This window comes from Diabrotica undecimpunctata, chromosome 5, assembly GCF_040954645.1.
Source record: "Diabrotica undecimpunctata isolate CICGRU chromosome 5, icDiaUnde3, whole genome shotgun sequence".
In the NCBI taxonomy this organism is placed as follows: Eukaryota; Metazoa; Arthropoda; class Insecta; order Coleoptera; family Chrysomelidae; genus Diabrotica; species Diabrotica undecimpunctata.
Genome location: NC_092807.1, coordinates 141334632 through 141478810, shown reverse-complemented (window position 1 = coordinate 141478810; position 144179 = coordinate 141334632). Strand labels below are relative to the sequence as shown.

General features: G+C 32.9%; 5 protein-coding genes across 7 annotated transcripts in view; 3 read left to right on the top strand and 2 right to left on the bottom strand.

Moving 5' to 3' along the window:
- The window catches only part of ninaB (neither inactivation nor afterpotential B), a 67852-nt gene extending 20916 nt beyond the window's left edge, over positions 1 to 46936 (top strand). Inside the window, exons 6-13 of one of the 2 annotated variants that reach the window (XM_072532872.1) lie at positions 3706 to 3786; positions 3848 to 3937; positions 8522 to 8646; positions 28606 to 28782; positions 33773 to 34001; positions 43075 to 43136; positions 43189 to 43287; positions 46651 to 46936. In XM_072532872.1, the coding sequence (XP_072388973.1) occupies positions 3706 to 3786; positions 3848 to 3937; positions 8522 to 8646; positions 28606 to 28782; positions 33773 to 34001; positions 43075 to 43136; positions 43189 to 43287; positions 46651 to 46827 (1040 nt within the window). In that variant the 3' untranslated portion in view covers positions 46828 to 46936. Of the gene's footprint in view, positions 1 to 3705; positions 3787 to 3847; positions 3938 to 8521; positions 8647 to 9496; positions 9750 to 28605; positions 28783 to 33772; positions 34002 to 43074; positions 43137 to 43188; positions 43288 to 46650 lie in introns of both variants that reach the window. The other variant, XM_072532873.1, reaches the window with a different exon arrangement.
- A 12610-nt stretch (positions 46937 to 59546) lies between these two features.
- On the bottom strand, positions 59547 to 105934 carry LOC140441894 (probable phospholipid-transporting ATPase IIB). Of its 2 annotated transcripts, XM_072532870.1 has the most exons (17): positions 105794 to 105934; positions 105462 to 105699; positions 100780 to 101038; positions 99044 to 99193; positions 97753 to 98007; positions 94841 to 94943; positions 94437 to 94644; positions 93303 to 93525; positions 82902 to 83064; positions 82189 to 82442; positions 81958 to 82134; positions 79380 to 79629; positions 76418 to 76626; positions 72217 to 72576; positions 71879 to 72017; positions 65701 to 65904; positions 59547 to 60052 (listed from the first exon to the last, which is right to left on the bottom strand). In XM_072532870.1, the coding sequence occupies exons 2-17, from the start codon at positions 105605 to 105607 to the stop codon at positions 59919 to 59921; spliced, it is 3234 nt and encodes a 1077-aa protein (XP_072388971.1). In that variant the 5' UTR covers positions 105608 to 105699; positions 105794 to 105934; the 3' UTR covers positions 59547 to 59918. The 2 variants fall into 2 exon arrangements, with proteins under 2 accessions (XP_072388971.1, XP_072388972.1); XM_072532871.1 differs by lacking the exons at positions 105462 to 105699; positions 105794 to 105934 and adding an exon at positions 104750 to 105001.
- Positions 105935 to 107596: 1662 nt separating this feature from the next.
- LOC140442496 (uncharacterized) lies at positions 107597 to 109353 on the top strand. Its single transcript, XM_072533564.1, has 2 exons — positions 107597 to 107890; positions 109282 to 109353. Exons 1-2 carry the CDS (start codon positions 107597 to 107599, stop codon positions 109351 to 109353), a joined length of 366 nt encoding a protein of 121 aa, XP_072389665.1.
- Positions 109354 to 113001: 3648 nt separating this feature from the next.
- Positions 113002 to 120824, bottom strand: LOC140441893 (MYG1 protein). The gene is made up of 6 exons (XM_072532869.1): positions 120668 to 120824; positions 120456 to 120615; positions 120271 to 120410; positions 117836 to 118166; positions 115968 to 116209; positions 113002 to 113367 (listed from the first exon to the last, which is right to left on the bottom strand). The coding sequence occupies exons 1-6, from the start codon at positions 120736 to 120738 to the stop codon at positions 113190 to 113192; spliced, it is 1122 nt and encodes a 373-aa protein (XP_072388970.1). The 5' UTR covers positions 120739 to 120824; the 3' UTR covers positions 113002 to 113189.
- An 851-nt stretch (positions 120825 to 121675) lies between these two features.
- Positions 121676 to 138259, top strand: caly (ubiquitin carboxyl-terminal hydrolase calypso). Its single transcript, XM_072532868.1, has 4 exons — positions 121676 to 122662; positions 126535 to 126847; positions 127401 to 127630; positions 137962 to 138259. The coding sequence occupies exons 1-4, from the start codon at positions 121778 to 121780 to the stop codon at positions 138178 to 138180; spliced, it is 1647 nt and encodes a 548-aa protein (XP_072388969.1). The 5' UTR covers positions 121676 to 121777; the 3' UTR covers positions 138181 to 138259.
- Positions 138260 to 144179: the final 5920 nt, after the last annotated feature.

Here is a 144179-nt window from a genome sequence, read left to right as displayed (position 1 = left end):
TGCAAAGTTGGTAATACTTCGATTCAAATTTTTATTGCATTATTCATCAGAATTTATGTGCAAAGTCCCTTAAAATGGATCATGTCATGAAGGTAGTCATCAAAACAGTGAACTTTATTAAGTCGAAACGGTTAAATTACCGTTAGTTCCAAGAGTTTCTCAAGTCTTTGGATTTACAGTATAATGAAGTTACATTTTATGCAGAAGTAAGATGCCTGAGTCATGCCAAAATGTAGAAGAGTTTTTGAAGGGAGAAATACAATCATTCTTTGCAAGCAAGTCAAAAAGTATGCCAGAATTTGAAGACAAGGAGTGGGTTAGCGACTGCATTTCTGGTCGATATAGTTAGCCTTCTAGATGTGGTTAATACTCGTCTAAGGAAAAATCTATTAATTAATAACATCTATGATTTTATTTCCTCATTTAAAATGAATCTTAACCAACAGTTAAGGACAAAAATCTTCACTCACTTTTCTACATTATTGCTCAGGCGGATATCACAAATGGCGGCAGATAAATACGTTTCGTTAATATCCGACTTGAACTTGGAATGGAACATTGTGAAATGTACTGTAATACCCAGCTCAAGGAGAAATTTAATCCGGTTGGTTTAGAAGAGTTTTATAAAACATATTTGGCCAAGAAGAAATATCCAGCATTTTACAAACATGGTTAGTCGATGATGTCGCTATTTGGAAATACCTACAGGTAGAAATACGTATAAGCGGATGGCAGAAGCGATGGATTGAAATTAAATCTGAAACATATTTCTGCTGTGTTAATTTATCAATATGTCTGCTGTGTATATTATAGAAAACGCAGTAGACAAATATATGAATTTAGTTTCGCCAAGTAAAAATCTTCAGATTTCTACTGTTTGTTATTAAATGGCGTTGTAAAGTCCTATATATAATATATATATATATATATATATATATATATATATATATATAATTATTTTTATAATTATTCCTTTAAGACGGGAAAGATTTATTTCTAATCCAGAGCTTCTGCATAAATTGCTCGGAGGAGACCTAATAAGGTCGAAAAACATACAGTGCTGTCTTTTCTTTATCTACTGGGTCCATTTCTACCTGCCAGTATCCAGACTTCAGATCTAAAGTAAAAAACTATTTACTTCCAGTCAATGTGTCCAACGTGTCGTCGATCCGAGGCAGAGGATAACTATCTTTCTTGGTGACGTTGTTCAGCAAACGGTAATCCACACAGAATCTCGTCGTTCCGTCTTTCCTCTTAACCAGGACCACAGGAGAGACCCATGGGCTCGTAGAAGGTTCTATCACTCCGTCTTTCTTCATTTCCTGAACAATTGTTTCAGCTTCCTCTCTTTTCGTCTGTGGTAATCGTCGAGCTGTTTAACGAATTGGCTTAGCATTACCAGTATCAATTTTATGCTTTACAACGGTAGTTCTTCCCGTCTTTCGGTATGAAAATATCACGATACTGCCGAAAAAATTCCCTTAAGTTCCTTTTCTCCATCTGATTTAGAGACTGTCCTGCAACTGCAACCATTTGGTCGAATTTGTCGTTGGAATTATCAGATGTTGTCGCCTGACGGATTATGGATGTCACAGATACACAAGTTCCTACTTTTGTCTCTTTCTTGATGGTCACTGGGTAGTCATTGACGTTGATAAGTCTCACAGGAATTTCTTTAGCCGAAGTCACCAATTCCTTTCCAATTATGATTCCACGGCCAACCTCGTCGTCATGGTTCCAAGGCTTCAGCATCACAGGTGTCCCTTCGTCCACAATTCCCTGTAGCCGCGCTACTATGATGGTTTCGCTTCTCGCAGGCACGAATGTATCTTCTTTAATGGCTGCTTGCACAGTGTTGTCATCATGTGGATGAAGAAATACCTCCTCGTTGCCAACTTTGATTACCTTATTCTTAAAATCCTATTGGAATCCATGCATATTCATTACGTCCATTCCTAATATAACATCCTCTTCGATGTCAGCAACTATAACAGTATGGACAAACTTTTCTGCTCCAATTCCCAATTGTACCTGGATTTCTCCATGAATGTTGGCATTTTCACCTGTAGCGGTCGCAACGTCCTTGGTAACAGTTTCTTACGGCTATTTATAACTGTCGAGCGTATAATGGTCCTGGTCGCTCCGGTATCCACCAACAACGTATGCCTTTTACCATTTATTTCTCCATCTACATATACACTATCTTCACGACATTTCAAAGAAGCTATTAGTATGAGAGAGTCTTTGGAAAAGTTCCGGGTCGAAGCTGCCCCCCTAAGGCCGACCCGTTCTAGTTTTCCTGATGGTGAGTTTCTTGATTTGCGTCGTACCTAGGTTGCTTACATGAACTTCGTACGTGTCCTATTTCGCCACAATTCCAGCATTTTATAGTCTTTTTTTTCTTGTATGTCATACTCTTAATCATATTAACGAGCTGGTCAAGTTTATCTTCATCTCCTTCCTGTTTTAGAGTCCTAACTTCACTGTACCCGCCAGAGGCCTGCGTAGCTGACTCGTATTCGAGAGCGGCGGATAAGACATCAACCAGCGTCTTGTGACGAGCTAATCGCAGTGTTCTCTGCATTTCATGATCACGAAGACCATCAATAAATGTTTGAACGGCCAATTTTTCCATCATGTCTTCGGGAGCTATTGGATAAGCATATCGTACTAATCTGGCAATATCTACCTCATATTCTTGAAGAGCCTCATCTTTCTTCTGTTTTCGATTTTTAAGCTGCGACTGATATACATGCTCCAAATATTCGTGGCCATATCGCATATTTAACCTTTTCTTCAGTTGTTAGAAATCATCCGTCTCCTCTACGGCTATGGTCTGAAGCACATCTAAGGCATCTCCTCGAAAAGCGATAGTCAGGTTTACAGCCTTTTCTTTTTCAGACCATCCATTCGCTCTTGCAGCTGATTTGAACTGTTTCATCTTCGAGATGTCTTCTTAAATTAGTAACTGTGAGCTCATAAATCGTAGGCATTTTCACTATTTATGTTACATTTCACTTTTGACACCAATTGTTGTATTTTTATTATTAATCTAATTTATTGTCTTTATTTATTATCAAAGGTTCGATTTATAACACTTACAAATTTATTAAAATCTTTATTACTAATTTATTTCACAATATTTATTTCCGCGTACAATTATATTTTCGGACTCAAACTAACTCGATATTAAAAAACTAACTAACTGTTTACAACAAAATTCCTCTTTAAATATAAAATGCCGTTATTCGAGAATTGCGACTATTCCCCATCGAAGAGCCGAGAAGGTCACTGATACTGGTTTTATTCAGCCTGCTTCTGGAAATTTCGAATCGTGTGTGACTCATCAGAATTCAGGTTGACAAACAGAATAGAAAGTAATTAAAAATAATATATTTACAGTTTTATGCGCCATAATATTTATCGTAACATTATTTTTATTATTATTTTTTTTGTATGTGACTCTAATCTAGTTTATTATCATTTTTATTATATATTTCAAGCTAGCAGATCTCACCTATAAAATTTGGCACGCATGCTGAAAATGTTGGCCACCCATGTCCTAGATTTTCAACACCTTAATTTTATGGAATGTTTATTTACAGAAAAGATAATAATTTTTATAAAACTAAATCAATATCAATATTTTCTTATTTTCTGTTATACCTACTTTTTGTTTCTTACAGCTACGTTTTTTATGTCCAGGTACTATTTACAATTTGGGTTTGTCGGTGCGACCTACTGGACTTTACCACAGTATTATTGAATTTGGAAAGAATGAAAATGGTAAATATGTACTTACTTACTTTAAATTATTATGTCTATTGCACTGATCAAAATATTATAGGATCCAGTAAACAAATGTTTGAAGAAGCTCAAATAGTAGCATCAATTCCTGCAAGATGGCAACTGAATCCATCTTACATGCATACTTTTGGTAAGATAAATTTTTATATTTAGTTTACTTGTAAGATCATAGTTAAACCTATTAGTATTTTAGTTAATAGATTAAAAGAATTATTATTTTTATTGGCAATAAGCCACAATTTGAGTTTAAAATAAGTTTATTTTTGATGTTTCGATTACCACTTCGGAAATCGTTCTCCATATTTAAATCAAATCAAATGGACATCTCCATAAATATATAATGAAAATAGACTGAGAGTTGCAATAGATCGGCGTTCCCCTAGTGTGACAGAAAACTGACGCCTGACCACCTAACCTAAGCCTCTTATCTATGCGCCTGACGCAAAGCAATATACCTGAATCACAGTTTAACCAGAAACTCAGTTAGGTAGGACACTCGGAGTGGGCGCCTTTGAAGTATAAAAGTATCCAGACGCCATATTGAAAACAGTCTAGATCAGTTACGGACTGGCACAAGTGGTTATAACAGAGACGTGTTTATATTATTTCAAAGTTAGTAAACAAGTTAATTTGAATTAATTACAATCGACAATATATTGTTTTAATTTTAATCTTCAGCTGATATTGTTATTTTATAAACACTCAACTGGTATCGTGGGGTGCGTAAATACCCCAAAATTAAAGTGACCAGCATTTATCTCTGCATTGAAAAAAAGAACACACGTCTCATACAATATTTATTAATAACTAAAAAATACAAAAGTTAAATATTATTATTAAAAATGTTTTATTTATTTTATACAAAAATAAAACTTTTCTTCTTCTTTATGTGCCCTCTTCTACCGAAGGTTGGCGACCATCAAACGATAGTTTCTCTGTTTTTTGCCGCATGTATTATGTTCGCAGCTTCTGGTATTTGAAACCATTCTCTCAAGTTTCTCAACCAGGATTTCTTCTTTCTGCCCAAACCTCTTCTACCTTTAATCTTGCCTTCCACGATAAGTTGTAGCATACTGTACTTATGATTACGGAACATATGGGCCAGGTATGACGCTTCCCTCCTTTTAACAGTTGTTAACAATTCCACCTCTTTACCCATTCTTCTTAATACCTCTGTGTTGGTCACTCTGTCTGTCCAAGGTATTCTCAGTATGCGTCGATACAGCCACATTTCTAGAGCCGCTAACTTCTTTATAGTTGCTGCTGGTAACGTCCACCCTTCAACTCCGTAAAGTAGCGTAGAGAGTACGTAGCATTTCATGGCGCGCAATCGGAGGTTAACGCTTAGGTGGCGGTTGCGAGCTTTCTCATTTTGATGAATTTGGATCTTGCTATTTCAATTCGGATCTTAATCTCTACGTCTGGGTCTCACTTATGATTTACTGTATATCCCAGATATTTAAATCGGTGTACTCTTTCAATAAATTCGGCTTCAATATTCAGGTCGATATGTTGAATGTTCTTTTTACTGATCACAATAAATTTAGTTTTCTTTCTATTGATCTTCAGTCCAAATTGGTTGCCAGTTGTATTTACTCTATTTAGCATCATCTGTAAATCTTCGATGTTATCGGCTAGTATAACAGTATCATCTGCATATCGAAAATTACTTATTGGTACGCCATTAATCTTGATGCCCTCGTTGTACTCTTCCAGTGCCATCAAACATTAGTAGTCTTTGCAGATTAATGTACAAGTACCTCAGTACCTACCTATTGAGTTTTATGACCTTTCATAACAAAATAGAAATATTCATAACATCAGACTGGTACAATAAAATATATATATATATATATATATATATATATATATATATATATATATATATATATATATATATATATATATATTGATGATATGATTAGTGTTTAAAGAAAATAATTTATAAATTATATACTACATAATATTAGATATGAAAAGTATTTGGTTATTTTAAGTTATATACTAGAGAATTTTATAAAAATATATTTATGTGAGGGCAATTTTAAGAAATTAGCATATAATAATTGTAAAAAGTTGTATTTTAATGTTGTAAATATATTTAAGTGAGCCATGTGATTAGGCAACCAGATATACATACTCTCGAAGTGACAGATAGAAATTAAGAATTATTACGAATAAAAAGTGGGGTTATAATAATAATGTTAGTTTAAAATGTTTAATTTATATATTATAAATATATTATAAATTATTAATAGAAAAGTATGGAATTCTCTAGATCACCGGAGATGGCCTTGTTTGCGAAATGGTTTGTTCCAGAAAATTCAGACATGTATTTAATAGAACAAATGGAACATGATTTCTTACCAGATGGTTCTGGAACATCCAAAAAGATATAAATACCCGGTGATTTGGATTCAGAAAGTCAGTCAGAAAGTTTAGTAAGAAAGTCCATTCAGTTAGTCAATCAGTTATGAGTTTTTTAGTATGAAAATTAGTTAGAGGCAGTCAATCAGTTACAATTGTTCAATATAGTGAGTTAAATCAATATTAAGAAACAGTATAAGAAAATAATATTGAAGATTAAAAATTATGTTATGTATAAATGATGATAATGGAAGAAGTATTAATTGAATATTAAAATTAAATGATATTTTGGTGATTGGATATTGATATATTGAAAAGAAGAATAAAAATAAATGCTGTTTGCTGGTTTACTTGGTGGTTTATAAATGCTGGTGAAGAAAAATATCTTAAATTGGTGGAAGCTGATAATTGGAAAAAGTAATTTCACAAAAACAAGGATAACCGAAGCTGAGAAGAAGACAATTGAGTGGTGATTATAATCTATACAGTGGAAAACAGTTCATTTAGGCATTCAGTGACAGAAAGGTACAAAAATTTGTTAATATAATTTAGTTAGTGTCATAACAATTTCAATTTTGAAGATAGTTTGTTTAAATTTTACATTGTCTATAGAATTTAATTAGTTTCATAAGAATTTCAATTTAAAGATAGTTTATTTTAAATTTACATTGGCTAGGTTAGATATATATGTGTGTTTCATAATAGATATAATAAAGATAATTTAAAAAAGTACTTACTAACTAATTCTTTGAGAACCGCGATAAAAACCCTATATATTATATTATTAAAAATACTCATTGCTCATCATACAAACAAACAACACATCATAACAATATATATATATATATATATATATATATATATATATATATATATATATATATATATATATATATATATATATATATATATATATAAACATAGGTAAGTACACAAATATTATTTTAATAGTTGTAGAGGGAGAGCAAAAAACAGGGGTCTAGAAAAATGAACCAGTCTTAAATCATTTAAACTTATAATTTACGTTTATTAGTTACGGACATTGACAAACAGAATTTTTGCAAGTGTTCACAGCACAACGGTCTCCAGACATAATGAATTTACAAATATACAAATATCTCTTGGAAACCACGAAACTAATATAACTAATATAATACGTATATAATAATATACTAAGTTGAAATTTGATAATACAAGTTCTAAAAAGAACTATTTTTAGACTTAATTAAACGAAAAATAAAACTCGACAACAAAGAAATAAACAAACAACTCGGACTGTTTTCAACATGACGATATAGCCTGCGCTAAATGATGCGCGTACTTTTTCCCGCCTGTCGAGTGACCATACATTCTTTTTTATACTACCTATGTCTGAATCTATTTCTAATGGGCCGGATTTTTTGACCATGTGACCTAAATGAACAATGGGAAGATTGAAGTTATATGTCGTCCTGTAATAAAAGCCCTTTTATTTTGACATATACGCATGCGCAGTTTTGCATCATTTAATAAAATACAGGACTCCTGTATTTAAATCATCGAGCAAAAAGAGAAAAGAGGGAATGTAAAGGTAGTGGGGGCAAAAATATTGTTAGACAGGAAGTGCCATCTTGAGAGGCCACATTAAACAAGGAAAGAGAGACTCTTTCCTTGTTTAAGAAATCAAATTTAGTTGGGTTATGTTATTGCTGATGTTATTGTTTGTCCCAACTGTCACATGAAAGATTATTTGTATTTGTATTAAAGTTTTTTAACAATTGTTTCACATTTTAGACTATTATTGTTATTATTTAATTAAAACTTTATTGTGTTCTAGTGTTAAAAAAAGTATTTTAAGTGTATTATGTATTAATATTATGTAATATTAATATTATGTAATATAACAAATAAATAGATAAATTAGAACCCCTACACCACTGTATGATTATTGTGAAGTGTCATGAAATTTAAATTTGGCGCATTCGCATTTCCGGATATGTCCGCCATCAGAGGCCACTTTTTTGGTCTCCTTTTAATAACGATTAGATTCCCTCTTTTGTCTTTTAGCTCGATGATTTAAATTTAATACAAACCAGAGAACTTTAATGAAACATCCCTTATTTTGACGTAACCTGTCAACTTCAAATTACATGTAGAATGGCATGATACTATAACAAACATGTAGGCCTCTCATTATATGACCGAAGTAGTAAATCTTTCTCATTTTGACGATGTTGATCAATTCTCGCTCTTTGTGCATAGTTTCTAGCACACGTGCGGTGGATATCTGTGCTTTTCACGGGATTCTGAGCATACCACGATAACACCACAACTAAATACTTAATTATAAATAAATATTTAATTTCAGGCATAACAGAAAATTATTATATATTAGTGGAGCAACCTTTAAGCATTTCAATTCCAGGAATGATTTCATCGAAATTCAATGCTGAACCCCTTGCCAGTTGTTTTAGATGGTTTCATGAGGAATATGTAAGTTTTAGAGCAGCATCTTTACTTATTTAATTCATTAAATATAATAATACCTGTGATATAAGGTTTATCTTAAAAAAGTAAAAAAGAATTTTCAAAAAATACAGTCTTTCAGAAACTTGATATAACAATAATTCTTATAAAGTGCACATCCCAACCTTTTCACTTATCCCGAGTGCGTCACAAATGCGTTGATTTATACATAATAATGACTTTAAAGTTCCACCTTTGTCTCTTTCCATGGTAAAGTATTTATACATATTTGCAATTAATTCATCAATATCCAACTTACGTCTAAACATGATGGTCACTTGAAACTACACGTTTGAATTACAATATACTGAGTTTAGATCAATATGACAGAAACTTTCTAACTGTTGTGCTTGAGAGGTAAAATATAATATAACCGCTTACAAAGATCCTAAAGACATTAACCCTACGTTAGGCGCGTGGTCTACGACTGTAGACCACATCTGTTTGAACGACGATTGTCTTGAGTTGGGATATACTATGAGGCTGTGCCGTTCAGTAGCTATTAATAACACCGTAATCTATAAGTTCAGTATGTCCGTTGCAGCGAGCTAGTGAAGTGCTAATTTTTAAACACGTGTAAACACGATTGGTCTACGATTGTAGACCACGCGCATAACAGTGTGAAATTATTTTTCGAATACCTACGTAGTGTTTTTATATAATAAACTTGTCATAAATTAGGTAAGTGTTGTTTTTTCTTGAATTGTACTTCTCAGAAATGTATTCATATTTGTCAAATATTCAATTTTGTGTTTTTGCACAAATGTATGCATTATTTTGATACATAATTTTATAGTATTTTTCTTCTTTGTTTCAGAGAAACATGTCTGACTCTAAGAAAAGGCGTACACAGAGTAGTACAGACCCAGCTGTATGGTTAAGATGGTTTGAAGAGGAATCAAGTGGAGACGAGAGCCCAGTAGATGAAAATGAGGAAGATGAAGAAGAAGAAAATGAAAATATAGTGGAAAGAAGTGATCATGAGACTGACTCAGAACTAGAACTCACATCAGATGAAGATGAATCACAAAGCGACGATAAACAAATTGGTGATGGCAAATTTTACAAAGGTAAGGATATGACGGCAAAGTGGAGAAAGGATTGTGGTAATGTACAAGTGCGAACGCGTTCTCATAATCTTCTAACATACTTACCCGGACCAAAACGTGATGCCCTCAATGCAATGCTTGCAATTGACTGTCTTAAACTTTTTTTGTCTGACGCAATCATTCGAATAATAGTTTGTTCAACGAATATATATATTTAGAACATAAAAGAGCGATTTTGTAGGGAACGGGATGCTAGATTAACTGATGAAACGGAGATAAGAGCTTTGATAGGAATTTTGTTTTTAATAGGAACACTGAGAAGTTCAAGAAAAAACGCTCGCAAAGTATGGGATAATTCCAAAGGCAATGGAGTCGAATCATGTTTAGATTTCTACTCCGTTGTTTAAGATTTGATGATATCAATACACGAACAGAAAGAAGGGAATTAGACAAATTAGCACCCATTAGAAATGTTTTCGAAATTTTCTTGGTTAATTTTCAAAATAATTTCATCCCTAGTGCATATCTGACTGTTGACGAGCAATTATTGGCTTTTAGAGGACGCTGCTCATTCAAGCAATATAAACCCAATAAACCAGCGAAGTATGGGATAAAGATGTTTGCGCTGGTTGAAAACCTTTTACACTTTCAATCTCGAAACATATGTCGGAACTCAACCTGATGGCCCGTATAATGTTAGCAATAGTGCTGAAGATATTGTACTATGATTGGTGCAGCCAATAGAGGGAACTCATCGTAATATTACAGGCGATAATTGGTTCACCAGTATTCTATTGACCAGAAAATTGCTACATCAAAAAAAATTACCTTATCTCGGTACAATGCACAAGAATAAGCGTGAGATCCCCGCTGAGTTCTTGCCTAATAAAAAAAGAGAAGAGAAAACGTCTATCTTTGGTTTTCAGGAGGATATGACGTTGGTGTCTTATTGTCCCAAAAGAAACAAGTCTGTTATTTTATTATCTTCAATGCACCACGATAATGCCATTGATCCAAAAACAAGGGATTCCAAAAAACCTGATATCGTCACCCGATATAACAAAACTAAAATTGGTGTAGATTGTGTCGATCAGTTATGTTTAACTACAATGTCGCAAGAAACACGTGTCGTTGGCCAATGGTAATATTTTTCGACCTTTTAAATATATCGGGTATAAACGCTCTTTGCGTATATAAATGAAATCATCCCTTTGAAACCAAAGTCAAGAGAAGCGAGTTTATTGAGCAATTTGGTTGGGAACTAAGAAGACGCGAGCGTGCTCTTCTTGGAATTGAAGCCCCGCCTGCTCCACCGGCAAAACCAGAAAATAACGTAGGACGTTGTCATATTTGTCCTCGAACCTGCAACAAATCTACAAGAAAAGCTTGTGTAAAATGCAACCATTACGCATGCAAACAACACATGGCAGATATGTGCACTAGCTGTTTGACCGACTAAATATATACTTATTTTGTGCTCACTTTCATGACTTTCAAATGTTTTTTTTTTGTCAATTTTGTAATATTAGGTAAGCTTAGTATGTATTAGTATCAGAAAATTACATTTGGTTTAATTTTAGCGCACTAAGAATTTTATGTTGTTCAAAACTTATCCCAGTATAATAAAGGTAGGAAAACATGCTTTCCGTTTTTTTAAATAACTACACACAGATATATGTATATTAATTCAAATGAATTTTATGTTAAAATATATGTATAAAAAATCTATTTTTAATATCCTTTTAAAAATTTATCACATCAGATGTCAATTAATAATAAAAGAAAATGGTCTACATACGTAGACCACGCGCCCAAGGCCGCTACAAAATACCACGCGCCTAACGTAGGGTTAAGCCAATTAGCCTAATGATCATTAGGAATGCCGATTGTAATTTAATTATGTTTGATAAAAAGTTTAGAAATGGTTGGAAACCGTAAATAAACAAATTAAAATGTTTCCCACAAATATTTTATTTTTAGTACAAGTATTTTCATTTGAAAATAAAAAGTTAAATATATTAACCAAAACCCTAACTTTAACCAGTAATCGCAGACGTCTCAAAAATGATACTCTCTAACAACATAATATGGTCAATCTAACCACCACTATTTAAATTGATAAAATGTTCTAGTTTACTCCGAAGTATTTTTTAACAAAAATTTAAATTGATATTTTAGTACTTTGTATATCTACTTTGAATATAAATTAGCCTTAGCACGGTAATATGTATTTGTTTCAGAAAAAAATTATTGAACAAGTAGTTCAGAAATTAAGAAATTTACGTTAAATACCATTATGCAAGAATACTACTTATTAAAAAAAAAATGTAACAAAATATGTAAAACTATGAACAGCGGGTTAATGATACATATATTTTTTATTTTATATCTAAAATTTAGCAAAGTTTTAAACATTATGGAAAACACCAGTGCAGTTTATCGTGCCTTTTACTAAAACGAAAGGTTTTCTGCAAATTCCGTTAATCGTTTAGAGGTGTAAGTTGGTTGAATGTACTGTAAGTTATCGACACGTGTTCTGTGAGAAAAAGATGGTGTTTTTGTGTTTAGCACAAAAAACTTTAGTTATATTCTTGTTTTTATTTTAAAAAGGTAAGCTAACAGCAATGCTAGACTCAGAGTTAATTTCTGAGAGATCAGAGCTCTACAATCCAGCACATAATGATTATAGCGATATAAATAAGAGAAGCAACGTGTGGGAAATAATGTCAGCCAGCTTTGAAGACAACAAAACAGCTGTTTATAAAATTAGGTAAAGTTTATAAACTTTTATTGAGCCACACAAAAAATAAAAACACTGAGTAATAAAATATTGTCGAAAATAAACGAACTATTGTAGATCTTCAACAACCCTCACATAAATTTCATGGATTTTATATCTCTATCTCTGTATAAATGTGTTCCATTATTACAAAAGTTCTGGCTGTTCAGTTTAATATCAGCTGTTCTATCGCATGCGTCTAAATGCATCATAAAGGTATGAACATATTGCTGCGATTAATCGGTGCGTTGACGACAACATCGCAATGCGAAATTTTCGCGAGACGAATGGCCACGGCGATTAACGAGAACCAACTCATTACTCATTGGTGCGATGATATCTCGCAGCTAGTGATGTGCTTAAGGTTATTTTTAAATAACCGTTATAACCGTGGAAGTTTTAGTTATTTAAGTTATTCAAGTCAAAATCTGACCAAGTTCTTCTTGGAAGTCCCAATATTGATATAACCGGTAGTGATGTAACGAATGTCATTTTTTATACATTCGCGAATGCGAATATTCAGTTTTTTTTTAATTTGGCAATTTTAATTGTCTCCGGCACTGCCGGCAGTCTCATTTGTGCGAGGTGTGTAGCATCTGCAATTGGAAGAAGTCTGTCATTTTTAACTGCTTTAAATTGTCCAGTATCATTCTATCATATTTGCTAAAGATGTGAAAAACGTAAAAAGCACGTTTTTCGATCTTATTTTCTCTTGTTATAATCAAATTTGACTTGTTATAGCGAGAGAGTTATAGTTCCAATAGAAATTTCACTGGACACAAGTCACTCTACTTGCCCTGCTCTGCTCGTGCACAAATACAAGCGAATTTTGTAGTTAACGTGCGATTAGCGATTTGTTACTATGAGTAAATCAAATTATAGTGAAATATGGACTTATTTTTCACCACGTTGCGATACTGAACGAGCTAAATGCAAGCTGTGTAACAAAGTATTTTCTAGAAAAGGAAGAACTACAACGGCTATGAGAAATCATTTAAAAGCACTGCATAAAACTGCGAGTTTTCCAAATTAGAAGAGTGTGAAAACCGAAAACAAGTTGCTTCTAAGTCACTTGAACAGGCATCATCTTCCCATCAAGGTACTAAATCTGCCATGAAACAAATATCGCTTCAAGAATTTGTCGATAAAACGAAACAGTGGGATAATAATTTTTTGAAATCATTGGCAGTGGATAATTTTATAAGTGAAATGGTTGCGTTGGAGGACTTGCCATTTAGTTTCGTGGAAAGTGTTGGATTCACAAGACTTATGAAGCATTTGTGTCCGCCTTACAATTTAAAGTCGCCTTAGTATTTCACTTCATTTATATGCGATAAATTATTTGGCAAAGTAAGTCAGAAAATTCTTGAATTACTAAAATCCTTCGAAAAATTATCATTTACTACCGACATTTGGTCTGATAATTGTTCTGGACTTTCATTGCTGAGTTTAACTTGTCATAGGATAACCAAAGAATTTGAAAGGAAAATGATAGTGTTAAAAGCAGAAGTGTTTAATGAAGACCGCCACACCGGAGAAAATATTGCTCACAAACTTAAAGATATCTTGTCGTCTTGGGAAATACCTAAAGAAAAAGTGAAATGTGTAGTTCGCGATGCAGGTGCTAATATGAAAAAAGGTGTTAACTTATTAAATGTTAAACATATTGACTGTACTTCTCACAAGATTCAAAACGTGTTAAAAGTAGGGATGAAGGCTCAAGAATCTGTCGTGGCTGCCATAACAAAATGCAAAAAGATGGCAACTCATTTTCATCATTCGACTGCTGCCCAAGATGAGCTGACCAATATACAAAAAAGACTTAATCAAAAACCTCTTAAGATTATCCAAGAATGTGCTACTAGGTGGAACAGCACTTTTTATATGTTCGAGCGTATTTTTCAAGTCAAAGAGTCATTATGTCTGTACGCTTCGGCAAATAATAAAATTCCTCAGCTGGCTTCTGAAGAGTGGATGATTGTTGAAAAACTTATCCATTTGAAGACAAAAGACCATTTGAAGAAGTGACCAGAGAGTTTAGTGCTGTCGATTTTTCTATTTTTTCTGTAATTCCCTTAATTGCTACTCTAGAAAACTCTACACATTGGTGATACGATTACCGTCATAAAAGATGAGCTTATTCGCAAGTTTTCGGGTTTAGAGAATGAAATATTGTTTGCCACGGCGACCTTTATTGACCCAAGATATAAAGCAAAATTTTTTAAAAATACGTCGACTAAAGAGCTTGTCATAGAGCATATTTTGTATTTGCTTAGAGACAATGAAACCGACATATCTTCCAATTCACTTTACCCGAATGCAAAGCGTGTTAGATTAAATAATGAATGCGAAGATTACGAAGCAAACAACAGTCTCTCCTTAAAAGAAACGATGAGTTTACTCATGGATACGAGTGATAGTGGAGAAGATGACATGGCTCTTCCTAGTTTTCAAAACCCTGTCCATCTTTTAATCCGTAAAACTGTCACAGAATACTCATCGGAAAAACGCGTGGCAGGTGACGTCGACCCTCTAACATGGTGGAAAGTGAATAAGGGAAGGAACGATCTTCTTTTTCCTGTAGTTCGGCAATATTTAGTTAACACCACCAACGAGTGTCCCGAGCGAGCGCTTGTTTAGTGGCGCTGGATTTCTTTATACGCCACATCGAAACAGACTTGAAGGAGAAAAGGGTCAAAGCTTTTATTTCTAAAGTTTAATATTCCTCTATTAAATTTTAATTATTAAAAAATAACAGTTCTCTGTTTTTTACTTATTGTTAAAAACAAACTTGAAAAATAAGTAAAAACAGACAATTGTTATTTTTTAATAAGAGAGGGCAGTATTTTTGTTTAATACAAACACAAAATTAATATAGCTTGTAAAATAAAGTGAGTTTTCTTAATAAAAAAACTGAGAAGTGAATGGATTTTTATTTTATTAACCTAATCTTCAAATTATTTTTTTTTTTTCTTATATTCATATTCGCAAAACATTCGCTCAAATTTTGCGAATGCGAATATGCAAAAATATGCGAATATTCGCGAATGCAAATGCGAATGCGAATATTCGTTATATCACTAATAACCGGCTTAGAATTTGCCCTGGAATAAGGGTCATAATACAAAATTTGTCTATTACCTCTAGGTAAAAATATTTATAAAATTTTAGAAATAACTAAAATTGAACCCTTGAACACATGTTTACATGTTATTTTATTTTAAATATTTACAGAGTGGTACTTAACAAACAAAAATTACTAATCCATTCATCCATTGCCTGTTATACTCCTTATTTCTATTATTGACACCATATAACAATATAAATGAATGTGCATTTTTTGTTGACATTAATTTTGATTTCGAAATAAGAAAATGATAATAAAATCCTTCCTTGAATTATATTCCGAATCCGGAAATTGTTTAGAACTCTATCTTTTGCAATGTATCTTTTGTAAATCAATTACTTAACCAAATTTGTAAATAAAATTGTTACTATGTCAGATATTAAAGCAATTGATAACGAAAAAATTTTTTAATGTTTTTTATTTATGTCTAAACATTAAAATTTCAATAATGTTAAAAAGTGCAGAATAATTTATAATAACAGTATTTAGGTTAGGTACATACATTACTCCCAAAAAGATAAATAAGTGGTCACTAAATAATTACTACGTAATATGTCGTAGGTCGTAGGTATCTACATCTACGGATATTTCTTACTCTCGCTTCTAAAACGTAATACTTGATTTCCGCATTTTAACTGTCTAAATAACTGTGTACCAGAATAACCGTCTATCAGAATAACTGGCTATTTTTTTAATGCTAACGCCAATCTTTCCAGTAACTTACTTAGTAGTTACTCCAGTAACGTACATTAGCGTTAAAATATAGACTGTTATTCTCTGGTAGACGGTTATTCAGACAGTTAAAATGCGGAAATTAGACATAAGAAGCGAGTAATACCGGACTAAGCTCGATATGTTGCAATACTATTAACAGAACATTATAGTATCATGTTAACAGAATAATCGTTTACTCAAGTAACTGACTTGATATAAAAAAATAACTGAATAACTGGTAACTTTATTGGAATTTATTGGATAACTATTAGTCACTGTTATTTGTCAGTAACCAGTTATTATTAACAGTTCCTGTTATATCGTCACTTCTCTATAGGCAGTTAAAATGCGGACATTAAACATAAGAAGCGAGTAATATCGGACTGAGCTCAGTATGTTGCAATACTATTAACAGAAACAGAATAATCGTTTACTCAAGTAACTGACTTGATATAAAAAATAACTGAATACCTGGTAACTTATTTATTGGATAACTATTAGTCACTGTTATTTGTCAGTAACGAGTTATTAATAACAGTTCCTGTTATATCGTCACTTCTCTATAGGCAGTTAAAATGCGGAAATTAGACATAAGAAGCGAGTAATTCCGGACTGAGCTCGGTATGTTGCAATACTGTTATTAACAGAATAATCGTTTACTCAAGTAACTGACTTGATATAAAAAATAACTGGTAACTTATTTATTGGATAACTATTAGTCACTGTTATTTGTCAGTAACCAGTTATTAATAACAGTTCCTGTTATATCGTCACTTCTCTACTCGCAGCACAACGTTAGTACTGCGACTGCGTTATATTTTGTTAACGCAGCCGGCTGCGTTTTTTCTCGGTCGATAGTCGATATCGTTGCGATGCGAATTTAGAATGGTTCTAACAGAGAAAATAATAGAATTGGTAAAAAAATATCCAATAGTTTATGATATGTCACACAAGGATTATAAAAACATCAGAAAGAAGGATAAAGTATGGGATGAAATTGGCCAAGAGATGAAAGAATCTCGTAAGTATTTTAATTTAAGAGTTTTTATTCACTTTAATTATTCTATTAAATAATTATTTTTATATATTTACTTTAATTATTAATATTTAGAGTTTTTATTTACATTTCAAGTATTAAAATAGTTAACAAATTGTTCTCTACTTGAAAATGCTAAGTGTACAAAATATAAAACCTACAACTTCAGTTGACTCTGTTATTACTTATTTTGAAAGCAGAAAAAAAACAGTAAAAGACTCAACACATTTATTGTTTCTATCATATGCAGGCTTGGTAAAACAATTTTGTGGAAAACGTCAGGCTGAAACCAAACTACAAATTGTCCAAATAATTGCACAGCAAGAGGTAATGCACTATGAAGAGCAGATACTTCAACTACACCAGAGTTCTCAACCATCAACTTTCATTAGTTGCAGCTCTGATTCGAACTTCTATCAAAGTCCACTTATTTCGCCAGACCAAGGAACCATTCCACTTGAACCTAATCCAAGTACCACTAGTGCAGATTGCGAACAATCATTTCCGACTTTGGCAGCCACCTTTTTACAAGTGTATACTCCTTTATATCTTTATAATGTTGAACGACAGAAAGGTACCAAATTTTGTGTTTTATAAGTTAATTAGTGTCATAAGAATTTCAATTTAAAGATAGTTAGTTTTAAATTTACATTGTCTATATTAGATATAATATGTGTATTTCATAATAGTTATAATAAAGATAATTTCAAAAAGTGCTTACAAACTAATTCTTTGAGAACCACGATAAAAACCCTATATATATATATATATATATATATATATATATATATATATATATATATATATATATATATATATATATATATATATATATATATATATATATATATATATATATATATATATATATATATATATATATATAAGTTCGAATTATCGGGTAAAGTGGTCTGTAATGAAAATCTTTCGTTTTTCTTAATTACTCAATATTTCGCCATTTATTTAAAAGCTGTTAAATAAATGGCGAAATATTGAGTAATTAAGGAAAACGAAAAATTTTCATTACAGACCACTTTACCCGATAATTCGAACTTATTTATAAATTATTTTTTGGTCGAAATAATCATTTCTAATATATATATATATATATATATATATATATATATATATATATATATATATATATATATATATATATATATATACAGTAGACTCCCTCTATAACGAGAACTGAAATGGCAGACTAATTACCTCGTTATAAGCGGATCTCGTTATATCCAACAACAATAATACTATGCATACATATGAATATGTAGTTTTCTAAAACATTAACTTTCTATAGTGAAGCCATTCGGAGCAATATAAGATGCTAATAAATATTGTTTGCTAAGATGTATATATATAAGATGCTAATAAATATATATATATATATATATATATATATATATATATATATATATACAGTAGACTCCCTCTATAACGAGAACTGAAATGGCAGACTAATTACCTCGTTATAAGCGGATCTCGTTATATCCAACAACAATAATACTATGCATACATATGAATATGTAGTTTTCTAAAACATTAACTTTCTATAGTGAAGCCATTCGGAGCAATATAAGATGCTAATAAATATTGTTTGAATGGCGTTTTTAAAACAAAGTTGTTTACTTTTACTGTCAATGAAATGTATTAAAACAAAAAAGAGTTGTTTACTTTTATTGTCAATGATATACGTTAAAACAAAAAATCTGTATTCTGTAAATATGTATAAAGCGTATTTTCAAGCTTTAAATTGTCCAGTATTCTATCTATCATATTTTCTAAAGATGTGAAACAGTTTTATGCTTCTTCATTTGCGTTTTGTCCTTGGATAAAGTTTCTGACAACCTTTAAAACACTTTCACATCTTGTCTATTAGGATCCATATTATTAGATGTGAATTGTCAATCCCCTACAATGACACTTATGAATCATAAATTTTACATTTCCGACTAAGAATCATAAATTGTAAGAAGTTTATTGCGGGCGGCCCGCAGTTAAAAAGGGTATTTATTTATAGCTACGGCCGGGCCAAAACGTAAAAAACACGTTTTTCAATCTTATTTTCTCTCGTTATAAGCAAATTTACCTCGCTATAGAGGGTTATAGTTCAATAGAAATTTCACGGGACATCTAATGTACGTCGTTATAAGCGAAACCTCGTAATAACCGTGTTTGTTATAGAGGGAGTATACTGTATATATATATATATATATATATATATATGTATATATATATATATATATATATATATATATATATATATATATATATATATATATATGAAGAGTTCCCAATGAATTAATAAACACGGAGGCTGGTACAAAAAGAAAAAGAGGCCGCCTCCGAAGAAAATGGCTGGAGTCGGCAAAAGAAGATCTGAAGTCGCTGCGGGTACAAGATTGGAAAAACTTAGCACAAGATAGAGAGAACTGGAAGAAAACCGTTGAAGCCTTGGGCCTTTGAGGCCTGTTGAGCTGAACTATATATATATATATATATATATATATATATATATATATATATATATATATATATATATATATATATATATATATGTATATATATATATATATATATATATATTATTTAAAAACACTCATTGCTCATAAAACTATACACGATCAAAACATCATCACAATATGTATATATATATATATATATATATATATATATATATATATATATATATATATATATATATATATATATATATATATATATATATATATATAATATATATATATATATATATATATATATATATATATATATATATATATATATATATATATATATATATATATATTATATATATATATATATATATATATATTATATATATATATATATATATATATATATATATATATATATATATATATATAGATAATATTAAATATAGGAGAAACGAAGGTAATCTAGAATGAACTTAAATAGTGATTAAAGAAATAATTTATAAGTTATATACTAGAGAATATTATAAAAAGTATTTATATGAGGGCATTCTTAAGAAATTAGCATAATAATAAGTTTAAAGTTTTTTATTTTGCAATGTATTTGGTTATTTTCATAATTATGATATTATAAATATATTTGAGTAAGCCATCTTTATAGGCAACCAAATATACACTGAAGTAAATTTGGTTGTGGGTTTAAAATAGTGTTATTTATTAAGTTAAAGTCCGTGTCAGACGGTCAAATATTGGATCAAATTAGTTTGAGCAAACTGACGTAATGACGTCATAATTACAGTTTGTTCAAATTTTAAAAATCTATCTGTCACACGATCATTCAAATTTGATCAAATTGACGTACTATGTCAAGGAAATTAATTGTCTTTTTTGCTTATTTTATTAGTTACTTGGGTTTAATTTACGATTCTAATTTTTCTTATACACAAAGAAAATAAATAGGGTAAAAGGATTTTTATAATAATATGGATGTTTGACATTATATAAACAGCTTCTTTCTCGGTATAAATCAATTATGTAGAAACTTGTTCCTGGCTTCAAGATATTTTAAATTTTTATTTATATTTCATAACAAAATAGGAAGACAAATAAACCACACACTGTCAACCAAAAAAAAATTAATTTAAATACGTTATGTCTAACTGCTGATTGTCATTTGACTTTAGATATTTTTCGACCAATCAAAATTAAAGTTTGGTCAAACTGACCTTGAAAATAGAAGATCCTCTATTTTTAGAGGATTTGATCAAACTCAGGATGTGACGTCATATGCTGTCAATTTTTTGGTTTGGTCAAACTAGTTTGATCAAATATTTGACCGTCTGACACGGACTTAAGATGTTTAATTTATATATAAGTTTACATTCTGAAAAGTGTAAATTTCCATAAAATTCTCGATAGAAGAGTAAAGAATTATCTAGAACTCTAAAATAAGATGTCAATAGAAATAATTTAACCTTTGTTCGGAGTAGAATGTTCGCGAACATTGTAGTGTCTATGTATTAGAAGGATTCGAAGATTTTTTCTTTCAAGAATATTCGTGAACATTGAAATGATATAAATACGATGTGATTTGGATTCAAAACAGTCAGTCGGTCAGTCAGTATAGTCAGTATTAGGGTATTAGTATTGAAAAGACAGTATGCAGTCGGTCAGTATTAGGGTATTAGTACAGTATTCAATAGTCATTAATGCAGTATTCAAGATAGTCAGTAATCAGTGATTCAGTAGTTGGAAAGTATATTAGATGAAGATTAAAAAATAGTATTAAGAGAGTATTAGTTGGAGATTAAAAATTATATTATGTATATGGTGATTGGAGATTGGAAGAGAAAAAAAGATTATTATAAAGAAGAATAAACAAAAAAGCAGTAAAAAAGAAGAATATTTTACCGATTTATAAATGCTATTAAGAAGAAAAATATTTTAAAATGGTGGAAGCTGATAATTAAAACATTGTGGTGTATTTGGCAATGCAAGTTCACAAAAAGAAGGATAACCGAGGCTGACAACGAAGACATTGAGTGGTGATTAAAATCTTTATTTTGGAAAACAGTTTCATTTAGGCATTCAGTGACAAAAAGGTACCAAATTTTGTTAATATAATTTAATTAGTGTCATAAGAATTTCAATTTAAAGATAGTTTGTTTTAAATTTACATTGTCTATATTAGATATATATGTGTGTTTCATAATAATTATAATAAAGATAATTTCAAAAAGTACTTACAAACTAATTTTTTGAGAACCGCGATAAAAACCCTATTATGTTATTTAAAAACACTCATTGCTCATAAAACTATACACAAACAAAACATCATAACAATATATATATATATATATATATATATATATATAGAAAATAAATTTAATCTTTGCAGATAAGTTAAATAGTAAACTCTAAACTAAGTACTGCTACTTAGTAACATTGTCTACAACATTCCATGTCTCTCTTGCAACAATTCCTACATCGGTCAAACATCTCAATTATTGAAATCACGTATTACACTACACAAAAGTGATTCTCGACTTCACCCTGACCGTTGTGCATTAGCCAAACATGTCCATTCCACTGGTCATCTCATGGACTATACGAACACTACAATTCTCCACCGTGAGAACAATAAATCTAAAAGAGAGTTCATTGAAATGTCTTATATTTTCCTTACCGATTTCTCCATTAATGTTAAGAGTGACATTAAGAATCTAAGCGATATATACCACTTCTTACTTAAATCAGATACCAAGAACAATACAACATCACAGATAACTAACTTGACTGATATATCCATTAACAACTAACCTACCTTTATAATTAATTTTCATTAACTAAAAAAGATAACATTCCCTTGCTTTTCTTAGATACATCTCAATAAGATATAATAATACATGAACAATAGAATATAATTAAATAGAGGAAATCAAAATAATATTTCCCTATACTGGGATTTAATTTCATTCGTTTTTACCAATGAACCTTAACGACATAAAGATTCATAAGAACTACTTGAATTTGTCAACGCATGCGTTCTGGCTAAAACAGAACCTCACTTTTAAACTTTCTAAAAATCAAAAATTTAGTTATTGCCGACAATTCAAAGAATTACCTCCTTTTAAATGTAGTTACATTGGGTTTTTCGATTAACCTTGGGTAAACCTTTGCGTGTTAAGTTCAAAGCTACCATACATTTCAAACCTTTTTTTTGCACATAGTAACAAAAAAAACACCACTATGTTACTAGCAAAGTTTTTTAATATTCTAACTCTACAATTCTAAGTTACGGTATGATCAATAATGTTTTAATAGATAATATATGGTAGCTAATTATAATTTATTCTCTTTCAGCCCAAAAGAAGCCAAATTAATTCTCTTTGGCGAAAACGTTCGGCGAAACAATTGATACTCATTAGAGTCTTTCTTGCAGATTTCCCCAATATTTAAGAGTTTACTATATATATATATATATATATATATATATATATATATATATATATATATATATATATATATATATATATATAAAGTAGTTAGGTATTATTGACTGACACGTTATGTAAAATAAAGTTTTATTTTGAGGTTGCAGTCATTAATAGGGCAGGAAAGTAAAACTCTTTGTTTTTAAATCAAGCTTTCGCAAAATTTATTTGCTTCTTCAGGATATGTTAAAATATGGTATCAGTAAATACAACGAAATTAGAACTAAATAGCATTGTATAAAACTAGTAAAAAAACTTACAACATGAGGTTAATCCATTAAATTTTCAAATTTGCAAAACATTAAAACTTAACTTATTTTAAAAATTATACAGTTATGTAAGTAAGACTCTATATATACCTATACCATATTTTAACATATCCTGAAGAAGCAAATAAATTTTGCGAAAGCTTGATTTAAAAACAAAGAGTTTTACTTTCCTGCCCTATTAATGACTGCAACCTCAAAATAAAACTTTATTTTATATATATATATATATATATATATATATATATATATATATATATATATATATATTTAGGGATTCTACAGTATTCACTGCCTTCCCTCGCTCAACCGTTTCCATCTCTCTCAGTTGTTCCATTCTCTATCGTTTAGGCCTCTCTTACTCATGGCGTCGTCTACTAAAAATACAATGAGTGATGATTGATTTACCTCAAAATAATGGCTAGTCTTTCTTCCGCTGAAATAGGTTCACGAAAATTGCTATGACGCTTAGAAATATCTTCCCTTATTAAGTTTAAAATTTCATCAAAACAAGTAATTTTCATTCTGAAGTATTTATAAAACTGATTTTGGTCAGATCGAAGTTGTGGCATTAACGTATGAAATTTCCCTTTTCGTTGTCTTTCCAATTTTATCTTATGAGTACCAATTTTTCTTTTCTTTAAAAAATATTAATAGATATTAAGACTTACCCCTTATATGAAAACAGATATTTGATATGTTTCCAGATACCTAGTGAATATATAATAAGACAATCTTTAATTGTAATATATATTTAGCAACCAGCAAGATCAAATCTTCCTCTGATTCTGAAGAATCCATTGCAGACTATGCTGTAGTCGTCGGTTCAATTCAAGCGACTAATCGCAGCAATGTGTTCATGACATGAAAAAACGCTGTCGCTTATATTGCGAGATAAATCGTGTCGTCGACACACCGATTAAATCCTGCAATATGTGCATTCCTTAAGAAAGACTGCCCAACCATGGTACAATGAATACACAAGGTATGATATTGCGTATGACATTTGACAGCTGGCCCAGGAGTGTGACGTAGTTAAGATCGCCTGAACCACCTCGAACCCATTATTACAGCTTAACGTACACATTAATTTTGAAATTATGGTTAAAAAGTGATCTAATTTTTTTTTAAATGTTTTGTTTTGGTTATAATTGAATAAAAAATATATTTTCAGTAGCGTAAAACCTTTACTTCTCTTAGAGATTCAGGCAAAATATTTATTTTTGTTTTCATACATATAGTAATAATATAAGTACTCTTTTTGTATGCAAATCCCTTGAAATTTAAAAATTTTCTGCAGAGGAAATACTGTGAATAGGTAAATAGTAGTAGATTTGCTTATTCTGATTCACTGTCACTCACTTAAAAGCAGTTTTACTGAAATAAAAACAAAATAGAGTACAATAGAGAAAAATCTGTTTTACAATTCAATATGGTTTTTTAGATGAGTTATAATGAAATTTAGTAAAATAAAAAATATACACATTACTATAACCTACCGATTATTATATGCAAAATTTACTTATCAAACAATATAATAATATGAAAATAAGACACAAATTAGTTCAAACGCAAAACACAATAAATATCGACTTCAGACGACTTTACACCGGCAAGACAGAAAGCTTGTATAAAAACAAAAGTTCAACAATAATATCGGTTATCAATGGTGACTATTGCAAATTGCAAGTTATGAGATAATAAATATATTTTAAAGTATCTTAATACTGACTGAGTCATCTATTTTATAATAGAAAAATAATTTTGATATATGCTTATATATGTGTCTTTATACAAATGGTGTTTAGTTACTATTTATTTAAACTTTGATCAGATAAAAGGCATATATCGAGCACAGTTTAATTAAATCTTGCCAGGGCAAGATTTAATTAAACTGTGCTCGATATATGCCTTTTATCTGATCAAAGTTCATTTATTCGAGCATTCAACCTTATATTTACTATTTATTTATACTGTATAGTATATAGTAGTTATTTGCCATTGTATATCTGGTTTTGTACCTTTTTCAAAGTACGCTGTGCAGTTGCTTGTTGCAATAGTGACAATGAAGATAAAATCTTTAGGTTTCATACATTTCCTAAAGATAGCGTGACCAGAAAACTGTGGATTATATCTTGTTGTAGATAGGATAATTTTCATTGTAATACTGCAAGAATTTGTTATACACATGTTAAAACTGAAGATTACCAAAGAAATCTACAACAAGAACTTTTAAATTACGTTTCTAAAAAGGGTCTAAAACTCAAACCTGAGGCAGTACCTAGTCTTTATTTGCCTAAATCAACATCGGCTACCCTTTTAACCAACCAAAAGAAACGCGTACAAGGAGGCGAACACAGAGAGTCCAAAAAGTATGTTGAGCAGCTTCTTACTACTTCTAGGTCAACGACGTAAGTCTAAATCTTTATTTTTATTAATTATTAGTCATGAAACCTTAATGGTTTTTTCATATCGATTTGTCAAGTAAGAAATTAATCTCAGCCTGCTATGCAATTTGCAATAAGAACTGTTTCGGAGGAAATCAATTTAGCATCTTCCAAAATAACATATTTTTCTTTGTTAAATCATGTTATCATTATTAAAATATACAATGTTATCATTATTATAAACAATACCAAGATAATTTTATGTGTGAATATTACAAAAATGTCATTTTAAATGTTGTGCAATATTGTGTGCCCTCACTACACTCATATTCGATGGCCAGCTAGCTCATTCGATATAAATAAAGTTGACTTTGTCATTATTTATTTTGATTTTGTGTTTAGTTCAGTAGGTATATATACGTACAAATTTTGTGTACCTCCATTACCACTTTTCTGTATCTTTTTAAACATCTGAAATATCGAACTCTGGAGTATAAGTTAATTAACCTGTACCTACGTGTAATAAAAGATAGATAAAACTTGTCTTATAAAGGATATCTATGTTTTATAAAGGATAAATATTATAATAACATAATTTTATCATCTCTTTATAATTACTGTAATTAAATTAGCCAAATTATATAAAAAAACTTAAAATTAAAAGTCTTTCCTATACAACTACATTCAAATGTTGCGGGAATAAGCGATCTTGACTACGTCATGCGCGAAAGCGAACCGATTTTGGAACATTATGTATCATACCTTGTGTATTCATTGTACCATGCTGCCCAACCAGTGCTTTAATCGCTTGCCTCTACTGCTTGAGTCGAACGCATGCGACAATCGCATAAGATAGACTGCACCTTTACAAGGGGGTTTTTAGGGGAAAGCCCGAGATTAGGAGTGGCAAACTTTTTTGCATCTTTTTGGGGTCCAAAAATTGACATAATCAGCAAAATTCAGCTTGTTCGTGTGATTTTTACAGGTTCAGTGACATTTTCGTCTCTGACAACTGAAATAGGTATATAAGACTAATACTATAGTTTTGTATTTTTTATTTCCTTTTTTATATACTGAAGTGACCATTCATTAAGTGGCCGCTTTGGACTACTCATCTAATATTTATTTTTGATTTCTTGCAGTTTTTAACAAATGAAATACGATTTGGCGTTAAAATAGTTTTTCTGTTCCATACTTGATTATCATATTTACTATTACTTTTATAATAGTAAATATTATAATATTGTTAATATTAGTTATTAATAAGAAGTATCACGCTGATTTGGCTTAAAGTTTTTTTTGACTTTCTTTGCTTCGCTTAATGTTAGTTCAATCCAGTGGCGCATCTAGAATTTTCCTGGAGGGGGGGGTTTGGTTGGGCACCGAAATTTTTTTATGCTACCTCCATTTTGAGTGCTTAAAATTTGGGCTTTAGTTTAATTTAAAATACTAAAGTTGACTGTCGCACGTACCGTACACCAAAAGTGGGATGGCCGCTGTAAGGCTCTTTGGAACACTCACTTCTCTTATCTAGATCTTAGCTCTGTCGTTGTTCCGGTTGGTTTTTTCTTCTTCTTTCTTTTTAATTACTGTTCGGATGTAATTGTGAACACTATTCCATCTTACTTCCCGTCATCTTCACGATCATCTCTCTCACAGTCACAGGGTTCATACCTATTTCTCTATACATTCTGTTTCTCTCCACTTTACATCTATTACACCCCAGCATTTTGTGAGTAACAGTGTCGGAATATTCTCAGAATAGACATCTGTATCTGTCTTTCTGAACCTACGAAGATACGTCCTAAAACGGACAATCTTCCCAGTCCCTTAGGCTCGGGATCAGCATCTTGGTTCACTGTTCAACAACTTCCGTGTTGTTCCACTCTTCTTGCAATCTTTCCATTGATCTTTCCCTTTCGTTTTTACGGCTGTTGTCAAATGCTCTCTTCTCTCTTAGAGATGTCTTCTTTTTACTGCTAATACATGCAGAGGAACACAAGCCGTGATAGTCCACAAGGTCGTCCCAGATACAGTCCTGTAGGCGCATGCTATTCTCAACAGACCCATTCTGTCTACTCTTATCATGAGCCTAATATTATCTTTTTTTATAGTCTAATATAATTTTTTGCTATTATAATGTAATAGCAAAAATTGTGTATTTATACAATAATTATTGTATTCTACATATTTAAAATAATAATTGAATTATTAAAGCCTTTTGGATTTTTTGTATTGTGCGTGTAAGACAAATTACATTTTCCTAATATTTTTTGCTTTATATGCCCTGGGGGGTTAACCCCACCCCCCCCCCCCCCGGATGCGCCGCAGGTTCAATCTCTCTTTATCTCTCTTATCTTGATCGTCCGAGAGTTCAAAGCTGAAGTTGCGAAAATGAGAATGGTTTCAAGCTGAGAAATTTATATTTTTTATAGTTAGGTACTATAAAAGTAAATTAATCTTGGGTTGTGATCTTTTCCATTACCTGATATTTTTATCCCACGAAAGAAGGCAGTTTCTTAATGACAGCGCATATTAGTTATGTTAGATGTTAATGTTAGATATTAATTATAATCGACAAAAGCATCTATATTATAATTGATTAAATGTTTTAGACAAGAATATCCATTATATCCAGATCCACCAACAAAGTATATAAGACCTATTTGGCTAAATCGTTTTTTTATCTGCATATAATTAACCAATATGAGTTTGAAAATTATTTAGTTTTGGACATTTGTATGTATAATGACCCTGCTATGCTGGATTGCATGTACATTGAAACAATGAAGGTTTGTAATATTGCTTTTATTAACATACACATATTATCTCTTTAATTTTATATGACCGTTTTACGTTATGTAGGTTCTTCTCCTTCAGATGTCCTGTCCGCTGCGAATTAACATGGCAATTGTGATCTTGCTTACGACACTTCTAAATAGTTCGACCGATACGAGCCCAAACCACTTCCGCAGATTTTGGAGCCACGAGTGTATTCTCCTGCCCGGCCCGCGTCTGATGTTTATTTTTTCCTGGGTAACCAATTGAAGTAGTCGGTGCTTATCGTGTCTCAATATGTGGAATAGACATTCAAGTTTTGTTTTTTTAATCGTACTCACGATTTTTTTCTCTTTTTCAATTCTGTGGATTTTCTCTTAGACCAGAGAAGTAACGATTTTCCCAAGACACTCTTTGTTACAGATATTCTGTTTAGTTCTAATATTTTTTGGATTAGTTGTTTGGTCGGATCAGGTCCTCCGTACTTTAGGATTTCGTTCGGTATTCTGTCCTCTCCCAGTGATTTTTTAATTTTCTTAATGCTTCCTTTACCTCATCCTCCACAATATTTATTTCTTCGTTTGTCGTCAATATTGGTTTGAATCTTATGGGACTGACTGTACTTCTTACCTACAAAAAGCTGGTTGATTTATAAAGACATTGGCGACACTATGTTAGACCCTTAGATAAAATCATGCGTGAATTATGCTAAACCAAAAAAAGAATCGTAGTTGGTCTCAAGTCGCGAACTTAAGTATTTGTGACGCTCTCTCTCTCTCTCTCTCTCTCTCTCTCTCTCTCTCTCTCTCTCCAAAAATGCAGTGAACCATGTTATATTTCTCGCGAAATTCACAACCCTGTATAAATGAAAAATTTTGTAAAACAAACTCTTTTATTTCATAACAGTTGTGTAAAATATTCTCAAATGTGCTATATCAATCGATTACTACTTATTCTCTTCTTAAGTAAAACTTGATAAAACCAAACGCCTACCTGAATCAACGCCTTGAGGTCTGCTAAGTTATATTGAAGGAATATCTTTTAACAATTTCATGGTCTTAAAATATTTGGTAGGTAGGGTAGACCGGGGACAATTGAAACATTTCTGCATTTTGATTTTTTTTCTCCGCATCTATCGCAAATTTCTAAATTACGAAATTAGTTATAAAAAGCGTATCCTATTGTGTTTCCATATATATCATTATATTTTGTCTATATAATGTCATTAATAAGATATTAAATAAAAACTTGAACTTGTCAAGTTGTTTCAATTGTCCCCGTGGCAGGGACGAATGAAACAGATACCTGGGACAATTGAAACAGCACTAAGACATAGAAAAATAGTGTTTATTCTAGTGAAGAACATACAATATAAAATATTTTTTATTCTGAAAGGCAATTGTGGCATACGTATAGTTCTTGGCGAGTACACTCTTCATGGGACCAATGACGACACTCAGTGCACTGCACCCATTTCTCTCCAGGGCGACTACTACGATATGCTTCCAAGCAAACCAGACAATAGCAATCATCCTCTTCGTCGCTATCACTCTGTTGCTGATTGTTCTGGCATTGTTTGGTTTTCTTGTATTTTCTAAAAGTTGTATTTGATTCGTCGTTTAACTCAGTCACTTTTTTCTTAACCTGTTTTTTCTTTTTTGCGTCATATTCCTCTTGGATAGCATTTTTCTCCGGCGTATCTGTATAAACTGCAGACTTTCTCACTTTTCGTTTGCCAATTGTTTTTCTAGGGAGCGCTTTCGGCAACGGTCTAACTGCTTCTGGTGAAAATACAACCTGCGATGCTTGAGCAATGCAAGTGCTTGGACACGCTGGCGGTGTGTGATTTTGTGGTGATGTTGGCAAGATATCAGCTCTTCAGGTATCAGATACATCAACAAGTATGTAGAGGATCTTCACTAGGTGCTTCTTGAAGAACGTCAGTGGCATATGGTGTCGTGTTTTTAAGAGCTGGTCTATCCGTGACATATGAAGGTGCAAAATCTAGTTCCGTAAATATGTCTCTGTTAAAGGGATATATGCCTGTGCAAGCAAATCCAACTATAATATTTGATTGCGTGAGGGCCAACGGTAGAGATAATTTAGCTATGCTGGGTATGTCGTAAATTGTCATCGTTTTTCCTGGATTATTTCTCATCCAAGAATCGCAACTTGAATTGAAAGCCTTTTTGAAGGGACGGTAGATAGAACGATCCAGAGGTTGCAACTTATGCGAACAGTGCGGGGGAAATGACAAGACGACAATGCCATTTGTTTTACAGAAATCCAAGCAGCGTATACTTATGTGCGACTGGTGGTTATATAGTAAAAGCAATACTTTATTTTCGGTTGAAGCGTTAGTATGCTTTTGAAAATGATTAAGGTATACCAAGAACTCTTCCTCTTGCATCCACCCGCTCGCGTTTCCAACTCCAATACACCCCACTGGACCGTCACGGACTAAGTGATCCTTGTATCTTTTTCGTGGAAAAATAAAAATGGGCGGTATACTGTTACCGATGGTCCCCTCTCTCTGGATGTAAGTGCTTCCACCTGTCTTGTCCCCTTTTCGGCAACAACTTTACTAGGTTTTTGAACCGTCGTTACCCCCGTTTCATCAATATTATATATATATATATATATATATATATATATATATATATATATATATATATATATATATATATATATATATATATATATATATATATATCTCTTTTGGTTCAAATTTGTACTTATCCATTAGCCAGGTTATCATAAAAAAGTTTTACGTTCGTTACATTGAAACTGGTTGCTCTGGAAAGACTTATGGCTTGAGCGCAGCGGATTGAAAGTTCTGGATTGCGTTTCATAAATCCAGAGAACCAATCTTCTCCTGCCATAGCATTTTGTCTCCAGGTATCAGGCATATTCAACGAATATTTCACGGCCAATTGAAAGGCCAATTTCCGAATTTCTTTAGGCGGTAACCCGTAAAATATATGTGCCGCTTTGAATATGTATCCAGCAATGCTTTTTTCCTGGTCTATGTCAAATACTCGTCTCACGCAATGATAACCCATTGTGACTGGAGTAACGAATCCTTGCTCAATTGCTTTTTTCTTTTTTTTTGATAAATCTACTTAATGACACGTAGTGTAGATCAAATTTAGCTGCAGCTGATCTTATGGACAAGTTATTTCAGTAACCTCTTTATAGGCTTCTTCATAAACCAAAACGGGTTTTAAACCCCTTTCCGTTTTTCTGCCTCGTACTCGTGGCATCCTAAAACAAACCCAACAGTTAATAGGGCTCGTGCACAAACTACGTTGACAATTTTTTCTACAATTTAATCTACGTTATCTCACATGAATTTGAGGGGGGTATTAATAACGCCCCTAAAGTGTTAACCACTGGATACTCTACTACAACGTACAATAATAAATAAGATAAAAGACTACTCTGGGGACAATTGAAACATGTTTCAATCGTCCCCTATACTATTTGTTTCAATCGTCCCCACGAGACATTTTTTCGTAAACACTTAAATATCTTTTCACTCTAGGACAATAGTAATAATTTAAACTGGCCTCCCTAAAGAAGAAATGCCAATTTAACTACAAAAATAGTCGAAGCTGCATACTTACGTTCCGATATGTTGCGTCACCTTTTGTTGTTCAGTGCAAAAGTTTAATTCGGTAACGGTAAATCACGCTAACGAGAATGTACGCATATAATGCAAACGACAATCAATGGCTGACTGATAGAGACACCGGGCTCGGGCTCCTAGAGGCGCTGCGTTTGCTACAAGCGCGCGCGTTTTTAATCACAGAATACTACCAATATGGCGGCTGTTTCAATTGTACACTGTTTCAATTGTACCCGGTCTACCCTACTGTACACTCTGAGGAGAGGAATTCAATAAGCTTTATGCGCCATATAGCGTCCCCGTGATCAGTACTCTCATCGACTATAAGATGAATTAAGTTATCGGCAAGAATTTTTCGAATTTTTCATATAGTCTCATCGTAGTAAATCTCGATATATTTTTCTCTTAAGGAAATTTTATCAGAAATGTTAAATTTACGATATTTCTGCAAAAATGAGGTAGAAGTGACATTGTTCACTTTTGAAATTGGAATTCCTTAAGATAACGAGGCATCGCAAAGGTCCTGGTTAAAAAGTTGCTCCTCAGTTTTTGAAGCGAAACTTACAACCGTCACGGTACTAGCGCCACAAGAAGGCGTCACGAAATAGCGGTTCTTCAATCGATTCACTACTCTCGATCAATTCGGTTCTAGTCATGACTGCATGAAAAATAACTAACAAAATACAGACATTTGATTAAGAGTAAAAAATAAAAAGAATATCTGTCAATAAATTGACAATTGACAAAAATTTATCAAAGACCGAGTATATATTTCTTGATGGTATTGCCGATGTATAAAGTAGGGCTTGTATATGTTGAAGTGCTCTTGCCATTTTTTATAAAGGTGTATCTTGTCACTTATTGTATCTATAAATTGATTTTTAAATGAATGATTCAATTATTGCTCATGCTCTTCAATTTGACCATGGACGAAATCATCAAAAAATTTAACAAAGGAAGAGGATACATAAACAAACAAAAAATAGGTATTATTCTGCCATTGAACAAGCAGAATTGCTTATAAAGAGGAACAAGACTTTTTAGTCCACGGTTTTATTATTAGTATGAATCCTGAAAAAGCTACAAATATGAAAGAGTTGTCTTGATACTTATGTTTTGTTCGTTGCAAGAATTGTAACACATTATGTCTTTTTTATTACCTTCAAATTCATTTCACTATTCATGTACCTCATGTTATTATTAAAACAATGTATTTCCAGATTGTATATTGTAAAGATTTTTTTGCGGCACGTTACTGGAGTAGTTAATTTTGAGTAAAAACATTTTTTTTTAATATGGAGCTTTACAGTAAGAAATACATAACTATTACCATTATATTTTACTACAATTCTTCTAATTAACGTTCATATTTGCAGTCAATGCAAACAAACTCAGATTACGCAAAAATGTTCAGGGGCAGACCGGGAAGATTTGTTTTGCCTCTGAACCCCAACTTAAATACAGGTAAAACCACTAATTTAATTGGGATAAAAAATACAAAAGCCGAAGCGTATTATATGTCCGATGGAAATATATTTGTTAAGCCAGAAAAACTTTGTGATTTGGGCTGCGAGACTCCCAGAATACATTACGAAAAATATCTTGGTAAGTTCTTTAGTCTGACATTTAAACAATTTTAATACTTATATAAGTATTATTTTTATTCTATACGTATTTGAAAGTTTCTTGAAAAATTTAGATTTTATCAGGAAAACTGTTTGGATATAAACTGATGCTTATAAAACACAGAGATTTGTTTTTTATTATTACCGTAAACTTAATATTAACAATGTTATATATGTTCGAAAGTAGACTCTTTATTTATCAAATACAAACATATGCTGTTGAATAAGCGGAAAACGGTAAGTTTTTCATAGAAAACTTATAGAAACCTCTTTAAAGACCTTACAAAAACCTTAAAATGACCACTGGTAGAAGTGATTTGCATGAAAGTTAAGGTAACGGCCCATTCACACATGTCTCCGTTTTATCGTGTACGTGTTTTTTCGTCGATGGCGTATGTAGGTATATGAGCGACTTCACACATGGCACAGTATTCCGTATACAGTAAAAAATGTCGTTCCGCTAAAAAATGACATTCCGTTTTGTCGTCGAATACTGGACGACGGAACATTTAAAAATATACGGATACGTAGAATTTTAACGGATAGATACTCTGTCCGTGGCGGGCGGTGTGTGCGGGGTGTAGGAAAGGGAGTGATGCACAAACCATACAGTATGGTTTGTGGAGTGATGCGACAGGTTTTGACTCGTATTTTCTATTGTAAATTCATAGTGGACGCGCGCGTGCATTGTGTGTAATAATTATTATAATCCAGATCAACCATGTCAACCAAGCAGTGGGAAAAGTTAATAGACAAGGAAATATTAATTAGTTTGGTGAAAGATAGGCCAGTCGTTTGGGACAAGACGCTGGATAAATACAAAGACAATAATACTGCAAGTATTGCAGGTTAGCGCGAAATATGCGTTATTTTAATGGAAGATTTTGAGGCTATGGAACAAATACAAGAGTTCGGTAAATGTCTGTTTTATTATTTAATTACATTCTAAATAGCTTCATCCTGCCATGGAATTGATCCAGCTTCGGACATGAAATAGTTCACGAATTCTGTTCGAACTAAATTGGCAGTATTACCACTTCGTGTTCTTACTTCATGGGTTAGGTTTTCGTAACTAAATTCTTCAGATACGTTATTATCACTGTTTGAGTCCTCCTTGTCTCTTAAAAGTTATGTAGAATAAGTACATGCCTTAACAGTCTATACAGCTTTTGTTTTGTCGATGTCTAGAGGCCGATGGAATATTCTCCACTTATTAGCTAAGATACCGAAGGCACATACAACGTATCTCCTAGCTCTAGTCAAACGATAGTTGAATATTCGCTTATTTTTACTTAGTAAATTTTCGTGTAATCCGAAACCTTCGTCTCCAATGACCACATAAGGAACTCTCGTTTCTGAGTCTCTTGTTAATGGGCATGATGCTGGTATTTGTAGACTGCCGTCTAGCATCATTTTCTAAAATGTTGTCTCCTTGAATATTGATGGATCGCATTCTTTTCCATAAGATCCGACACTGAAGTATACAAAGCGTTAGTCGGAGTCTACGATCGTTAATAATATGACGGAAACAAAATCCTTGTAATTTATATGCAGTGAACCGCTATTTAGTAGTTTTTTAAGTCCGATATGTTTCCGTCGACAGCTCCGAGACAGTGGGGAAAATTTGCTTTTTTGTTAAATCCACTTGCTATCTGTTCCCATTCGTCGACTGATGTAGGAAGTCGCATACATTTTTTACATAAATTGTTCCATATGCATCTTGAAACTTCTTTAATAATATTGCTAACAGTCGAAACACCAACGCGATAGGTGTAATGAAGATCTTTAAATGAATACCCAGATGCTGCATACCTGAAAATAAATTTGTTTTATGGTTATTGTAGGAAAACTTGTTATGAAAAAGTGGAGACAGATGAGAGATGCCTGGGTGAAAACACTAAAAGATAAAAAGAATTGCAAGACGTCTGGTTCCGCTGTCTCAAACACGAAGCCCTACAAATACCATAATCAGATGCTGTTTTTGAAAAAAGTAGTTGCTGCGGATGAAACGCACGGAAGCGCTTCTGCTAAACAAACTGAAGAACACGCCGAAGATGACACCACGACATCGAATGAACCTACAAACGAATATGAAAGTGTGACTACAATGACAGTCAAAAGGACAAACAAAATCTAGCTCCCCTGCCAAAACGCAGAGCACCAGCCAAAAGAAATTTTAATGAAATTGATGCCAAAATGATGTCCTACATTGACAATCAGATAAAACCGAAGAAAATTGAGCAGGATGATCGCAATTTATCGTTCTTCTAAGGTATTTTGCCGTCCTTGGCTTTGCTTGATGATGACCAAACTTTGGAATTCCAATCAGGGGTGATAAACCTACTACAAAATATTTAACGTAGGAGAGTTGGCCAGTCAACTTACGAGTGGTCAGCCTATACACAAACATCTGGTGCTAGTCACTATCAATCCCAGGGCTATTTTAGCAGGCCCCAGCCTACTGATAATGCACTATCGCCAGTACAATCTGTATACAGTGATGCTAGCAGACCTACTGATTGTGCACTATCGCCAAGCTAAAAGTACGTACCTTAAAAATATCGCTAGTTTTTCTTCTGGACAAATACTTTTCCTCCATCGAGTATCTTGCTTTTTCAAAATCCTTTTCCAATAGTTTAAGAAGTTCATCAAAAGTAGACATTGACATACGAAAATAATTGTAAAATTTCGATTCATCACCTCGTAACTGACTCAGTAAACTGTAAGCACCCTCTCTAGATCTTTGGGCCATAAGTGGATGCTGCCAATAACGTCGAATCTTTCTTCTCCGACGATAGTACCAATACAACACGACAGCGTCCATCCTTGTAGAATAGCGGTGGCGGCGTATACCCTGCGAGTTTTCTGTTCACATCATCGCATCCAGTAATGACGGATCCGTTGGACGTTATACGGTGCCTATGTGTACAGAGCATAAATTTATGACGTATCCGTTAAAAAGGAACCAGTAAAACTGACTCCCATGTGTGAACGGGCCGTAAGTTATATAACTAAAATAAAGCCTGCTTATATTTTTTGTGACACAGAAAGCAACAAACTCACCCTCGCCAAAACCGCCCTGGTTGAATTTCAAAGCTTTAAACGTATTTTATCGAATAATTACCTCTAAATGCGTTCAAAATGCTTTACTTTTTACCAGTAAACGAAAGTTTTTAAAATGGTGCATTTTTCGACTTAAATTGTTAATAATTTAACCCTTTGTGTACTGGTGGGCTAAGCCTTAAGACACATTTTAAACAATTTTTATGCTGTAGCTTGGTGTTCCTTGCGCTTAGACACAGTCAATACATGGATTGTCGAGATTCCCTCCAACGACTCGCGCATCAAATTTTGTTTCGCTGACCGTTGATAATATTTTTATAGTGGTATGTTTACAATGGCTTAGCACGTGGTTGATTATGCTGTAATATTTATAAGTTTTTCAAGATTTTTAATAAAATGGCTGGTAAGTTTTTCTAAAAATATATTGTATAGGTAACCTATATTTGTTTGTATTTGTGTGTAATGTTTATTGATGGATTTAGTACATTTTACAACTTGTAATTATAGTGGTGGCAGTGCTAGGATACAAGGCAAATGCATGCTTTTTTGTTCCTGGCAAAAATAAACATTCCTATGCCGATTTGGAACGTATGTCTCAAGAGGAAATCTTTACTCTTATTGAAGACCTTCATGACGATGAGGAAACAGATTTAACAACAAATATGAATCAAAGTATTTTTGAGTCTTTGCCGATTATGTTTGAAGACGCCGTGTCAGTGGAAAACCAACTTGAGAACGTCTTAGAGACAAATCAGATTGAAGCAGATGATAGTGACGATGATGATACTCCGTTGGATATACGTAGAAGGAAATATTTTCTTTCAAATACAATTTGGGCTAGAGACTCTCAAAATTGCATTCCCTACAAAAAAAAAATTAATGAACCAGTCGGCCCCAATATACCAGACAATATTGATTCTCCTACGGATGTATTTCTTCAACTCTTTACAAAGGACCTTATTGATAATTTCAGACCAATCTATATGCGGTCCAAAATAGCAACGGTGACGAGAATAGATTTACACAATCCAATGCAGAACAAATGCGGGTATTCTTAGCAATGAATTTACTAATGGGAATAAAGGGACTTCCTAGTCTGAGAGACTACTGGTCTTCAGCGGATCTTCGAGATGTGTATATTAGTTCTTGTATGCCAAGAGATCCATTTGTGTGGTTGCTCAAAAACTTGCATTTAAACGACAATTCTCTTCAACCTAAAAGACATGAGGCCAACTATGACAAACTATAAATTTATGCCTTTACTGAATCATCTATCAATTCTCTTCAGCTTAAAAGACATGAGGCCAACTATGACAAACTATAAATTTAGGCCTTTACTGAATCATCTATCAGAATCGTTTTTTGCTTTTTATAATCCCTCAGAAAATCAAGCAATAGACGAGTCAATGATAAAATTTAAAGGACTTAGTTCCTTACGTCAATATTTACCAATGAAGCTTGTAAAAAGAGGCTACAAGGTCTGGATTAGGGCCGACGAATCCGGATTTGTATGCCAGTTCGATGTTTATACAGGAAAAGTTGCTGATCCGACAGAAAAAAAAATTAGGAGCTAGAGCCGTAAAAGATCTTACTCGTAAATTGGTAGGAAGGGCCATAAAGTTTATTTCGACAATTTCTTCAATTCTGTGGAACTAATGAAAAACTTACGCGAAGACATAATTTACGCGTGTGGAACAGCAAGAAAGGGAAGACAGAACACACCAACGGATATAATGGTGGACTATAAATTAGCGAGAGGGGAGTCAGATTGGCGAGTTAACAAAGATGGTACAGTTTTTATGAAATGGAAAGACCGAAAGGATTTTTTGTCTATAAGTAATTATCATAATCCCGAACATATTGGAACAGTGCCTAGGAAGAGAAAAGATGGTACTATGAAGGACATTGTTTGTCCAATACTAGTCAAGGACTATAATGCTAACATGGGTTTTGTTGACAAAATGGATATGCTAAAGTTAATTTATGAAGTTGACAGAAAATCGAAGAAATGGTGGCACCGTATCTTTTGGTATTTTTTGGACGTGTCGCTAGTAAACGTCTTTATTATTTTCAAAAGTGGATCCGATGGACAATCGCTTACGTTGAAGATGTTTAGGTTAGCAATCATAAACGGGTTGACGCCCAACCTGACGTACCAAGAAGAGGACGCAAAAGAGCTAATGACACTGAAGTAAACCACTTCAAGCGCACCCTTAGAAATCCGATTTGATAAATGTGCACATATGCCAATTCACATGAAACCAAGGAGATGTGCCCTTTTCAGCACTCGAAAAGAACCACACAAGTCTTCTTGGAGCTGTTCAACATGTAATGTAGGACTGTGACTTAACGACAAAAAAATTGTTTCTCTTTATACCATTCAAAATAAAGTTCTACTTTTGAAAATATTTTATTATCCGACGCCTAGTGTCCTAATCCTTATGACACGGTCTATAGCCTCTGTTAGCTGATAAAAAAATTAAAAATTCAATACATTGTTATTAAAAATAATGATTTTATATAAAAAAACCAAAAAACTTGTTAAAAGGTTAAAAAAAAAAATTCCGGATTCAAAGGGTTATTTTAGCCTTACTTTTTACTAGTAAACGAAAGTTTTTTAAATTATGCATTTTTCAACTTAAATTGTTAATAATTTAACAATTTAATCCCAAATTAATGAATAAAAAGTCCACCTAACGCAGTGCAGGAGACAAAGGTTTTGGTCTAACGCAGTGCAGGAGACAAAGGTTTTGGTTATTGAGGTCCAAGAAACTCGTCAGATACCTGGCCGGGTAAAAGTAACGTTTCTTCTATCTTTTGCTTCGAAAAGTTTGCTTTTGCTTTTAATTTATAAATTTATAAAAAACGGGATAAACTGAAATGCGAAAATTATCGCGGCATAACCCTCTTGTGCACAGCATGCAAAGTTTTTACTTGCATACAAAACAAACGACTCCAACAGCGAACTGAAAATATTGTCGGGGAATATCAAAGCGGTTTGCGACAAGTAAGATGTATAACTGATAAGCTATTCACAGTGAAACAAGTTCTAAACGAAAGTACAGAACAGAAGTCGAAGTTTAACCCATTAATGCCCAACGGGTCGTTAACGACCACCGTTTATTTCGCTCGTAGTTTTCATACAGTGTACATCAAAATAGACCTTGAATAACGTTCGCAGAATGGCTTCATTCACAAATGTGTAAGTAGATTTAAATACATCATTTTATTAATTAAATTCATTTTATATAGTTAAACACAAGTTTTGTTAATACATTATAATATCACTAGTATGAAAATAATTTTATATGTCATAAATATAATATTATATTTTGATGGGTCGTTAACGACAGGTTGGGTACATGACATCATAATGAGAAAATTTTGTTTTAGTAAGAAACCATTATCTACTGCAGAAATTCTGGAGGAAATAGAAAACATTGAAAATGGTGAGGATTTATCGGATGATATATATATTTTGCCTCCAGATAATAATGGCTGGTTAACCGATTCGGATTCTCGAGACGAGGAATGTAATGGTCCGGATAGACTAAATAGAGGTCAATTAAATGCCCATGCTGAAGTACAATTTCAGAATGATGAGAAAACATAGAAAATGAAGTTCTTCATCTGATTTTAATGTAAAACATCGAACAAAAAAAAATAAAGAAAATGAAACGCAAATGGTCGAACATGATAAATTTGCCAACATTACATGATGATTCCAATCTACCGAGATTACCAGTTTTAACACTTACTTCTGAAAGTAACCCAGTTGAATTTTTTGAATTGTTCATGAGCAGAGAAATAATAGAATATTTAATTAAAGAAACAACAAATTATGCTGCCTCGAAAAATCAAAATATTTCAATTGAAATTGGCGAATTTTATGTATTCTTTGGAATTTTAATTTTAAGTGGTTACTTTCCATTACCAAGGCGAAGAATGTATTGGGAAAACTCCGATGATACACATAATATTTTAGTAACGAAGTCTATGAGACGCAATAGATTTGAAGATATATTAAGCTTTTTTCATGCTGCAGACAACAACCACCTTGCCGAAAATAATAAATTGGCCAAGATTAGACCTTTCATCGACAAATTAAATATAAAGTTTTTAAGGTTTGCACCCATTGGAAATCAAATTTCTATCGACGAATCTATGATTCCTTACTTTGGTCATAATGGGTGCAAACAATTTATTCGTGGCAAACCAATAAGATTTGGCTATAAAGCATAAGTAATGGCTTTATCAAATGGATATTTCCTAAATTTTGACATATATCAAGGCCGAAAATTAACAACTGGTGCTGATAAAAAGTATGGATTAGGAGAAAGTGTGGTGTTGACCTTTGCAGAGATTTTGTGAAACACGTACAAAAATATAAAATTTTCCTTCTGTTTGGATACTTTACGAACATATCTTTGATATCATTAATTGCAGAAATGGGGTTTAGTGTTACTGGAACTGTACGCGAAAACAGAACAGAAAAGTGTCCTTTAGAAGATAAAAGAAGTATGACAAAACAGCCAAGAGGATATTATTGTAGCTCTTTTGACGACAGCACTAAAATTGCGGCTGTAAAATGGAAAGATAATAATGTTGTCACCATATTATCTAATGAGCATTAAGCCAATCCAAAAAGCAAGCCGATATTCAGCAAAAGAAAAACAAAAAATTCAAATAGATCAACCATTTGTAATTTCGCAATACAACAAATTTATGGGAGGAGTCGACTTGATGGACAACAACATTTCGAACTATAGAATAAAAATACGTGGAAAAAAATGGTACTTTCCAATATGGATATGGATGCTGGATGTTTGTGTAACTAATGCTTGGACAGTAGCACGACAATTTGGATATAAAAATGACAACTTAGAATTTAGAAGACATATAGCTCGTACATTATTGTCTAATTATGGAAAACCAGCCCGTTCTACTGGACCTCAAAAAATTGCAATAATTCCTGCTCCATCCACATCAACACAGCATCTAATTATTACTGGTGCTCAAAGAAGAAGATGCCGTGTATATTCAAATATAATTACAAAAGCATGCGATAGATGTGAAATTCCACCCCACGATAAATGCTTCAAAGATTATCATACAAACTATTTTAGACCTTAATAATATATTTTATAAATAATATAATTAAACTATGCCTGCTTCATTGTTTTTATTTTAGGGAGTAAATGTTTAATTTGTTAGAAGAAAATAAAATAAAATGTAATTGCATAAAAGGTATTATTTTTATTTTGTACCCCTATGTGCCCAACTGGTCGTTAACGACCCAGCCTGTTTTTCAAGAATTAGTTTTTGAAAAATTTTTTTAGTAATTTTTCCATGCATTTCAGTGTATTTTATTACATCATTAATATATTTGACAAAAATAGTTGTGGGCATAAATGGGTTAAAGGATATATTGCAACACCAGAGGATAACAGATGGAATACATATATATTAGTAAATGGAAAGCGTATCTATGAGAAAGGAGACGGCGAAGGTCACAAATAAGGTGGTATGGCGACATAAAAATACGCCGCAAAAAGACAGCGCGACTAAATAGGATAATAAAAGCATAAGATAGAAACAAGTGGAGAATTGTGAAGGAGGCATAATAACTAAACAACATAATATTGGTATTTATATTAAGAGTATGTACTAATAAACTCTTCATGTCGCCTCACTTCATTGAAATATACCATATATTTATTTTGATTCATATCTACACATTGCGACAGAACAGTGACTTCAAGTACTGTTTATATTTCAAATTTAGTCAAAACTACATAATTATACTTAAAAATTTATCGACACGACGGAAAATACTTAAAATAAATAATTAAACATATTTTATACTGCCACTGTTGACTATTACCATGGTTATCCTATTGTTTGATCTATACCATTTCTTAGAATTTTTGGCCACTCAATATGAATTTGAGTGTAGTATGTTAAAATAACTGCTATATTATAATTTTCAGGTAAACCATATAAATATTTCTATGCAATAAGCTCGGATGTTGACACCGAAATCCCAGGAACGGTAAGAATATATTTTTCAATGTCCACAACAATTTTATTCTTCTAATTTTTAGTTAATCAAAGTCGATGTTGAATCAAAAACTACTAAAACATGGGGAGAACCGAACTGTTATCCTAGCGAGCCGATATTTGTACCTAGTCCAGAACCAAAGGTAAATTTTGTTCTAAATTTGTGAATTTCCCATTGTTTTGTAAAATATCTAATCTTATAATTTTTATTAAACCTAGAGCTAAGATTACAAGAATTAATATTAAATTCAATAGTATTCCGGGTTGAACTTCGTCGATTATCATTGCGCGAGCTTTCGACATCCTCTTCGATGTCTTCTTCAGGGCTTCCGAGGTCTCAGTCTCCGGTTTTATTATAAAATAAAAATAAAAGTTTAAAATATCTTGGAGCCGGGAACAAATTTTATCATAATTGATTTATATGGATAAGGAAGCTGTTTATATCTGTACCATCTGTGAATAAGTCGATAAATCAAAAATATAAACTTTACAGTATGGCCATTTTAAACATTTTAATAGTTTTGAAGATTAAAAATTAAGTTTAATTTCGTTTTCATAGAAATTGGTGGGTAATCATGCAACGAATGACGTACATAATTATGAGCTGTGAGTATATCACTTACGCTTAAAAAAATCTAACTTACCCACTTATTCATTCCAAATTTCTGTGTTCTTATTGAGTTACCGACTTATTGTATTCACTGTACATACATTCCAGGATAAAAAATTAAACAGTTTTTTATACTTTATTTCTTTATAACACGCAACTTTAATTGGAAAAGGAAACTAAAAAACTACTGATTATCTGCATCAAACTCATTCAAATCGAGGTCCAAGTCTTGCATAATATCTGTAGTGGGCAAATTTTGGTACAAATTATGAAAAAATTCATCGATAAGCGGCAAAAGATCAAGTAGGTCTTTCTTTTTCGCCTTATTAATTGGCAGAAGCTTGTCTGTGATATGGGGCAATGTGCTTGGTACAATGTGTTTTCCTTTCTTCGGAAATTTACAGATTTAAAAGGATTGAAGACGTCTAAACCATGTTTATATTTCACTATTCCAATATTATTATTATATTGGAACCACTGCACTGGCTGCCACAGAAACTTTTCTCCATCGGTGTTAGCGATTAATGCACCTTTTCCTAGACTGCTGAAATCCAAGAATTCTTGTTTCATAACCACTACTTTGAATGGTTTCTTCCTTTTGCAGGATCTTACCAGTTGATACCAGTCATTAGGGTGATTGATCTTCATGTGTGTTCTCTTCGTTTCTTTCTCTATAAGAGCATGATCCGTATCACACTCCATGTGAGTATATACTCACTGACCAAAAACTTGCGATTTATAACTTTGAGATTTGGTAGTTTTGTAAAAGCGAAAGTGAACATGAGAGCGACTTTCTGGTTCTTATTTGGTCTCTGAAAGTATCTGAGTAGAAAGTTACCTCCTCCATATCATGATGTTCCGATAAAAGGCGGTAAATACAAGAAGCTATCTGATTGTCACCTCTTCCAGCAGTTGATTTATCCCACATGAAACATGTAACTTCATTTGTTGCTAAATCGTGAACGGTAAGGTTAAACGTCCACATTTGTCGCTTATATAAGACAGTGTTCGCTGTTAAAAAGGGGGTTGGAAGGCACTGGTAAAGATCAAAAGTGTATGCTCTTTTTTTAGTGTCTGAAGACGCAACCCCTCCTTATCCACCTGTTTTGCCTTGTAAGCATCGTCTGCGAGCTGATGGTGTTTATCCCTCTCTTGTCTCAAATTCTCTTTCTCCTCTCCTTCCTCAAGAACTTTTAATTTTGTTTCGAAAATATCACATTTAGAATAAGTATCCTGTTAAGTTTTTCAATGCCAGTACCTAATAGTCGCTAAAATACCGGCTCGCATGTTAACTGCATTAACTTAAACTGACGGACTAGTCTTGCATATCTAGTTACTCCCTATTCAAATGTACCCCCTACTATTTTGTTATGTTGATAAACAAGTCATTGAAGATGCCAAGAAAAATAAAGCAAAATGCAACGTGCCCAAGTGGGTATTTCTACATACCTAATTATTCACTGACTGAATATTATGTACACGGATGGTCAAGTCAAGATACATTATTTGAAACAAATATTTAAAACTCTTTTATATTATTAATATATATATATATATATATATATATATATATATATATATATATATATATTAGACAAGTCGATATACCGGTTCTGATACCAAATAAATAGTTACTCTTGCAAATTTAAATTACCCATTTATTCACATGACGAAATTAAAAGAGAACTATTTAAAGATTGAGATATCTTGTTTTTAAGAAAATTTGACTTATCCACTCATTCACGGATGGTAAACATATAATGTCAAGCAAGCATCCACATCATTAAAATAATTCCTGTCAGCCTTTTTATTTTCATTGTGGATAAGAAAAATTTGAATCGTAAATAAAACACAAGAAACTAATAAATAAACAAAAGACAATTAATTTCGTTGACATAAGTCAATTTTATCAAATATTAATGATCGTGTGACAGGTAGATATTTAAAATGTTGACAAACTGTAATTATGACGTCAGTTTGCTCAAATATTTGACCGCCTGACTCGGACTTTAAGCCACTCAAAAGCCCCAAAACAAATTCAACTTAGGCAACAAACGTTACCATTGTGTAATGTCTTGCTCTGAAATACTGAACTGTTCGTCACTATTTTTTATATTCTAATAATTTATTTTATTTTTAAAATTTATTAAAAAATATAGCTAGAGCTTTAATATACATATAAAAATTCATTTTATTTATCTTTTGTCGTTGCAATTTTTCAGTATAATATATTTCCGAATATATAAATTTATGACAGTAAATACTTTATCACATAATGACGGTATGACCTAAGGAGGTCGAAATACGTATAAGCGGCTTGCGCTGTCCTGTATCGAAACAAAAATCTAATACCGTCATTATGTTTTATTTCTTTACTCTGTTTGGAGTACCAGAAACTGAATTCACTACAAATTTTGACCATGATGAATGGCAGGTGGAATGCATATTTTAGATTCCCTTGCCGAGTAATTTATCAAGCTGTTTGCTTTGCAAGTTGAAGAAGGAACAGTGGTAAAAATTTGAATTCAGTTTCGCCAGGTAGGAAATCGTATAATTTCTCTTGTTTTTAAATACTTTATATTTTCATGATTTCATAATTTCCTACGCTCATTACTCTGTAATAGGTGTGCAGATAGGCAGACCATACATTATTGCTTTTATCTTATTGTTTTCGTTTTGATTATGCTGATTTGTATGTTTCACTGTGTTGAAGATATTTGTAAGGGGTTTCTTCAATTTTGTGTCCAAGAATAAATTGATGCTTCAGATCTAAAGCCTTGCTGTGTTTGGTCTAAATTTACAAGTACATTTAATTTATTCGTTATTATTGTTGTTGATATTTTCTTTAATGTTTTATATTAAAGCAGAATAATTAAACATGTTTTAATGATAACAGAGTGAAGATGATGGAGTAGTTCTATCTGCTATGGTTTGGGGAGAAGAAGACACCAACCACGTAGGCCTTTTAGTGCTAGATGGCGAATCTTTCACCGAACTAGGAAGAGCTGAATTTAACACTCCAAGTCCTGCACCGAAGTGTCTGCATGGTTGGTTCTTACCATCCAAGGAATAATAGTCACTAGTAAATTAAAATAAGCATATTTTATTTATAATCTCAATAAATTAATAAACTGTATAATAAACAATAACACAGTTAATAAAATATTATAACTACATCTACATACAAATGTTTCTTTAATAAATAAAATTTTGAAAAAAAAAACTTTAAATTCCAACGAAACAAATTAAAAAATATACGAGGTATGCCGGAACTAAGAGCGAAAAAGTAGGATGCGTATATGATGAGCCAACTTAATTTTAGTACTTCATATAAACATTATAATACAAGTAATTGTTTCCTCGTTCTAGGCCTCAGAACAATTTTACATTTATTTATTATTTTTAATTATAGTACTGTTCATTTCTTCTGTACGAAAATTTTTGTAAGGTCCATTCGCTCAACCCGGGCATATTTTGACAGATTCATAGCTTGAAACCTACAACAGAAAAGTTCCTAGCTCGCAGTATTAACAGCTTAAATAAACTTTTATTACAGACTTCTTTCATTGAAAAAAGAAGAATTATTATAAATAGTGGAAGTGTATACTAAATCCATAAAACTTTGATTAGTATATATTTAAAAAATATATTTCAGTTGTTATAATTTAACATACCTATTTATTATATGGTGCAAATAAATAAACATTGATTGTCGGTAATTCGTAGTTTCATTTTATTTACTATTTAGTTTGTTTACTATTAATATCGGCTATGAGTACGTGTGTTTGGTTGTATAGTAATTACCAGCCACTTCTAGTCTGTCAAAAAGTAACTAACATCGTAAAAAAATAATTACTAAATTCCCTAGACAGTTCGGACTCGGAATAGCGAACCGACTATATGTCTAGAACTATCTGTAGTTTTATTTAAGAGGTGTAAACAGATTTATAGTGTTTCCTTGAAGCCAGTAAGGTACCATAATGGTTAAAGATCCAACCTTTTTACATGTACGACAGTCACTTTGTGAACATATCAAAAATTACTGTCACATACCTTAAGCTAACGAAAATATTAGTGAAATAATAATGTAGCAAAGGTAAATTTTTCGCATTCGACATTTGCTATAAGGATAACATATCTTAATTATTATTAACCGGTAGAGAGTAGAGTAGAGTTTATTTATTTAACTACTTAATAAAAATATTGTTTGTAGCAAGTCAAGAATACAGAGTATATAGAAAAAAGAATATAAAACGAAAATATATCACAAACAAGAACACATATTAAACAGAAAAGGATTTATGGCAAAGTCACGGTAAGCAGTTCAGTGGATATTCTGCAATGAGTAATCTATTCTTCCGAGCAGTAAAAGCAATGTTTCAGAAGATATGTTTTTATAACTTTTTCGAAACTATTAGATAGGTTAGAAAGAGGTCCTAAGACCGAGGTCAGAACCTTGTGGGACTCCATGTTTTACGGATAGAAAATCGGAGAGATGACCTTTAGACACTACCGCCTGGTGTCTGCAACATAGATAAGAAATTATAAGCTTAAGAGTGATACCTCTGATTCCATAGTAATTTAATTTGTGGTGCAAAATGTCGTGAGAAATGCAGTCAAAATCCTTCGACAAGTCGCAAAGAGAAATTACTATGCGATTGTCGCGTTCAAGCCCTTCAATCATCTCGCTCACAGTATTATTATACTGCATTCGTAGTAGAACGAGCACTTCTAAATTCATATTGTGAGAAGTAATTATTGGACTCAAAATATTAATAAAATTGATGTTTGATAACATTTTTTCAATCACTTTCCCAAAAGTAGAAACAATACTTATGGGTCTTATTTTTTGTAGATAGGTAGTACTTTTAAGTATTTTAGTACTTCCGGAAATACTCCAGTTGATAGAATTAAATTAATAAGATGAGTGAAAGGTGTTAAAACTATTTGGTGAGTTTCTTTTAAAATTTTGAATTTCGTGAACGTCCCTGCAATTAGAATTACTAAGAGATTTTATTATTTGAGAGACCTCTTCTTCCACAACGGGACGAAAAAAAGGACTTCCCGCAGAAGGATAATTTCTATAATTGAGGAGAACATCGATATTAATAGTGGGAAGAGATGTAATTATATTCTCTGCAATTGTAGTAAAAAATTGATTTATTTCGTCTGGAGGTAGATCAGGTTAAGCCGAACTGGATCGTGTATTGGTTCTTTCGAAATTTACTATTTTCCAGCAGTCACTAGGTTTATTATTGGAATTAGTAATAAAATCAGAGTAAGCTGACTTTTTAGCATTTTGTAATTGTCGATTATATTCAAATTTTTTGGTTATATACTTGGAACAAATCGGGATCCTTAGTGGCATCTGCAATATGTTTAATAAGAGAAATATTAGATCGGTAAGACCTTAATTCATTATTAAACCAATGCACGGGTGCTTTTCAGCAGTTTGTCGTACTTTTTTCAGTGGGAAATGCTTTAATACTAAGTTGTTATAAGTTTCGGTAAGAAAGACTGTCAAAAAATCAGGATCATTATCTTTATTATAGAAAAAGTCCATCTTTGTACTAGATAGCTCACGCTTAAGCTTCTGTAAACCAGAAGAATTAATAAACTGCTGAAATGTTTGATTAGTGTCAACAACTTTATGCACAGAGGCAATAAATAAAAATTGAGCTCGGTGGTCAGAAAAACAAGGTTCAAATACGCCCACTCTGTAGATATTTTCAAAAAAATTTGTCATAATGTTGTCGGTAGTAAGTAGAAGTAATTTAGTAATATAAAGTAATATAATGACAATGAGCTATCTACATTACTAGAAAAATAATAGCGATAATAGAAATTAGCAACGCTAAAAACGAATTAAATACACATTAGAAAATTGTTACAGTAGGTAAAACTCTTTAAAATTGTTTGGAAATTGTATCAAGTGACCTTAGAAATATTTGTAAATTGTTCTCACGGAATAACTATTGGTATTTGTCAATAATTACTTAGTAAACAGCTTACTAAATATTGTTTCCGTGTATCATATACAGATGAAATAAACAGTATTAAAATTCTAACTTACAATTAAGTCTAGAACTCAGAAACGACAGCCTAAATTAAAAAAGTTTGCATGAAGTACCATAATTATTTTGGCTTAACCAATACGCTTTTGACTTTCTTTCTATTCGTTACGAGACACCCTGTATACCTACCCATTATAAAAGAGATTTCTATTTAACAATAATGTATAGGCCTTAATTAAAATTAAAAATAACTGTATAACCTAAAAGAGAAAAAGTTAATTCGAATCCAAAATGGAAAATAAAGTCATCAATTTTCTAATAAACTTAAAACTTCTACAGAAAATTCTAGGTTACATTCTCAGATGTCTCAAAATTCAAAAACTTTCTTTAAAAAAAATTGTTCTGATATATTTCTTTCCTCTTGTATAAGGTTAAAACATTACATTATAGTATCCAAACAATTATCAAACAAACATTTCTGTCGTGTCTATCATATTCTGAGTCTTTTAAAATATATTTAATTTTAGTGAGGGATTTATATCGCAGAAATCGGTTCCCTTCCTGCGGTACGGTACGCAGTGGACATCTAGGAATGGATTGTAAATATTTTTGCCCCGTAAATTGCAGAAAAATTTGTTTTAATACATGACGATGCCCTCCCCACACTGCAGCGACTGTTTTGAAATACATACGATTATACCCGATATGCCAAAAGAAGCGGTACGGTCGAATATTTCGCCAAATTTACATCAAATCGACAAACATAAAAAAAATGTTCAATATTGTTCAAAATTCTATAAAATGACCTCCCAGCCTCACCCCTTGAAGGGTGGCAACTTTAAAATCTTAAACAGGGACCCCCATTTTTATTGATAGATGGCGTTATAATCGGAAAAAGATTTATTCTGATACCCTAGGAAAATCATATGGAAACGGTCTAATATCTCGAAAAATAAACTTCTAAATGAAAAACCAAAAAAACGGGTTTATTATTTTTCAAAAATCTATCGGATGACATCAAACACGACCCACGACTCCTTGGGGGTAGGGTGGGGGACAAATTTGAAATCTTAAATGGAAATTCCTTTTTTTTATTACAGATTCGGATGCTCCGTGAAAAAGTAAACAGGTTTTATCCACTTTTTTTTCAATTCGCGAGAGCTGTCTTGTGCTTCTTTGTTCAATTTTGATTAATTGTTTATTCAGTATAAAATCTTTAATGTTGGCTTTTGAAAGCATATTAATATCGGACAAATAAGGTTCCATATAATAATAACTACTGCTAGTAATCCGGTCAATTTAGACACAAAAATAGTGGTCAAATAACAAACATTCCCGGAAAGCCAAATATTGGTGGAGAGCTAGAGTTTACCATTACAAATAAAGTTTTAAAAATCCTCTTTGATCGTATGTGTGCTATAAAAGTTATTCGAGTTCAAAGGTCAAAATTTGTGGTTTTTTGAATTTTTCTCGAAAACGGGGAAAAAATCTCAAATTAAAGTTGAAGATCTTAAAATTCTCTACAATAATAGTCTTTGTGATTTTTTTCCTAATAGTTACCATTCCTGAGATATTGAGATCCTAAGAGTCACATTATACATGATATGCACATATAATCCACGTATATACATCTCAGACACCTAAGACAAGTATAAATACCTATTTGTGTCTCTTTTATATATATATATATATATATATATATATATATATATATATATATATATATATATATATTATACTATTCTGAAAACATTTATTCAAAAGATAGTCAGTCCTTAACTGAATTCCCTCTACCCACGTGGCCTAGAACACATCTAGCTATTCTATTGTCCGTAGGTCTCGTTCATATGCCTGTTTCTTTTACTGCTAAAGGTTTAGTTCAAGTGAATATATGTTCTTATTACAAGCGTCTACCATGTTTATACCTCTAAAAAATGTCTCGGTTTTGCTTTATTTGCAGTAAACTTTTAAGCGAAGATAAAACAATTGTGGTTGATCGTGGAATGCCAAATTTAATTGAGGCTAGTGTCGCGAGAGGTGATGAATTTACTGAGTATTTAAGAAGTCAAAAATCCGTTACAATACACGTGGATTGCAGAAAATCATACACCCGGAAAACTTCAGTCGCTGCAGTGAAAAGACAACGTGAGAAGGAGTAGTGCTTTAAAAATAAGTCCACCTCGTACTAGAACACGAGTAAGTGAATCAATTTTTTGTTTTAAAAAATACTGTTTATTTTGTGGCAATGAAGCCAATGAAGAAACTGAGAAAGAGAAAGCACAGCATCTTCGAAAAAAAAATTGTAACCTGACTACAGTAAAATTCGATGAATCCCTGTTGAAATTAGCTAAAGATCGTTATGATCATGTTTCAAAGGCTGTTCTTGAACGTATTAATTTTAAGTATGGTTTAGTCGCTACTGATGCAAACTACCATGACAGTTACAAATCTCTCTTAAAACTTAATACTGGTGGTAAAATTGGCCGTCCACAAGATGAAACTGTAAACTCTGCGATGGAGAAAATTTTTCAATTCATAGAAATGGATGAATTAAGGAATGTTTGTCAATATGTAGCTTTAGATGACAGAACTATAAAAATACTTCAATAGAAATTGAAGTATGGCAGTAGAATTATTACAGAGAAGCCTGGAAAAATTAACATTTATTTGTTTTATTGACAATTACCAATAAATTTTAAGTCAAGTGTGGTCTGATAACAAATTACTTGCATTGATATAATATAACGATATTTAACTTTTGTAAAAAATGCGCCAAACAAGTACCCCCATCATGTCTTCCTCCAACATCGGCATCTGCTATTCAACACTTCGTAGTATCGAGTATACTATCAAGTTTAAACATGGCTAGGCAATCAAGTGAATCCAGAAGACAGGTTGGAAATTGATAGATAATGCTCTAGAACCGATTAAAACTTTACTCCCACCTACTCCAGAAAAACTCCTTAACACTATTTTTTGCAATTGCGAAAGATTGTAGTGCCAAATATGGCTGTAAACAAGTCGGGTTGCTGTGTTCTCCAGCGTGTATAAATTGCCAAGGTCATTCTTGCTGAAATGCCCAGTTGAGTACAATAGAGGAAGATTCCTTCGATTTTAATGAAGACGCCAATGGTTCAGCAACGTTTCAACAACTTATGAATATCCAGCAGGAGGAAGGTGAAGAAGAAGAAATCGAAGAAGACTTGACTGTTGAAGTAGATTTGCAAGTCTACTGTGAAACCACGGTGAAAAAAACGCGCTGAGTACACTACCTCACTGGTGGCGTGGAAATGTGTGCATATCATGTATAATGTGACTCTTAGAATCGCGATATCTCAGGAATGATCACTCTTAGGAAAAAAATTATAAAGACCATTTTTGTAGAGAATTTTAAGATTTACAACTTTGGTTTTTTGAGAAATGTTTTTTTTAAGATCTACAACTTTTTGAGAAAATTCCAGAAAACCTCAAATTTTCACCTTTAAGCTCGAATAACTTCTGTAGCACAAATACGATCGATGGAAATTTTGAAAACTTTATTTGTAATGGTAAACCCTAGCTCTCTACCAATATTTGGCTTTCCGGGAATTTTTGTTATTTTAAATGTCTATATTGACCGGAGTATAGTGTTAATTTCTGCATAACTGGAGATACAAATATGAATCTAACAAAAAATATTGAGAAGAATCGATGATATGGGCGAGATGGAATGAAAGGTTATTGTCTTGTAATTATAATACACTTACTAGATGTTACAGTATAAATTATATAACACAATACGTTCCTGGATCATTTTTACTTAAAATCAACAACGCTTTTAATCTACAGTTACAATATTTTTCGATGTGCACCTACCACTAGACACTTGTAAATATATTCAGAACATTAATGAAAAAAGTTATAAAGGTTTATAACATCTATACATGTTCTTTGAGTCTTGATTGGCTTTCTATATAAGTCCCTAATATTATAATAGGAGGGTAATACTTTTTATACATACACCAATAAAACAATTATTACAGAAATGTCTACCTACTATAAAAATATAACATCGAGATTTAGAGCTTGAACTCTCCAAAATATTTGACACAGACACACTTTATTCCAGCTATAATACAATAATTTATTGAAATATATGAGATGTAACTAATCAATTGAAACAATAAAACAAAGTAATTGAATGGTACTGCTATTTGAAACGTGTTTAACTTAACAATTTAAAAATGTTTTTCATTGTCACTATCGTCATATCATCAACATCAGCCCTCTGTATTGTAGGACTAAGAGCCTCTAAGAGAAAATTAAACTGATCCTCAATCATTCTCAAATCTCAAATGTCTTCGGTATCTTGGATCTTCTCCATTCATTACAAGTACTGCTGCAGAAGTGTTACGACCAACAAAAGGATGTCTTTCTATGTTTTGTAGACTTTGAAAAGGCATTTGATCGCGTAAACCATAATAAAATGTTAAATTCCTTGCAGAGCATCAACTTGGATAGCAAAGATCTCCGATTAATTAAGAACTTATATTGGAGGCAGAGTGCCAAGATTAGGATCGACGATCATACATCTAGAAATATTAGTATAAATAAAGGAGTAAGGCAAGGATGCATACTATCCCCTATGCTGTTCAATCTTTACTCGGAACTACTATTCAAGCAAGCCTTGGAAAACCTTTCCACGGGAATAAAAATTAATGGAGAACCAATATCTAGCATAAGATATGCAGATGACACTGTCCTACTGGCTGATACAGACACAAACTTACAGAGGGTTATAGACCACCTTAAGGATGCTTGTCGAGAGTTTGGAATGAAGATCAACGAAAAAAAAACAAAAATAATGGTGATCCAAAGAAAACAGAATATCCCTTTACCTATAAAAATAAATGGGAATATTTTAGAACAGGTAAACCAATACAAATACCTTGGCTGTTGGATTAATTGCAAGCTGGACCCAGAACAAGAAATTAAAGCGAGAATTGCTCAAGCTAGGGATAGTTTCTTTAAGATGCGCGTTCTATTCTGCGATACACATATAAATATTAAATTGAGATTAAAACTTGTAAAATGTTTTATCTGGTCTGTTCTTCTCTACGGAGTCGAAACATGGACTTTAAAAATAAAGAGCCTGAATAGAATCGAGGCATTTGAAATGTGGGTGTACCGTAGAATTTTAAAAATTCCTTGGACAGCACGAAAAACAAATGAAGAAGTACTAGCTAGACTCAATTTAGAAAAAGAACTATTGAGAACAGTCAAAAGAAGAAAAACCAGTTATTTAGGGCATTTGTTGCGCAACGAGAAATACTACATCCCTCAGTTGATAATAAAAGGCAAAATAGAAGGAAAGCGAGGAATTGGAAGAAAAAAATTGTCCTGGTTACGTAATATCAGAAACTGGACAGGACTTGGATTTGAGGAACTCTTAAGAACAGCTGAAGATAGACAAACGTTTGCCACCATAACCGCTAACCTCCATTGATGGAGACGGCACTTGAAGAAGAAGAAGATCTTCTCCAGTTAATTCGGTTAGTAATTGCGTTGATGCTCCTAAATGTTCGTGGCGCTGAATCCATGGCCGTAGCCAACAACAGCGATGACGTCGTGCTTTTTTGGTTTTCAAAATTTTCCTATATTCTTCTAATGGGGCTGAACTGATTATTTCTATTCTGACACTTACAACTTGCTGATGGTTTAACGACATTTTAAAAACTGATGAAATGAATGAAAAATTGGATAAATGTAAATAGCTTTAGCTTTCAGTTTTACTAAAGATGAATCATCCGCGGTGTACACCCAAAGCTGCTTGATGCCTCACTATGTGCGAAACTTATGACTGATTTAATGAAGCTCAGCTAGACTCGCCGCTCCATTATTTTTTACCTTAAGTGTATACATAAACATAAATGGCTGAAACCGCCAGGGTCATTTGTACGATAAATCCAATAGAGGGGATTAGTTCGATGCTGATCTTCAAACCGTTTGCATCCATTTATCGTTTCGTCGGAACTTATTCAGAATGTATCCGAGAGGTAATAATTAGTGCTGAGTGTTAGTGTTATTTGTTATTTAGAAATACTTATGCCCACCACTATTTCAGTGTCACGACGGTTTGTAACATATGCTTGACTGCATATTATGAAAAAAATTATAATTATAAATTGAAATATGAAATATACAGACATACCTTTCCACTATGTTGGTCGATAGTTAGTGCATGTTATGGTGTAATATCTATTCTTGTTTTCTACTATGTAGTTTTCCAAGGATGAGATTTTTCAGTATATGTTTTATCCTCTTCTGTCTCTTGTTTACTGCGTCTCGTAACTAAGTTTTGTTTGTTATTTCGAATTACGGGATTTCCTCTTTACCGTTTGATTTATTAACACTCTCCGATTCACCACCAGACAGCGCACCAACTCATCCCATAAAGCATGCACCCATTGCCAGTCAAGTTCTGTAACGATCCAAATAACCTATATTTTTGATTCTATTTAATTCAAAACGCAATATTTTTTATGCGCTCCCGGTATAACTTATTATTTCTTCTTAAAATAATGTAAACATTAAAATTGTTTTGACCGTCGATCCTTGAGGGATGACGCAAGCGTGTTCTGGAACTCTTTTTCTATTAGTCGGATTTGATCATATGATCATCCGGAGTTTTTTCTGTTGTTATTCTCGTAAATGTCCGTCAGGTACGTGCAATAATTTTTGTATACGCTATGTTCTCCAGTTTAGTGTGAATAGGGTATTAACAGCTTCTTCTCTCACTTCTTCACAGAAGGAAAAAATAGTAATCTTGCTTTGCACAAATTTGGATTTTGATCGTCTTCAGTGTGCTAGTGGTCTTACAATTTTATGTTTTTGTCTCTTGTAATAAAGATATCAGGTTACTCCTAGTTGTTGTTCCTTTTGGTGGCCTAGAGACCTATGGCAACTTATAGTGGACGTATGGATATTTACTACAGACTTATCGATCGCTAAGCTGGATCGGAGTCCCCGAACTATGGATTGTCTTTCACCGGGAATGCGCAACTATATATTATTTCATATATATATGCTTCTTTGATCCAGTGCCTATATTCTTCACGCAGAGAAAATTCAAAATGAAATAATATTCCTTAAATTTGTATTAACTTTCATAAATGGTTTAATTTTTTTATTTTAAAAGATAGTAATATATTTTTTTATCAAGGCCGTATTTTTTATTATTTAATAATTATTATTTAAATCTTACACATGTAAACATGAGACACTATACACTATAAAGAAATCTTGCCGGCAATCGAATCATTTACAAATTCAAAATTTATCGTGGAATTTTACTAATATAAGTCAAATATTTGCTTTTAAATAAATTTGTCAACACATTCAATAAGTAGTGTTACTTTGTTTACGGTTCTCTAGTTCTCTATAATCTCCTAATTTTTCTTCTCTCCATTTTTTTCTTGTTTATTTAGTAATAAGACTGCCGTAAGGACCACGCCACATCTCCTCCGACTCTGAGCAACGCGGCGTTCATTTGTATACCTCAAACACAGACCAATGTTTGTTGTTTTACAGTTCATAACACATTCTACGAAGGTACAATAGCTATTTTAGTTTACAAAAGTTGTAAAATGTAATAAAATTCAGATATTACCTTACAAATCAATTTCACAAAATCCTAGCACATTTAGTATACTGGGGTATCAACCCAACCTACTTTGTTAGGAACGTTATCATATCCCACTGAATTTGAAGGCACTGAACACGTGCGGACAATCAGCGACAGCGTCAAAACTGCTAACGAAGGATATATGACTGAAGTATGAGATATCACGGAACACTCAAGAAGCGTTAACAAAAAACATTCCAATTTTAAAAAATCGAGTTCTGCTAAATATCCAGTACTCTTCATGAATGATATTAGATTTTCTATTAAGGCATTGTTAAAGATGTTTTGAGATTTTTTTCTAAATAATTGTCTACCAGTTCTTGTTCTATAAATTGTCTTAGATATTATAGAGTAATCAAAATTTGCTCCATTGAAAGATGTATATGCTCAAAGTTGATTGCTTTAACTTCCACATTTATTAACAACTGCATAGCTTCTGCAAACAGTTGAAGGTTCATAAAAAGGTTTCCATGATACCTTTTCACGAACCTTCAACCTGACGTATGCCCGGGACAACAACAGACATGATTTCAAACTCTCCTCAGCTCAACTGCAGCAGTTTTTTGGTATTTTAATCCTTACCGGTTATCATACCCTTCCGGCGTGTGATATGTATTGGTCAAAAGACCCAGATAGAGGCGTGGAGCTGGTGAGAAAGTGCATGAGTCGAAACACCTTCCGAAACATAAAAAGAAATCTTCATGTCTCCGATAATAATTACTTAGACAAAAATGATATATTTACTACGATACGTCCATTATTTTTGCTGATGAACGAACGATATTTGCAGTTTGGACTATTTTCTCATAATATGTCTATAGATGAGCAAATGGTTCCTTATTTCGGCCGACATTCTGCAAAAATGTTTATGAAGGGTAAACAAGTGCGCTTTGGCTTCAAGGTCTGGTACTTGTGTAGTTCAGAGGGATATCTATACCAATTCATTTCTTATGGTGGCGCAGGGAGTTTTGGATCTGCTACTTGTAATGAAAAACCCTTCATAACATGAGTTTTGTTCAACAACTTCTTTTCGACAACTTCACTATTCCACATTCTAGGTGAAATAGGAATTGTCTTTACTAGCACCGTGAGAGAGAATAGGTTACCAGGATGTCCTCTACAAAGTAGCAAAGTGCTTGGAAAGAAGAACACGGGCGAGTTTGATCATGCTTTCAACAAAAAGGCAGAAGTATCAGTTGCAAGGTGGAACAATAATTCCATTGTGACTGTGGTCAGCAACAATGGAACGGTTCATCCAATTGTTACAGGTAAAAGATATAATAGGAAGCTACGAAAGGAAGATTTAATACCTCAGCCCAATCTGATTAACGATTATAATCGACATATGGGAGGTGTTGATCTCCTAGATAATTCGGCATCAAATTACAGGATCCGAGTAAGAAGTAAAAAGTGGTGGTGACCCTTGTTTATGAAACCTTGTGGGTTGCACAGTTGTAAATTCATGGAGAATTTACAACATTGCGAATGACTCTCGAGTCTTCCAATTGTAATTTCGTTCTTCGTTGGTTTTTTCACTGATACAGAACGAAATAAACTTGAATGAGACGGATATAATCTTATGGAGATCTATTTATGTTCCCAAAAATATCGGCAATATATTTTGTTATTAATTAATTACTTGAAATACAAACGTTCTACTAAGACAAACCTTATGCTTTTCATTTAATTACTTAGTTTTTTTATTATCTTTTCATAAAATCCACATTTTAATTAATACTTTTTATTCTTCTGTTTAACTATACTTTTATTAATTTCCAAATAATAAAATCTTAGAGCTGAATCTAATAATACTTTTCAAAATTTACAATTTTATTAAATTGTGTAAAAATTTTTAATAAACTTTTATCGATTTGAAAAAAGTTAAACCCACACATTTAATCATAGAATGTTAAAAAACTAAAACCCCACAAAAAATCATTAACGAACATTTGAATTTTGTTAAAAAAAAAGTATATTTAATAAATAAGATATATTTAAGACTTAGATGCAGAACATAGTACATACATGAAACATTAGACTGTCCCATTATCACCTTGGATAAAAGTTTTGAAAACCCTATTATTGCGTGTGTATATATTTTAAATAAAAAAAATATATAATGTATCATCTATTAAAATTCTTTAAACATAATATATGGGATTAGTAAATAAGGAAAACGAATAAATAAAGTACTTAAAGATAAAACCCAATCTGTACATTTTTGTAAATTCAGTATTAATCAGTTACATAACACATGTTTCAAAACATTCTTTATAGAAGACTTCGTTTCACCAACCTTACAAGTTTTGAGACATCTTGAATTGATACAGGATATCGGGGTACTTTTAAACGTGCAAGTTTTGTCACGACTTTATCACATATTCTTGTTTTTCTTCTTTGCGACAAACCTAATCACATTTTCATATTTATTATGGAAAACTAGTAATAGTGCTTCTATATATCACATATTCGTTTTTTGAAGTGTTCTTATGATAATTTGCTGTAACTGGGAGGTGAGAATTTCTTCCTTAAGAACTTGAGGATGTATAAGGGGAGGCATGATATCAGGGTTATTAGAACTACTTTCCAGAAGAAATCTGTCGTCCTTATAAATTCGGAATCTGAAAAGAAGATACTGCTGTAAATTCCATTATTTAATTATACATATGAGGTATATGATATGACAATATTGCTGTATATTATGAATTATAAATAAGGTTCAAAAATGCATGGTTTATTTAAACTTCAAACGTAGCACAAAACTTCAAACAAAATGAAATAAATAAATTTTAGTCTTTGGCTATTTTAGTACTTCGATCCTTATAGATTTCCTGATAACTAATAAAAGGGAAGGATCCCAGTGGTTGGCGGTATACCATATTTTAAATAAACTTACAGTGAAAAGAAAAAAAAAGTTCTTGTGTAAAACGGTATATATTATATGTAAAGGGTGTCATCGCGTGCCTTAGTCTTTGGACCAATGAGCACGTCGATGTGCATCGCCCCGCCTTTTAACTTCTACATAATCTACGTTTAGCCAATTGTCTTGGAACAGCATATATCGATACGAAAGAAAAATGTATAAAAATGGTGCATTTTTCAAGCCAAGGCAGTCTTGCTCCGGCTCTCATATAGGGTCACCTATAACCTGGGCGCCTCCTTCACAGGGCTATGCTCCCCCATGGTACAATGAACACAAGGTATGATATTGCGCTTGACATTTGACAGCTGACCTAGTCGTGTGACGTAGTCAAGAACGCTCGAACCCATGGTACAATGAATACAACAAGAGAACCAGTTCCATTACTTGAATATTCTTAAGATAGTATAACATGACTCTTGTGATATGCATAAAAAGAGTTTGAGTATTTCTATGATACAGATGTTAACAGATTCCAATCTAACTCCTGCCCCTCTAACCCTCTCGCCTGTGACAATATTTAAAGTTAGGCGAGAAGGTGAGCTTTGTCCCAATTGCAAATAAATCATATTATTTGCCTGGTAGTAAGAATTCGTCATATACAAGTGATCATTCTGAAAATTATGCTATCATCTGAACTTAACTAATAACTAAGAAATTACAGTACCTTTATATACAAGTAACTTAAGTTTTTTTATATATATTTGGGTATCATATGCAGCAAATACAACTTATTAGTTCGTAATGTTTTATTAGGCAATTTGCAAATTTATTTAAATTGTGCAATTAATTGTTTATTTTATTATCTTTTATTTTGTGATATTGGCGATTTTTGTAATTTCAGTAAATTTTAATTATTGTTATTTTCTGACTTTTTGTAAACTTTGTCCATAAAATTGTACAATTTTCTGTGACAATAAAGAATATTTCTAGTTTATTCTATTCTATACCCATACGATATAAACAGTTATCTTCTATGCCATTTAAACATAGTGTTAAAGAACTCTTGATTTACCACAGTTTCTATTCTATTGATGAGTACCTGTCTCATGTATTGTATTGTATTTGTTATGTTTGACAAATGTAATAATGTAGACATTTACATAAATAAATCTATCTATCTTATATTTTTTAAATTTCCCACTTTTTTCCTATTAACATACTACAACAACACCATTAACTCTGCAAAGGACACAGAATAAAGTCATTTTAACAATAGTATAACAGAAATCTTTAAGGTCCATTAGCATAATATTAGAAAAGGTTATATATACAGGAAGCAAACATTAATAGAACAGGTCTAATCTACCACAAAAAAAAAACATCACTGCTTAGCATTTGCGAACGACTTGGTAATCTTGGCAAGGAAAATAGAGCTGATGGAAATAGTCATGAAACTGAAAAAGAGGGTAGAAACCAAGCTAATGTATATAAATGAAGCAAAAACGAAGTATATGGAATGCACAAATAAGAAATTCGTTCGGGAGTAATATATAACAATGATAACAGCAAAAGTAACACAATATAAATTCGAAGAAGTTAAAAGATTTGAGTACTTAGAAAATGTCTTCACAACTGTGAGGAAGAAATACAGAAAATAATTATGTCTGGCAACCGCGCTGTATAGGCTCTCAATGGGTTGTTAAGAAGCAAAACTATATCTCGAAGAGCAAAACTAAGGACATACAAGACCGTAATAAGGCCAATAGTGATGTATACTTCTGAAAAATGGGTCACAACAAAAAAACACCAGGAGTTTTTATTAGTTTGGGAGCGCAAAATCTTGTGGCAACATACAGTGTGACCCATTTAGATTGGAAACACCTCTATAAAATTTGAAGTTGTTAACCGATTTTAACCAAATTTTTTTTAATGTCATGTAATAAAAGGTCTATTGCCGGACAAAATATGAAATATTTAGTTAAATTTTCAGGGCATTCTACGATACTTTTTCTTCGTCGAAAATAGAGAACTTGTATTAGCGATTTTTTTATTAAAAAAATTTCTACGCCACTGGATTGAGAGTGGCTTCAAATAGTTAAGACAAAAATTTCATTAAGATATATTTATTAATAACAAACTTATGACAACTTAAAATTTTAAAACTCACTAAGAAAAAAACACTGTGTATTAACGTTAAAAAAACACTCTGTATTAACAGAAACATGGAAACATAATTTTAGTTTAAATTCTAGTTGCCTCTACCAATCCACCATCTAATTGGATACATTTGTCGTAGCGTTTATGAATATTTCTAATTACATTTCTTCGTTGTTGGGGGGAGTAATTTCTGCACATGCCTGTCGAATTCTTGCAAGAAGTTCGTTTACGTCTCTTGCACGCGTTTGGTAAACTTTTTATTTGATAACTCCCCAGAGAAAGAAGTCTAAAATTATAAGATCTGGAGATCTGGGTGGCCAATCTATCAACAGACTATCCCGGCCTATCCAACGGTTCGGAAAATTTTCATTTAGCCATTGCTTCACAGTTCTAGCGTAATGAACAGAACACCCATCTAACTGGATATACAAATTTAATCGTTCATTAATTGGGAGCTCATGAATAGCATCCCACAAGTAGGTGTTTAAAAATTCTAAAAAGTTCTGTGAGTTCAAGTTTTCTTCAAAAAAGAAAGGACCAATAACTCGCTCGTTCAGTATACCACACCAGACATTGATTTTTTGAGAATACTGACTTTTACAGTTTATTACCCAATGGGGATTATCTGCTGTCCAATAGCGACAATTCTGTGATGATACTACTCCATTTGTAGTGAAAGTGACTTCGTCGGTAAACAACACGTTTTTAAAAAAATTTATATTGTTTAAATATTTCCCTTGGGCTCATAAACAATATTCTAAACGTCTTGCTTCGTCGCCTTCTTGTAATGTGTGTAAGAATTTTGGTTTGAAAGGTTTAATATTATTTACCTTAAGACATCGCCGAATACTCTCTCGAGGCACATTCAAATATAAACTGGCATTCCTTAAACTGGCATTAGGGTTATTTCTGAAATGATCTAAAATGATTTGATCATTTCCTCTTCTTCTTTGTAACGGGTTATTTTTTAAAATTAGTTTTGATACTGCACCATATTCATTAAGTATTCTATTTATTTTGTTTACCGTACCGCAGCTAATATTAGGACGATCCACATGTCTGCCATTAAAATATTGTACGTACAAACTTCCCTGGCACTTCTATCGTTATCTCCCAAAAGACGTATAATTTCAATTTTTTCTCTCAAACTTAATCTTGCGGCCATGACACAAAATATTATTAAAAGAATTTGAAGTAAATATTGTTGCAGATATTATGCATAAATTTATGCTAGCACTGAAATTTGTATAACACAAATAATGTCAAACAGTAATATCGTTGTCATGGCAACTGAGATTTAAGTTGTAGCATGTAAAGTTAATAATAATGTAAGGGCGTTACTTGCATTAAATTTTTATGCTATTTTAAACATTTTTTTGTCTAGTAGTGGTTTATTATTAAAATTATTTGAAAAATAATTAGTTTCATGGTTATCTGTTGATACAGGGTGTTCTTTTTTGACTCGTAGCTTAGTGAGTTTTAAAATTTTAAGTTGTCATAACTTCGTTATTAATAAATATATTTTAATGAAATTTTTGTCATAACTATTTGAAGCCACTCTAAATTCAGTGGCGTAGAAATTTTTTTAATAAAAATATCACTAATACAAATTCTCTATTTTCGACGAAGAAAAAGTATCGTAGACTGCCCTGAAAATTTAACTAAATATTTCATATTTTGTCCCGCAATACACCTTTTATTACATGACACTAAAAAAAAATTTGGTTAAAATCGGTTAACAACTTCAAATTTTATAGAGGTGTTTCCAATCTAAATGGGTCACACTGTATTAGCGGTAATTAAGGTTCAAAAACTTAGATGTTTGGGCCATGCGCAGAGAATGATTCCATCTAGAATTCCCACAATGGTACTACCTAGTGCATTGGCAGGAAAATGCGAAGAGGAAGACCGAGGTCAAGATGCAGCAACGAAGAAGATATGAGAAGACTTAACGTAACGAACTAGGAAAGAAAATGGAGTGACAAAGAATAGTACATCAGCCATGGGCCTACTAGGCTCGTAGTGTTTACATATTATTATCATTATTAAACACTACCAAGACAATTTTATGTGTGAAAATTACAAAAGATATCATTTAAAACATTGTGCAATATTGTGTGACCTCACTACACTCATATTCGATGGCCAGCTAGCTCATCCGATCTAAATGAAGTTGACTTTATCATTATTTATTTTGATTTTGTGTTTAGTTCAGTATATACGTTCAAATTCTGTGTACCTACATTACAAAGTGATCATTAACAAATTAAGAAGTGGGAATACTTTGTATATTTAAAAATAATTTTAAAATGTTTAGCTGTACTCGACCCTTTTTATGTACATACCACTTTTTTAAACATCTGAAATATCGAACTCTGGAGTATAAGTTGATCAACATGTACCTATGTGTAATAAAAGTTAATTAAAACTTGTTTTATAAAGGATATCTATGTGAACAAAATAACTGTACCAAAAATCAATAAAATTAAATTAACTTCAAAATATTATAACATAATTTTATCATCTCTTTATAATTACTATAATTAAATTAGCCAAATTATATAAAAAGACTGAAAATTAAAAGTCTTTCCTATACAACTACATTCAAATGTTGCGTGAAGAAGCGTTCTTGACTACGTCATGCGCGAAGCGAACCGATTTTGCAAAATTATGTATCATACTTTGTGTTCATTATACCATGATGCTTCCCACTCTTTTGCTTGGACCTTTCTACTGCTACACTGTGTTTTATTGTACGGTTAATTACCTAACCTACCAAATAGAAACAGAAATGCTAGAAATGCAGAAACTTGACAGCAAATGATGAAAGCAACTGAGTTGCTTTCATCATGTTGCAGTTGCTTTCATCATGTCCTCGTATACACATCGTCTCAGGACCAGCAACTTCACGTGGAGTCATACGTCGCCATGTTACCAAATCCACTGGTAACTTTAACATCTTTGAATTTATGACCATATAATGTAATCTAAATTTAAACAACAAATTTTAACCGGTTTTTACCCACATATTTAGTGGCTCAATACATGTATACCCACCTAGTGCACTGATGATGGAACATGGTTTCCGAAAACGTTTTGTAATATAGCCCGATTAGGTATTTTAAATTATATATCTTTTATAAAGGATTTTTAATAAAATTTTTTGTTATATATGGTATACAGCAAACTACAGGAACTTTGATTCCTTGTGGATTCTACACATATTGGTTATAAATAATAAGTACTTACCGAAATAATCGTGAAGTATGATCAGAGACAGCGCATATAGACCTAATGAGAACAGTTCTGCTAATACCATAAGATAGTGCCATGTTCTAATATTTAAGGCAACCATAATTAATTCGGTTAATATAAGTGAAGTAAAACTGATGGCTACAATGTGTATAAATTCGTCTTCGAATAAGAGCAACGCACCATACATTATTACACCACCTAAAAAACACAATAATTAAATTTAGAGATTTTACATTATCGAACTAATGTTAAATAAAATTAAATTTTATGACTTGGATATTAAGATTTGTGACAATGTTAAAGAAGTTACTGTTAATAGATCAATACAAAAACCACATATTTTATCTCACTGAAGAAGCAATATCTATATTGTGTCCAAGGTCATCCGTTTTTTTTGTTCTTACTTTAATATTTATGAAAAAATGTATAACTAAAACATATGAGACTTAATAAAAACTGTCTGGAATTTGGTAAGAAAAGAACGAACTATTACCAAAAAGTCAGTATGGTTTTGGAAAGGTAAAAAGAAAGATATTTATAGTTCCTTTACTTATAAGAATGAGGTTAGAGCCTTGTTTTTAGATATAAAAGGAGCTTATGAAAAGGTTAATCTCCACATACTATATATGCGAAAATGTTGGAAATAGGAATACTTAAAACTGTAACATGAAACATTATTAACTTTATATTAATTGAGCAGTACACGTTAGATTAAATGGAAATAAATCTGACTCCCTATACACATATTTGGGACTACCACAAGATAGCATATTGGGTATTAAACCCTATTCATTTTACAAATTCCCAATCGTCAATAGAACCACGTGTAAGCCAAACAGGGCCGTACTGATGTACCTATGTATCATATGATTTTTAAAAATATTTACTTTTGAAACTGTTAGTGTAAGAATTTCTTAAAATTTAATCATTATATCAGAATTAAACTAAACTCTAAAAAAATATCACGACCAGTAAATAACTTAACAATAACTATAACATAAATATAACACAATATATTAACTTAAAAAATCAACACGATACAATTTGAATTTAAAATGCTGGCAAGTTGGGATCTGTAACATGAGAATCTGTCTCGCTTAAGGTAATAAATTATATTTAATAGCCTCTTGACGAATGAGACGGCGAATATCAACACGTGCTTATGTTTACTGATGGGAATTTGGTAAACGAATGAACTTTATATAATATACTGTATACTGCTGATTTATAAAATAAACGTCCTCAACACATAAAAATCTTACAGTACGCTGATGATGTTTCAATCTATGTAGAAAATAAGTCGATACGATTCTAAACCATCTACACCAATTTTGGGTAAGTCTCCATTATGATCCAACCCTTCCAATTTAGCCCCAGATGAAGAGGTCGAGTTTACTTAATTCTAGTGATCTACACTTTCGAGCAAAAAAAATGACTCACTCGATAAATTGTAGTTTATGATTAGTAATTTTATGTTTTGTTACTATGCATTAAAACAACTATTATCTGTCTACCGAAAAGACGGAGTAATAAAAATGCATGATCTGCACGTGATCGTTGTCAAATTACTTTCTTCGCAGGAGTTGTATGGGTCAGTTATCGGTATTGTACACAAGGGCGTACGTTAAGGTATTTTGAAGAAATATTGTGCTTTGTATTGTGTTATTGTGTTAATTGTATTTATTTTATATGTTAAGATTTATATTGTGTATTGTACATTTTTGTGTTTTGTAAAGAAATTAGGTAAGTACATATACCAATACAGATATTGGTCAAAAAAGTATTGTGGATGTAATCACGCAGTATAAATATGTATAAATTATTTTATAAGAAACAGGGACGCGCCAAGTAACTTCCAGTAAAATTACCAGGTTAGAACTATTATAATCAATCACTCCTTCACATTTCAACGTGGAAAACTATGAAATTTTTTCTACATCCACCTAGATTTTTTTAAGGAACAATCAGTACACAGTACACTTAAAAAATACTACATTAAACACTAAAATTCCACTAAAATCCCACGTTTCACCGGGAAAAGACCCAGATTTCGACGGCATCCACCACGAATACATACTCAATTGCATTCAGAATCCCACGGGAATTTAAACATTCAAAATTCATAGCAATACTAAAACCAGATAAACCAGCTGATCACCTAAAAAGCTATCGACCAATTTCTTATAATATAATACTACTACTACTATACTATATAGTAGAAACTACTTAAAACAGTAATGTTTAAAAGAATCAGCCCAATGATCTGCAGCTTTCAACACAGTCTGACCAGAAGGAATGATTTATAGACTCTTACGTACTCTGCCTTGCAAATTCACCGCTAGACTAATAGAAAATATGCTCACCGACAAAGTATTTCAAGTAACTATGGGATACGAAATAAGCAAACAACATCAACAAAGTTTGGCTATGCTGATGACTGGGCTTTATTAACAACAAGAAAATCACAAAAGAAGCTGAAGAGATTCTGACGGAAGACCTAGCAATTATGGAACGTTACTTTCAAAAATGGAGACTTTGCCCCAATGCCTCTAAAACTGAAGTAACCTACTTTCACCTAAACAGCAATCTGGGGTCCAGAATACTACTTAACGTTATTTTGATAACACATGACTCAACCACAATAAACATCCAAAATACCTAGGCGTGGTTTTGGGCAGAACGGTAAGCTTTAGAAAACATTTAAGTACAGTTGCTAAAAAACTAAAAACCAAAAATAACATAATTCAGAAGCTCTGCGACACAAAATGGAGGCATCGTTATCCAGACTCACGCCTTCAGGCTTAGCTCTTGTTTATTCTATAGCTAAATATTGCATACCGATATGGATCAACAGTACTTACGTTCAAAAGATTGATACCCAGCTCAATACCAGCATGAGAATGATAGCTGGAGTCATCAAACCTAAACCAACCGATTGGCTACCAATCTGCTGACCAAAGAATATACGAAGATCCTTAGCAACATGGCGCTGCCGATTCATAACTATATAAAAGATGCAAACCAAGGTCGACTGCGCTCCAGAAAATCTCCAATACAAACCGCAGAATTAGCTGCAACTACAGAGTTCAACATGATCACCAAATGGATCCATGAATGGTCGGAGCCTCAACCAAATACAGTTATACCTTGCATCACAGAGACACCTCCTGGATTTGACCTACCACGTAAGACCTGGCACTTAAGACACTTAAAAGCATCAGAACTCAACATGGTCGATGTTGCGTAGTTGCGTATATGTTGTACAAACGGGGTAAGCTACCATCACCTACACATTTACATTTACATGTGTATAATCTCCACATTGCCTAAAGTTAGCCTATAGTATTTTGATTCCCATTTCTCCCCATTTGTTAAAGACACTTCCAGGTTTTATTGTTTACTTTTTAAGGAACTTCTATTATTTTTGTATTGCATTAAAAATTTTTAAGTTATAGTGTCAGATTCAGGTTATATTTTAAAATTGCATTGTCCACTTCTACGCCAAATGTTAAAAATTGTTTAAAATTAACGCTATATATATTTCCCGTACAGTCAAGCTTGCGTTACTTACATTTTAGCGGTATCTCTCTTTTATAACGCTCCCAATTAATCCTATTGAAATTTACGTTTTTTTTTTATTACGATGTACATAACATGTTTTTATAAAATAATCGTTCATTTCAATTTTTGTCTGTGTAATAACTTTTTATTTCATTTTTCTGGTACGTCACTGGTTTAATGCGAACATGGCAGTATCAATAGGTTTCTTCGAACAAGCGGCCAAACCGTCCGAAACTATGAACGAATAGTCGACCAGCGTGAGTAGGGAGGATAGCACTAATGACAGTATTCTTGTTTTCTCACTGATCAACTGTTTGCCACGAATTCTGACTAGTTTGACTGTTTGTAGGAATGATTATAATACTTCATGAGTTCACATGGTATTCACGTGATAACTCCGTCTGTTGGGTAGACGGAGTTTAATGTAAAAAAATATTGTCTGTTATCGAGCTTCCAAAAAATAATTGTTTTATGCAAATTGTCAACGTGGTGTAAAAATTGCCTATTTCTGTATGGCATAGGGCAGCGTTTCTTAAACCGTGTTCCGCGGAACCCAAGGGTTCCGTGGGGACAAATCAGGGGTTCTGCGAAAACTACGAGCATTTTTAATAACATTCAAGAAAGTATATAACATAAAAAAGTAATAAAAATTTAACGACACAACTAAATTCCACTTACTATTGCAACTGAAATCGCCACAAACCAAATTAGACCAGTAATGGCCTCTATAATTAATCAACCCCTATTGAGTAGCAGCATTGCAATCAATGCTGCTACTAAAAAAACTTGTAACTTTATAAACGACACATCTTTATTAATTTATATTTAAATAATTATTTTATTTTAATTTCTTTATTAATTTATTAATTCCTTAACTTCCAGCTTCGTTTTTACTATTTTTTCTTCAAAAAGTAGTTGGCACCCTCTGTCTTTCTTTTCTTTCTCTTTCTTTCCGGTAGAATAAATATTTGCCTTCTCTCTTTCTGTCCGGTAGACTAAATATTCTGTTCTATGTTGACAGAAAAGCTAATTCCATCATATAGGAACATCCTATGACATCTATGATGTCATAGGATGTTCCTGAACTTCATTCAGTCCCTTCCTACTTCTGTCAATCGCCTTTAATGGTGGGATTATTTTTTGTTATAATTGAAATTTATAAAAGAATGTAGGAATTATAACAAGCTTCATTTTATGGTCTGCAACATTCTCTTGGGTTTATTGGCCGTATTCCAGACTTTATTGGCCGTATTATGAAAATTTATTGACCATTGGAGGACCTAACCACTTAATTGCCAATATAAAGAATGAACGTACTTTTGGCCTCAAATCATGCAAATTTTCGTTACAAATGGATGAATCAACCGATGTAGCTAGACTCGCAATATTAATTGTAATCGTTAGATATCACCACGAAAACGAATTATTGGAAGATTTTCTTTTATGTAAATCTCTACCAACACGTACTACTGGAGTCGAAATATTTGGTCTTTTAAATACTTTTCTTGAAGAGAATTAAATACCATGACTGACGTAATTAATGAGGCTGTACAGCTTATTAAAAATATAGCTAAAAACTGTTACAGTAGGCACTGCATGATCCATAGGCAAGCACTTGCTGTTAAAAAATGATACCCCAGTTAAAAGATGCTATTGATAAGGTCATAAAAATTATTAACTTTATAAAATCTCGGCCGCTAAATAATCGTTTATTTAAAATACTCTGTGAGGAGATTGGAAGTGTACATACATCTCTTCTTTTACACACTGAAGCCAGATGATTATCTCGAGGAAAGATACTAATTCCACTATTTGGAAGAGTGATTTCATCGCTTGAAGGCAGAAAAGTGGGGAAAGACGTATGAAAATCCAATGGACTGACCTCCATTGAGTTCGAATATGAATCCCATCGAGCACTATGGGATGAACTTATGCGCAGGGTTCGGGTCCATAATACAGCACCAGCGATAGTGGCGGAGCTAAAAATTGCATTAGATGAAGAGTGGGAAGCGATTCCCTAGGAATCAGTCAGAAAAGTAATGAGGATCTTAAAAGATCGCATGAAAAGTGTAATACAACTCAGAGGAGGAAATACTCAATTTTAATTTTGTTTTTTATGTTAATTTATTTTTATATTCATTACATAATGACTTCCATTCATAACATATCTTCTCACATACAATATTAAGTTATCTTTGTTATGTAATTTACTTACTAACTTTATAAATATTGTTGTTATTGTAATAAAAATTACTTCTGGTCACGGTATTTTACTTTTAATTTTACATTATATGGATATACACTGGCCTAACAGCGTAGTCAAAAAATACTTTACTTTTGAGTCGATTTTTTTACTCGCAAGTGTAGATGAAACGAAAAGAAAAAGGGAAAATGCAAAAAAAGAGGGACGCTCGGAACGAGGAAAAATGTACTTTTATATAAAATCATATAAAAATTAGCTTTAGATAGATAGAACGCAGCCTTAGATAATTCATAGTGCTTGAGTATTTGACTTTACGTAAAATTTATTTCAGTATTACATTCAACACGACATTCCTAATCTGTCAACAGTTCCTCTTTATATTAATTTATAAAAAATATACTTTCATACCTTGGTAAATACTGATGAGAACCCACATAAAGAAAGTTTTATAGGATAAGCTTCTTCCTTTCGCCAGATCTTTATATAATTCCGGATAAGTCAAAGCTATTTCAGGACTAACATCTTGGTCGAGCACTAAACTAAATACCTAAAACAAAAATAAACATTTGGTGATCACTTAATCCCTTTTAGTAACGGGGGCACAGGTATGACCGTTGCCAGGAAGAAATAATTATAGACAACGGTCTAAACCCAAATATATATATATATATATATATATATATATATATATATATATATATATATATATATATATATATATATATACGGAAACTCATAATACTTACAGGGAACATAGTATATACTGTAGCATATCCAACCATTAGGAAGCCCTGATATAAAGCCACTGAGCTCAAGTAAAATACACTGCTGAATACTGCTTGCATTGTAGAAATTATCAATCCTCTATGTATCACAAACTGAGCCAAGGAAGCTGATCTTTTGTAAGATTTTCTTCCGTGCACTAACAATAGACGGGCCAGATGTGAGAACTGAGGTATGCTGAAGTCTCCAGCAAGACTAGCCTGTTTACCTTCTCTACCTTCAATACCAATACCGGCATCGGCTTGTTGGATCATGCTGACATCGTTTCCACCATCGCCTACAGCTGCTGTACGTTTACCTGTATGTTTTTGGATTAGTTGAACCTAAGACAGGAAAAATTCAAGATCAGTAACATGGACAAAATGCTTTTCGTTGGAATTTCCAATGCGTTATATGTAATACTCCGTTGCAACTTGCAATTTATTAGAAAACAAGATAAGCAAATATGTAATTTACCCTTTCAGTCACGCTACAAGAAATAATAACAAAAATCTAAAATTTGCCAGCCTCTTTCTATTTTTTTTTTGAGATTTTTAAAACTTACAATTTGGTCATAGCCCTTTTGGATTTTGATTTATTGAATGTCCTTCTATAAGGCCAAATTATAAAACTGTAAGAAAAAAGTTCAAAACTTTTTTGTTATGTGTCATTATTCGTTATGATACATATGAAAGCAGTTCCTTTCCTTGAACATACAAAGATGTGCCTAGTGTACCTTACAGTTCTGACACATAGTAAAAGATTTTTTTGGAGCATTTTTCCATCTTGTGTCTTAGCATAATTATTGTTATCAAAAATAGGCAAATGCATGTATCAATCACACCTAGACTCCGTGGATGAATTTGATTCGCGTCGGATTTTAGCAGATTAATGGCTACATTCATTTTCTTTTGAGTGACGTCTACGTTTTGGTGGTTCTCTGTGCTGTTTCAAATAAACTGCAACAGTTTGTCGAAATTTCCAGAGACCGAGAATGTGCAGTTTAGATATTTCGAGACACGGATGATGATGACAAAGTAGATCAGAAATAAATCAAAACTAGACTAAACTAAAATCGACCTTTACTCTTACCATTTATGTCATGAAATACGTTTGTCACTCTAGAAGGACGTCGATGTTTACAAAAATATCCAAAGTTTACAAGAACGCTAACTGTATATATATATATATATATATATATATATATATATATATATATATATATATATATATATATATATATATATTTCAGCTTTGAATTCTACATGTAAAGCAGTCACAAACTCGTACGTATTTGGAGGTTAGACAGTACACGCGAAACTGATGTATTCAACTTTATGTCACTAGTACTGTGTTCGCTCGTAGGTAGCACTACCATTAATAAATGAGTAAATACACTGTCCTTGTACTGTCATTCTTAACAAGTGTGTGCCCTCGCAGGAGGGGGGTGTGACGAAAAGGGTTAAAAATTTGCTGTAAAACATCTTTGAAATATATCTGTCTTTGAATTCAAGATCAGACCGCATTATGCATTTCGTTTTTTTTTTCCGCCCTCCTCCTCCTCCTAAGTGTCTTCTCTGTTGAGGTTGGCGATCAATATGACAAATTTCTCTCTGTTCTAGGCTTGATGAATTAATTCATTTCCTCTTGTGTGGGTCCACTCTCTGATGTTTCGTAGCCAAGATTTTTTCTTTCGTCCTATGCCCCTTTTACCTTCAATCTTGCCTTCTAATATTACTTGGAGCTGCTCAAATTCCCTATGGCGCATTATTTGCCCTAGATATGACGTCTTTCTAATTTTGATAGTATTGACCAGATGAGGGCGTGTGTTCATTGCTCTCAGTACTTCTTCATTCGTAGTTCTGCTGGTCCAGCTTATTCTTAGCATTCGGCAGTACATCCACATTTCAAATGAATTTAATTTGTTGACGTCATACTGTTTTAATGTCCAGGTCTCACAGCCATATAGTAATAGAGACCCCACATAACACTTTAGTGTTCTCAATCTTGTTGAGACTGATAGCTTGGGGTTACAGAGCATTTTACGCATATTCATGAAACCAGATCTTGCATTTCAATGCGTCTTCTAATTTCTTTTGAGTGGTCTAGTTGATTATTTAGTTCTCTGCCCAGGTATATGAAGCTTTGGGAACTCTGAAGGGTGATACCATTTATTTACATGTTAGGTGTAACTTGTTCATAGGGGTTTTTGTGGAATACCAAAATTTTGGTTTTGGAAAAGTTAATGTCCAAGCCCAGCCTGTGACTTTCTTCTGATAATATGTTCATCATATTTTAGTTGGTCTTCTGTTTCTGCTAATACTACGGTGTCATCGGCATATCTTATATTGTTAATGATGATTGGCCATTGGCTCTGGTACCTTCAGGGCGAACGTCAAGAGAAGCTCTAATTATACGTTCGGCATAATATACATTAAATAATAGGGGGATAACATGCACCCTTGACACCTCTATGTTGATGTACTTGGTGTTTCCGTTCTCTGTTCGAACGCATTCTGTGTGGTTCCAGTATGTATTACTTATGATAACTATGTCGTGTCCGTCCAACCCTACTTCTTTTAGCACCTCAATCAATTTTCCGTGTTTGATGCGGTCGAAGGCCTTTCTATAATCGACAAAGCACACATACGGCCGTTTTTGAACATCAATATACCTGCGGTCGAAGGCCTTTATATAATCGACAAAGCACACATACAGCCGTTTTTGAACATTAAGATACCTTTCTGCCATCAGTTTCAATCCCATAATTGATTCTCTAGTGCCTGTACCCTTTCTAAAATCACATTGAGAACCACTCAGGTATTCTTCACACTTATTGTGAATTCGGTTATAAATTATTCGCATAAAAATCTTAGCGGCATGACTCATTAGGGATACAGTTCGATGGTCTTCACATTTCCTTGCTTTTTTTTTTCGCCCTAGTAGGGCATAATGTCTAAGGCTTTAATCTATTAGAAAGTATGAATATGTAGTTACGGTGAAAATCACGCTCTCCTCACCGACTTAATTGTGGTATTTTAATTTATTTTTATTAAATGTTAATAATAGTATTAATAAATAAAGTTGAAATACGTGGTACCAAGATTGTGTGTAATTTAGTGAACTAGACAACCAAGCGGAAATTTAAAAACGTATGCAATTAAGTTTAGCCAGTGGCATACATCTGTTCGCCGTGCAAATTCTGCGGTTTATCTCTGCGGTAGTATTATTTTCAGTGTTAATAAGTGCTCCCAGGTATACAAATTCGTTCACTGCTTCGATGACGTCGTTTTATATAACAAGCGTTTTCCGTTCTCCCAACAATATTGATATCATCAGCATAGGTAAGAAATTGCACTGATTTATTATATATCGAACCAATGGTTGTGATTTTTGACATACGTATTACTTTTTCCAGAGCCAGATTAAACAGTATACAGGAGAGAGGGTTTCCCGGCACAGCCCGTTATTGGTTTTAAAAGCTTCAGTGAGTTCCCCCTGAATTCGTACTCTACATTAAATTTTTTAAGAGTTAGTTTTGTTAAATTTACCAACTGATTTGGTATTCCTAGCTCTTTCACCAGCCTGGTATTTTCCTACTATCGGTTCTGCATATGGTGCCATAGTACTGTGGAAAATATTTTATACACTGCATTTAGAAACGTAATTCCTCTGTGGTTAGAGCATTCAAAGATAGTAGGGCATAATTTCTAAGGCTTTAATCTATTAGAAAGTATGAATATGTAGTTACGGTGAAAATCACGCTCTCCTCACCGACTTAATTGTGGTATTTTAATTTATTTGTATTAAATGTTAATAATAGTATTAATAAATAAAGTTGAAATACGTGGTACCAAGATTGTGTGTAATTTAGTGAACTAGACAACCAAGCGGAAATTTAAAAAAGTATGCAATTAAGTTTAGCCAGTGGCATACATCCTGCAATTGCTACTATATTACTTTTTTATTTACTCATTTAAATCGTATTTATTACTTATTTTTGCATTTTATTCTTATTTGTATTTTGTTTCAAGTAATTGTGCAGAAACTTAAAACATAAAGAAGCGTTTTCCCTTAATGTTTTAAATGTAATAAAAATTTTAAAATATCGTAGTATAACAACTATTGCAGCACAAAATGTAATCTGAATAAATCCCGATATAATTTTATTTTATATAAACTTACCACTTGAGCTTTTTGTGTTGGCGAACAACGGCAACATACAACCGCAGGTGCTGCCGTAGCTAATTCCATAAATTCCGGTTGATAGTAAGAAAGACATACTTCTAAACTTTCTCCGCTTATGACCAATGCACAATCCTGTTTCCTCCTAAAGGCGTTCAGTTCTAAATGTGCATCAGATCTTGTCACAACCTTTTTCAAAATATGCAAACCTATAAATAAATATTTATGAGAAATTATAAGAGAAAATTATATTATACTATATATACTGCTATACTATATACTATTATAGATTATAGAAAATATACGATTTATACTATTGGAGAAGATTGATATCTCCTTGTAAATGATCAATAAGGATACTGAGTGATATTCCATCAGAGGAGAAAGTCATAATAGGAGGTGACTGTGGGCCAATCCAAGTAAGGATATAAGGTAATATATGGAGGCTTTGGAACTAGAAATGAAGCTAGAGATGATTTGCTTGAATTAGCGACAGCATTAGATTTGGCGATAGTTAACACATTCTTTAAAAACAGTGAAACTCTAACATATTACGTACAAAAATAGACAAAAGCACTCCCAAATAGATTATTTCATGACAAGAAAAGAAGATATTCGTAAATGTAAGAACTGCAAGGTAATAGTTAGCGAGACAGTAAACCAACAACATAAGTTGCTTGTGTAAAAAAAAAACAAAGAAAAAACCAAACTAAACCGAAATATCGGAGAGTACCACAAAAAATCAAGTCATAATTATCATTCTGGCTTTACAACCTTGCGTGGATCCTAGCCTCCTCAAGAATTTCTCTTCAGTCGTCTTTATCCGTCGCCTTCCTCCGCCAAGCACGTATTCCCATTTCTCATGTCTTCATCGATGTAATAAGGAACCTTGTTCTGGGTCTTCCTCTTCTCTGACAAATGGGTCTATCAAAGAACGTTTTTCTAGCTGGGTCATTTTGTTCCATCCGCATTACATGCCCTATCCACCTCAGACGTCCTATCTTAATATGTTTTACGATATCTGGTTCCTGGTATATTCTATAAAGTTCGAAGTTCTTTTCTACACTCCATTATCATTCACTGCTCCATAGATTCGCCTTAGTACTTTTCTTTCGAAACATCCCAACATGTTTTCATTACTTTTTGTTAGAGTCCAGGTTTCTGACACTTATGCTAGGACTGGGCGTATTATTGTTTTGCACAGTTTTATTTTTGTATTTCCCGATATAATTGTGGATTTAAGGAGGAGATTGAACCCAAAATAGCATCTGTTTGCCGTGCAAATTCTGCGGTTTATCTCTGCAGTAGTATTATTTTCAGTGTTAAGAAGCGCTCCCAGGCATACAAATTTGTTCACTGCTTCGATGACGTCGTTTTATATAACAAGCGTTTTCTGTTCTCCCAACAATATTGATATCATCAGCATAGGTAAGAATTTGCACTGATTTATTATATATTGAACCAATGGTTGTGATTTTTGACATACGTATTACTTTTTCCAGAGCCAGATTAAACAATATACAGGAGAGAGGGTTTCCCTGGCACAGCCTGTTATTGGTTTTAAAAGCTTCAGAGAGTTTCCCCTGAATTCGTACTCTACATTAATTTTTTTTAAGAGTTAGTTTTGTTAAATTTACCAACTGATTTGGTATTCCTAGCTCTTTCACCAGCCTGGTATTTTCCTACTATCGGTTCTGCATATGGTGTCATAGTACTGTGGAAAATATTTTATACGCTGCATTTAGAAGCGTAATTCCTCTGTGGTTAGAGCATTCAAAGATATCTCCTTTTTTGTGTATGGTGCAAAGTATTCCAATGTTCCAATCATTGGGGAGGGATTTCTGTGTCCATATTTCTTTTGCTGTACTGCCATCATGGTATCGTGGCCACCTTCTTTGAACAGTTCAGCTGGGAGATTATCTATTCCGGGTGATTTGTTTCTGGCTAGTTTTTTAACTGCATCTTTAACAAAGAATCGTTGGTGGCACCTCTTCCCTATCGTGTGTTCCTTACCTCATCTCTTTCGTCTTCCAGGTTTTTTCTTCTTCTTCTAGATCAAGTGCCTGGTTAAAGTATTTTACCCATCTATTCAATACATCTTCTCTTGTCGCCATTCTTACGTCTGCATTGTCTTGTGGTAGCCTTGAATTCTTTTCTGTTGATGTCTCTCTTATAGAATGCTCTGAATTATTTCTCTCTGTTGAGGTTTTCTATATATTTAAGTTCCTTATTTAAGTGGTTTCGATCTTTTCTTTTGTGTATCCTCTTTTATTTTCTTTACTGGTGGATCAAAAAATCAAGTGGCCAAAAAATCAAGTGGTGGATGTTAAAAGATGAGAAAGAAGGTCTATTCAGGGCAAAAATAGTTGAAAAAATGTGTTGGAACATGAAAGGAAGTCCTAATACAATTTGGAGAAAGATGACCAGTATCATTAGAGATACTGCTATTTAAATACCTGGAAAAACGTCAGAAAATAAGTTTGAGAATAAAGAGACTGGTGGTGGTCAAACGAAGTTCATAAAAAAATAAAAGAGAAATGAATTTAATTAAACAATTTAAAGTAAAATTGTAGAAATAATACACTTTTCAGTTGCTGCGATGAGACATAGTCCTACTATATCTTTTGTCTGTCGTTTATATTCTTCGTACGGAAGAGAGAGAGAGAAAGAGAGATGAGAGAGAGAGACTTATTCAGTGCTCTTCAAATTAAAAAGAAAACCTTATTTAGAACTAAAACGATCAACAAATTTTATAATATATTTACTTTAAGTTAGATTTCTTGATTCATAAATATTTGTAATTAACATTGTAATATATTTATTTGATATTACTTTTATCATATATTTGTCCATTTATTAATAGAATTTATATAATGAAATAAGAATATATAGGGGTAATCTGATTGAGCTGAGTTAATATTATTTATTTATAAAAAAATAGAACTATATATGTTTATCTTACCTTGCGTTCTAGACACCAAACTTGAACTTTTAGCGATACAAGTAGCAGTTTCCAGTTTGTCACCAGTAAGCATCCATATTTTAATACCAGCATTACGTAATAGTTCCAGAGTAGCACGTACATTGTCCTGTAATTTGTCTTCTACGCCAGTAATGCACAACAGTTCCATTTCCCTCTCCAAAGATTCAACAACTTGAGCCACTTGTGCCACTCTGTCAGTTGTTGAACACTTAGCAGCATTATAACGAGCCTGAAATATTACAAACAATGAGATAATTTTAGAATTAATTCATTTCGTTAAATTTATTTTCCAACACTCATATATGCAATAATGTCTGTAATATACTTTTTGTTTAAAAGATTAACTAAAACAAGAAACGAAATTTTATTAAAATGATACTAGTAGTGGTTATTTTTTTATATCTTTTGAAATATAAAAATTAGTCTACAAAAGAGGTGTATGTGGAAGTAGTAAAAAAGGCTACCTTGTAGAGGTAGTATCTTTTTTTTAAATAGTTGCAATAAGATTCATAGACTGGAAGTGATTTCAAACAACTGGAACTTACAAGGCAGTCAACTGTCACTTATGACTCCACAAGCCACACCCTGGTAACTGCGTCGACTTGCATGCTAAACTAAGTGGGGGTAACCAGATATGGCGAAAATTTTACTTGGTCATTGCCAGTATAAGCAATCCTCCCACTTACTACGAGTTACGGGCGGGCAAGCTCGTATAAGGGCACTCTTTTGTTCCGAAATGTGAGAGAAACACTGTGAGAGATACACTTTATTTCAGTGAGGAAGCAAATAAAACTCGGGTGCTTCGTAGTAAGTGCCTTTTTATTAAAAGTCTAAGTTTTCGTCGATGTTTATAGACTTCATCAGAGTTTAAACTGCAAAAACAAAGAACAAATTATGACAATTGGAGCCCACTAAACTATTACAAACTCACCCAAATATTAGCACAAGAACTCAATGTGATTTGGGTGGTAAAACAAAATCCTAATTAATATCAAAGCATAACACAACACACATTATTTTAAAATTCTTATTAAAACAGTTATTCAAAAACATAACCAAACAATTTAGAATAACATGAAAACAAAACTGCGCAGTCCAAATTTAATCCCTCTGAATTATTTTCCTATACTAACTTTTTGAGCTTAAACAATTAAACAAACTTTATAAATTGTTATTAACGATTCTGTTTCAAAATTTCTCTGTGTGAGATTGTTCAAAATCACGCACTGGATCTCTCGAACTCTCATACCGAACTCTTCTACCCCCTGGATACATCTCCCAATGCAAGTATAAATTGGTTCTACTTACAGATACTGTTGCTATCAAACTTGCTATCCTCGTCAGCATACAATAAACTAAAACTGCTTCCACTTTTCTTCTAAATTAAACACTTTCAAAAATAAAATTATTATCTTTGTCAACACAAACTTAACAAATTAAAAAAAAAAAAAGGTAAAAAGCCTTTCGGTATGTAACTCTTTCGACTTTGATGTTGTTTCTTTTAGGACACAACAACGGATAACCCAATTCTCCTCTTCAAAATAATTTTCTCCTAGCCATTCCCTTTCCACTCTCTCTTTCTCGACCAATTACATTCTAGCATTTTCAAACACACAAAATTCCATTTATTTAATTTCTATGAGATGCCCAAATTATACATTTTGGTTATTTCCCTTAAGCCTCCAACAAACAACTTTGCATAAATTAACTTTCTACCGGCTTCCGGCAACAAAAGATCATTAGTCGCCCTGGATTTTCCAAACATTGTTAAACCTTAATTGGTTTAACATAATGACGGTATTAGATTTTTGTTTCGATACAGGACAGCGGCAAGCCGCTTATACGAATTTCGATCTCTTTAGGTCTCCTCAGAGCGGTATAGCCACTGCTCTGAATCAAAACAAAATCTATCCCGTCCTAGACCAATAGTTATCAAAATAACTATTTACGGACGCAACTAAGCCATCTAATAACAAACAGAGAAATCATACGATTTCTACCTGGCGAAACAGAATTCAAATTTCTAAAACTTGCAAAGCAAACAGTTTGATAAATTACTCGGCAAGCTATCAAGCTGTTTGCTTTGCAAGTTTTAGAAGGCACAGTGGTAAAAATTTGAACTTTGGTATCGCCAGGTAGAAATCGTTTGATTTCTCTTTTTGTTTCTCTTAATTGGTTTCTTTGAATTTTTGAAACGGAATCATATTCTATTCATCTTTAAACTTCTATCTAATCAACTCCAATTGCAACGTACTAGAACAGCAAATTCAGCAAGTGTATTTATTATAAATAAAGCATCGCAAAACCACCAGACTGAATATTATATTTTAAATTGTAATTAAAATCTTTGCTAGTGTAAATAAAAGTTTATTCTGAGTGTTTCTCGTTTTAAAAAAAGTGTTTTAAAAAAGAACATTGATAATTAATGTTAAGTCATAAATATCACGCCATTGATGGCTAAACTACCTTATTTATAAGTAACTTCGTAGCTAAGCCTAATTACGATTTTGTCGATGGCTTTATACATACCTATATTTAAAATCTGTTAAATTCTTACCTCAAATTCCAGATATTGCTCTTCTGTAAGATTTTTCTTAGCAACAACTAAAGTTCTCAAACCATCCCTAGCCATATTTCCAACTTCTTCGTCAAGCCAATCTGTATATTGAACGATTGCGGACATGACCATATCGGCACCTTTCAAGTAGAAAATAATTTCTCCCGTGTACAAGCTCTAAAATAATTTATAATGTTTTTCATAGTTTTAACGTAGATTTCATTTGCGTACCTTAACAATAATTCCCATTCTTTTAGTTTCGCTGGTAAAAGGAAATATCTGTAAAATTGCATAGTTCATAAATCTGCCATTAGGGGTTCGAAGTTGCATCGAGTTTAAATCTCTGTTGCTCAACGTAAGTCCGACTTGATGAGTCCAGTGGACCAAGGCTACTTCGTCTGGGCTGGAGGCTTGGTAGGTGACATCCTTATCTGGCATTTGTAGATGTTGGTCGGCTTCAGTTTCAGAAGTAAAAGATCCCGAATCTAATAACATTATTAACATTAATTTGTTAAAATAATTAATTCTTATTTATGTATTATTTTGTTATATAACACAATGTTTTTGGTAGGTATTAAATTTTAATTGAATTATTATTTGAGTTACTTCAATTGATTATTTTTTAATATTAAATAACGTAATTAACAGTCACTTTTAATCTGAACGCTGATCTCTGAACTCCACCTCTGAAAACATAGATTTAAGAACAAAGACTGCAAAAGAGAGCCCTGAACAAAAACCCCTGAATAGGGAAAAATTGTGGAAGAAGAATTACCAGTCACTTTTAACATAACTGTTTTTTGTCGAGACATCTTATTTTGAAGCAGGGAATCTTCAGTTATTATATATTTCATTCTTAATTGGACAATCTGTATATTATAAGTGTAACGATTCTTTTTAATTATTAGACTGTGATGAGTTAATAAAATGAATAAAATAAATACCAGTATCCTTCTTTTCATTAGTTTCATACATAGGGGTAACATTGTGACATAATGCCAACGCCTGTACTGCATCTCTGATTCTTGTATTTTCACTTCGTCTAAATTTGTCAGAGTTTACTTTCACATTTTCGTTATTATAAGAACTGCGTAATAATGTGCCGACCTGCAATAAAAAAAATTAAGTTATATAATAAAATCGTGGGCGAAATGTGACCAAAATATACTAACTACCTTTAACACAATCTTATACAAGCAAAATACTTTAAGTTGGTTTAAATGGATCTTACTTTTATTATTTTTTATAAACAAAAAAATTTCTTACACAAAAATCCTTTATGTTTATTTAAAGGTTTACATTGTATAATAATAGCGATCTAGAATGCAAAAGCTACTACAAAAATCAGGTATACTTTTTCCATTGTCAATTTGCCAAGCGTCGGCTTTTGAGGTTCTTTGATGTCGATGCCGACCATTGGCGTGGAAATTAAGAAAAGGGATCAGTTATCAAACGCATATTTCAAGAAAAATCATATAATTTTTATTAATTTTTACATAATTATATTCAGGAAAATTTCTCAATTTTTGGGCAGAAATTGTTTAAACAATTTTTTAAACAAATTCAAAATATCACCTTTTGTGCTCCAAAAAATATTTTTTAGGTTTTTGGGTGACTCTAAATAAGATCTATGTCATTTTTCTCAAAAGTTAATAGTTTTGGAGATATAAGCGATTTAAAATCCGAAAAATGCGATACCTAATATGCATTTTCGAGGCTTGAAAAATATGTAAATGAGTATTTTTGAGATTCAAGAGTATCTAAACTAAAGTATCAACATTGATTTTGGTGAGAAATCGGAGCAATATTTTCCGTAGCAGAAAAAGGTGATCTTTTGAATTTGAATTGTTTCCGGCAAAAATGTCCGGCACCCTTCAACCTTCGATTTGTTTAAACGGGGCATTTTTGAATAGGACTCTTCAAAGGACAGAATCAGTTTTTTTTTCAAATGGGAGCGGGCTCACAACACCGAATAAATAACAAATTAATTCTTTCAAATTAAAGCTTGTTAATTTTAGTGATTTATAAGAATATTGGACTTATTATTTAGTTTTTACATAAACCATAATATTTTTTTTACAATTATCTGTAAATAATGGCTCATTCTGTCAGAAAATTTTAAAACATTGTCTATCCAGCAATTAAGATAGTCAACTGAAATTTAATTTTTAAACACGGCCTACTGTTAATGCACAAACAGGGTGAATCTTCAATATTTTGCTTCGAGTTAGAGATATCTGAAAAAGTTATTTGGAAAAGATGTTCCAAATATTATTTTAACCCCACATAACAAAGTTTTATGTCAAAATTCGCACTTTTACTTTTTTCATTAATTGAAGAGCTTATTTCCAGTGTCTTAAATCCAAAATTTCGATTTTTTAAATTTTCTTTTTTTAAACTTTATAGATTTCTTCAAGTCTAGAATAAAGTTATATGTACCAAAACAACTTCTTATTTACCATTTAAAAGTGCATATGAAAATTGTAAAATTGTATAATTTGTATGTTAAATTTGTATGAAAATCTGTAATTTCATGGATTTCATTATATGGATGTAAGACACTTTGGAAATAAGCTCTTCAATTGTAGTCAGGATTCTAAAACGGACAGTTGGCTGTCCCGAGATGCATCTTTAGACAGCCAATTGTAGATTTAGGATCGAGATTACAAATAATACTGAAAAACTAAAATTGCGAATTTTGTCATGAAATTTGGTATGTGCGTTTACAATAAGTGGAACAACTTTTCCAAATAAGTTTTTCCGATTTCTCTAACGCGAAGCAAAATATCGAAAATTTACCCTGTTTGTGGATTCGCAGTAAGCCGCGTTTAAAATTTAAATTTCAGATGACTATCTTAAAAAAATGTGCACTAACAACATGTATGACTGTGCAAAATGTCAAATCTGTATGTATTTTAGTAGCTGATATATAGAGTTGTCTTCATCTTAAATGCGACACACTGTATAATAATGAATACTAGTGTTCAAGATGCATCGCGATAGCTGTAAAGAAATTAATTAGAAGGACTGAAAAGAATCGTCAGTGTGCCTGTAAAATTGTAAACTGTTCGCTGAATAACGTCTTTTGCAGCAGTGTCAATCCTACCCAATTTTTTATTTGGTCGCTTTCGTTTTAAGGAAGGATCTGTAACTGTGCCTAATTTAATAATTGTTTATATCGTCTTATACCCGATTTTTTTAATACATGAATTCTCGAAACAATTGCATTATCAGCCATCCCAATATTTTCTTTTTTCAAACACTCATACATATTTAAAACTATTCTTTGGGATTGTACGTGCAAATCTTTATTTTTTAATTCAGAGCTGTCATTAACATAATTGTCATTATTTATTGATAACACAGAAGTTGATGCATCTTAAAAAATGCCATCCTAGAAAAATATAATATTACTTATAACTTATATTACCTATACCTTATAAGCCTCCGCCTCTGCAATAGGAAATATTTTAGGGTATCGCATAGCAGACAACAGATGTTCATTAGAATTTATTGGTTTGCGCTTCGCGCTGTTGCCATAATGCATGAGTTTAAAATTAGTGAATATAACCTTAATACCATTATTAATATATCTGCAATTTTTCATGTTTCCAGGTAAGGTATAAAATCAATGAAATTTGGAAAAAAATAATACAATTCTTGAAACCGTTTTTGAGAACTTGGATTCTTAAAAGTTGTCTGATTTCTTAAAAGTCGATCATTATATCTATAAAAGTATTACCGCTAAATTCACCAACAGGGCAACGTCGAACGTTCAAATTCTCTCCAGACTACAATGTTGCCAATATTCGAAAATTACTTAGAATATAAGTAATATATACAAAGTTCACGGTTGCTTTAATTCATTAGTGAAGAGTCCATGGAAATATTAGTACCTAGTTAATTAATTTATATATATATTTTTGAGAATAAGTTCATATTATTTTTTAAGAGTGTCGTTCGTTGACTAGCAATTGAATAATAACGAATAGAAAATAGAGAATATTTTTTAAATATAACCTTAGGAATTTTAGGAAATATGTCTGACAACCTTGATTTGAAAGGCGGTCTCTTTGATACCAGAATAAGACATGTTTATGTTGGAAAATTATTAGTGGATGTACTATAAGAGCACATAGCCGATATTGCAGAAACAGAAATATATTTAACAAAATAATGAAATGAACAGCTAAAAACCGTTAAGGCATTTTAAACGATTTCTGCTGTTTATCACAATGTATTTCGGGGAATAGCTTATACAGCAAAAATCAGATCGGTACACCTAACTTGTTTTGGCACTATTTTGTGTTAAATACTCATTGTAACGAATAAACCTCACGTGTTACTTTGCTAAGTTTTACAGTTTTTTAGTCAATAAAATGATGACAAGTGGCAAAAGTAGATGTGATAAATTAGTGTTGATGGCATTAGAAGGGGAGAACCATAATTTGGGTATGTATTTAATAATGAATTCTAATATTATTTTTAATTTTCCTAAAAGCGAGGTTGTGTTTGGTGAAAATTATGTATTTTTATTTTAAAAGATCTATTGGAGTACCTAATGTTTTTTTGCTGATATTTGCAACTAATTATTATTATCAATAAATACCTACCAATTTAGAAGGTAATTACTTTAGCTAGAACCTAAGTAAACGGTTAGATAATGTTTTATTAGTATAAATTTGGAACTCATAGGATGTTAAATTTATAATTCTGTTGTTTCAGACAATTCGTCTTGTTTTCGGTTCCTTCTTGGAAGGAAGAGTGAATGAATGTCAAAGCAGCTGATAAGGAGAATGGCAGCAGGAGCATAAGGCATTTATGTGCAAGTATGCATGTATAATTTTACCATTTATGAGCTACGTGAATCAAATGATGCCTTTTGCTATGGATGGACAGAGTTACAAGGAAAACGAGGCAGTTCAGATATAGTTAGTTGTTTGCTTAACTAGATTAACCAAATGAAACCTGAAATATAGCAGCTCTGTTTTTATTCTGATACCTGTGGCGGACAAAACCGCTACCAAAATGTTGCAGCACTATTTTTATATTTGGTCCAAACTTCAAATCTAGAAATCATAGAGCACAAGTTCCTGGAAAAAGTGCTGTAGGAACAGTGCTATAGAAAAGGCAAAGAAATACGTTCCTGTTTATACTATTCAGGACTGATTTAATATTTTTATATATAATATATTCTTATTTTTTTTCCGAAACAAAAAAAGTACGGGCTATAATGTTCGTTAGATGAATTTTTCAGATTTCAAAGACCTTACAGATTTATCAACAAAGCTAATAAAAAACAGGAACAAAAATACAGAAGGAAGCAAAGTAAGTTGGCTCACAATCAAGTGCCTAAAATATGATAAAAGTAAACCAGGAATAATTCAGTCTAGATATGACCATACTTCAGAGTTCAAAGTAATTCAAGTATTTGGTAAAACTATTCCAAACGAAGAAATAACCCTTCAAAATTTATATTCAAAGATAATTCCAACAGAAAAGAAAAAAATTGGCTCGCTGCAACTCTGTCGTAAAGGGGACATCCCAGAAGAATTTCCCAACATCGAAATCAGCTTTAAACGAAGTTCCTTCCTCAACCAACATTGATGAAGATATTGAAGACTAAAGGAATTTGTTAATACATGCTATACAATTTTTCTTGTGTTAGTTTAAGATTAACCTTATCATTACATGTTAAATACATTTGGCTATTTTTATTCTGCGAAAATCATCTAAGTCCCATATTTTTTTGTTTTTTAGCATCCCTTCTAAACAATAATATTATTGTGAGCAAAGACTTTACTTTTTTTCAAAAAATAATTATAAGAAATTAATAGTTTAGTTTTAATGAGATATTATTCAAAAAATATATGATATGTTTTAACAAGATATTAATATTGTAACGAAAAAGCTAATTTCGACGTACCCGATATAACGGTTGCATCTCTTAAAACGATGACGCATGTTCAAGAACCATGAAAGTATAAACACAGATGGACTCAGTTATTTACATAAAAATGTGAAGGCAAAATTATTTGACTAGGTCACATTCTCAGCACCTTCAAATGTTGTCACATTTTTTTATTAAAATATCTTATTCACGTATCGCTGAAAATATTACTATATTTATTTTATACTCTACAGGTGCTATCAAACCAAAATAATAATTTATTACTTATATTAATATATTTAATTGTAATTAAAACATAAAGTGTGCACATAGTGTGCATATCATTTAATAATAGCGTATAACAAATATCAACCAATTATTTTATATGTAGAAGCACTGAAACCTATTTATTAATGGCAACGGTGTTTACATTTCTCTGTCTTATGGCTCTACGTCAAACTTCAAATGCTGTTCCATGTCATGTCCATGTTTATTTACTTTTTACCCAAGATGAGGAAAAGTTGTTTTTCGATATTTTGGCTGTATTTTAAGTGATATTTGTAAATAGTGAAATAAATAAATTATAATAATGGTGCTACAGTTTTGCATTTGCAAAAAAAAAAACGAAATGTTTACATCCCAATGTCTCATTTAATTTGTAGGTACTGTTTGTTTACATTATTTAAGATGACGAACTGAGGAAGCCTGTGTGTTTACATTTTAAAATATGTCTTTCATAGGCGTACCATTGGGTTTATTCATATCAATTAATGTATTGAACAAGATATTAGTTCATGAAATTAGTATAGATATTTTTAAATTGTAAGTAGACATCATCTGATTAAAAAGATCTGTTTAGTAGCTTTTTAATTTAATATTTCTCATGAATTAACAATAAATTAGTGAAATGAATAAAACTCATTTATTTTTCTATGTAGGTTTCCAAATAATATTGATTAATGATGAAACTTACTTTAAACTTCAACAGAGAAAACAGTATAAAAACCTTTCAAAAGCATCCTTTTTGGTTATTTAAACTTGTAAGGAAGCTGAAAAATATTTCAGATTTTTTAATAAAACTATAAATATCTACAACAGACGAGTTAAAAACCTTATGAATATTTTGATTAATAAAACCATAAAAAATGTCGCAAAATCAATCTATGAGCATTTTGGTGACCATATGTATGATGAAGATGCAATCGATGGTCACTCTATGCAACTTTTAAAATTGGTTTTTGAGAAATATTTTAAAATTGGAATTCATCATGAAACGAGGACTACTTTAGATGCTAACACCGTGCGCATAAGAAGCGTTCTTACTAAGACTGTTTTATTTCGCAATCAATAAAAATTTATTTCTATACCAACATCTTCTATTATGTCTATTTACCATTTTTACTTTAATATTTCTGCTCGGTAAATAGCTTTCCAATAATTTATACATTTTCACGCCTACTTTTTAATAAGTAGGTATATTTGCAAATAATTTTATGTCAAATGCCAGCAAGAGCTTTGGAATGATCAATAAATAATTTTGTAGCAGAAACCCTTACTACGAGGAATCTATTCATATTGTATTAAAACAAATTTGTCACAATTTGAAAAAATATGTTTTAACACATTATCAATAAATATAGGTATGTACTTAAATTTGACAAATGTATATTTTTTAATTGTTTTTTTATCGTAGGATTATTTGATACCTATTAAAAAATTAACTTGAGCTCAACTATATTTTATTGTATTAATTTTAAAGCAAATAAAATTGTATTTTATTTTTTCTATAAAAACGTGTTTTTATACATTATTACTACTTCCAATTATTAACGTCTGAATAATTATCCCCGCGAGTAAAAATTCAAGCACGTTTATGCTCATTGAGGAAGTATCACAGTCTATCGATACCCGTTTTACTCCCCTTTACCCTCTTGTCCAGGAATATCGAAGCTTCAAAACAGTGTGTGTTTAAGGTATCTTATTGCTGGGTCCATCTATGTTTATACGTCCATGTCAAGAACCTTCGAGATAGCGACAAGGTAGGGAGAAGCGACCGTTCATAATAGGCGAATAGAGGTGGACTACTCCCGATACTTCTAGAAATAATGTATTTGCTATATGTACCGGAGCGCTGTTATTAGAAGGATTTGATAAATAAGGTCATACTGTAGGCTTAAAATTAATAGTCTTAAATAAATTAGAACCGCAATGACTTTGAAAAAGACTTTTTTGAAAAGTATTGTTCGTCAAGAACATTCGCGTAGTTCGGTAGTGATTTTTGAATATTTAGAATGTACGTGTGTGCCTAACCAAAGATACGGATAGTAACTAGATGAACGGGATGAAAACTGCAGTGGGTCCAAGAAGATACTTCAATAACGACTGAAGGATGTGGCATGGAGATGACCCAGATACATCCCAGTGTCAGTTAGCAGAAGAAGCAGTTTTAACGAAAATAAATGAGAAATTAGAAAAATTTTCTAGAAGATTCGACGAGGAATTTGAAAATGTTTCTCAAATGATTGAGGAAACTTCTAAAAAGAATGATGATAAATTCTAAAATGTTTCTAAAATGATTTAAGAAACTTCTGAAAATGTTTCCAAAAGATTCGATTAAACTTCTCAAATAATTCAAGAAGCATGTAGACAGAACAATGAGAAATTTGAAGAAGTTTCTAGAACATTCAATAAGATACAGAAAAATAAACTACGTAGAAGAGAAGATCAAACAGAGAGCATGATAACCAATACGAAAGTGCTGCCACCAATTAATGCAGTAGATTTAGATCCTATAGTGAAAGAAAAATCACCGAGAGATGAAACGATACATCATATGAGATTCAAATTGCCACCATTTGATGGGAAGTCTTCTTGATCCATATAACTTACACAATTTGAAGCTATTGCGGCAGCCAATCATTGGACCGAACAAGAAAAGGCAGTTTCCTTGACTGCTGCTTTACGAGATTGTAAGGTGGTAAGGTTCAAGAAAAATGTTACCAGATCTTGTTCACTCGACTAGAAAAACGATACGGAGATGCCCATCTACAACAAGTCTACAAAGCACAACTAAGAAGTAGAATTCAACGAGAAAGTAAAAATTTGCAAGAGTTTGAAGCAGATGTTGCTCGTATAGTGCGGCTGGCTTATCCAGAGGCACCTGACAGCATTTTCGAAGAAATTTCTGTAGATACCTTCGTCAATGTTTTGAGAGACACTGAACTACAGAAAGCTTTACGACTAGCAAGAGCGAAAGTTTTAGATGAAGCGCTCGCCATTGCCTTAGAACACGAAACAACTAGTCAAACTTCACGGAGCTATCGAGAACGAACCATTGAAGGAGACGAACAAAACGATGAACGTCTGGAGGAAATGGTACGAAAAATAGTTCGTAACTAACAGGGCTGGAAGAGTTCATTCCCATCCGATGCTCTGTCGAGGCGACCATGCAGTGCAAATTCTAATCACTGTCTTAAATTAGAAGAACAACTTTGCCCCTTGGGACGAACCACCGGTAGCCTCAACAGCTACAAGACGCCCAAACAGATGATCCATGTATAAAAAGAGTATTTGATTGGATGCGTCGAGGTGAGAGACCTTCTTGGCTAGACATTAGTGCATGTAGTCCAGAAGTCAAGTCCTACTGAAGCGAATAGAATTACCTGGTACTAAAAAATTATCTGTATAGAACGATGATAGTACAGAATCCAAGCTTCAGTTTGTTGTACCTAAAAGTAAAGTCTCAGAAGTAAAGTGGCTAAAAGTAAAGTGTCACAACAAACATATTAGGAACAATTTGCAATAAGGTGGCAAAAATAATAGCGTATGCAGATGACAGGATAAAAAAATGTAAGAATAAAAAAACCCCAGAGGTTTGGTACGAACATAAATTGAGAATAGCAAAAAATACAGCTCAAATAAGATAAACGGAGTTCACACCAGAAGGAAAAGAACAAAAGGGAGACCCAAAATACGATGGGAAGAACAAGTGAAAAGATTGACGAACACTGGAAATAAAGAACGCGACACAGACACTACTGAACAGAGTGGCTTGCAGGCAAGTGTTAGAAATTGTCATGACTTGTAAGCAGATGTACCGAATGGAAAAATCAATGGACTGATCTACTATGGCAAACGGATCTGAAAAGTTCGTCAGAACAAGTACAATTTTTTTAGAAATGTATAGCTTGTAAATAAAGTAAATTAGGTTCTTTTAGTTAGGTAAATGTATGTTAAAATATTTTGTTATATTTCATTACAGGTCCTTTCGGTAATTTACTTTTGTCACATTTTGATAATCATCTTTTAAAAATAATTAGATCAAAAACTAGCATAATCATATAATAAATATTTATGACATATCACTCTCAATAAAAATTATTATACCCTCTGAATTTTGTATATTTTTTAATTATCTATCTATACTATAATTCCACTATTTGGAAGAGTGATTTCATCGTTTGAATGCGGAGAAGTGGGGAAAGACGTATGAAAATCCAGTGGCGTACTTTCATTATTATTTCAACGTTAATTATATTATATTTTTTAAATATTATTTGTTCTAAATAGGCCACAATATATTTATTTACTCTACTACTACTCTACTACTTACTATTTAAATAATTAGTACATATAAATGTACTAATTATACATTCTGTGACTTCTGATGAGAAAACGCAAATTAAACGGGTAGTTTTCGAGGGCCGCTGCGTACATTTAAATTTGAGGATATTCGGCGTTTAAACGATGAAATCGCTCTTCCAAATAGTGGATTTTTACAACAGTGAAACATTTTGCAAGTTTGCTTGCTAAGCTAAAACCGTTTAATTAAGAAATCTCCAAAGCACAAATATATCTACTTTTGTAGAATACTTATGTTGAAGTCTCGCGTTGTATTTTTGCGGTATAAGGTAAGTAGTAGTGGTAATGAAAAAGTGGCGGGCGAAAGCCTGTCTAAATAGTAAATAATACAAACACTTAGGCAGTAACTAACACTTTGCAGATAACCCCACTTAATAAATGCTGAGCTTCCAATCGTTTCGCCTGTTTTGCATGGTAACTTGCGTTTAGTATATTATTGAAGTCAAAACTTCTTTAGCGACGGTGTGCACATTTGAATAGAGAAAAAGCATTGAATAAGCGACAGATTTTTACAACCATCACCGCTACGCAAATTGGTAGTAAAATCGCATAGCTCGAGAACGGCTGGACGGATCGTAACGTTTAAGGTCTCGAAAAAACGGAATGACGGAAAAACAAGCATGGCGGCATTGCCAAAAGGGCATTACATCATATCTCCGTTGTTATTGGTCCGATTAGAGCGTGTGATGTATTAAAAAAGGAGAGGGGATAACGATTACGATAACGATAACGATCGTGCAATCCCCCGAGTGCAATATCGTTTTGTTTTTAAAACATTCTAATCTGTAAATAGTGTATTTAACTTTGTTATTACCTCATCGAAGCTGTCAGTTGCAAAACTGACGGTTCCCATATGTAGCCTTTTTAGAATCATAGAATTTTGTGTTAGGGTACCAGTTTTATCGGAAAGAAGATAAGAGATTCTACCCAACTCTTCTGGAATTGTGGTGCAACGTACTGCAGTTCCTTTCATAGCAGGATCCTTTCCTATAGCCCATGAGTAAAACGATTTTCCCATGTCCAAATTCACTCTCAAACTAAAAGAAAGTAAAAAGTTCAAGTTTATTATAAAATGTTCATGAATGAAATAGTTCATATTAATTTACTTTTTTAAATATTACTTTTAAAAATTATTTTTGTTAAACAAAATTTTCACATTTAGTCAAACACATGAAGATTTGATCAGGTACACTTTCCTAAGAGTAGTTCTGAGAACGTCAAATGCATTCCTTATTTCATTTTCACTCTAAAAATTGTACTCAATCTTGACGCAAATGTAGACACCAGTCCCAAGCATCCGAAGATCACAAAACTGGATGCTATTCTAATAATTTACGACGCCTGAAACAAGCTTAAGTCAAAGACGATTTTCAACTACTAAAAATACGCTGGATTTGTTCAAGACAGTCTCAGTTTCCCAGTAGCTGCCGAAAACGTTGATGATGATGACCATGTGCCGCTGTCTATCTGGGCGAAAGCTCTGAATAAAAGACTACCTATAGAAAATGAAGAACTTAAACAATATTCTGCTGTTGACGATTATCTCGCAACGTGTGAGGTGAGGAGTCTACTAACGAAACTTCTCTACAAAATATTATCGTCAACAGCCAAAATATCGAAGATAATGAGGAGACTGTCTGGAAGAAAATTGTGCCACACCGAGAGTAAATGAAATCCGTACATCTGGCTATAGAAATATCAATCAATAACAATAAAAAATTACAGACTTTTTGCACTAGACATTCCGTTGGAAGTTATATAGATATTTGGATAAGTTTGTGTGAAACTACGTATGCTGATTATTTAAACTAAACTTTTTTTCTTTGATGGTCATCTAAATATTAATTTGTAAATACATACATTTGGTATGTGATTATTTTAGTAAAAACTAAAATTTTTGAGTTCCTTTAATATTAGAAAGTTAATATTAAAATAATTATAAACTTACCTAATTGGAATGATGTATGAAAACAATAATATGAATCTGAACATGTATCTGTACCATGGACCGCTAAATCCTTTCAAAGCCATCATAATCAAAGCAAGACCAATGACTGCTGCAAATAGTAGTTTAGTAATGGTATTAACTTCGATATCCAATAGCCCAACTTTAGATCTGGGTGCGGAATTATTCATTACAGATCTTGTTTCGGGCCCTAAAAAAGATTTATTCAACCTGTGATTATAAAATATTTAATATTCTATGAGAATTCTTTTTTGTACTGGTATGCTGCCAAATTTTTTTCTTTATTATGATAATTACGAAATAAAATGAGAAGAACTAACTCCTAATAATATTTCATTATTAAATTAAAACGCATTTCCTACAAAATAATCCATTTATATACGTACCTGTATAAATGACGACTCCTGTAGCTTGTCCTGAAGCAATAACACAGTTTGTCCATAAGGTGTTGTTTAGATCTAAGCTTTCATCGCCATTGAGAGAATCAAGCTGAAAAAACAGTTATAAAAATAATTATTAGAAGTATATGAAACTGGTTTTGGTAGTTTGAAATTGGTAAATGATCTATCTTCCGTGTAATTCCGTGTAATATCCACTGTTTCCGACGAAAGAGTCGGGGGTTCAAGAAATGGTATCAGCTTCTGCCAACAAATCATACCCTCACCTCACTCCCCAAAGACCTTTGTCATGTAACCACTGGGAGCATACTGTACAATGGGTGTGCGTTATATAGCAGATAAGAAGGGATGAAAGGCGAGTTTCTGGCGTTTAAAAACTGGAACCATATCGGCTAAGGAAATAGCCGATATGGTTCCAGAACCTAACCTAACCTAACCTTGACAAAAAAATTGTGGTTCTCCAGAAAGTGTGGTTACTGTAGAAAATACAAAACCTCCAAACCTTTAAATAAGTCTCGGATAGATCGGTCTTATCGACGACGAATTATGTAAAGAAACACTTCTTCTTCTTCTTAAAGTGCCTATCCGTTCCGGATGTTGGCGATCATCACGGCTATCTTTACTTTGTTTATTGCAGCGCTGAACAGTTCAGTGGTAGTCGTGTTATACCACTTTCGTAAATTTTGAAGCCAGGAAATGCGTCTTCTTCCCGGTCTTCTCTTACCATTTACCTTCCCTTGGAGAATCAGCTGGAGAAGGCCGTAACGTTCTTGATTTCTCATTACATGTCCTAGATATTCCAACTTTTTAGTTTTGATGGTCATGAGAATTTCACATTCTTTCCCCACTCTACGCAGGACCTCCACATTAGTAACTCTGTCAACCCAGGATATACGTAAGATGCGCCTATAACACCACATTTCGAAAGCTTCGAGCCGATTCATAGATGCAACAGTCAGTGTCCACGCTTCCATTCCGTAGAGCAGAACCGTGAATATGTAGCAGTTCAATAGACGGCATTTTGTTTTTAATGATATGTCTCGACTGTTGAAAATGGTTCTCATTCTAACGAATGCTGCTTTTGCTTTTATTATTCGCTGTTTAATTTCTGTTGAGTGGTCCCATTGGCTATTTAAATTGGTGCCTAGATATGTATATTGCTCGACTCTTTCGATATTCTGTTGGTTGATTGTAAGTTGAGCGTTTAGTATTGGTTTTTTACTAATTGTCATAAATTTGGTTTTCTTTATGTTAAGAGCTAGTCTGTATCTGTTGCTGACTTCTGTTATGCGATTTGTTAATATCTGTAAGTCATTCAGATTGTCGGCAAAAACTATAGTGTCATCTGCATATCTAATGTTATTCAACCATTCACCGTTTATTAGTATTCCTTTCGCACAACCGTCTAAAGCTTCCTTAAATACCCATTCAGAATAAATATTGAACAACAATGTAGACAAAATACAGCCCTGTCGTACTCCACGTTCTATTGCAATTTTATCAGTTAACTGGTCTTCTATTTTGATTTTGGCCGTTTGATTGTAGTAAATGTTTCTGATAATTCTAAGATCTTTGTTGTCAATTCCAATTTCTTGCATTAGAGCCATTAATTTGTCATGTTTTACTCTGTCAAATGCCTTCTGGTAATCTATAAAGCATACGTATATGTCACAATTCACATCCCTGCATCTCTGAAATAGCAACTGTACAGCAAAAGAGCCTCCCGTGTTCCCAGAGCATCACGAAATCCGAATTGTGTTCTTGTTAGTTGTTGTTCCTCACATTTTGTATATATTCTTTTGTGAATGACCTTTAGAAATGTTTTAAGTAAATGGCTCATAAGGCTTATAATTCTATAGTCTTCGCACTTTCTCGCATTGGGTTTTTTTGGAAGATTTATAAAAGTTGACACTAACCATTTTTGGGGAATTATGCCTGTATCATATATCAAAGAAACACTAGGTACATGAAACGTCTTGATATTAAATAAACCAGGAGCACCAACGCTACTCAACGAGCTCCAAAAATACTAATAATACAATAAATAGAACTAGCAGCAATACAATAAACTAAATGGTTAGGGAACGAAATAAAAGACAAAAATGCACATACAATACTATATAGCAGAAAACTTGGTGGAAGCAAAGAGTTCGGAGTAGCCTTCATAGTTGGCAATAAGATGAATCGGACCTCGGACACCTCCTTCGTAAAGCCTTCATCACCTCTTTCCATTTTAGTGTGTTGAAAGCATTCCGGACGTCAAACAACAGTAGGATTGCCCATCTCCGGAAGACTTTATTGGATGGCCTAAATAATAGTTAAACTGCATAAAAATAGGTTATATCCATTCACCATCAGTCAAATAGCTCCTGAACAAGCCGAAGTTGGAATGGATTCCTCCTGAGAAAATAAAGAGAAGACGCCCACGGTGAAGATAGCGTGATGATATCAAAAGCAATGATTGCAAGGAACTTAAAAGATGAATTAACTTATGGCAGAAAAATATGGAAATTGGGGAGAGAAAATCTGTATCCACAAAATAAGATTATAAAAAATAAAAAAAAAAACTTCAGATCTTTAAATAATTTTATGAGGAACGCCACTGACCAAAATAATTTCTTATGTATTTTCAAACCAATTGAACCTTGTTGATCTCGTGTGATGTAAATCTTATGTTAATTAAACTACATAAATTTACTGATAGTATAAAATCATAATATAAACTGATGATGTGATGGATCTTTAATCTTGATATTTATTCGAACTTAATTAAAATTGCGGAGGAAGGCGATGGATAGGGACGACTGGAGAGAAATTCTTGTGGAGGCTAGGACCCACGCAGGGTTGTAAAACCAGAATGATGACGATGATAATGAATTATTAAAAAAAAAGATACTCACCCTACTGAATGTTCCGATAAATGAATGTATATCTTTCTGTGGTTTCTCAGCATAGATACTTGCATTTATTTCAAATAATTGACGATCTGAAGCTAATTTCTGAGTGACCGGAACGGCCAATCTCAATTTCCAATCTGTTTCTCCATCCAGTTGATCCGTTCTCACAAAGACTTCACCACTACTTTCTGAAGTTCGTAGTAGTACTAGATCTGCTGGAACTCTTTCATCTTTATCAACAATGATAAGATCACCAACCTGAAATATTTTTTATTACTATTGTAATACACACTAGAACATTTGCAAGTAACACAGAAGATTAATTTCCGAACTTATAAAATATAAATGAATCGAAAAACACATTCTTAAAAGTAATTCAAGGTCCAGAAATACCCTGAGATGGCATTGTGACATATGACACACAGAGTTTTTAAAGATACACATTGAAGTCGATTTTACATGTGTTCGATTTGAATTTAGATCAATGCCAAAACGTGATATTAGGAAAAGATATTAATAAGCATGAAAGTAGAAGTTTTTCCAATTATTAGTGTTACAACTAGTTTATCTAACTAATAATTTCATTTTGGAACTTTTTAAAAAGGACTAAGAGGAAAATTTAACTTGTATTGAATGAGTCAGCTTGAATGTGTTTAAAATTTGTTTTCATGTTTATCCTTATGTAATATTACCTCCCTGTAAAACATGAAAATTGATATTAAAAAAAAAGGATTAGTATTTAGTATTATTTGTCTAATTCTTTATTTGTAAATAAATGTAAGTTGGTTACGGCCCTGGATGAAGAGTTTGAAGAGTCAATGAATGTTTCCAATTCCTGCTTGTATTTTTTGTTGTTGCTTATTTACTAACACAGATTATATGTGCGCATTTGTACATAATTTAGTGTATATGTGCGCATATGTACATAAAAACCTTATATTTAATATTGTAGCAAATAGTATTTAGATGACAGTTTCATCTTACTTCAGTGATTTTCAATAGCAAATCGGCCAAAAAGGGTTCATCAGACTGTAGTAAACTTAATACAATGCAGAAAGTATGCAAATTTGACAAACTCTTTAAGTATCTTTATTTGTTCTGTTAATTTCCTTTGGAGTCAAAATAACCAAATATAACTATTGTAATTATTAGAAAATCTAGTATTACTACACTTTCAAGTTCAAATCCATATTTATGTTAACTAATTGGAAATTAATTAAAATTATTAATGAAAAGCTGTTAACAGTTATATTCCAAGTATATTACACTTAATATGAAAGTTTGTATAACTTACTTTTAGTTTATAGGCTGCAACTGTCTCGTATGGTTTATTGGGATCATTTAGTAATCTTCTACATTTCTGATTGTTGACTTCTTGATCTCTTTTATGTCGTCTTAAGTCGTCTATAGCTTCTCTTGAAATTGTAACCAAAAGAACAAAACACTGGAATTAAAAATATTTATGAATTTTATTTATAAATTTAAGATGAACAATTATTTATATTGGTATATATGCTTAATATAAAAGTCAAAAGAAAAGCACACACTGTGAATAATTAGACATAATTAAAAATCAACAACTCTATGTCTACTTTTTAAACTATAACAAAATATTCAATAAAATGATACACTGATATCTCACAATTACTCCGAAAGAATTTGGATACACTAATGGCACTAGAATCATTACCGAATTTACCTATAATCAAACAGCCGTAATTAAGGAAAGGAATGAGCTTTAGGATGAAATAGAAACAAGGAGAGATGTCAGACAAGGATTCATATTACCACCCATCTTATTTCATATTATTCCGAAGAATTTATCCAAGAAACGCTTGGAGAAAGACAAACAATCGGCATAAAAGTGAACAAAAAACCTATCAATAATTTAAGATACAGTGATTATATAGCAACTAGTAAATGTAAAGATCTACAGCAACTAGTAAATGAAGACAAGCAAATGAAGACTGCAAGCAACAGAACATAGTAAAGAAAGAAGAAAAGAATCTCTGAATACGAAAAAAAACTCAATTTAAAGTGATCAGTAAATTACAAGGACAAGAGTGTGTAACAATCCACGGAGAACAAACTTCATTAGGCCAAATCTTTTTGGTTTTTTGGCAATAGATGATCCAGTTATAAGTTGCGATGTAGAGATAGTGCAAACACACCTGACCACAGCACAGTAGATGAAATTTGGTTTACAATAGAACCTTTCTATGGCATATGAGAAGCAGAAACTTAAGCCAAAAAATAAAAATAACCATATACAAAACCCTTATACAACCAGTGTTGACATATGGATCGGAGACATGGACCGTTTCCAAGGCAGATGAAAACCTCCTGCTTATATTTGAACGAAGGATCCTGAGAAGAATATCTGGTGGCATCTGTGAAATGGTGTTTGGAGAAGGGGGTACAACTACGAGATATATCACAGATATAAACATATATTTGGTGATAAAGACGTAGTATCTCTTATAAAAATAGGAAGACTAAGATGGGCAGGACATCTGGCAAGATCACAGCAGAACAACCCTCCTAGAAGAATCCTTATGTCACAACCTGTGGGAAGTAGAAGTAGCGGTAGGCCAAAACTCAGATGGAGGAATGGTGTAGATGAGGATGGTAGAAAAATAGGTGCAGCAAACTGGCAACAGTTGGCAATGGATAGAAAACTGACTGGCGTAATAGACTTGGGAAGGTCGAAGCTCTTATAGGGCTGTAGCACCAATGATGATGATAGAACCTTTCTGCCTTTAAGTAAATTTTGACGCCGCCTTCGCGCACCTCCATGGTCAGGAGTGTTTGCATTCTACACTGCTCAGTGACTTTTTTCATCTTACAAAATTAGCTGTCATTGGCTCAATTTTTAATATCTTTGTACCAAAATTTCAGAAAATTTTCTTGAAATATACTATAATACACTAATGTTAAAAATAAATTTAATTTTTCAAAAAATAACTTAAAAATATGTTCAAAATATTGAAAATTAACCTCCTTTATATTTTCAGATATAATGATACTTACCAATGGTCCCCAATATGTATATAAATATCCTATACGAATATCAGGCACAAATTGACTGGTTGCCATTATCAAAAAATAAAGGTTGAGGAAGAATTTGAACTGTTGGTAAAGGACAAGGGGTAAGAAGGTTATAATATTGTATTTTTGATTCCTGATTGCATTTGCAGGAAATTGACCAGGGGTGGGTTTTCCCAGTAATAAAGTGCGAGATCTTAACTCCCTCGGTGCACAACATTTTGCAAAAAATGAGCACCAACATCTAAAACAACAAACTATATTAATCTGTGAAAAGTAGAAGAAATTTTACAACATAAGTATGAATATGAATTTTATATATTTGACTTCAAAATTTGATACACACAAATAAAAATAAAAATACAATAGATAGGTATATGTTTAGCAAACATGTCTAAGTGGTTTGAAGCAACTTCTAAGCGAATCCTTCCTATTCTGCTCTGAGCAATTTTGGAACGAATTTGGCACAAGTCATTTCCAAATTTTAGGTAAGGATTATCTAAATACAAGTTTTCGAAATATTACAATATAGCTTTCCAGTTTGTGTGCAGTCAACGACTGTCACAGACAGTCAAATCACAAGTATCATACATACAATCCTTTCTGATATTGTTGTGCTAAAAGGTTAACAAGAATGCAAGCCACTGTCAACAGACGAGCAGTCATTTTTGAACAGATTTAACCAATCTTTTATAATTTTTTTTTCTTCATAAATTAACCTCTAAAAGAAGTTTGCATCATTAAAATAGTTTACTAACATAATTTTAATTAGTTTGAGGGTTATCCAGGTTTTTCAGTGACTCATATGAAACTAAATCAGGTCTGTTAATTTTCACTTCAAATTATTATTATATTTGAATAATGATAATTCAGTTGTCCTGATGATATTGATAATACCCATTAATATTTCACTATTTATGGAATTACTTGGTGGAAATTCATTTTCAATAATATATCTGCAGATAAAAATATTGCATAGATTATTTTCAAGCATTATTATTATTATTTAAATTTTTTATTATTATTTCTTTAAAACAGTTGTGATTGCTTAAAACTATTCACTAGAGTGAATAATTAATTAATAAGTGTTACTAATAACCCTTTAATACTTATTATTTTCTTCTCTAGTTCTACTGATAGCCTGTAGTCCTTATGGAAGCTGAGGAAAAGATCTTTGATTAATTATTGTGGAATTTTGTTCCACTCTTCCTGTGTAACGAGTTTCAATTGTGCAATTGAGTTTAGATCTGAGTTTCTTGCTTATGCATTTCTTTTCAGATGATCAATATCATATCTTTTACCATCTGTGATATTGCAATTCTGCAATATCACAGATGGAAAAAGACATTTTATAGGTAAAACATTTTCTTCAAGGATGTTTCATATGTACCAGACACCTGTTCTGTTATCCTATACATTCTTAGGTCTTTCCTTATTACCTATTGAGATGTTGTGTCAGAGATTAAAACTTCCTCATCCAGTCAGTCCTGCATAGAGTCTTACTCAATATAATTCTCCTCCCACACACAATAATATCAGCATTTGCTAAGTAAATGTTCTGTAAATACTTTTTTTTTGTAAAATTAAGGGGTTTGTTAGTTATGCCTAACTTAAAGTGATTAATTTTCCTCAAAAACTCATTTTTCATAAATAATTTAAAAAAATATATCAGATTTTTTAATTTTTGTATTGACAAATTCCACATAGAAGATAATTTTTTGTCCCCATTAAATTAATTCAAACCTTTCAAAGTTAAATGAAAGAAAAGGTCAATTTGTTGATGTATAGACAATGCATCTCTACACCACAGTACCATAATTGTATCAAGTGACTCATATTTTCAATGTGGATGTTTCAAAAAAATTATCCGCGTTTTAGAATGTATTAATTGTCATAAAAATTGTTTTCTTATTTTATAGATGTCTTAGATGAAGAAAACTAATCCTTGTTAAATATATTTTTTTGGGAAAAACATTTTATCTGTTTAAATTAACAAACTTGTGACTGATTCAAGGATTTAATTTAATTCCTACTGTCAAATAAGATTTAATAACATAGGATTAGAAAAAGGGTTGTCTAGTAACTTTTAGCACAGATAAAACTTAAATACTTAAATAATTCTTAACCAATGTCAATATTTCAAAGTGGGTTTGAAAACTTGTTTATTTTTCAACAAGTATATAATTTATAAACCATATTCATTTTACAAATTCCCAATTGTCAATAGAAGCACGTGAAAGCCAAACAGGGTCATACTGATGTGTATCATATGATTTTTAAAAATATTTACTTTTGAAACTGTTAGTGTAAGAATTATTTGAAATTTAATCATTATATCACAATTATACTAAACTCTAAAAAATAACACGACCAGTAAATAACTTAACAATAACTATAACATAAATATAACACAATATATTAACTTAAAAATCAACACGATACAATTTGAATTTAAAATGCTGGCAAGTTTGGATCTGTAACATGAGAATCTGTCTGGCTTAAGGTAATATATTTATATATTTTAGGGATTCTACAGTATTCACTGCCTTCCCTCGCTCAACCGTTTCCATCTCTCTCTGTTGTTCCATTCTCCATCGTTTAGTCCTCTCTTACTCATGGCGTCGTCTACTTCGTTCCTCCAGGATTTTCGGGGTCATCCTCTTTTCCTCCTTCCTATGGGGCTCCATTCGGTTATTTTCTTTATCCATCTGCTGTCGCTAGTTCTTCTTACATGTCCATACCACTTTAGTCTTTTTTGTTCTATATATGTTAGTATGTCTGTTTCTATTGATGTTCTTTGCTTTATTTCGTCATTACTTCTCCTATCCATTCTTGTTACTCTGCAGCATCTTCGCAGGCATTCCATCTCTGTTGCTACTATCTTACTGTACTTAAGGTAATAAATTATATTTAATAGCCTCTTGACGAATGAGACGGCGAATATCAACATATGCTCATATTTACAGATGGGAATTTGCTAAATGAATGTACTTTAGAATATGGAATTGGAAATGCAGCAATATTTTGCAAAATATTTGCAATCTTCTGAACCCAGTTGGAATGTGCAACGACAGAAAAAAACATTAAAACACTTCTTACAATGTTTTTGGAAATTTCATTTCTATACAATGGAATTTTTTTTGCAAATTTTACAAGCAACTGTTAATTGAAAATTTAAGTAATTATTTGCTAAATGGAAAATGAATTATTGGAGAAGATGTTGCCAATTCACTAGAAGAGATAGAATAAGGAATACTGAAATCAGAGAGCGTATGGGCATAGACATTGATATAATGGAATTATTAGACATATTTTAAATGGAAAATGCTGAAAAAATAAACTTTGAGAACCCAATAAAACTCATTATACAATAATAAGTAACTGAAGCAGAATCCATTGATCTACATTTCAGGTTCATAGTGATCCTGCCCTTTCTCTACACTAGTACAGAAATTTCATTAGGAATAGTTTTACTTGTATCCATTTTTGTACTAAGACCTAAATATAAATCTAAACTAAACATCTAAACTTTTTTATTTTAAACATTTAACATGTAAACTAAAAATCTCAATGGGCTAAGTATATGGTAATCATAAATGTAGGTTTTAAAGGATATGCAAAATGACTATGACACTAATGTAAGTTAGTAAAGTTTTGCATATCTCTTGTGCTGTTAACTGTAATAATAAACAGTACACAAATATTCTTAAAACAACTAAACTTTATAAACTAACCTATGTCTAGGGCTCTGCAATTTTTGACTATTTGAGAAAAGGAAATGTTAAATTACATATATGCCACACTAACTAAATTATTAATTAACTAAAATATGTATAAGTATTATTTTATACATACAATTATAACGTGTCGTGCTAGAACAACAGTTGCATGGTTAGCAGTAAATAAAACATATAAAATATAAAGTTAATAAATATCTAAAGAGATAACAGCATACCCCCAATTAGAATCTACACGGGATCTGCTTATCAATGGAATATCTTCCTTTGATGTTTTCAGTATATTACTCTGAGATTCCATGTTATCCATCACTGTTATTTGTTAAAAATAATGTCTATTAAGTTTTAGTTTGACCACTATTAACACTATTTTACGCCTAATCTAACATTACATATTTAACAAAAAACAAATAATCAAATTATTGAAAAATTACTGCCTCCCATTAATCAAGGAATTGACACTGACAGCTGAGAATTGTTCATCTTTTTCTAATAGGTAACATATCCCATGCTTTATCTCCTTTTAACATTAATAAATTCAGTGAAGTTAGTCACATATTACATATGATTCATCTATCAAAACAAAGGAGAAAAATAATTTCGATAATTTGTATCCCATGGTAAAGAGCAATAAATAATTTGACTATTATATTAAAAACAGTAAATAATGAGAATTTTAAAACTCCGTGCCGAGATGAAAACGTTAAAACAACACATAAAAATATATTTTATTATTGATAAAAATAGTGATCAAAACTACTTTCTAAGAGTGGGAATTATGATAACACTGCAGAGAAGGAAGTTATTTGAACAATTAAAACGGTGGTAAATTCAAAATCACTATGCTATATTATTATTTATTAAGTTTATTCATTCCCACTCTATTTGTTACTTTACCAAGGTTATTGGAATTAATGCTTATTTACTTACCCACACAAAATATTTCCTATCCTACGACGTCGTTTAGGATTTCGGTTTCTTACTTGTACATCCATTTCATATCCATTACTCGAAGAATTTGGTAATAAGAACGTGGTTTCTTGGTCACAATCGAAGTCTTGCAAAGGATATTCCATAACAAATCAAATGTTTATCTTACGTCATTTCAATAAGAAATGAAACAAATCATTACTTACATTAAAACACCTTAAGGAGGTTAGGTTGACAACTAAGCAAAGAAAATAATGATAAATTCACGAGTACGTTGCTACCGATTGTTTTTATTATTTATAACTCATAAATCAAATTTTACTACATTTTACCTTTAAGGATGAATTAAACATAACCACATATTCCTATTTCCAGTATTTCCTTAAAATTTTTGGCAGATATCAGTTGACAATTTTCAGTTCTCACTACTGTGAATAGAGCAACAGAGCAAGGACAGAAATTACGGAAGTAGAAGAATTTTGTGGAAGTGTTTCAAAAGTAAGGAAAATACGCGTCGAGTCATAGGCGGACGCCTATAAATTATAAATTTAAAAATATGTAACAAGAATATGGGAAATCCAAAACTTTTCAACGAAACAAATTCCAAGTTTATTTTTTTTTTCACGTAATATACTGAATATTAATTTGCTTGAATATAACCCATCTCATGACACATTTATAAGCTATCCATTTTAAATGGATTGGTCCATTTACTTATTGAACCTCATCTTAATCATTAATCACTGAAAAAGTAATTAAAAACGCTATTTGCAAAACAAATGTGGAATAAATATATAAGAGTACATTAGAACTTTCTTTAAACGGAAGATTGCAGACGAAAAAAAAACTGAAGGTAGCTTCTACAAAAAACACTGGAAATTAGCATGCAGATGGCTGGCTCATTAATGGTACTTATTATTCGATGTTCTGAACATTCTTTTGTATTTTCATTTCATTGGTACTGTAACGAATGTAGACAGCAGTATGTATTGTGTTGAATATGTGTAGTATTATACTTATGTATTGATTTTTGTGTGATGTGTTTTTAATCAATCATATTTGTTGTCTTAATCCATGATTCTTTGATTTTCTTTATTCCTTGTTTTAAATCTATTATATCTAGATCAATTTCGATTTCTCTCCGAATATCTTCGTTCTTCACCGTACCAAGTCTAGTGAGGCAGTAACATCGTCTCCAATCTTATTTTTTATTTGTTTCGCGGAGTTCGACGCTATACAACCCAATACTTTCTATTGTTTTATAAATTATTTTATTTTATTACTACACAATAGCCCTTGTAACTGTATAATGGCTGATCTTGCTTGGACAATCCTGGAATGTATTTCTTCATTATTCCCCGCTTTTTGATGTTATTTGGACTCCCAAGACAAAGGTTTAAGTTAATTTTATAGTTTCCATTTCAATTTGTAGGTTCTCTGGTTTTCCCCTGCAACTAAGTGCTCGTTTTTTTTATCCTCTGCGAGATGGCCACATCCTCTGCGAGAACGAAAATATTATGAACAGGTGGAGAGAATATTCGAAGACCTTCGGACTCAAAAAGACTATATTAATGAAATAGACAACACTGAAGAAAACCCATATGAGAACTCAAACCAAAACGAAATAACGATAGAAGAAATAAGTGAAATAATACTCAGGCTCAAAAGAGGAAAGGCAGCTGGCTATGATAAGATAACTGCGGAAATGCTAAAAAATATGGGGGAAAATGGAAATGAAATGCTTAGAAAAGTTTGCAATAAAGCATGGAATGAGAACAAGATCCCAAAAGACTGGGAAGTGGGCGTTATTCTACCCATTTTCAAAAAAGGTGACAGATGAGAATGCAGCAACTACAGAGGTATAACTCTCCTGAGTATCCCTTCCAAAGTTTACGAACGAGTACTGGAGAAAAGACTACTACAAGAAGTAGACCATAAGCTGGAGCAGTCACAGAGCGGTTTCAGGAAGGGAAGAAGCATTCATGACCAAGCCTTCATAGACCTCGAAAAAGCATTTGATAGAACCCCGCGAACCGAAATAGACAAAAGCCTAAGAAACAGAAGTAGACAGCAAACTCAGAAAAGCTATTATGAGCCTATACAAGAACACAAGAAACAGAGTAAGAACAGATAATATGGAATCAGAAGAGTTTAGAGTCAATGATGGCTTACGACAAAGAGGTGTACTAGGCCCCATCCTGTTCAATATTGTACTAGATGATGTAATGAAGGAAACTAGAGAAGAAACATCGAGAATATTTGTTGGACATAGAAACCTGGAAATGATACAGATAGCAGAGTGCGAATTTGCAGATGACCTCGTCTTATTTGGAAGAAACGAGGACGCACTTAAGAGAAACCTCCAGATATGGAAAGATAAACTTGAAAAACGTAACCTGAGAATTAATGAAAGTAAAACCAAGGTCATGGTATGTGGGAAAACAGACCAACATACAAACATTAAAATCAATAACTATACTTTAGAACAAGTCGAAACCTTCAAATACCTGGGAGTGCAACTAGAGAGTAGGGGTACACAAGAAGCAATTAAGAGCACATTCCTATCGAAAAAAGAAGTATCCCAAGAAGCAAAGATAGCTATCTACAAAAAAAAAACAGTTTTTGTACCTATCTTAACATTTGGATGTGAAAGCTGGACGCTCACCACCAGACTAAAAAATAAACTGCAAAGTATTTCAATGAAGTATCTAAGAAGAGTACTAGGGGTGACCAGAATGGACAGGATACGAAACGATGAAATAAGAGAACGCCTTAAAGTCTAATCAATAGAGAAGAAAATCGAAGAAGCCCAACTGAGATGGTACGGACACATGGTAAGGATGGATAAAAAAAGCCAAGTGAAACAAGTGTGGGAAGCGAGAAGAACCTTGAAAAGGCCGAGGGGCAGACCCATGAAGACCTGGGACGATGAAATTGCCGCCATCCTAGACAGGACACACCCAACACCTTAGGGTAGAAGGGTTATTGATTATATATATATATATATATATATATATATATATATATATATATATATATATATATATATATATATATAATATATATATATATATATATATAATATATATATATATATATATATATATATATATATATATATATAATATATATATATATATATATATATATATATATAATATATATATATATATATATATATATATATATATATATATATATATACATATATTAATTATAAGGCCCCACTTGGTGTATTCCTCTTCCAGTTTTCTGAACATATAATCTTAGAATGGCTAGGTCGTCAGCGATGAGTATCGTGTGGGATACCAATATTGCAGTTTTTCCTTCTCCACATTGGGAGCGGCTTATTCAGATATATTGAAAAGTGTAGGTACCATGGAGCAGCCTTATTTTTCCCTAATTAATTTGTCTCCAGTTTTAATGTTTGCCGTTATATTTTCGTAAAGCTCTTGTATTGCTCTTATACATTTTTTTGTTTGTTCCTTGTTTTTCCGTTGCTACCCAGAGCATTGGAAGTGATACATTATCGTATGCTTTTGTCAGGCCTTTAAAGATTTATATGAGTTGATCTGCCTGCTGCATGAAAGCCATTTTGTTCTTGTAATATATTGAAGACTTATCAATGTTTATATATGTAATATTGTATGTCCGAAATCCTGTAATAATATTGTATGTCCAAAATTGATGTTTTCAGCAATATCAATTTGAAAGTTTGCGTTAACCCTGATTAATTTACAGTTAAGTTCATTTTACACCTTTTTTTATATATTATTCAGTTCTATTTCTATTAGTGTTAAATTTTAATCACATTTAACAGGCTAAAAGTAACCCTTTGTATGGACCTACAACATATCATTATTTCCATACTGCAATTGTGAAAATATCATAAAATAAGGTTTAAAATAATACTAGTAGTACAAATGAAATTTTTATTAACGGAAAACCTGCATAAAGTCAAACACAATTAAAACTTGGTCTGTTTCGTATTCAGAATCACTTGGAACAATATCTTTAGCCTCTACGGGTATAGGTAATGTCTCTACAAAGTTTCTGTAGTCTTCTAGAATTACCTTCTCGCGTAAGAGACACAGAAGGTCATGCTTTTTTGGATTGGATATTGGCAAAAAACTGTTATACTGTTGTTCACGATGTACATCATGGGCATTTTCACACTGTTTCTGTGTTCTCGTTCTGCGTGTGCCTATGTCGCCTACGTTCAATTTTAAAAAGTCGTATGTAACATTATACTTAGAAGCTAACTCCTTAAAATTATAGAAATCGGAGTACGTGCGATGAATAACAATGTAGGGACGATGTTTTAACCTTGACATTTGTATTAAAATACCCCATTCACGGGGGGAGTACACTTTCTTATTTTTTCGAGCACGTTCTATGGTAGCGTACATCGAATCCACTTCTAAGTATGTATGTCCTGGTTCCAAATATTTTAGATCTATTATTTGAAGATTATCTATCAACAGCATACATCATCGCAGCAGTATCTGAAAATGAGGAAACATATGTAACAGTATTGGGTAAAGATTGCAAATATTTCAGCAAACAATTTCCAATTTCAACTGATCCTCTTTTGCCTTGTGTCTCGTCCCATAAATATGAATAACCATCTGCATTGGAAGCGTCAAAAATTGTGAAATTGTAGATGGAAAGTTTATGTCTGTAGAATATTTTGCTATCACCAGCATAAGGCACATTTAGTATTGATTGTAAGTCAAATGTAATTGCTCGAAATGTTTTACCTTTATTGTCTACGGCTTTCTATCAGCTGCTTTCATTTCCATTCCACTTTTTTATTTTGCTTTATGTGCCTCCCACCGACTTACACACAACGTTACATGTTACACATTGATCTTTTTTCGGTTTATAAAATGACAAAGGTGAATCATAACCATTAAATACTGATCTAAATACATTGTACTTAACAAGTGGTACATTATTTTTGGAACAATAATCACTGCAGATAAACGATAAATCACACTGATATTTAACTCACTCGACAGATAATTTCTCATAGTATCACGACAATAATGGGATGCCATTCGAGGAAACACCTCAATATGAGTCTTAATGTGACGAACTTGCTCAGCGGATGTTGTATTCGGAGCTGGTCTTCCTTTGCGATGGTCACAGCCAGCATAAACACCACTGACTCCACGATACTTCAGTGCAGTTTCAACTATTTGAAAACTAAATGCAAATGTAGCACAAAAATATTTTTGGCACACCCTTACACGTTCATTAGAGCCAGTCAGTAAATAATAATAACGACTATGTTTTCTCTTTTTTTTTTCTCTCATTGCGACTTCTTTCTGTCAATGTTTTTCTCTTCGAGTAAAGAGCAAATAAAAATTTTTTGTGTTGTTGAATCAGTAAGATTCCAATATTCTTGGCAAATGATTATTTGTCTTTCTCAAGATATGTTAATGCTTCCTTTAAACCTACAGTTGTCGCAATTAACAATACGTGGTGACTTAGCTCTTACTGTTACCTCTTTTCTGTTTACATATTCTTTGTCAGTAACAACTTCATCTTATTTTTTTTCCCATAATTCTGATTTGGCCACTAGCCTGCGTTTTCTTTCTCTTTGTGATGAACCGTCTATGCTGTAAACTACAGGAGAAAGTACTTGACGATTTTCTGTATCATGTGTTGACGAAGCTGAACTACTATTATTTTGGTCAGACGGGAGGTAGTCACTTTCAGAGTCGGCAAATGGCTCGTCGACACTACATTCTGATAATCGTCTTCTATGGAAAGGCCCCGGCTCTGTGGCAAACGGCTCGTCGACCTACACTCTAATAATATTCTTTTATGGGAAGGCCCTGCCACTGTATCCAAACAGACGTCGTCTTGATTCTCATCTTTTAGATCTGTAACAAAATTCATGCTATAGTTTTTAACATTCGTCACATCTATCCAATACAAAATATTCATAATCCAACTACCTACTATTTCTTGCCATCTGAACTATTCGCTTTCCTCGGTTGTTCATTTTATTTTTATATTTCGAACACTACACGCCGGTTTAACAATTACGTATGTAACAGCTTACGGCGATATACAACACTGGACTGGACCAAAATGAAAAGGCAAATTCCTATGAGCACAGATTGCTATTTAAACCACTCCCACCCTTAATTGCTACCTTTGCGCAGACGCGTGCAACACGTACTATACGCTGACGAGCCTCCAAGATTGTGGACAAATATTATATCTTTGGGCATACAATAAGCGTCGTTTCGTTTTGAATTTTGTGAGCGGCACAAATATTGCATTGGATATGCAAGATTTGTGCACTAAGCACAAATTGCTTCAAATATTTAATGCTACTTCAGTAACTAGTAAACCGTTCTATGAGGACATACCATATTTGAGCACAATAAAGATTTCATCTCGATCGGCACAGACCTGTACATATCTCATTTATAATAAAAATGGACATACAATATTTGTCCTCTTCTTCGTCTTGATGTGCCTATCCGTTACGAATGTTAGCGATCATCATGGCAATCTTTATCTTATCTGTAGCAGCGCTTAAAAGCTGCACAGGTGTTGTATTGAACCAGATTCTGAGGTTTCTTTAACCAAGATTCTTCTTCTTCCTGGACCTCGTTTTCCAAATATTTTTCCTTGCAGAATGGCTTGAAGGAGACCATATCTGGATTCATGTCGCATAATATATCCGAAGAACTGTAACTTTCGAGATTTGATGGTGGTCAGTACCTCTCGGTTCTTATTCATTCTTATGAGGACCTCCTCATTTGTGACTCGGTCAGTCCACGGGATCTTAAGCATTCTCCGATATAGCCACATCTCAAATGCATCCAGTTTTCTGCACATATCTTCGTTCAAGGTCCACGATTCAACACCATAAAAAAAATAGAGAAGACGTAGCATCGCAGCATTCTTACTTTTGTATCAAGAGAGAGGTTGTGACTCTTGAAGAAGGCCCCGATCCAATTAAGGTGGATCTAGCTTTTCCGATGTGTGCTCTAATCTCCTGGTTGTTGGTCCATTCTTCATTTATTATGGTGCCGAGGTAGTTGTAGTGCGTCACTCTTTCTACAGGGAATTGGTTGACGTAGAGTTGACCTTCTGTTATCCTTTTCTTGCTAATTATCATAAGCTTTGTCTTCTTAACATTTACATCGAGTCCATATTGTTGACTATAATACGTGATTTTGCTCATAAGAACTTGTAGGTCTTCTCTCCTCTTATTTTGTCCTCTTAGCCATCGATATTTTCTGTTTCAATCGACAGTCTTCATAGAAACTTACTATAAAAGGGTTACCAACCCACTAGTTATCACTATATTACAGTTCTTCTACATTTGTCATCTCTTTCTCAATTTTATTTTTCATAATTTCCATAGAGACTTGTGAGTGAATTTATGACGCTTTAAGTTTTCATAAATTTCTCTATATTTTTCTATATGAAACTTCATTTTTCTCCTCTTATTCATTATTTTAGTACCAATCATCTGTAGTTCTTCGTAATTATAATAAGAAATAACACAATCATCGGTTAAAAATTAATTTATTAAAATCAGTGTAATTTTGCGTTAAAAAGTTGAACTGCGCTTATAATTAATAAAACCTACACAAAAAGAACCAAAAAAGTGCCAACTACATTAATTTTTAAATTTATTTTGCTACAATTCAATGAAAGTTTGATAATCATAAACAGTTTTGCTTTTTATTGCAAGTTTTATTCTTGATCTCCAACAGGTGCAGATAGACTTCGCAATGCCATCTGTAATGCTCCTTCTTTTGTCTTATTTCCTCCTATAAAGCCGGTTGCATGACAAAATATGCAATCTTTTATGCCTGATATACTGCTGAGTTGGTCATCGCGAACGCCTCGCCAATCTTTATGTAGAAAAACTCTAAAATGGAAAAAGTCTAATGATTGAATGGTGTATAAACCTTCACTAGGTCTAACTAATATCCGAAGCTTAACTAATAAAACATTACGTTCAAATTTTAAAAGGTATTTTAAGAATTCCACTGTGTAAATTGTATGAACTTATCCGAAAGTAGATCTTATAGGTAAAGCCCGAGACTGATTTCCTGGTTTTAGTTAAAGAAAAAGAGAGCAACGCCACTGGTTTGACATGGCTAGTGTCAGTTGTGTGAGTTTTTAAAGCATGCGTCGGTAGATAGTGTGAATAATATACATATTATCACTTGTCAAACCAGTTTTGTTGCAAACTGACTTTTTTTCACTTAATCTTTGATACCTTGCGTCTTTAACAGCTGACAACCATAATTTTCGACCATTTTTTCTCAGACAACCTTATGTTAATTTGATATAAAAACATGCATATACGTCATGAGATGCGTATTTTATTTAAAAAATTAATGAGCGAAATATAATTTTTGTTCAAACATTAATTACTATTAATTGAATTAAAAGAGAGGGATTTTAAAACCATGAATATCAGGCAGTGGCGAAAGAAAATATCCGACAGGGCAGAATGGAAGAACATTGTTAAACAGGCCAAGACTCACAAAGGGTTGTAGCGCCATTAGAAGAAGAAGAATTGAATTAAAAATATTTGCGGCCCTTTTTGACTATAGTATTTTTCATATAAAAATGCGTGCACGTCACAATTTATATAAAGTGACGTCACTTATATTTAAAATTTCCCGAACGTCAACCTTGGAGTTCAAATTTTCCTAACACAGCTAATAATACGAAACCCATACGGAACTGCTCGATCTTTCATAGGCGTCAACATGGTATAATAATCAGAAAAATGTAATCATCATTATATTGGAAATTTTAGAATTATATTTATTAAATAACCAAAAACATTTGTTATTATTAATAATATAAATTTTATGGCATAACTCTTTATGTCTAATATTCCACAAAATACTAATTTTAATTAAATAGATATGTTAGACCATCCAAACCAAATAGGTATGGTTTGAAGATATACTCTATTGCTGACGGTAAAATGTTTTATACGACAAAAATGTAGGTATATGTCGGAAAACAGCCAATAGGGCCCTATGAGCCGGATACTTCTAATATTTCTTTAGTACCGAGATTATGTCAACCGATATGGGGATCCAAACGTAATGTAACGATGGATAATTTTTTTACAAGCACTGTTTTAGCGGATAAACTTCGGAACGATTATGGAATCACTACAATTGGAACTCTTAGGAAAAACAAACCTCAAGTTCCAGCTGAAATGAAAATGAATAGGACTAAAAAATCTAATATGTTTGCATTTCAAGACAAAACAACTTTAGTTTCATACATTCCAAGAAAAAATAAAAATGTATTTGTTCTTTCCACATTGCACCGTGATAATGAAATTGACATGAAGATTGAAGACCGGCAAACCAGATATAATTTGTGATTATAACAAGACGAAAGAAGGTGTGGACACGGTCGACAAATTGAGTGCAGCTTATAACTGTGCATGAATCACAAAACGTTGGCCGATGGTGATTTTCTATGGATTGTTAAAATAGCTGGTATTAACTCATTTGTTATATTTGACAGTAATTTAACAGAAAAAAAATAGATAGAAGTGATTACTATTTCCCCAATCAGGAATTACTCTCCAGGTAGAAGCAGCAGTAAGTTTGGAGCCAACACTAAGTTACCGCTACTATTTTGAGTTTCAATGCATCCAAAATGACGCATACCTTAATGTTTTGTTATCATAAGGCATACAAAAATATGGGTACAATTCATTCTCACTATAAAAATTCCACATTTATAGTAAATATATTCTTGATGAACAGTTGTACCTATAGAACTCGTGAAAATATAACTCAAAAATGTAGTTTTGAACATTATAATAATTATAATAAACAAAAAATAATTCAACCTAATTGCACAGTATTCAAGTAAATTATGGAATACGGAAAATTACTTAAAATAACGAGTTACGATATTAATATCACATTTAAATTAAACACAAAGTTTAAAAACAAAACGGTTTTCTTCCAACATTTTTAACAAAGTGACAAAAGGTTCAGAAACTAAGTCTTGCTTGTCTTGGAATCACAGGGGCTATGAGGGGCACACCAACGGCAGCTATGGAGGCCCTACTGGACCTCCCTCCTTTGCACATCAATATAACAGGGAGGCGATCATAGGATATTATAGACTGTGATTAAGAAATATAAAGCAAAATCATAAATGAAATGAGGGATACTGAAATCTAAAGTTCTTTTCTAAATTGACATTTTCCCACAAGAGGGTCTAAAAAGACTGCAGACTTCCGAAAAAAAAAATTAAATAAACAATGTAATTGATGATTAATTTGGAAAAATCCAATTTTTGTTAGGCAACAAGGACCATGGCACAGGGCTTACTTGCAAAACAATATGGCTTTAAAACACAGTAAATTCAAACAAATTTGTTGAATTTTCTTATCTATAAGTAAATATTAGTATGGCATTTAGAGATAATCAATTTATTATTTTTTTCTTAACCCTAATGAGAATTGTGTTAATTTACCGGCATATAAAACTATCAGGTTGAATGGGTATAGCTTGTACTCTCCACGAATCTCCAGCATCATGAAAAATGACAAATTTAATTTGTTCGGAAATCCCCAAATCTTCTTCTAAAGCCAGGAGATGATCTTTCCATGGACATCTTTCGTTTAGTAAAACTATCTGTCCGCTTTCATGTATTTCTTTTCTGTTTTGTATAGATTTTTTTACAATCTCTCTAGCTGGCCACCAAACAGTTGCACTCTAAAAAATTACAAGAATTTATAACTAACAAACTTACAGAAGGTTTAAATGTCAAACACTTTTTGTATCATTTGGTGCCCGTTGGTTTGTTTAAGTTCGTAATTCGCCTCTGATTTTCTCACCAAAAACATCCTTCATAAATAGATTGTGGTAGCGTTTCTGACATATCTCATCATATTGTTAAAACTGAAGTGTCTACAGATCAAAGTCATTCAATTTTCAGAAATGATTAGATCATTGATTATAGCACTATAGTGGCATGCAGTTCTTGGCCTACACTCCTTGATAAGACTCTTTTACAGGAGAAATTTCAAGACAAATCCTTCACCTAGTGAAATTTTACAATAAGACAGCTCATTTACTGTGATTTCTTATGTTTTATTGTGCTGTATTTGCAAATGTGACATAAATTACTGAATTTACTGAATAAATTACATGAAATAACAAGTTGTATTTGAAAGAGATAATAATATAAATAATATTTTAAAGGGTAAAATGAATATACGGTATGAAATAAAAGAAATATGTTTGTTTTACAACTTATATATTTGATAACTACAAATTAACTGACACTTAAAAATTTAGTTCAATTAACAAAGTTAGAAAAGTTATTATTAAAAAAACAAAATTGAATATCTGCCGAATATCACAATGGAAATACCGTGTAGAAATAAAAATAATTATGTTGCAGTAGTTAATAAGAAATTTTAAGATATTTAGGATGAAGATATTTGAGTATTCTCAAGAATAGCACAATCTACCTTACTTATAAGATTTTTTATGACTACTATTAATTTATTTTCTGAAGTACAGGCCATTACTTTGTTTATATATTTGTATAATAACCTGTGGAACATTATTAATGAAGATTTTTTATTAACATTGCTTCTGCTACTGCAACTACGTTGAGAACAAGAGACCTTATTATGCACTATCACAATATAATATTACAGTTTTTTAAAAGTATTATAAAACTAAAAATATTCAAAAAAACAACAAATGTAAACAATCATACACAATCTGTCAAAACGATCATAACAATATGGCTGAAGTGAGGTCATTTTTAGTCATGTGGTGCCCTTTCCATAGATTCTAACTTGATGGGTCAAGAAGGGTAATTTTAACCAGTGTTGACATAGTTATACAACATAAATATGTTTTCTAATGAAAAATAAAAATTTTGGACATAATCACCTTAAAATTAACTTCTTGCGCATGGCCGCCATATTGTTTTGAAATATTAAAAATCTTGATTATTTTAAACAACTTTACGCATTTTTTCATAATTTAACAGTAAAAATTAGTGATATTTAATATGTTTTAGTTATGTTTTTTTTTATTAAGACATGTATATATACTTTTCTTTGCTTTTTATGTAAATTTTTTTTTGGTTCATAATACTTTTTTGTTATTTTTTCTGAATTTTTTGATTATTTGGGCACTTTTACTAGTTTACAGCAAAGAAAACATTAAAATTTGAGGTTTTTTCACTTTTTCAGCTAAGTCCACAAAAAATTAGGCATTTTTGAGGCGTTCCAGCTTACTAAATAATTACCAATATTTCTTTTAGATATTGATTCATTTTATGTGTTTATCTATAAAAAATGCATTAATATGTTAACTTACATCTATAACTCTTTCATTAAATTCTGTCCCTGCTAACTCCATAGCTTTATAGAAAGTTTCATCACTAGGAATTGGATTTGGAGAATTCCATTCTGGATTTAACCTGTGTATTCTTGCACTTAAATGTGTATTTATTCTGTATTTTGGTTTACCTTCAGTAAACATTGGAACTCCATTGTCTATGGCATCCAATTCTTCCACAAATCCCTCATAAATAAAAACAAAAATAGATCTTAAGCATTCAGTATTTGCAGATATTTTTTGCTTTTTTAAAATCTCGTCTAATACTTCAAAACCAAAATGAGCATACACTAAACCAGCAGAACTTAACCTAAAATTAAGATTATGAATTAATATATTCATCCAACATGAAACATCAAATCAAATGTGACATCAACGAGAACCAGTGCTAATTTTTTATTATAAACATACTACAAACATTAATACCCTATTATAATATAAAATAGGTATCAAACTATATTAAATGTTGTGATGTGGCAGTTAAGAAGTATTATTAGTTGCATAAAACTAGGAATGAATTTACAAATAATCTAATTACTATTTTAATGGGAATATTCCATATATACAAAATTTAGAGAAGTTCTGTAAATATGTTCTCTGCGAATTTTTTCTTCAAAAGTAACAATGTTAATAATTCTTCTAAAAGTACTTATATAGATTCCATAATATTTTCCAATTATAGTTCTAGGGATTCCAAATATTTGCTCATATCTCGATTTGTCTGGTAACAGTAGGATGGGATCTGTGGACGTCTTTGAGATACATATAATCTTTGTTTTATTTTTGAAGTCATCAAATAATACATTAGTTGCTTCAATAAATGCTATAAGTGCATTACAGTTCTGTCTTCGAAAGATTCTTTTCAAATCTTGCAATTTTCGTCTTATTAACTCATCCTTTGAAGGAAAATCATTTATAAATGTTTGTATAATGCCTTTGGGCAGTGCCACTGAAGATCAACAAATGAGGCAAATTCACTTATTCTTGATTATAACAAACAAAAATTCTTCCCCTCAATGACATTATGTATGTTAGTATTTGAGTTTGTTCATTATGCTATTTATATATTAGTTTAAGGAAATATTGAAACTCATGAAACATCATGTCTTGGGATATGTGGATGGCCTGGTCATCTTAGTCCATGACAAATTTAATGGCTTAGAGATATAATGCAACATACATTCACTGAAGTTACATAATGGACTTCAAATGCAACACTTAACATCCAAAATTCAAAATTTAGAGGGATTGGATCCTTCAAGCCTAAATCTGGTTAGTGAAATAAAGTACTATGGGTTAACATTAGACTTTAAGCTTACTTGAAATCAGCAGAATAAATAACCAAGAGAGTGGTAAGTACATTAATAATTGCAGTCAGAAGAAATAAACAACTACTGCCTGAGGAGTACACTAATAGCAGTTATAAAGGCCCAACTGGTCAGCTCCTACACATTGTTACAAAGAGAGGGAATGAGGAATGGAATATTATAGACTGTGAGAAAACCTGAACAACATAATAGTTTGATCAGGATGTAGTAACATCATAAATGGTATCAGATACCAAATAGATGTTGACTTCTAACCATATAGTACCCAGATACAGTCCTAAAGTATCTTTTTAAGTGGACATAATGCCCAAGGGAGAGATGGGGCACAGGATACACAACCCAAGCTGCAGGATACAGAAGGGTCCAAAACTGCAGGAGGGTCAAGTATAAGAATATTCAGTGGTGGTGAAAACATCTGTGAAACATTTTTATTCCACTAGGAGAATATACTTCTGTTTTCCAGGCAGGTCACACTAGTAATGGCTCCAGGTTACCAGATAATACACAGCAATGAAAGAGCCGATCAACTTATCAGAAGAGGATCAGTTACAAAATGCTTGGATCTAATGCTGGGATATGAATGTCACAAATCACTATCCATCACTGGAAAAAGGCTTGGATCCAAACACAGCAGAACTCTTACTGATAAAAAACAAAATCTATATTGGACAGACACATGCTAATAGGCCTATGTATTAGAAAATACACTGCTCAGAGTCATAATGGCTTTCTTACTGAATGTGTTCCAGTTAAGAAGCACCAGCAGAGTACCTGAAACAGTCAACCATATATTTCTTGAGTTGAGGCATTAAATCACAGGCAGCAAATACTTATTGGAGACTATAAAACAAGCAACTCCAAAAACATATGGTACCCATCCAACATGGAAGATGTACAATAAGCTAATTGTACAAGAAACCCTGCAAGAAGAAACTGCACATTGCCTACATTTGGGGCAACTTCAAGATTTTAATAAGCACCTATGATTATAAAAAATTTGCTGTTTAATAAAACAATAGTTTGCAGAAAACATATTTACAATGACCTATAATGCAATTTGCACATTTACCCTACAATAAAACTTACTTTATGGATTTGTTTTTTATAAGATCTGGACGTACAGTACTTATAGTTTCTTCAAAACCTCTTTGATGATGATCGTATCTGTGTTTTTTGGGATTATATTCTCCTCCTACATCTACTACAATGTCACATTCATCTAAAATCTAAATGAATTTATGTATTTAAATTACTGTAAATTCACAATTTACCTTCGGATCCCTCGTTCTTACAATCTCTGCTTCCGCATATTCAGGTAACTGTTTTAACATATAACAGGCTAAAGCTTCATCACAATGAAAAACGCCACTATGAGTACCTATTCTTTTAAGAATACGAGGAGTTTTAGCGCCTGTAGCCATGGTCGAAAATCTATAAAACGTTATTTAATAAATACGTATTAAAAACTAATACCATAGGTTACCCGTTCCACACATGGGACGCAATACTTGAAGATATTCGAATAACTTTATCAAATTTGGCGCTAAGAGCCATGAAATTTATTTTAACACATTAGATTAGTCCTTAACCACACTTTTTTTTGTTGGACTTGACATTGACAATTAACAAAGAACAGAGCAAAGGGAAGAGCAGAGACACAGAATAATAAAACAATTGTTATTTATTCTGTGGCAAAGATATTATCAAATAATATGGTCACAGAATAAATTGTTTCGCTATCTTCAGCTTGCACTTTCGGTAAACTCAACCGATATTATTGTTGTTTGTTGAGTTTATATGAAATAGATATTAAAGTAGATTTAAATATTTTTCAATTATTTTGGATTTTTCAAATGTTTGGAAAGGTTTTTAAAATCCCCGCTCATTGTAACGTCAGATTTAGGTCCAATCGGTCCAATAAGTAAGAATGCAACCAAGGCAACCAAAATATAGCAGCAAATGTCGACCATGGAACATAATATTTGGGTTTGACAGTGTTGCCATGTTTTTATAATGTATTATGTTGCATGCTTCGAATAAAAGGCAGAAAGCTTTTAAAAAGCACATTTTGATTACATTAGTTTATGATTTCGGCAAGTTTTTATTTTATATAAGATAAGAATGAGTCAGTATTTTTTCTTTCGAGTTTAATTGCAGTTAATTATTAGAGATTTTTTTTGGCAATTGCTCTTCGATAGATTAGCGGATAGATTTGTTGGCAATCCTCAAACCACTAATTGCCAGATTGCAGCAGATGTCCACCAAACGTAAATTTTAAGACCATTGCTTTACCATTTTGAAATGTACCTGAATTGTACTGTTTTCACTGTTACTTGAAATTATGCAGTGTGTTTGTCCACTCTCATTATTTTAGCACTTATGTAGGATTTAGGATTTATTCTAAGGACTTGGCAACGTATTGTGACACTACCAAAGTTAAATATTTGTTCCATAGTTGACATTTGCGGCTATATTCTGGTTGCCTTCTTATTTTCCCAGTATCCAGTAAAAAAGACGAAAATGATAGGTTATAGAGTTGATTTGTTTACATTTTTTATATAAACATATTTTGTAGAAAAATACATTAGTAAAAATGCCTGTAGATATAAAAGAACTTACTGAAGGATGGCTGGAACTGGAAAGTGATCCTGGTCTTTTTACGCTTCTTTTAGAGGATTTTGGCGTGAAAGGTGTTCAAGTTGAAGAGATATACGATCTTAACAAACCTTTAGATAGTCCTGTTTATGGCTTTATTTTTCTATTTAGATGGGTTGAAGAACGACGGTCACGACGCAAAGTCGTAGAACAAAATGAAACATTCGTTAAAGATGAAGATATTGTAAATAATATATTTTTTGCTCAGCAGATGGTACCTAATAGTTGTGCCACCCATGCACTTATTTCAATTTTGTTAAATTGTCCAACTATACACTTGGGAGAGACTTTAATTAGATTGAAAGCACATACACAAGGAATGAGTCCAGACAATAAAGGGTGGGCAATTGGAAATACACCAGAGTTAGCTTGTGCACATAATTCACATGCCATGCCACAGGCTAAAAGAAGGCTAGAAAAAGGCAGTGGGGTATCAACTGGTAGATTTACAGGTGAAGCATTTCATTTTGTAAGCTTTGTTCCTATCGGTGGTAGACTTTTTGAATTGGATGGATTAAAACCATTTCCAATAGACCATGGGCCATGTAATGATATGGAATGGACTGACAAGTTTCGTAGTGTCATTACTGATAGACTGGGAATTACAGCTGATGAATATAATGAAATTAGATTTAACTTGATGGCTGTTGTACCCGATAGAAGATTAGCTATTCAACATAAGTTAAAAATGTTACGAACTAATAAGCAAATAGTTTTAGATGCATTGCAACATTTAGTTAAAATCAAAGATAAAGGAGGCGGTACTAAGTTAGAAAATCAAGGAGAGCATGTCAAGATTTCAATATCTAACAGTGCTGAAGAGGTAAATATGCAATTGAAACATAATAAACTATGAAGTATTATGTAATGAAATTATGATATTGTTGTCACATTTCGATATTGCAACAAATTTGCTTTGTTTTTCATAGTTTTAAATTTTTTAATGATAAATACTACTTATATCTATCCCTCTATCTATTATAGCAATCCCTCTTGTCTTTCTTTCCTATTTTTTTGTTTATAAGAAATTTTCTTTGCTATATATTAAAATTGACAGGGCTGTATAAAGATATTATGTTTCTCAGTTTTTTTTTAATACCTAGAAAAATTAGTTAAATTAGCTTATAATAATAGTCTACTATTTCCTTTTTTTTATTTATTTTATGATGTTGCTTATTTTTCATTTCAATTTGATAGTAAATGTGCTCATACATTCTATATTAAAATTTTTCTACCATAGGTATTATTCTATATAATTACTGGTTAGTAGACTAAAAATGTTCTTAGTTGATCATTCTTTTTTATTTGAGACAGAACGAGAGAGGGGATGAAGAAGTAAGAAATCTGACTCAGACTTCCCTCAAAACCTTTAAGTGAAAATATAGCTATAGGGGAATATCAAATTGTTTTTTGGCATGGAAGGTCAACAATACATCAACTGTTCCTAATACATATACTGTTCTTAAACAGGACTATGACTAAATAAAGAGAAGCCAGTTATATAACATCTTAGAAAGCTTCGATATCCCTTTCAACATATATCCAACTAATCAAGGGAATAATGGACTCAATAACACAATGAACTTGCTGCAAGTTTTGAAATAGTACAAGGTCTAAAACAAGGCGATTTACTATTTAAGTAGTCATCAATACCAAAGACATTAAAACCTTAACCAGAGGGTTACATGAATGGAAGATGTGCAATCAATCAATTGGTTACCATACAACACGTTATAACACACTTAGAAATGTTTCAAAGCCTCTTGAACCTCTTAAATACGCATGCTCAAAAAAATAAATGGAACCTAAAAACATGCACCATTTTAATTTCATAGGAAATTAGGAGACAGGGTAGGATTTGCATGTCTAATGATATCGAGTATTTCCAATAAATATGACATATTATGTTTCTCTAATCTTAAACATTCCAGTTAGTCAGTATGTAGAGAGTCACCTCGCCTCGATTAACTTCACTTCGACACATCATCTGAAGAAATTTGATCGAGAGTGTAGACGGCATTTAAAATATTTACATTGCACTAATTTGGCTTATAAATAAACCTTTTAAGAACTGAAAAAAATCTAGAGGACAAATAAATAAATAAATCAATGTATGATAGAAAAATAAGCGGATTTTGGTTTTAAATTCAGCAAAATATGTTTATATGAGACGAAAACCTCGAATTCCTTGGGAAAAATATTCGCATGGGATTTTTTGCATAATCACTTTCATAAAAGACCGCAGAATAATGTTCAAGAGGTCGCCCATACAAAAAGTGCTCCTAATTTATTAAACAGTTTTGTATAAATCCATTTTTGTGTTGTGGCACAAAACTCAAAGGGCCTCAAACAACTAAAAACAATGTTTTAAAATCAAATAAGCCCAAACTAAAGTATTAGAAACTGATAGAACAAGGTTATACACTTTTAAATGTGAATTTTTTTTTGATTCATTGAAATCAATTGAAATAGTACCTCACTATAAAATATTAAAAACGATTGTTCACAAAAAAAAAATAAAAATATTAAAGCTATTTCCATCCACCCAATGGCACTACAGCCCAAATCGGGCCTTGGCCTCCTTCAGCAGGCTTCTCCAATCATCTCGATTTACCGCTGTTATTTTCCATGAACGCGTTCCCAGGCAGTTCCTGGCATACTCATCAACTTCGTCTTCCCATCTCTTTTTAGGTCTTCCAACAGGTCTTTTTCCCTGCATTCTTGCATTTAGTAATTTTCTGGGGATTCTATTCTCATGCATGCGGACCACATGCCCTGCCCACCGTAATCTCTGCAGTTTAGTGTATTGTGCTAGAGTTGGTTCGCTATATTGCTCGTAAATTTCTCTATTATACCTAATTCGCCAGTTGTTGTTTTCACTTATTGGGCTCAGTATCCTACGTAATATTTTTCTTTACCATAACTTACTATGGGCCTGATTATTGTTTTATAGACCCGGAGTTTTGTTTTCCGGTGTACGTCTCGCGATTTGAATATGTGGCCCATCGCAAAATAGGCTTTATTTGCCAGCATAAGCCTTCTATTTATTTCTGGTTCTTCTTCATTGCTTGCGACCAGATCCATTCCTAGGTATGTGAATCTATTTACATGTTCTATATCGTCAATAAAGTGTTGTTGCACCAGTCTATTTGATCTGGTTTGTATGAGTAGTTTTGTTTTATTTATATTTATTGCTAGCCCTACTGCTTCTGCACTCTGTTTCAACTCAACGCAGGTTTCTTCCGCTGCATTCACTGTTCTGCTCATTATGTTTATATCATCTGCGTATGCTGCTAATTGGGTAGACTTGTTTGTAAGTATGTTATTTCCGCTCACCGTCAACCGTCTAATTACATATTCAAGAACAAGATTAAAGAGCGTTGGAGCTAGTCCGTCGCCTTGTTTCAGTCCTTGCGTTATCGTAAACGCATCAGTGATCTGTCCCTGAATACATACCTGTGCTTCTGTTTCTGTCATTGTCATTTGCACTAGTCGTATTAATTTTGATGGTATGCCAAATTCTTTCAATATATTAGGTAGAATTGTTCTATCTATTGAATCATAGGCTTGTTTAAAAGCTACAAAGGGATTGTAAACGTCCATGTCATATTCCCATGCTTTGGCTAATATTTGTTTAACTGTAAATAGTTGGTCAATGGTAGATCTATTTTGCCTAAACCCTGCTTGATATTCCCCGATGATTTTTTCCGTGAGAGGCTGTAGTCTTCGATTAATGATGTTTGTGACTATTTTGTATCCCGAACAAAGTAAATAGACAAACTATGTTTCTCTATTACCCCTATGTACTCTTCTTCTTTTCCGATCTTGGCGTTTGTGTCGCCTATTGCCATTTTCATGTCGTTTTTTGGTATAGAGTCATAGATTCGTTCTAGATCTTGATAAAAGGCTACCTTAGTGTCTTCTTCCTGTTCATTTGTGGGACAGTGTACATTTATAAGGGTTATGTTAAAGAAATGCGTTTTTATCCTAAGCTTGCATATTCTTTCATTGATGGCTTGAAAGTCTGTTATCAGGTGCTTCATTTTATTATCTACAATAAAGGCTACTCCAAAAATTAAAGCTATTTCACTAACGCAAAAGCTAGTTCGTCTCTGTCTCGCTACGATAACGCACTTGTTTCGTTCGTAGATCGACGTCACTAAATGATTATGTCAGGTCCACGACACTATGAATTATCTTTACCACAGGCAACAACGAATGAAAAAAAGAGGAAAATGTTAAAGCAGTGGAGATCTTCACATATCTAGGAGTTGAATTAAATACAGAAGAAACTGAGATTGAAAGTTTTCCAAAGAAAAACTTGTAAGGCAAATCTTTGAACTCATCTCCATTAAATCGGATATGAAGATATAGATATAAATTATGACCTTTACCAACTGTTAAAAGAACTACCTATCTCAGAATTCACTAGACTCCAGAGACTTGAATGGGTTCATAATGACAGTATAATTATGCAATATTATTTTCATAAAAGAGGATCTTAAAGCCATGGGCACCAGGGAGTGGAAAAGGAAAATAGCTAACGTGACAGAATGTAAGAATATTCTGAAGAAAGTCAAAATTCACAGAGTTGTAGCACCAAGAGGAGAAGAGGAAGAAGAAGACTGTGAAAGCACACACAGATTTTAATCTATTTCATATTGATCCCTTATTTTTATTAATTATAATTTTTAGCAATCTACTGAGGCATCTAAAGAAGGCCACTCTGAAGATGAATCAAGAAATGTCAAACCTGAGATAGTATCTGCAACCAGTAAAGTAACTCTATGTCCCCTAGATTATGCAACACCTTTAACAATCCAAACTTCTCCAGCTCCTAGTACTTCAGGCACTGACACTCCTTCAGATATTGGATCAGCTTTTAACTCTCCAACACAAACATGGAATTGGGCTAATTCTGCAGGAGGACAAAATAGTCCTACATCTAAAGATTTGAAAAGGTTTGTTGTACTAAGAATGGCAGAACAGGAAGATAAGGAGAGAACTAGTAAGTATATTACATTTTGTAGAGTTTACATAGAAATTTAGTTCATTTTGAGCTTATGGAAGAATCAAATTCTTTAATTGCTCAAGCATTTACTTGTAGAAACCAAGCTTTCATCATCATCATTAGTGGTGCTAGATCTACCCTGATAATTTTCATTTGCTCTTGACACATGTCCAGCCCAAGTAAGTCTACCTATGTTTTTGAAACCCCATCTCTTGCCATTTACTATTTCTTTATACTTCTCATACAATTTGAAATTATATTGCCTTATTTTTTCACGGAACACTTTTCGAAGCTCTCTGAATATATTTTCGTGGATTTAATCTTCACTAGAATTCACTTCACAAGAAGAAGAAAGTCTCAGGTATCAGAACTTGGAGGCAAGCTGTTTTGACTGTCAATCTTGGAGATAGAAAAAATACAGGAAACCTAAGCGGTATTTGAGCTGTAGGGCCACCAGAAGCAGTGGGAGAACGTTATTTTGCATGTTGTTTTGGAACAGTGAAAGGCCAATTAACTATTGATCATAGTGAATAATAAACTTTTATTTTAGTTTCCAGATCAAATTCGGAAAATACTGAACGAAAATCAAGTGGAGGTCATGCTAGAGTACACACTAGTGATGGAGATCCAGTTGTAGCTGAAAAAAAGAATCAAGAATTATTAGAACCTCATACATTTGCCCCAAAAGATCTTCTAGCATTATTACGAAACTTAGAAAATGAAATTTGTATGTGTGAAATGAGTCTAAAGGATGAAAATGATAAACAGAATAAATATAAGGTATGTGCTTTAGCGTAATATTTTTCTCGATCGTGGGTAAATGCGTTTCATAAAATTGTTCATTAAATCAACTATTATACCCGCGGATTTCAGATTTCCCTCGTAGTGAAAAAAAGTTGGAGTGTGGGGGATTTGAAGTTCGCATTTATACGAGAAGTTTTGGTCTTGTGAGACTTAATCCATGAGTGCAATTTTGCATGTGTGGATATTTTTGTGGGCTTGTGCAACATTGCCCTTATTCTGTACGTTTATTTCCTTTGCGTTTTTTTAATTGCGATTTTTTCTAGATATATATATATATATATATATATATATATATATATATATATATATATATATATATATATATATATATAGGGAGAGGCTTGTACCTTGGGCAGGATTTTTTTAAACAGGTATTACAAATGCAATATTGAAGTTATATTTTTACAATTTACACTGGGACAGGTATAAACTATTGTAGTATGTAAAATAAGTAAAATAAAAATAACAACGGATTATATGAGTTGGTTTTCTTAAAAGAAAAAAATTCCTGAACGCCTACAATTTGCCCAAGGTACAATACGTATTATACCTTGGGCTACCAAAGGTTGTACCTTGAGCCACTGGTAAACATAATTACCAAAACTTTTATTTTAATAACTAGCGGACCCGACAGACTTCGTTCTGTCAAATAGATTTGAAATGTGGCAGTTTATTTCTTTAATTCTCCTGAACAGAACCGTCACCATGATGATAGGGCGGTATGTCAGGGTCAGCTCGGGTGACCTAAGTATCTTCGCTTCCACGAACTTTGGCCACCCTTTTGGACCCACTAAAAACCCCGACTGGGATGTCTGCCAGAGGGCTTCAAACTAATAGGGGATCTTAAGGTTCAAACCTGATTGAAAAATAATCTAAAGGGATAGTGGGAACCTAAAGGTGACAAATATTTATAAAGTGGGTGCTTCAATAACAAGACATAGAGATAATTAATTATTTATTATTATTATTATTAACATAGGGTTAATAACCGATGTAATAAAGAATAATGAAATAAAACGTATATAAGTATTTTCAGTAATCGCTTTATTGTAAATCAAGTAAATAAAGTAAATCAAGTGAATCATAATTATTAACAAAAATCTGTTTTATTTTTATTGTAGTGCTTTATGATATACAATGTTTTTTGTTTGATTACCTGGTATATACAAACAAATCTGATGGTTTTCCAACACGGGAACAGGCAACATACAATTGACCATGTGAGAAACATGGATTTTCTAGATTAATACCACAAACACGTAATTATTGCCCCTGTCACTTTTTATGGTCATAGCAAAAGTAAGCCGCACTGGAAACTGTAGTCGTTTAAATTCAAATGGTACATCAGTCCGAATCATTGGGATGCGTGGTATCAAAACGTCTTCTCCTTTATACTTTCCTTTCAGTATAGTTGCTTCTATCACGTTGTTCAATCATTTTTTTATTGCTAACCATGTGCCGTTGTAAAGGCGCGGTTGGTTGATATTTCTCAACATTATAACTTCTGATCCAACCTTTAATTGAAGATTCTGAGGTGGCAATCCTGGCAAATCCAGCGAGTTTAAAAATTCAGGCGGATAGTTGACGACATCAGCTTGATTTTAGTCGAATCAACTGATTTATATATCCTCAATTCGCCTGTAATTTGTGCTTGAATTTTGAAATTTAGTTCATTTACATCTATGTTTTTGCAGCCAATATAGCCCGTTCGCTAAACCAATCATGGTTTCTGCAATTTTGAGCAACATCTGGAAACACCTTTTGAGTAAGTTCATCTTTTGATCGAGTTAACTGACAAAAACTTTGAGGAAAGTTAATGCAACCAGTCAAGGTATCTATAGGACATTTGCCATTACCAATGTCAATGAGTTGCTTAGAGAATATGTCTCCAGATTGGTCATTTTGCAACTTGACACGCACATTCTTGTTCTTCCTTAAGTGTAATACCTTGACATGTTTCCACAAATTAGAGAACTTTAAAAATGCATTGAGTTCATCAGCTGGCGTTGATCGTGGAATCACTGGCAATGTTTGAAGAAAAAAGCTGGCTTCGCGATATAGGCTAGTGGCTTGTGGCTTTCTTAAACTAAGTTGCTTATGGCGACTCATAAAGTCAGGGAACCACTGTTTTCCGGCACGATAATTATTATTCTAGGACAGTGGGACTGACTTATTGTTAATTACTATTTAAATGGGAATAAGCTACAATTAAAGGTTAAAGTACGTTTATTGACGTTTTAATTTCCACTTCGGGAATCGTTCTCAAAATACAAACATTAGTAAATTAAATAAATTTTGTTTTTTTTTTGTTTAATTTACTGTTTGTATTTTGAGAACGATTTCCAAAGTGGAAATTGAAACGTCAATAAACGTACCTTAACCTTTAATTGTGGCTTATTCCCATTTAAATAGTAATTACTTTAAAATGCCACAAGAAAATAGCTTCAGAGCAATATTGGCTTATTGTTGGCTTTAGCGTATCCAAATGCTAAAGTTTGCAAAGAGAGACGTGAAAGTCCATAATGCATATGACTTGCTTGAGTTAAATACTGACATAAGTCATTCTCCTCATCAGTGGAAAATACTTTTCGGACTGCGCAAGCACCATAAGAGAGGAAATTGTTGGGACCACGGAGCAAAAATCTTTTAAAGTGTCGTCCGTGACACATAGAATTGCTTTGCAGCTAATCGGACCAATATTTGCTTTTCTTGAATTGCATTGTATGCTTTTAATAGGTTTTCATGATCTATCGGAGCTCTTTTTACGCCGGTTTTGCTTCTAGGCATATGTAAAGAAAAAAGAACTGTTTCCACCTCTTTTTATTTATCCACCTACAAGAGATTGTACCTTGGGCCGCGGCCCAACGTACAAGACATCATGATAGTGGTCCAAGGTGCAAGACTCGGCCGAAAAAGAAAACGAATATGAATTTAATCTAAAAAAACTGTTTTGATATATTTCTCACTATGTTGTTTAAGTACCTGTTAGAATAAGCATACACACCCTGTGATTTAATTTACCATATCTGTTAACACAAAAATTAAAAAAGAAAATTATCTATCCTATAACAGAGAGAGAGTTCCCGCGCCAAATTAAAAAAAAAATGGGGTGACTCATGCTACAAGCTGGCCCAAAGTACAAGCCTCTCCCTACCTTGCAGTATGCTATATTGCACAGTAAGCATATCACTTCGCTTGTCTTTAAGTTTCAACACGTTGTTGCCTCTCTATTAAGTAACTTTTAAAAAGTTATATATATATATATATATATATATATATATATATATATATATATATATATATATATATATATATATATATATATATATATATATATATAGGCATTTACTCTTCCATAGTCTTCCAGGATTCCCAAAATTGTTGATGATTAACAACCAAAAGCTTTTGGCCAGAGAGAAAGATTTTTTTGAAAGCCAAATTACATATTTTATAATTAAATTATTCTTTTCCATAAAAGTTCTAACCTTAATTTGATTACCCTTTCAAATATATTCGTAAAACGATTCTAATAGCTACTTTAAATTGTCTCGTAAAATGATCCTGTTTAATGGACAAATTAACTATATAAACAGATCTGCTATGGTCATTGCATATAAGTTTTAAAATTTCGTTTGTAATACCTTATACGCCTGAAACTTTATGATTTTTTAAATTATTTGTAATTTGTAAAATCTCATTTTTTGTAGTGGGATGATGAAATATGCTATTATTACATATAAGCCTCTTATTTTTTGTTTAATTATTTGTTATTTGTAAAATATATATTAAATATTTCAGCCTTTTCTAAAGGATCTTTTTTTGGTATATTGTGAAATTTCTTTGATATTTTTTATCTATTTCGCCATTCGTTTCTATTCATCGCCAACCATTGCCAGTTTGCTGCGCCATCTTGATCTTGGTCTACCTCTACACCTATTCCCTACTGGTGCCGCTAATCTCCATCCGGCTCGCGGAGATGAGAATACAGCCGGGGCAAGTTATCCCTGCCTGTCTTAAGAGGCGACTAATGGAAAGGAATGAAGACTGAAGAGATGGAGAGCCATGTTCGTGTTGTCGGGTTTGTAGAAACGCACGCAGGGCGCTTCGGCGTTACGGTCACCGGTCTACACTCCTAGTATCCGAGATAAGCCTCTCGTAGTACCACTCTACTCTCATTCCACAGTACCAAAGTGAGGTTGAACGAGCTGCGTCCCTCATACACTCTTTCCTCATTAAGGATGTGAGGTTACGGCACGCACCCACCTTGTGAGATTTAAGAGTGGGAGAGGAGAGCTCTTCGACCTGTCTACGTGCGAGGTCAAGCCTCGACCAGCGTTCACCTTTCCGCGCGGGGTGGGAGGATAACGGACGGGTGTTCGTACCGCAACACAAGTACTACAGGGAGGGTGGAGCCCTGCGATGCTTCTTGCGATTCGCCACTCTCAAATGGTGTCGGACTCGTAGGGGTTAGTGGCTAGCTAAAGGTCGTATGCCGAAAGGCCAGGTAAACCTGGATCCCGCCGGCATTTATTTTCGGGGGTACGCGAATTTTTTCATGGTACCGCTAATAGGGTTTGTCTGGGTAAGTAATTTTCATTTGATCTTGATACATGTCCAGCCCATCTAAGCCTACCTATTTTTATAAAAGATATTACATCTCTACCATTTTAACTATTTCTTTGTACTTCTCGTATAAATCGAAATTATATCGCCTTCTCCAAATACCATTGTCACAGATTGCGCCTATTATTCTGCGTAGTATCTTCCTTTCAAAGACGGGCAGACGATATGCGTCTGTTTTGGAGATGGTCCATGTTTCTGATCAGCACTGGTAGGATGAATGTTCTATATATCCTTAGTTTGGTTTTTTGGCTTAAATTTCTGTTTTTTAGCTGCTTATTTAGTACAAAATAAGATTTGTTCGCTACCAGTACCCTTCGTTTTACATGTTCAAATGTGTCATTATCGCTTGTTATGAGAGAAATGATAAAAGGACCAGAAAGCGACGTTGCTATAAACTCTTGGCCGTCACAAGCCAGTAATACCTGTGGTAACTTTTCTAACACCTCTAGCTGAAAACTCTTCAAGCCAAAAGGATCGATAGGTTGTGCTTTTGCAGTCCCTATGCATACTGAACATCAGGATCAAGCCAGCTTTTGCCCTTTTGCTCTACGCGAGATTTCTGTCCTCGCTGAGCTGAGCTGGCCTTAGGACACTTGCCGCAGTCATCTGACAGTGACCTCCAATCGAAGCAGGCTGACGAACGATGTACGCTGAAAACGCTGAAACGATGAAAGTTGCGTTATTTCAGCGGTGATGTTGCCATCTCTCGCTTATACTACACCTCTCATGTCTCCTTACAAAGCCAGACTAGAGTCAAGCTCAAACAAACATCCATAAACTACGTCGTTAAAAATTTGAACTTTTTAATACCCCCCTCCCATTCATGGTAAAGCGTCGTCGGATGGACGTGGCAATTGCAACTCATGGCCCCCCTTTTCAGTGATTTTTAAAAAATTCAATGTTATTTCTGGATTTTTTTAAAATTAACTATAAAACTTCATTTACGAATGTACCATGACAAGAATAACTATTACATTAATAATTCACAATAATTTAATTTAATAAACATATATGAACATAGTATTTTTAGTGAAGAACATAATTTTAAAAGTCTTTTTCTTTTCCCAACCATTTGCTGATGTCATTAATAATATTTTATTGTTCTTCTTTATTTCATACAACGAAATTTATTTCAAGATCTACATTTTCTAAGTTGATACATTTTAAATATTCAGATTCATCAGAATCTGTCAAAACGCATAAAGCTTCAGATTCTCTATATTTAGTCATTTGTATTGGGATATGTTGAGTTCCGCCACCAGTACAGCGGCCACCTATTGCAGTATTTTAGTTCGGGAATTCTTCACCCAAAAAGGTGGACAAAAATTGGATTAGACCAAAAAATTAAAATAATAAACCTTGTGTTAGCAACTGCATATGTTTTAAAATATTTCCTTGCCGTATGAAAATTAAAAATAATTACAATATTAAATAGCAAATTGGTAAGGATAAAATAAATATAATAATTATTAAACGAATTAGTTAAATTATATTAGGTAAAGATACTAACTACACATGGTTTGAAAAGAAGCACATGGTTTGGAGGTTAGATATGTATCAAACGAGAAATTGTAAAAAGACACTATATGTTGGTTAAATTCAACTAAATTACAACTAATGATTTAATTCATAATATACTTTAAAGTAACCAAATTATGGATAACAATTATTTTAAATTAAATGTTCGAAATACCATCCATCGATTCCTGCCATGACTTTCTGAAGTAAATACTTAAAAAAGTAAAAATAATAATGGACACAAAAACTTATCTCATGAACACTGAATCTTTTTGTCAAGTGTTAATTCAAGCAAGTGATAGCTTCATAGTTACTGTAATATTTATTGACGAAAATGTTTTGATTTTGTGAATTGTCATCAGTTGTCAATTGTAATTTTTTACTTTTGAATACTAAATTAATGGCTCACCTAAATAAAACACAACACAAAGAAATATTAATTCTTAGCGGATGTGGAGATAAAAAAATAAAACAGAACGAGGTATGCAATTTATTCAATATTAATAAATATTCAGACCGACCTATCAGCCAATCAACAGTAAGTAAAATAGTCCGAAAATTTGGAGAAACTGGGCACGTTAAACATATTCCACACGCTGGGCATCCTAAAATTGAAGACAATGTGAAACTTGATATTTTATTAAATGGGTGAATATGCTGGAGTTTCCCAACGATCGGTATTATATATTTAAAAAAAAATACCATCCCTACAAAATTCAACTACATCAGGAATTAAACGACGACGATCCCGATCTCCGGCTTCAATTTTCTGAAATTATGCAGGATTTATGTATCCGCAATCCAGATTTCATCAATCAAATCCTTTTTTCCGATGAAGCCACATTTTTTATACACGGTACCGTGAATCGTCAAAATTGCAAATATCGGAGTCAAGAAAACCCACATTGGATGACTGATTCACACACGCAATATCCTCAGAAAGTAGATGTATGGACAGGGAGCATTAATGACAGAATCATTGGCCCTTTTTTCCTTGAAGAAAATCTAACTTGAGAACGTTATTTAACTTTTTTGAGAAATCAACTTATACCTGTCCTTGTTAACATGTATCCAAATGCCAATAATCCAAATTTACCTAGTGAAAATGTCTGGTTTCAACAAGATGGAGCCTCTTCGCATTACGCACGTGAAGTACGTCAATTTTTAAATCATTGCTTTCCCAGGAGGTGGATCGGAAAAAGAGGTTTTATAGAGTGGCCAGCAAGGTCGCCAGATCTAACACTTCTAGACTTTTTTCTGTGGGGTTACATAAAATCAAAAGTTTATGTCAATAGACCCCAAAACTTACACGGCTTGAAAGCTAGAATTAGGCATGAAATGAGTCTAATTACTCCAGAAGTCATCCGCAATGTACTTGATGAATGTGTCCGTAGATTCGCATATTGTCAAGAAACCGATGGATGGCATTTCGAACATTTAATTTAAAATAATTATTATGCATAATTTGGTTACTTTAAAGTACATTATTAATTAAATCATTAGTTGTAAATTAGTTGAATTTAAATTAAAAAAAATTGTTTTTGTATCCTTAAAAAAATATTTTGGGTAAAAATATGATGTAGTTAAATAGAGAATTAAATTCTCGTTTAAATGAGATGTCGCATTATACCGATTTCTATTTAAAAAGTTAACGAATACGTCACTTCACCAATACCGGTGACATCATCCCTACTCCATGTACGTTATAACATTATTATGTACGTTATTAACATAACGAGCGAGGTGATTGAGAGGCTTGAACGCGGCAATCGCATAGCAATTTCCCTTTGCGACTTGTCGAAGGCTTTTGATTGCGTTTCACATGACATTTTGCTCAACATATTAAATTACTATGGAATCAGAGGTATCCCTCTTAAGCTTATAACTTCTTATCTATGTGGCAAACACCAGGCGGTGTGTCTAAAGGTCATCTCTCCGATTTTCTATCCGTAAAACATGGAGTCCCAAAAGGTTGGGTCTTAGGACCTCTTTTGTTTATTATTTATGTCAACGATCTCCTTAAATTCATATCTCCGTACAAAACCATACAATTCACAGATGATACGACATACGTTATATCAGGAAAAAATAATGATGATTTAAAAATGTCTCATGAGTAAGTTTCTACTAAATCTAGCTCATGGTTTGCTCCAAACAAACTAGTACTTATCCCGGATAAAACGCAAAATTTGGTTATATTTGCAAGTAATTTACACAATGATCTAGTTAACAAAGAGACTGTTAAACTATTGGGAATAACAATAGATAATCGACTCAACTGGTCGGCTCATATCTCAAAACTTAAGAAAAAGCCATCAAGTTCATTATTTGTTATTCGCCAACTAGCAAGGGTTGTCAACTTTAAAACACTAAAAATGACATATTTTTACTTATTCCACTCTCATCTAAACTATGGTGTAATTATATGGGACAATTCAACAAATGCACTTCAAATTTTTAGAATGCAAAAGAAAGCTGTCAGGATTTTAGCAGGGGTTAGTTATCTAGAACACTGCCGACCTTTCTTTATCAAATTCAAAATTATGCCGCTACCTACTCTGTTGATATTTCAAGTTCTAACTGAAATTCACAGAAAACGTGCCCATTTAATAAAGCAGTCTGATGTCCATGTTCACAATACGCGAAACTGTCACTACCTACGAACAAATCGCTGTGTAGATTAAGTCTTTCAGAAAAAAATAGTCTTAATTATAAATATTACAATATTTTACCAAAAAGTATAAAACGGCTAAGCTGTAATAGTTTCAATGAAGTTATAAAAAAATATCTTCTAAAACATTGTTTTTACTGCTCAGAAGAATATATGACTCATTGCAGAACATCCACTGAACTGCTTACCGTAACTTTGCCATAAATGTTTTTCTGTTTAATATGTGTTATTGTTTGTGATATATTTAAGTTACGTTTTATATTCCTTTTTTAATACTATGTATGTTTTTTTTTACTTTCTACAAACAATATTTGTATCTGTTATGTAGTTAAATAAATACTCTACACTTTCTGGACTTTATTTGATGTTCTACCTTTTTTGTTCGGTTAGCTGTAGTAGATCTTCGTTTCTGATGATGTTAGGCCAGAAAATACGAACAATTCGCCGTATACATTTATTAATAAAGACCTGCAGTTCATCTGTAAGAGTTTTTGCAACTTTCCAGGTTTCACATCCGTAGAGTAGGACAGACATGACATTTCACTGGAATATGCGGATCTTTGTCCTTGTAGTATACTCGCCAGATCTCCAAACAGGGTTGAGCATGCTGAATGCTTGTTGAGCTTTTCGTATCCTCATACCAATATCGTCCTCTGTACCTTCGCTTTCTGTTATGACACTTCCAAGATACGTAAAGTTTTCCACATTTTCAATCTGCATGTTGTTGATAGTAAATAGCGTGTTGTTTCTTGCATTTACTCTCATGGATTTGGTTTTATTAATATTGATTTTCAAACCTACTTTATTGGCTTCAATGGAAAGTGTTTCCAATTGATCAGCCACATCTTGGAACCTTTGTCATAACAGGCAGATATCGTCGGCGTATTCCAGATCGCTTAGGTGTGTGGTTAACGTCCATTGTATCCCTCTTGTGTCGGAGTCTAGTTTGGAGAGAACATAGTCTACTACTACGTTAAAAAGAAACGGAGAAAGCACGCATCCCTGTCTGACTCCAGGAAGTATGTCAAATATAGTGACTTTATAATGGAAATTATTTTATGCGAGATGTTTCTTAGCTCTAAAATTTTCCATAAAGCAGCATGAGATAAGCTGACAAAGGCACGCTCGAAGTCAACAAAAACCATGTATAAGGGTGTGTTCCCTTTAACCGATTGTTGCATTATTACCCTCACAGTATTAATTTGGTCTATGCAGGAGGATTCTGGTATAAAGCCTGCTTGATCAGCTCGAAATTCAATCTTGTTTGTTAATCTTTTTAGTATGATGGTCTTGAAGATTTTATTTATTGCGGTAAGCAAGGTTATTCCTCTCCAATTTTTGCACATTGTGAGGTTGTCCTTTTTTGGAAGCTTAATAATTTTACCCCTTTTCCCTTCCCGTTTATCAAAATAAACGTTTTTATAAATCATTTCATATCCTTCTTTCGTAAACTTATTTGTGTTAAAAGTAAATCAGTAAATTGGTTTTATTTTAGGTAGATGACAGTCGCAGAACTCATAATTATGATGAATTTATTTGCACGTTTTTATCTATGCTTGCTGAACAGGGAAAACTTGCAGATTTAGTGGAGCAAAATCTTGTATTGCCAAAAAGACCTAACAACTCGACACCAGTGCCTAAGCCAACTAAAAAGAAAAAAGATGGAGGGAAGAGAAAGAAGAAAGGACGCTCAAAAGTTAAAAAACGAAGATAAAATGTTATTTTTTCTCTATGTGTAGATGTTTATATAAGTACTCATAATAAGCATGCATGACATTATATAATTCTATTTTTTTATTGTGTTTTATTTTTTTTTTTTTTCGTCTTTATAGAGGGGGGGTCTGGAATCTTCAAAAGACATCTCAGTCCAGGGCGCCGCCTGACTAACTTTAGTGCAGGATTCGTTCTTCGTACTCCCGGCGATAGTTCCCGAGGTACTTTAAAATGCCCTCTCGTCGCCGAGTCTACGCCGAACGCCTACCTGCTAAACCAGACCCTCCTCTGTCATCCAGCGATCCGGAAGCGGAATGGCCGCTGTAAGGCCGGCATCACTTCCGAATCACTACCTTTATTCATTCATTCTCCATTCATACACATCCACACTCCATTCATCAGCAAGGAGGTTCCCTGTCTCGTTCCAGGTAGCGCGTAGAAGACACTCATCGCTCCTAGTTCGGCATTATTTCCAGATGGGCATTTCCTCCTTCCCCACAGTCTGACTCACGCATTCCAACTCACACAGTGTGACCCACTTTTCTAGCTTCACCTTTCAGCATCATTCACTCTTACCTTTAGCGTTGGTTTAGCAGTCTTTCTTCCTCTTCCTTTTTCTTGATCACTGCACGGATATAGCTGTGTATGTTAGTCCAAACTAATTTATTTTCAATCATTTCTCTCACTGTAACAAAATTCACACCTGTCTCTCTCTCCATTCTGTTCCTTTCCACTATCCATCTGCTGCAATCTAACATCGTATGCGTCACAGTGTCCGAGTATCCACAGTATAGGCAATCATCTGTATCAGCCTTTCCGATCCTATAGAGGTAGGCCCTAAAACACCCGTGTCCTGTGAGCACCTGCGTCAGGAAATAATTCAGTCGCCTGTGGCCACAGTCCACCCAATCTCTTATGTTCGGGATCAGCATTTTCGTCCACTGTGCCACGTCTTCCGTGTTGTTCCATTCTTCTTGCATTCTTTCAACTGACCTTTCCCTTTCCTGTCTTTTCTCGGCCACAGTAAGGTTTGGACCTCTTCTCTCATAAAGCTCTTTTCTTTCCACCGCCAAAACATGCAACGGAACACATCCACTGATGGTCCATAAGGCTGCCGCAGACACAGTCCTGTAGGCGCATGCCACTCGCAACAGACTTGTTCTGTCTACTCGTGTCATGAGACTCCTACAGGCAGTTATCTCTACGGCCTCGCTCCAGACTGGTGCCGCGTAGAGGATGATCGATTGTACAACACCGTGTAAGACCCTCCTCCTTTCGGATTTGGGTCGATCAATAGCAACCTAAATATGTGTTGAAGTGTGAATATTCTAATGAAATAACAAATGATAACTTGCTACGCATCGCCAGTATAGAGACATTTTTAACACTGAATTTAGTATCAGTTTCTTTAGACCAAAGAAAGATCAGTGCGATGTGCAGTCTTTAACCTAGCTAATAAAACTAAGGTCGATTACAGGAGAATTATGAACGTCACTTAGCCAATAAAATAGTGGCTAGAAATATGAAAAACAGTGACAAAGAACTCGCCTTGACTGATAAGACAATCTGCGTTGCATGTTTCGATCTCCAAAAAGTTTTAGCGACTCCCCAATCGAACGTAAGCGATTTTCATTATAAAAGTAAGTATGTCACGTACAACTTCACCATATTTGATATAGGCAACAATGATGGTTTCTTTTAAGTATGGCATGAACAAATTGCTAAACGAGGTTCAAACGAAATTGCTAGTTGTTTCTGGAAGTTTATAGAGACCAAAAAAAATAAGTGAATTCAATAACTTATCTTTTATTCTGATAACTACTACTACTACTAAGGATTTCCACAGTTTTCACTGTCTTCCTTCACTCAACCGTTTTCTCCAATTTTCCCTGTCATTCCAGTCTCCATCTCGCAGGGTTCTTTTCTCCATAGCCTCGTCGATTTCATCTCTAAATGACCTTCGGGGTCTTCCTCTCTTTCTTCTTCCAATCAGGCTCCATTCTGTGATTTTGTTTATCCAGCGTCCTCTGTCCGCTCTTCTGACGTGGCCGTACCACGATAGTCTCTTCTCCTCTATATAGTCGATTATGTCTGATTGCATTCCCATTCTCCGCTTAATCTCTGCGTTTTCAATTCTGTCTCTTTTTGTAAGTCTACAGCTTCTCCTCGGGAACTCCATTTCTACTGCTCTTATTCTACCTCTATTTCTCTTGTTTATTGTCCAGTTTTCGGACCCATATGTCAGGATACTTCTTGTCAGGGTATTATATATTCTCTTTTTTGTCTTTATCGTAATGTTCTTATCCCACAACACTGAGTTTAGTTGTCTTATACAGTTTCTTGTTTGTCTCAGTCTGTTGTTTATATCTTCTTCTGTTGTTCCCTGGTTCGATATTATGGTTCCTAAATACTTGAATTTATCTGTTCCATTTATTTGTCTTCCCTCGTCTATCTCTAGGTTTCTCATATTCTTGTTTTCTGTTGTTAGGTATTCGGTTTTCTCTAAGTTTATTTCCATTCCGTTGTTTTTATAATCTTCTTCTAGTTTTCTGAGCATAAAGCTGAGATCTTCTTCATCTTGTGCGATGACTACTTGATCGTCGGCAAAACTTAAGGTGTATAGGTATTCGTCTCTTACTGGTATGCCCATTCCTTCGCACTTTCTCCTCCATGGTTTGAGTGTCTTTTCCAAGAATATTTTAAACAGAGTAGGGGACGTAGCACAGCCTTATAGAAGTCCTTTTGTCGTCTTAAATGGATTGTAGGCTTTATTTCCACATTTAATAGCTACTTTGTTTTCTTTGTATAGTGCTTTAATTGCTTTTATTAGTGTTTGTCGGATTCCGAGATCATTCATTGCTTCCCATAATTTGACTCTAGGTATTGAGTCATATGCTTTCTTTAGATCAACAAAGGCCAGATGGACCGGTCTACCTTTTGCCATTTTCTTCTCTATCAGTTGTTCTAATGTGTACGTATGATCTAGGCATGATTTTCCTACTGTGAACCCTGCTTGGTCTTCTCCAATTTTTCCTATTATTTCAGTTTCTAGTTTTTCCTTAATAATTTTCCCGTAAAGTCTACCTACCGACGATATTATACTAATTCCTCTATAGTTTTCACATTTTTTCCTGTTTCCTTTTTTATGTATGGATGTGATGTATGCTTGTGTCCATTCCGTAGGTATTTCTTCTCCATTTAGTCCTCTTTCGAACATTCTATGTAGCATGCGGAATAACTTTTCCGTTCCGTTTTTAATTAGTTCGTTTGGTATTCCTCCGGGTCCTTTGGCTTTTTTGTTCTTCAATGTCTTGATTGCCCTCTTAACTTCTGCCATGCTTATTTCTATCTGGTCGTATGCCCCATTTCCTGCATGTTCTATATTCTCTTCCTGAAATTGGGGACGGTTTTCTGTAAGTAGTTCTACGTAGTATTCTTGCCACTCGTTTTCACTAATTTTGCCGATCTGGGTTTTCTCTGTCTTATTTCGTTGAAGTGCTTTTAATATTCGCCATGATTCTGAATTTCTCGTTCCTCCGATATGTCGTTCTATCTCTGTGCATGCTTGTTCCCATCGTTCGTTCTTTTCATTTGTTACTCTTTTCTTTACCTCTCTGTTTTTCGCTCTATATAGGTCTAAGTCTTCCTGTTTTTTGGTGTTTAGGTATTTTATGTGTAGTTTTTTCTTTTCTTTTATGCATTTCAATGTGTCTTCCCTTAATTTGATATTCTGATGGGTGTTCCTTTGGTCGTCTTCTCCAAGAGCTTCTAAGGCCGCTGAAATCAGGCAGGTTTTTATGTATTCATGCATTTCATCTAACGTGTCATATCTGAATTCTTCTAGTTTTTGGTCTAGTCTTCTTTTGTATAAATCTTTTATTGATTCTTCCTGCAATAGATGTAATTTGAGCATCTTTTCGTTTATTGTCGTTCCCGTTGTAACAATCGATGTATGTTTTTGTTTTGTCCAGATATAGGGGAATTCCATCCATGCCACCACAAGTTTGTGATCTGTTCCACACTCTGCCCCTCTTTTCACTCTGGTGTCTTTCACTTTGATGGAGCTTTTGTGGTTCATGATAATGTAGTCAATAATGGATCTTAGTTTTCTTGTCTCTTGAGTCCATGTGTACTTATGTATATTTTTTGTGTTTGTAGAATCCGTTCATAATTTTCAAATCATTTACTTCACATAGTTCTACCAATCTTTTTCCGTTGTCGTTAATTGTGTCTTCTCCAAATGGACCAACTGTTCTGTCATTGTCTTTTCTTCCGACTCTTCCATTTAGACCCCTTATTATTATTATTTCTTGTTTAGGTTTTCTCTTATCCATTTGTTCCTGAAGTTGTTTGATAAATCGTTCTTTCTCATTGGCTTAACTGTCTTCCGTTGGACCGTATGTTGCTAGTATTATAATTTCTCTGCCATACATCTTGATTTTCAGTTTGGCAATTCTCTCGTTTATGGGTTCCCAATCGTCTATAGATTTTTCCCATTTCTTCTTTAGTAGAATTTCAACTCCAGCTTTTGCGCGGTCTTTCTTTTCTACTCCGCTCCAACAATGGATTAGTTCCCCTATTCTTTCCGTGCCGTTTCCTTTCTTTTTTGTTTCCTTTGTGACGAGGATATCGAGATTCATCTTTTCGAATTCTGATGTTACTTCACTGGCTTTTGTTCTCCAGCCCTGCACATTCCATGTGCCGATTCTTAGTTTTCTCTGTCTTTGTCTTCGGTTGAGTTTCGAATCCGATGGGGCTCCCTCCTTCGGAGGTGTGGATTGCCACCCGGGGATTAATTTCAAAATTTTTCATTTCTGCCAATTGTTCGTTTTGGATTTTTTTAAGTGTGCTAGGTTGCTAACGCCTAACGCCACAACCCCCTTTTGGAGGACCTATTGTTCAGCCGCCCACTCTGGGTCAGACGCTGTTTGCAGCCGCCCACTCTGGGTCAGACGCTACTGTTGTCAGTTTTGGTCCGCGTCGGGTATTTCATTTCCCCGATACCACCCATATCTGGGAGGCATTCCCCTATCCGCCACCTGGGGACGCGTCCGGTAGATAGCAATACGTGTTTTAGAATGTTTTTTATAAGGGCCAAAAAAATCGACATTTTTATGTTTTGTTTATTTTTAATTTTAGTCACTATATCATTCTTGTTTAATAGGTGAGTTAAATATATTGTCTTTTTACCATGCAATGACGACATTTAACGTTGAACGAGATGAATAGAGCCGTGTGCTTCCTTCAAGCTGGTATGCGACAAACTCAAGTTGCTGACCAGCTGGGTGTCTCCCAAAGCGTCGTAAGTCGTTTGTGTCGTCGGTTTAGAGACATTGGGAGTCCAGCTGAGCAACATCCTGATATTTAATTTAGTCAACAATCACACCACCCGAGCTGGTTAATGAATTACAGCTTGCATATAATGTTACACCTAGCAGCAGTATTGTGAGGAATCGTTTCCCTGAAGCCAATCTATCTAGAGGCAATCGCGCTGCAAGATTAACCTGGTGTCAAGAGTTTCAGAATTGAACTGACAATGACTGGGCCACAGTTTTGTTTAGTGACGAGTCTTGATATAGATTTCATTCAGATTCTCGTCGGACAAGAGTTTGGAGACGACCCGGAAATGGAGAACGATTACGACATCTTCAAGAAGTGTATGCATACAGAGGTGGTACATTAATGGTATGGGGCGGAATCATGATTGACGGAAGAACTGACCTCATTTTCTCACTTGTCTTGCTCACAAGTCAGCAATATTTGGACACTATTCTTGAACCTGTTATACGCCCTTTGCTGCTGCTGTTGGAGAAAATTTTTTACTTTATGCATGATAACGCTCGACCACATTTTGCCTATATTGTAACAAACTGGTTGGATAACGAGGGTATTGATGTATTGCCGTGACCAGCATAATCACTGGACTTGAATCCCATTGAGCATGTATGGGACATGCTCCAACGAAGAATTACTCCACATATAGGCAATATCTACAATGAG

Coding starts and splice junctions, on each gene's coding strand:
- LOC140442496 (XM_072533564.1), top strand. CDS start 107,597: ATGGAATCAGAAGAGTTTAGAGTCAATGATGGCTTACGACAAAGAGGT. Junction 107,891..109,281: donor AAAGTAAAACCAAGGTCATG/GTATGTGGGAAA, acceptor CACATTTAACAG/GCTAAAAGTAACCCTTTGTA.
- caly (XM_072532868.1), top strand. CDS start 121,778: ATGCCTGTAGATATAAAAGAACTTACTGAAGGATGGCTGGAACTGGAA. Junction 122,663..126,534: donor TATCTAACAGTGCTGAAGAG/GTAAATATGCAA, acceptor TATAATTTTTAG/CAATCTACTGAGGCATCTAA. Junction 127,631..137,961: donor ATAAACAGAATAAATATAAG/GTATGTGCTTTA, acceptor GTTTTATTTTAG/GTAGATGACAGTCGCAGAAC.
- LOC140441893 (XM_072532869.1), bottom strand. CDS start 120,738: ATGGCTCTTAGCGCCAAATTTGATAAAGTTATTCGAATATCTTCAAGT. Junction 120,411..120,455: donor TAAGAACGAGGGATCCGAAG/GTAAATTGTGAA, acceptor AAATTCATTTAG/ATTTTAGATGAATGTGACAT. Junction 116,210..117,835: donor TTAATGAAAGAGTTATAGAT/GTAAGTTAACAT, acceptor GTAATTTTTTAG/AGTGCAACTGTTTGGTGGCC.
- LOC140441894 (XM_072532870.1), bottom strand. CDS start 105,607: ATGGAATATCCTTTGCAAGACTTCGATTGTGACCAAGAAACCACGTTC. Junction 101,039..105,461: donor ATAGGAAATATTTTGTGTGG/GTAAGTAAATAA, acceptor TTGTTGTTTTAG/ATGTTGGTGCTCATTTTTTG. Junction 60,053..65,700: donor CATACTTCACGATTATTTCG/GTAAGTACTTAT, acceptor TCTTCTTTTCAG/ATTCCGAATTTATAAGGACG.